The sequence below is a fragment of the Serinus canaria genome, chromosome 1 (assembly GCF_022539315.1).
Source record: "Serinus canaria isolate serCan28SL12 chromosome 1, serCan2020, whole genome shotgun sequence".
NCBI classification, from domain to species: domain Eukaryota; kingdom Metazoa; phylum Chordata; class Aves; order Passeriformes; family Fringillidae; genus Serinus; species Serinus canaria.
In genome coordinates this window covers 45,746,635-45,888,294 of record NC_066313.1, presented here as the reverse complement: position 1 = coordinate 45,888,294, position 141,660 = coordinate 45,746,635, and the positions used below count along the sequence as shown (strand labels likewise).

The window sequence follows — 141,660 nt, the reverse complement described above, 5'->3', positions numbered from 1 at the left end:
GCACTTTTGGGACAAAATTGCGGTCACACTTGCACCCGCTCCATCTTACAACAAAACATCCTCCCATTTTTGGGCATTTTATACATTTTGGAGGACAAAGACATGACTGTTAATTTTGTACATACTGCTATTCAAAGCAGAAACTCTGTGTTAGGAATACAATAACCCAGGCAGGGCACAGCAATCTCTGTTGCTGTTTATTTAACAAAGGGACTTCAGAAAACATGGTGAGCGCAGCCAGCGAGCCGTGGCATGTGTGACGTGCCATGGATGGGCTCTGTGTGTGGATGTGAGCCTGGACGTCTCTGTAAGCACATAGGAGAGCACAAAGTGTGGGCCACACGTTGTGCTAGGTGCTGTACAGAGCACACAACAGGTCTCCCTTCCTTGAAAGGCTGGTGAATAGAAGAGCCCAGGGATGGCTACCAGCAACTGGGAGAGGAAAGGGGCAAGTGGCCGTGAGGCAGCAGTAGGGGCGGGATGGAGCCACCAGGATCAATGTGTTACATCAGTCAGGAAAACAGAGCTCTGAAGGTGCATATGATACTGGTGGTGTATTTCTGTAAGCTTCTAATGGTTTGGGAGCAGCCAGCGAAAGTATGGAGGTGTTGCTGGAAATGCAACCAGGGATAAAGGAGACCAGCACTTTGGGCAAGTCAAGAAGGGAGAACATCCAGTCTGCCTGGTCTGCCCAGTTTTCACTGTGAGCTTTGAAGGCCTGGCACTTGGAGCAGCTCCTTACAAAGTGACAAGGGGTCCGTGCAGGCTGATGCATGGCCACACGAATACACTGCACCAAAGAAAGGATGGATTCCCAAAGGGACAGTGCACATCCCAGGAAGTCTTCAAATGGGTCTGAGCCCAGCCATGGCACATACATGTGTCCAGATACAGGATTATGGATGATGACACCAACCCATGGAACAAGCAACAACTGGACCAGCAATGTAGCACCATCCAGAGATAAAACAACTAAAGAAGCTCATGAATTCACTGGTGAAGAGGGCTTGCCAGTCATTCTGAGTTAGTCTGGACTACTTGATACAACTGAAAAAATAAATTAACCTCTCCTTGAAGAGACTCTCTTGGGCCATGTCCTCATACAGAAAGATATTTAAATACCAGCTGCTCCCTGCTTTATGCTCAAATCTTAGTGGTGCTGCTGATAAAATTAAACATGCAAGGAAATCTCAGAAGTGGCAGCTGGAGCACTGAGACTGCTGTGTCTTTAGTAGCTTTTGGACAGGTAGGAGCTTGCTCATAAATGAGAATTTCTGCTCTACATTCTACAGAATGTACTGTAAGATCATCTTTTTACTGGAAGCTAAGATGTTATTCTCCCTCCTTGCAGGTGCACCAAAGGGATCTTCAAATCTCAGTGGAAAAGTGTGACATATCCACCTGAAAATATATGCCTGCAAACACCACTCTGCTTTCAGATTGCTCAGATTATAGATGAGCAACACAAAAGCATTTTTTAGAATCAGCTGCTGATTCAGTTCTACACACTTATCACACCATGTGAACAGAGTTTCTGCCTGGATCAGCTCTCCTAGGGGATTGCTCTGCAGCACCTCTGAGCAGCCTGGAGCCTGCAGCAGTGGGGCCATACAGATCTTCACCTCTCTCTCCACCTAGTTTAGGCTCTAGTGCCTATCTCAGCCCCATCAATCATTCTACTGCATTTACTGAACCATCCAGAACTTGTAGAAATCCTGCTTCAGGAAAATAAGTGGTTCAGCAAGGAATGAGAACTTTCCCACTGATGAGTTTGCAGAGACTGTAAAAGACTTGGCCAGACTTCAGAATCAATGACACCAGAGAAGTTATTTTGTCATTAGTAAATCAAATGTTAGCATCTGGTCCCTGACAGCACTTCAGGAATGGGTTTATATCTGTGGGGTAGATTCTTTCCCCTCTTTTCTTAGGTCAGGGTTTGCTTTGTTCCTCATATTTCCCATGAGCTACTTCCAAGGATGCCTTAAGATGGCTGATGAGCAACAGGGATGAATGCTCAGTTACCACTTTTGCATCCAGCTGAGAATGTTTCACCTCTACAACCTGTCCAGTGGCTCTTTGGTGCCACTGCCTCTGATATCCTTAACAGAGTTATTCAAGTGCAGCTGCATAAATGCAGTTTTTACAGCTAAGGAACTTAGTTCACTGAGCAACTATTCTCCAGAGGTTTCCCTGCCTCCCTCTTGGTATTGACAATGCCTCCAGCTGCACTGGGGCTGGTGTTTCTAGACTGCCTCAGTTATGATGGTTTGCAGGGCCTGATTCAGCCAGCCTCACCAGGATTAGTCCTGCAGCAAGAGGTAACTCTTATCATTCAGGGCTTGCTCCTCTGCTCTGACTCTGAACAGGGAGTCTGCTCAAACAGCTGCAAAACATTTTCTGTGCAGGTCCTGCAGCTGGTGGGACAATTGCCATCCTTATGTTGATACCATAAATTAAGGAGTTGCACCTGAGTGGTTCAGACAGGTCTTTGCAGATCACCTCAAGTAACAAGAGGTGAAACAGGACATCAGGATGTGACATCTCAAGTCCAGACAAGCACAGAGAAGAGCCCAATATACAGCAGGGAAGGCCTCAGGCAATGTGAGACAGGTTTGGTGCAGCACCAAGGACCTCACACACTTCACATCATATGAAGGGCTATCCTTCTGTGCCTGTGCTTTGAAACTGTGGGATTGAAGAACCAACAGAGACAGACAGCAAACTGGGTTTTGTGTCGGTCCCTGTGGCTGAAGCCAGTTTGGCTCAGCTGCCCTGTGATTCCTCTTAAAGCCCAGATCAGCAGTGATAAGTAGTGCAAAAAGGGGAGCTCCTCTGTCTAATGCTATGAGATCAGCTGGCATTTACAATTGGCCACACAACTCTTCAAAAAAAAAGTTCACTTTTGAGTATGTGGAGTAAAGAGAATTTTTAGTCTCAAACTTACAATGCCACAGCCATCTAGGAAATTAATTAGTTTATTTTGTACTGTAGGACAGTGTTGCCTTGTTGTTGGCTTTGTCTGGGAAAGCATTTTCTGTTTGCAGAGGTAAAAAAGGAAGTTAGGAGTCAAGTCTCGTGGCCCACCTTGGATGAACAATTTCCAGAAATGTATTTTGGTAAATGAGGTGGCTCATCAGAGCCTGGAGTATCAACCCTGAGTTATTGGGTTATTCTTCTGTGGTGATAGAGAGCTTTCCTGCTACCCAGGGAAGGATGGCTGAGTCAAAACCAGGGAAATGCTTTCTTGCTCTGCTTGGCAAGAAATCATGTGTTAAGTGGACAATACAAGGTGCTGACCAGCAGCCTGAGTTCTTGATCCTACAGTCCCACACAGAGAGACTGCTCACAGAAGAGCCCTGCTGCCTTCTCCAGTATCCATACTTCTGTGAGAGGGCAGCAATTCACCAGTTTAAAAGCACAATTTTCATCACCTCCAAATCTAAGTTCTGCTTGTAATAACTGCACTGGTGGGACAGCAACTCTGCCCAGAGTACATGGTAAATTCCAGAGATGATGACAGCATCTCCCAACTCAGACTCGTGTATGCTTGAATATCCTCAGTGACCTGAAGTTGTGTGTCGGAGTAGCTCATTGTTTCTCTTTAAATGGTGTTCTGATAAGAGTCCATTTCTTGTACCTCTGATTCTCCAGAGGACGGAGGGGGTGATGAGCTTTGGACCACTGAGTTGCTTTAGCAATCCAAATAAAAACAAAGGTTGGGACCTCATTCGTATGAAGCGGATCCAGCTCTAGTTACCATGACACCATGACAATCAACTTGTTTACTGCTTCAAGGTACAGTCTAAACATTCTTGGCATGTCATTTGCATAGCAATATCCAGAATGCTTTGTGTCACTCTACTGTATTAGGGCTCTGCAAATGCATTGAAAGGTTTCTTTACATGTATGCTTAACTAAAGAGAAAGAAAGGAAGAGAAAGGAGAAGGGAGCTTTACTTTTGGTAGCATGTTTCATACAAAGTGTAATCTAAACTGTGTGCAAAATTAAACATAAGAGCTGGATACATGACCCCCATATGTTCTGGGGAAAGAGGGGGGGGTAATTATTCAGCAGAGTGTGGAAAACAACTGAGAATATCCAGGACTCATTTTGGCAGAATATTTAAGCATGTACTTAACTTTAAACAGGTGATTGACTGAAATGCGGGAAGGAAAAATAAAAAGACACAGGGAAGTGAGAAAACTTAGATTAGTAGAAGAAAAGGGAATGATGTCAGGGAGTCAGCTCTGCTGTGTGAGCTGGCAGCACTGCAGAAAGGCCAGGATGGGTGTGTTGGCTGGGAATGGCTGGTGGGTTGGAAGGGTGCATGGAGAGCTGTGCCAGGACATCGTGTACAGGGAAGCCCCTGTGGTGGTGAATGAGGCACCCAGGTATCACCTGGCATAAACTGATGTGGTTCCTCTGCTTGCTCACCACTGCTGACAACCTGAGTGTTGGCTTCAACAGATGTGCAAGCAGGGCTGGGAGTGAAACAGAGCCCCAAAATGTGTCTGAAAGGATGAGGCCTGGGGACAAGACAGAAAGTGGGGCAAGAATTGCGATCAATGGTAGTGAATGGCCATAAGTATGCAGAGCTGGAGCTGGAGTCAGCTAGGAAGATGGAAATCTTACCATTTAGTGTAGGCAGGAGTATGAGAGGGTAGTGGTGGGGAGGCTGAAAGCCTAGGAGGTGAGGCAACAGCAGAACAGGTTCTTGATGTGCTGGAGCAGCTTGTACCTGGGTTGTGACAGATTAAGTCAGCTCTGCAAGGGGCCAGGGTAGGACTCAGACAGGTCTCAGACACCATCAGAACTGTTTCATTGCAGTCACAGGCATCTAGGTAGAAGGCATGAGGTCCAGCAGGTTTGACATTGGCAATACTTCAGCTGTCTTGTCTTCCCTCTGTGCCCATAACACATCTAGCCCCGGGACTGGTCATGCTCACAAAAGCATTTTGATGGCCAGGAACTAAGGACAGGTGTTTCCCATATCATTGGCTTTCATTTACTTTTCCCCTAGGACAGTGTGGTGTCCTCCCAGTTCAGACACTAAAGAAATCACAGAGTTGACACGGTGGCATCAAAGATAAGTATCTCTTGTGGATTCAGTGAATCTCTCAGACTCTGGTCAACTCAGAGATCAAAGCTGGTTTTCTCTAGAGGAAAGAATTAATGGAGAGTCATGTTAACATTTCTGTGTCTGCTGTAATAAATGATCTGCAATCCTGTGCACTGTTCATAGCTGAGACCATGGGGATAGACTCAGGAGACAACCCACACCAGATGTGAACAGCTTGCTCAGCAGGATAGCCTTCACAGATCAGGCATCTCTGGGCTACCTCCAGTAGAACACCAGCGAAGAGACAACTTTGGTCTGAAGGAGCCCTGTCTAGTGTGAAGGTCTGAATTAGACAGCTCCCAGGAGTGTATTTGTGTCACTCCTCAGGTAGCGGCCTCTGCCTCATTCAGTCCATGAATCTCCTTTGCATCACCTGCCTTGTGGAGGCCTTTTCTCCCCAGTTACTGATCCCCATGAACTTCCTCTGGGTTTATATCACACCAAGTGCAAAAAGATTGTGACTTTAAAGAAAACTTAAACAACATATGTACGTGTGTTTTACCATTCTGTGCTTCATGTTTTACCACATTATGCTTAATCCTTCTGCTCTGCCATGCACATTACAAACCGCTTGAACACCTGCACATTTTTCAGGTCTGTATGGATCATCTATTATTCTTTGGTATTTAGCTGAGTCTTGCTTGAAAAGGGGGTTCATAAAAAAAAAAAAAAAAAAAGGTGTAATCCAAGGCATTGCACACTTGTAGTCTACCCTGACCAGGATCAGTCAAGTACAAGCAGTTATCCCCCCACACAGGATATTTAAATATTTTAAAATAAAACTAAATCCAGATGTATTCGCAGCCACAGCTACCATATATTCTCTCTGGCAATCTGGCTGTGTCTTCTGTGTTTATGCTTTCAGGTGTAAATTCACTTGTGGAGAACCATTTGAGGTGCCTGTATGTGTACCTAGTGCTATTTCAGATGTACCAGGGTACCTGACATCCTCATCAGACTGGTAGAAGTGACCTTTCAGCTGCAGACCCCTCTGGAGCAGTGACTTAAGCCATCCAGACCAGATACTCCCACTCAAGATCTAACATACTATTACACACCTACGTTCAAGCATGGGAGCCACTGCCCATCCAGCTGCAAAGTGCATAAAATAATGTATTTGTAGTCTGTAGCTGATGCTAACAGCTTTCACAGTTGGAAACATGAGGTTGAGGAAAAGAATAGACGCAGATCTGACAGGAGTTGCTGTCTCCAAGGCATGTTTTGGGTCCATGCTAACATCCTATTGATGTGTTTTCTCCAATTTGGTCTATATGGACTGGTAGCAAATATGTGATATAAATGTACTCTTTTCCTGGTACTCTCTGTTGGGAACAAGCCCAATAAAAAATGCCAAGGAGGAAAGGGCTAGTTAGAGAAAGTTGTAGCAGAATAAGAAAGGGGATATAGCAAAGTTAACAATGAAGACTTTTTCCTGGATACAATAATTGCTACTTCTTTTTTCAGTTAGCTAGTTAGTTTGGTTTTATATATATATGCTGGATATATGTGGGTTATATAAAATAGAGAATATAGAGTAGTTCCAGAGCAGCCAGTTGTCCAGCACCAGGACTCTATATACTACTCACCATTCCTGTAGAGCTACAGCCATATTAAGCATCAGGCCCAGCCTTTTGCTATCATCATCAGTGTCAGTATCCTAGGAGATGTCCTGATCTTGCATAATTACATCCTGATAAATGAGTACTTTGTGCTCATAGCAAACACACTTTCAAAATTAATGTAATTGAGAGAGCTACTGTTGATGTATCTGTCTTCAAATCATTTGGAATATCATGCAAAACTGTTTGATTTAGGATCTTTTTTTTAACACCCACCTGTATTTTAAAGTAATCACATTCACAGACCAAATTATATTGTCCTTAGAGAATCAAATTTCAGAGCTCCCCTCAGGAACCTAAGGATTAAAAATTAATTCTTGTTCTCCCAGTAAATGAATAGGTAAGGTTCATTTTAAGTAAACAAGAGTGATAGAAAAACACCCAGTTACCCACAGTGTAATGCAATTCCAAAGCAGCAAGTCCATTTGAATAGTGTCCACAAACACTATTCCAAATCCATGGGGCCAGCTCAGAGCTGGCACTTCATAAATACATTAACTGTAGATAAACCAAATTATGGAATTCCTGAGTTAATAATACTGGTTTTGTGGTTAAGAGCAACAACATTTAAAATACCAATGTATGTTTTCAGCTGTAAACCTATTTGGTGCAGCCTTTATCTGGAACCAAATGAGGTTGAGAGATAAAAATAAAAATCACATTAATGTAAAAGCCAAACAATGCAAATTAATATTGAGTGGATGTAAGTACATAGGTAATTAATGTTGAAAAGGTTCTTCATTCCAAACCTTTGTTTTTTTCCCCAGGTATCCATATCAGGTTCACATTTTGTGTCCCTGAAAAGAGAGTGGTTGTGTATGTGATGGGATGGGGTGTAGGACACCAAAATTCAGCCATGCCAGTGTGCGGAAAAGAGAGCTCAGCATAATCTTTTGTCCTACTTCCCCTGCCAGGATAGTCACTTTTGCTCTGGGCTACAGTCTTTACAGCCTTCATAGCATCCAAAGAATCCCCTCTCTGCATGCTAGGGCAGAAGTAAGTCAACTTTAAGGCAGAAATATGATCAAAAAAGGATATGCTGGAAAATATTCAAACCCACTTTATGCACTAATAAATCTGCTTCCTGTTGGAATCAGGTGAGACTGGGCATTTTAGATGCTAAAATGCTTAAGTAACTTTCAGAAACCTGCTGCCAAAATGGCTAGAGATAGAAAGTTGAAAATTGGCATGTTATGACATTCGCTTTAGCAGAGGTGCCCACGCTCTTCCCACAGCAAAATGACTTTAATTTGCCCAACCTCAGAGTCCTTGAAAATGACACTCTGAGCATTTGCTGTAATGATTTCTCACTAAATTAGAAAAATGCCCAACTAAGGAGGGATTATCTCTGCATGTGGATGTGGCATAATGACTGTCAAGTGCACTGAGAGCCCCACTGGGCTTTGCAAGGTACACAGGGTCTGCAGCAGAGGCCAGCATGCATCGGAGAATATTAATACTGTCTTGTTGGGGCCATCCATTGTGATACTCCACTGCTGTTCAGACAAAATTATACCATATGAGGGAATTCTCTTTGCTACTTTACATATATGAGGTACATTTTAGAGCTGAGGATTGTTCCAAATTGTCTGGCTGACAAACTCAGTCCATAAAGGATGCAGTCACGTGTGTGCCCACACTCTCTGTAATGTGTGCACCAGCATCACTATAAGATTCTTTCTTGCAGCCCACAGCTGCTGTGCCTGCAGTGAGGATGTGATAGTGAACTTGATTCTGCACACCCATAAAGTTTTGCAGCTGCTCCCTCAGATCCCACTAGCTCTGGTTCCTCAGGACAAAATGTGTTTGTCCACAAGGTACTGTTTGTCTGTCAGGCATGCTGCTGCCCAGGTTTCACAGTGAGGAAAGAGCAAGCTCTGTGTGGGCAATGCCACTGCCTCATCATCCCTACCACAGTGGTGAGAAACTCTCCCTGTTTGCCTCTGCTCAGCCTCAAAACAGGTGTGTGAGAAGGCACATTTTGTACATCCGAGCTTGTGGCATGAAGGAACAGAGACATGGTGGGAATGTGCTAGCAGACAAGGATGTTAAGACCTTCAGCAGCACCACCACAATACCACTCCAGCAGCAGCACTCAAACACTCAGTGCTGGAGTTCCTTGCATGTCACTGCCAGCCAACTGGCTCAAACCCTTGCTGCTGAACAGGCACGAGGGGCACACACATGAGCCTGGGTGCCCCTGACTTTAGTGCCAGTGCTCTGTAAGAGGATGCCAGACTCCTTGCTAAACCTAAATTAGGCTGTTTCTGCTTCTATTTTGCAATGACTTTTCAAAAGAAGCCTGGTAAACATGAGCAGGATGGGAGGTGATTGCTGGAAAATCTACAGGGCCCTGCTGTGCAGATTAAGGTCCTCTGAGGGGTCTTTTCTGTTGAAACTAGTCCACTGGGGAAGAACGGGCATGCAGGGAGCATTATGGGGCCAAGCACCAGGCAAGACTGACTGACTCTTGTATCAAGGCCAGATTCTAGTCTCAAACCTGCCAAGTTCACCCCCAACAGTCAAGGGAAAAGGAGCCAGGAAGATGCTGCCCATGGGATGTTGTAACTACAAGCTTGCCCTGCTATCCCATCTCAGCTGGGTAATGTGGGAAGCCAGCAGAGGAGGAAGCCAAGACAAAGAGGTAAGAGGTCTAAGGAGTCAGTGGGTGAAGGAAGGCTACCAAGGAGCCTGAACATTCATCCATGTGCCTCAATCTTGATAATGCAGCTACCTAGTGTCACCAAATCCTTGCAGCTTCCAGACAAGGGAACACAAATCAGACCAGTCACAGCAGGGTGAGAGTACTGCCTTGTGCCTGTCCTGCACTATCATGTCTAATGCTTCCCCCCCACTTTACATCATCCTGAGTGTCCTGAGAGGTCCACAGTGTGTTGTGGGTTGCAGGGTCACACCACTCATCTGGGGGGTGAAGCTGCCAGATCCATAGATCTCACAGCCCCACAGCTCTACAAGGTGTCTTGGGAAGGCTGGAGGGTGACATGCTTGTTTTATTGACAAGACTTGATGTTTTCCCAGCAGTGGGACTTTTACCTGCTCTGCCTTTACCCTGGTGCCTGGGGATCTCAAACCCACAGCTTCCCACACCAACTTCAGCCTGTGTGTGCAGCAGCAGGGATTTCTCACGAGGGACATCTCCCTGCCTCTTCCCGGTGCATGTTTTGGACATGCTCTGGGATGAAATTTAGGTCCCATCCCGGTACGGGCAGGAACCTATGGTAGCCCAGGGACCCAAGCACATTCCCTGGATCGCAGGGCATGAATCCCGTGCCAGGCCATGAATCCCGTGCGGTGCAGCTCTACGGCCTCGCGGGGATAATCAAGTCATCGGCTGCGGGTGCAGGGACGGTGGCTGCACCCACTGAAGATGGTCTCCGCCAGCCCGAACGGAGAGGGAGTCCCGGCACAAAGGGTTTTTTCTGCACGAACGGCGGCCGGAGCTCCGGGCTCTGGGGGTCCCGCGCCCGAGGAGGTTGATGCCAGTCCAGCCCCCCTCCACCGCTTGTGGCACGCCCGGGGCTGCGGGACCTCTCGGCTGCTTCCGACGGGGCTCCCCGCTAGCCACCGGGACGAGTCATCGCGCAACGGGAAACAACGGCAAGGCGCTGCCGGGAGCGGGGCTGGCGGGACACGGTAGCCGTGATGGAGGGAGCCCCAGCAGGGTCGGTCCCGGCCCCGGCCCCAGCCCCGGAGGGGTAGCGGGAGGCTGGGATAGTCCTTCCTATCTGGCGGCTGCGGACACCGGGACGGAGGAGACGAGTCGCGGCGGCAGCCAGGTGTTCATATTGCCCTACAGCCCTGGGCAGGCTTGTGGCTGGGATAGCAATGAAAGGTGCTCAACCCGGCCTCTCCCCGGCCCGATCTTGAGCTTCGCGGGGGAAGACCGAGAGAGCCCCAGGGGTTCTCTCAGAAGGCGGGGGTCCCATGCACCCCGTATCTTCAGCTCGACACGGAGAAAGGAGGACTTCCCGTCATCTGCGCTCGCCAGAGCGGGCGGGTCTCGGTGCCGAGCTGCGGCGGAGAGGGTTGGAGAGCGATGGTGCTCCCAGCGCACGCCGGCGGACGCCGAGTGGCTGCTTTCTACGCGAGGAGAAGGAAATAAACCACCAACGAACTTTTATTGTTATCATAATCGTTATTATCATCGCCATCATCGTTTCTCTGCACATAAATAAATAAATAAATATCTCCCGCGGGGAGGGAGTGGGACGGAACGGTACAACCACAGTTGTGCGCCCGGCATGACGAAGTCAAAACAAAAACATTTAGTAAAGGAAAAAAAAATAGGGAAAAAAAAACCAAACCAAAAACGGGGGAAAGATAGTAACCCAAACAATCTTCAACCCTGCCCGTCCGTCCGCCCGCCTTTGGGCACCGCCGAGTTACCGGAGGGAGCATCCCTCCAGGCGGGCGCGCCGCCCGTGCCGCGCAGCATCCGCGCACTCCGCGCCCCTCTCGGTGCGCGGGGAGGTCTGCGAGGAGCTTCCCGGGCCCGGGGATGCGCCTGCGGGGAGACAAGTGAGAGAGCACTATGGGGGGACGTCTGGGGTCCTAGGGAGGAGTTTATTTACACCAGGGTGCCGGGACACCCGTTCCCTTGGGCCGGGGGTCTAGAAAGGCGAGAAAGTCCTTCGCAAATTACACAAATTATACAAAACAGTATAAAATCCTTCGGCTGCATGTCAGCACCGGGGCAGGCAGGACTCCCTCCCCTGCTTTCGCCACAGTTCCTGCTGAGCCGGGGTGGGTGTGCGGGCGGTTAGGGGGTGACTGCGAGACCTCTGTCGTCCTTCCCCGAGGAGGACGGAGACATGCGCAAGTCCTCGTCGTCCTCCGAGCACTTAGTGGTGGAAAGGGACGAGCATTTGCAGCTGTGGCCGCCCCCCCCGCCCCGGTGGGAGCTACTTTTGCCTTCTTTCTTGTGCTTGACCCGTCGGTTCTGGAACCAGATCTTCACCTGCTTCTCGGAGAGGTTCAGGTAGGTGGCGATCTCGATTCGCCGCAGTCGGGAGAGGTACATGTTAGAGGCGAACTCCCTCTCCAGCTCCAGGAGCTGCGTGCTGGTGAATGCGGTGCGCATCCGCTTGCTACTGGGCAGCTGGCTGGACGTGCTGTCTGGGAATGGAGAGGGGGGCACTGTCAGGACCGGCCGGACCCTCCGCCGCCCGCCCCGCAAAGCCGGGCACTCGCCATTCCCCGCTAAGCCCTCCTTGCAGCCCACCCTGCGGGGCCGCAGTTCTTCCTCTTCCCCGGGGGGCCTGAGACCCAGCAAGTTGCTGCCAGACTGGAGTCCGAGCCCACAAGCGTACCGCGGCGGCCTCTCCCTCCCCGTCCGCGCAGCCTGGGTCGGAGGCTCGGCGGGCAGCAGGGGGCTTTCCCAGCGCGTCGGCCGGGGCACCGGCAGAGAGAGGTGCCTGGACTCCCCGTCCAGCCTCCGTGCGCTGGGCAGGCACACCCCTCCCCAGGGTCTTCGGCAGGGTCCCCGGGCATCCCCATCACCTCCCCGCAGAGCCCACCGCTGTCATGCAGGCATGCACCCCCCGCTCGCCGCCCGTGCCCGCCTTACCCACGGAGATGCAGTGGAACTGCCGGGGGTCGGGCAGTGGGTAGGCGCCCTGGTAGAGCGCCGGTGCGTGCCCGACGCTGACGGCGGAGACGGAGTGCTGCTGGCGGGCCAGGGGCGAGTGGCAGTACTGGGAGCCGAAGGGAGGGAAGGAAGCCTTGATGAGGGGGATAGCGGGCGGCGGCGGGTGCAGCTGGGAGGCGGTGACACAGAGCGGGCAGACGCAGAGCAACCCGGCCTTGCGAGCGTGGCAGGCTCCGGCCGGCAGCCCGGGCAGCGGGTGCGAGGGGTGCACGGCGTAGGGGAAGAGCGGCGGCGGAGGACTGCCCTCCCCCTTCTTCTCGCCCGCCTCCCGCAGCACCAGCGAGTCCACCAGGAAGGAGCGCGGCATTGCCCCGCGCAGCCCCCGCGCAGCGCCCCGCGCAGCGCCCGCCCGGCGCCGCTGGCCAGCCCGAGTGGTGCTGAACGGCGCCCGCTGCCCGCTTTAAATAGCGCCCGAGCCATGTGATGGCGGCGCCGGGCGCTCAATGGGCTTTCTGTGGCTCTTCTCTTGGCATTCACGCCGCACGCTCCCTCATTATTTCCCTTGTTAACTAAATGAACTGCATAATGTACTCTATTCTTGTCGACCCCACCCACGCCGTAGCAGGCGGCCTCTCCCCTCCTCTCCCTTTGGCGGGGTTATTTTCTCATTCTCTCGCGATTTAATATTCTTTTCTTTCTCTTTATCACTCTCCTTCGCTTTCAGCCCAGCTTTCAGCCCGCTCCCACTTGCTTATTTTGCCGGCTGCAGCCGCGGTCTCCGCCGGCGCAGCTTCCCTGCCAGACCCCCGGTGCCTTTCCCACCTGTGGCACCAGGTCGGCCCCCCGGTGCCGAGGGCGTCTCTCTCTCCCCTCGCCTCCGGGATGTCTCGTCCCCACTGCCTCGCCAGCCGCCTTCCCCAACCCCGCGTCTTTGTTCCCAGCCTGGGTCCCGGACCCTCCGCTTATCGCTCTCGCCGCCGTCGGGCGAAGCCCCGGGCCGCAGAGATGTGCCAGCCGGTGCTCCACGGGCAAGGACATCCGCCGGGCCTCTGCGTGGGCGTGGGCGCCCGGCCACAGCTAACGGGTGCGGAGAGCCACAAGCATCCCGGCTGCGCTGGTGCGGGTACAGAAAACCCGACACGCAGATACCGCTCCGTGCCTGCGGCTCCCGCAGAGGGAGAAGAGGCGCTCTGCACATTCCGCGTGTCTTTACACCTGTCCCAGCGGTAACACCTGCCATCGCACCAGGGCACCGTGGCACCCACGTTTGGCAGCCCCGACCCCGGCCACTACCAAACGGCGCCAGCCCGGCCCCGCATCTCCGCGCACAAACGCGCCGGGAAGTCCCCGGGTCTGTGGGGGGGACAGGGAAACTGCTAATTTTCCCCGAACGATGAGATTTAACTTAAACACCGCGGCTGTGTCTGGATGTCGCAGCACAGGGACCTTCTAAGTTCACAGCGGTCGCCAAAGCGAGCGCACGCTCCTCGGAGCCAAGGCGCACCGGCGCTGCCCCGTGCAGCCGCTTCCCGCACCGCGCTCCTCGGAGCTCGTTGATTTAGTAGGTGAATAAGGAATGTTAACAAATAAGAAAAAGAAATAATTCGTGGGGATATATAGTCTACCCCGGTTTTCCAGTTTAAGATGGGCAATAAAAAGACAAACGCACCCTCCCACCACTGTCAAAACGAGGGGAGATTGGTCCCTACAGTAACCTGCCCGCGTCGAAACCAAACGGACTTTTTGAAAAGGAGGGGAAAAAAGGGGGAAAGGAAGAAAAAGCCTTGAAAGTGGTGTACTCCGTGTCCCAGGGCTGTGCAGAAGTTGTTTTGCCTGTGGTCACAATTCTTATAGCAATCCACGGGAGTTTTGCCTAGAGACTATTGATGCCCGAGCCTAAAAATGTACTGATGTGCACAAATGAACGGCGAAAATCACAGAGCGAACAAAAACGAATGTTAATAAAACCTCATTCCCGCGATTATATAGAAAGGATTCCCAAGTGTCCTTTCCCTGAAAGTGTTAATAGGGTTTGGATTTTTCTTTTTGATTTTTGAGGAAAAGGTATTTTAAAACATTTTCCGCAGGAGCCGGGTCCCGGGAAGGGGCATTTTTCCCCGCTGAGAAGTGACTCGCCACCAGGGGTGGTGGATTCAGCCTTATTCCGAGGGATTCCCGCTGCCCAGGGGCTGAACCCCGGGGCTCCGAGCCGCAGGGAGGCAAAGGGTTAACAGCTTCTGAATGCACACCAAGCCCAAAGCTACTGGGAAAGAATATCCAAAAAAATAACCAGTTTTTTTTTCCAGCCGCTGGACCTTATTGAATGTCATTGAAGAAAGTTTTGAATGCCAGATAAAGAGAGGCGAATTAAAGTGTGTGACAGCAGAGGATAAGCAAACACAAAGAGAACTCTGTCACACTTTGGGCAAAATCCGTGGGCTTTTTACCAAGCCTCTTCGCTATGATTGAATTAAGTAATAGGAAAACATTTTCTTTCAGTTTAGAGCCATTAGACAAAAACTTCAAAGCGAATAACACTTTTTAATGTGCAGCTCAACAATGGAATTTGTTTTGTGCTGAAATGTTTAAATGGTTTGTTGTGCAACTGTGGGCTGAAATAACCTAGTCTGCAGCAAAATAGCATCCTTCAAGCCGTTTTATGAGCGCTTGAAACTAGCACAGACCTTTAATCCCAGCACTTTAAACTAGCTCTCCTCCCCGTCTTTTTGCGCCCCCCTCTTTTTTTTTGGGTTTTGTTTTTTAATAGAGGAAATTCTTCTCGTATATTTGCTATCGCGAAACCATCGCCGCTGAACGAAAAGGGCTCCGAGAGACGGGCGAAGAGATTCGCCGGCCGGCTACGCGCTGCAGGCGGCTCGGGGGGCGCGGGGGGAGCCCCTCCCGGAGCTGCCGCTGCTGCCTGGGGAGGGCGGCCCCGGCCCGGGGGGGTCCTGCAGGGACAGGGTCCCCGGCGGCAGCGGGAAGTGCCGGCGCTTAGGCTCCGCACGGAGAGAATGGCTGGGGGTAGCTGCTCCCCCCGCGCAGTCAGACCCCCACGGGGAAGGGCATGGGGACAGGGGAGCATCAGGGTGAGCATCAGCTGGGGGACCCTTAGAGAGGGAAACGTCAGGGATCACTGTGGGGGATGCAGGAGGGAGAGGGCAACAGCGCTGGCACTGACTGAGCCGTGCCTGCCCCCCTGGGGCTGGGTGACCTGCGGCGCGGCTGCCGGCGAGGGGACAAGGTGTCACACTGCCGCTGCCTGGGGGCGGCTGAAAGGAGCTCCCTCTTCGTTTTGAGGCACCAGCCATCATCGCCTTTTGTGATGAGGCCCTCGCCGTCCGCGGTGCTCGCCGCTTCTCTCCGAGGGTAGGAGGTGCCACGCACCATCAATCCCTAAGTACGGCATGGAGAGGTGCGTTAGTTTGGGAGCTGTAGGGACGTGAGGATGAAATCCCGCTCTAATGGGAAGGAATCGCTATTTCCAAGCAGAACACGTCCTTGATAGCTGAGCAGGGCTGACGATTTGTGAGTGACTGTAATATTCCCCAGACTATCCCAAGTAATTATTTTCCAATGTAGTTATTTTCCAATTTTCCAGTATTTAGCAAAATGTAAATCAAAGCCAATACTGAGCCACAAGGCACACACCATGTGAAGGATTGTCCAAGGAATGTGCTTATACACTGGACAAACACACCCAGGAGCAAACCTGTGAGATACCTATGAATCCCTTCAATTATCCTGATCACTGAATGATTCTGAGTTTGAGTAACCTGTAACAGTTTTTGGTTTACTTTGTTTTCTTCTGGCCTCCAATGATCCACAATTACAGGGATTCCAGAAACATAAGCTATGTTTGTGTTTCATTTCAGTTTTTCCAAAATAAAGGCTAAACCACAAGGGGTTTTGTTATGTGAGTTTTTCTTTATCTCTTGTCTGTTCATTCAACTCCTCTCAAATTTATAATTGTATAATTTTTGTAGCCTATCAGCAATGGTTTTAAAGGGGGCTTTTAAAAATGAGAGACTATTTACAAGGACAAATATTGCTAACACAAAGGAGAATGGGTTTAAACTGGAAGTGGAGAGATTTAGAATAGTTTTTAGGAAAAAATTCAGAGGGTAGTGAGACACTGGAACAGGTTGTCCAGGGAAATTGTGGATGTCCCATCCCTGAAAGTGCTCAAGGCCAGGTTGTAATGGGACCCTGAGACCTGGGTGTCATTCCATGTTTCTACGACCCAGCCCTGCCACATTTCCATGTGTTTCATGCAGTTTCATCTGTTTTCCATCACAATTTATCAAGACAATAGCTTATCTTGCCAGTAAAATCTGTGCCACAGGACCAAATCAAGGCTGCTGGTTTCTGTAACCTTTATTTTCTCTTTCCACAGCAGATACTTAGGGTAGAGATTTGCCATTTAGATCTTCTTCAGTCCCACTGGTTCCTAACAGGGCTGGTTTATAAGGGAATCTTGTACTCATCTCCTAAGAAGACAATTTGTTGATTTGACCCTTCACTGAGGAGGCCATTCCAAAGATGTAGCTGGACATAAATAACAACAAAGTAACAAGAAAAGTGGGAATATGCAAAACCAAACAATTTAAAATAACCTTTTGCTTTTATAGTGAGACCACATTTTAAATTGCTGGTGACCTTGTAGGACAGAAGTACTCAAAGGATGGAGAAGTGCTTGAGGGTAATGAAGACTAGGAATTGCAAAAGAGTTGGATATTAGCTCTGCAAATGTTGTTAAAATACAAAATTGTTAGAAACACCATCCTTCAACCTCAGAATCCACCCTATTTCCCAGCCCTTTTTTATTGCCATCTTCTCCTTTCTCCAAACTCCTCACCTTTATGTATTTCAAGTCCTCTACAAACTGAAAGCTTTAGAGGTTGTCAGACTGCTCTTTGAGAACATCCAAGGGGAAATTCTGTCATCCTGTACAGTAAGAAGCTGTATCACATCTGCTGTTTATATGAAGCATTTGAACATTTTCCTGTAGCTGATGTATTCCTTTTTAATCACATTAGTGTGGATGGCATCATCAAACCATATTGATCTGCACCATGGGTGCTTGAGGTTGTGGGTACACTGGTTTCAGTGCTGGCTTCTTGTCCCCTTCCTGGCAGATTTGGAGGGTCTTGCAGTGGAGGTAGCTACTGCTGAATGAGACATCTGGTTAGTGCATTCTGTAATGGAAGAGAGAGAACTAAATGTCTGTTAGATTCACTGATAAAGATCTTTCTTTGGTTTCCAAGTGAAGTTCTACAGGAAGACAACAGAAAAAAAAAAAAAAAAGCAGGTTTTCCCTTTTCTATAATTTAAAAGAGAATATCAGAGAGCTGAAGATACTAGAGCCAATAAAGCCACTGCAGAACAAGCTCCCAGGTGGAGTTCCCCAACACACAGAAGGCATTTCCTGGATGCTTTTGCAGTGCTGCTATGCAGGCACCAGCAGAAATGCATCACCAGTGCTGCCAAAGGAGGAGTATGGAAAATGGGGCAGGGTGTCTGCTCTGGATCAGGTGCTGGTAGGTTGCAGCTGGTGAGTGGCAAGGGTTGTGAGCAAAGAGAGAGGTTTGCTGACCTGCCCCGGGGTTTTCTGGCCACTGCTAAGGATATGGTGACAGAGCCTGAAAGCTGCAGAACTGTGTAGCTTGGATCCTTCTCTGATGCTGACAAATACATGTTTCTCAAATGTTTATCATGCATGAACATGAAAGGATTGTTCTAAATGTTTGTTCAGCTTGTGTAAAGCAGACCTCACCAAGGTATGTAAATTCCTTTAACTTGCCTTGGTCCTGGCAGTAGACTGACAAAGTAATTTTCTTATTTTCGTTACATTTTTGAGGACTTTAACATCCCTTTGAACACAGTAGAGTATCCAGAACATATTAGGTTACTTGTGTTTGTGTCTGCATATCTGGACATGAACTGATAAATTATATATGTTTATGTTTATGTTTACATATATCTATAGATAGACATATCAAGTGTGTATGATGGATGTTTATAGCCCTACAACCATACTGTGGCAATTATATGAGAAATCATTTCCTGGAAACAGAGCCATATGTTGACCTCTTTATATTTGCATGCTAAACTTCTAGTTTACAGCAGATTGTTTTTTAGAGACACAAACCAACCACTGGTTAACAAAAATAGTGTAAAGGATATCTAAGCCAGTACATGACAAACATATGTGATGGCAATGCCTTTTTTTTGGTATTTCAAATGCAAGTAAAGCCTGTGATTTTCTTTCTTCTGCTTGTTTGTTTTGGTTAGCATACTGACACTATGCTAACACTTAACAAAGTTTGGATTTGTAGTTGTTACAGGCTGTCCTGGATTAGTAACAGACTTGGGAAGTTTCCTAATTGTAATGTGAATGTCACAAATCTGACTTCAGGCCCTTTTGCTGCTAGATCTTCATCTTCCACATTTGGAGAGTGGTGTCAAAGACTCTCCTGTGCTGTGTCCCTGTGTACCCGGTGTGTAGAATCACAGCTGAGCTACTGCTGGGGATGTGCATGAGCAAACAGGCTCAAGGTTGCTCTTGAAAGAGCTCAATTTTTATCTTTAGTCCCTCCCACCACGGGCTAAGGTGGTTCCTTCCATTATGGTCCACAAATACTGTCCACCACATCATCCCAAGCAGAGCAGTCTTATATTTTGGGAAAATAGCCCAAAGCTGCATGCTTTGTATGAAAAAGATGATCCAAAAATATGGGCCTTATGTCAGTGAAGTTCAATAGGAAGGCAGCATACTCCAAAATACAAGTTGGATTTCCTGGACTTCTGGAATCCCTCAGGCTTGTCAGTCCCTTCAACTCTTGAAGTCTGTGAGAAATACTTAATCATGAAAGGATAAGTTTATGGCTGTATAAATGCTGATCACCAGCCATTGAAAATATTCTTTCTCCACTGTAAGAAACAAAATAATCTTAGCCAAATTTTATTCTTTATGTAGTTGTGCTGTGGCTACATAAACTCTACTCAATGTGTTACCTGCCACTGCACCTGTTACAGACATACAGGCAGTGCACTGTTTTAAGGAGAGGGAGTCCACAGAAGAGCTGGTCATTGTTGACTTCCTTCGTATTCAGTGGGAAGAAACATGTCCCTGCACAGAGGGATTCATTTGACTTATTGCAGAAACCCCCAAAGTTAAAAAAATGCAAATATCCCACCAGAAATGCTTACCCAGTTCTATAAAGGATCCCTGAATGCCTACCCCAAATGCATTTGTGAGGTGAGGGTTATGGGTGCTGTGTGTCTGTCCTGCCCTGCCTCAGCTGTTGCCTTCTCTCATGGATGCAGGCTGTGACTCTTTGGAGCACTGAACCCTCCAGAAGGCATGGAGCTGCACAGCGTGAGCTGCCTGGAGCCCTTCTACTCCCACTTTTGAATCACTGAATCTGACAATGAATCATTGTTTTTCTGTCACCTCTTGCAGCTTGTATAGATGAGGTCAGAGCCTTTTAACTCTACTTCTGTCCCAGAGTATGGAAACTAATTAGAACCCTGTGTGGGTTTGGTGTTCCTGTCCCAGGAGACCAGATTGATCCATTAGATTTTAGGCAGCTATTCCCCAGTACTCTGTATCTTCTAACTTTTACCTCCAGTTTTTCAACTTCACTCCTTTCTTGGATGCTGTCCTCGCTATTCCTTCTCTTCTTTGGAGTGTCTGTAATTTTTTCCATCACCATCTTCCCTTGTTGTCTCTTTTTTCTTCTCTTCAGCCAGATCAGTCTCTCAGTAAATGGAACAAGTCTTCTAATAGCTTTTCATCCAGAAGTGTGAGGGAAAAGTTTTGAGTCTGAAGTCTTCCAATTGTCTCCTCCAAAAGATAAAAGTAGAAGGGTTGATAGAGTCTTCTCCAAATTTTTCACATTGTCCAGATGCAGGGCAAGGAAAAAAAAAATCAAAAAATCCAAACCAACAAAACCCTTAACAGATGAAGAGACTCTGCTGTCTTGGTCACAGGCACATAAAAAAAAGCAGTAGGCTAAGCTTGCCGGAAAGAACAAGCTGGGGGAGAAGGAATGTGGCAATCAGGAAAGATAAACTCAGAAATTTCAGTAGATGTCAGGAGACTAATTGTTTTCAGAGCTGAGATCCAATCTTCAGCACCAACTGGAAAAGCTCAGCAATTGCACAAATTGTCCGTTCTTCTCAAGAGATTTTAACCAAACTTTCACTCTTTCTCTTTTGACAGAGAAGATGTTCTACACCAAGAAAAAACAGACTGAGGAGTGCCTGCCATGATTTTCCATCTCACTTGTCCTATGGACACCCTCTGTCTTTTATTTCATCAAATCTCTTCCAGCAGTATAACCAACCTCACATCAAGGAAAATCCTTCGCCCTTCAGAAAGGAATGTTCTTTTTTATCACTGGTGGTCTCAAAACTACATCTTCCTTCCTGGAGCTGAGGCAGAGAAGGAAGGCTCCTGGTTCTGTGCTGCTGCATGCATCAGCAAGGCTTCTCTGCTTCTTTATAGAGCAACATGGTTTAGATCAATGGTAAAAGTCTCCCTTTTGAGGGAGGAGACCTTCAGAGGGAATTACTGTAGTGGTTGCATGGGATGGGCAAAAAGAGCACGAGAGTACATGCGTGTGTTGTGCCTGTCTATTCAGGAGCTGTCTGTAGCTGAGATGCCCCTTTGAGACATGTTTGCAGTCTAAGTTAGATGCCAAAAATGCTTTGCAGATATGACAAAAAAATCTCATGTAAAACCTGCCAGAATTAAGCTGAACATCCAGTGAAGGGTTCTACTACAGAGTCAAAATCATGACAAGTGTTTTCCACTCTCTGAAAACAAAAGAAATAACAATGATGCCAGTAAAACCTTTAAAAAATGATTATACAAACCACAGATACACACACATAGATCCAATCCCGAGTCTGAAAATCACCACTGAGTCCTCCATGAAGCCTACCAGCATGCAGAATTTGATTCAGCTGTTTGTAAGCTCAGGTTATTTGTCAGGGATCAAAACAACACTGTAATGCTCTTCTGAGACCAGCTCATCCTGCAGACCCTGGGTCACTCCAGTGTGAAGCACCACAGGTCCTGTCACATCTCTGTCACAGCTTGAAAACACTTTGTGAGGGTTAAAGAACACTTTCTTGTATGTTTGGCTCATATTTCACCTGGTTGTATGGGCTTGTTCAACCCAGGCAGTGTGGGCAAAGCAGTACAAGTCCAACATTCTTTGTACATGTCCCTTTGGTGGCCCCTTCAGTTATGCTTGGAAGTGAGAAATGGGGAAAGTCATCTCTGCTGCAGCTCCCATGAGATAGGAGGAAGGCAGCCAAGATGTGGAAGTGCACAAGGGGTAGAGCTCTACCACCTCCAGCTCCAACAAATATTATTTTTACTGTTTGTAGTTTTATGCTAAACATGAGGAAATAATCAAGAATTAAATGATAATGTATAAAATGTTATGATAAAAATGAGGGAATAATCAAGAAAAATTTTCCCCTAGTTGTGGAAAAATGTCCCCAGCAGAGTTTCACAGAATAGCTCAGGAGAGAGAGGCACATATTCCATTAGAATTAAAAACTCACAAAGGACAACAACAAAAAACCCAGCCCTTTCATTTAACATATTTTAAAAATATTTCCATTTATGATGCATATCCCATTTGCTTTTTTTATTTATTGGATCAGCATATCATACCTGTTCTGTCACTCTTCCCTTCTGTTGTTTCACATCCTCTCCTGCTCAGCTGGGAATGGTGCATGGCTCCTGACCTTTATCCACCTCTCAGCATCCTAACAGGACCAGTGCTGAGAGACTGCGGGCCCTTGCAAGTGAAAAACTACTACATCTATCCTTCCTTGCCTCAAATTAAACTTTATGTCTTAAGTATTATTCAGGTCCCTGGTCAGGTATGTTTTGAAGTCAGTGGAAGAACTGCCATTGCTTCCAATGAATACCTATCACCTTGCAGTACTTTCCAGGGGTTTGTGGTTTTCCTTTCTTCTAGGAACTTGTTTTGTGCTGTTGTTTACACCAGCTGAGTAAAAATGCTCAGCAGTCTCTGATCTTCCTTGCACTTCATGGTGCATCTTCACAAACCTCTGTTTCCCATTCTGACACCAGGGAGCACAGTCCAGCCACCCTCTTCACTTCCCACAAGTGCCAAGAGCAGCAGCACAAGTTGCTGAGCTGTGCTCAAACTTCAGGGGGGCCTTCAAGAGTAGATACATTCTGTGTGATTAAATCCAAGGTAGGAGCTAATGTCAGGCAATACATCTTGCTTATTTTTGTGTTTATGTAAGTGTTTTTATAGGGAGCAATATTTCAATTATCTTGGATCACCCCCCTGGCCATCTCCTCACTCATACTCAGGCTTGGTTGACTGAATGGTTTAAGTGCATGTGAGTAGGGTGCCTTCTGGGAAAGAACAAAAAGGGAAGCTTTGCCCAAGAGGGACATGAAATGGGTACAACCCACAAATGTGGCCATGAGTACCTGAACCAGCTACTGGGCTCTCAAGAGCAGCAAAGCAGAGGTGCAGAGGATGCATTGGATCCAAATCATGCTCAGAAGATAGCCCCTTATCTGAAAATTAATGCAGAAGAAGGTGTTGCAGAGACTTCAGGCTGCCCCTGCTATGCTGCATTGCTGCTGGGGTGGGTGCAGCCCCAGAAGACAAGTGTCACCCATCCAAGGGGACAAGCACATTGTCTCTTTAGCCACACCTTCCAAATTCACCATCCTGAGCCTGTGACTGTTTCTAAATTACTGAGTGGATGGAAAGCTGAGCTGCAATGGAAAAGCAGTACATCTAAACCCTAAATACTGTTTATTCTAATCCTAATGACTGTCTATGTTTTGGCCACTTTGCTGTAAAGATAACAAGGATCTGGGTCTCTAAACCCATCTTTCTCTGCTAGAACATCACTGACAGCCGTGAATGAGACTTGCACAGTGCTTATCTCAGTCCTGGAACAGAGGAAGCCACAATCAGTGTATGGCCTGTCCCCATCTACTTGCACAGCTGTGTTTATCTCCTGGCAGCTCACTTGTATGAAGATTCATGTCCAAAAAAGAGTGTAAAGCAGAGTACACCCAGCTCACTGCACATGCTTTGGATTCTCTGGGAGGACAATTGCCCTGCACAATGCAGCATTTCTGCCAGCACAGGAGGCTAAGCCCCAAGGAGGGAATAATGTGGTGCCTGAGTTATGTTTGTTAACTCCTCATGCATTAGAGAGCTGTGTACCCAGAAGTAGGAAAGCCCTAAAGAACAAAGGTGTTAGAGCCCAGAAACCAGCACAATCTCATTTTCACCTTATGCAGTACAATAAGCTACCCTAATACACAGACCTGCTGATGAAAACAGTGGGATTTTATTTAGTGCTTTGGTAGCACTAGGAGTAGGACAAGGCTCTGAATTTACAGGTTTTTTGTTGGCTGATATTTTACAGGCTTTTTAATTAGTATCATTAGAACAGAATAAACTTGTGGCAGATAAGGACGTAAGTGCAATACAAATGATTAATATAATTAATAAAAGGACTGTTGTCTTTCTACAGCTGAAGATGAAAACTAGACACAAACATATTCTTGAACTTCTTTTCTGTATATGTCTCAAAGGTCCCTTTGTCCACTTTCTAGATTGCTCACAGAAATGCCTTTCTCAAGCAGTGACTATTCATGGTTTCACAATGGACATGGAGGTCACTATTGGAATCAAAAAATTAAAACCTCCAAATTTTTCTTTTGCCATTAACTTCTAATATGGGACAAAAAAAGGCTTTATTTCCTTCAATAATAGATAAGGGTCAAAGGCTACACATTAAAATCCCCTCCATTAGGCACAGTCAATTGAATTTTGAAGTTGGGTTTTTTATTCTGGAGTCTTGGTTGGGAGCTAAATATAAGAAGAAGTCACATTTCCTGGAAAAAAAAAAAAAAAGCCTGAGGACAAAGGGACCTGCTGATGAGTGTTCACACGATTCCAGGCTATGGCAGCACTGCAGACCAGGTTCTGGCTCTCAGCTCTGAGGAGGCAGTGATGGATGATGGCCCAGTGTGAAGGCTGAGCAGTGATAAATGAGGCAGCCACACTGAGCACACTCAGGGTAGCAGGGTAGTTTTACAACACATCATAAAACAACACTGGCTGCTGCTTTGATGGACAAAACTCATGGAGACTGGAGAGGAAATATCAGCTGTCTGTGACAAGCTGGGAAGATCTGGCTGGCAAGCAAATGCAAACAAGAGCACCTTTGATGGTGCTTCTGCTGGGAGAGCCAGAGCAGCCATTCTGCAGGAAAAGACAGATCATTTTCTCTGTGGATTGCCATCCAGAGGGGCTGTAGGTCAAGACTGCTGAGCAACACAGGAGACAAAACCTCTGAGGTATTTTGAGCCTCAGGTACTTAGGTATGGTGGGACATTTGGGACCTTGCTCCTGGGTTTTGGAAAGAGACAGATGCCAAAACTTGATGATAAAATTTCAAAGAGGTTAACTGAGAAAGTTCATGGTTTCATCAGTCCTTTGAGTGGACTTTCCTCATTGATGATAGATGCCCTCAACCCTGGGAGAGAAGAGGATGGCCAGCTGATGCATCTACAGTCACAGGGGACCTGTCTCTGTGACCTGCAGCTCTACAAGAGCTCCAGCCAAACTCATTTCCCTGAGACCCCATCCCAAAACTCTGTCAGCCACCTGTCAGTCACACTCTGCCCCTGAGCAGTGACTGATACCACACTGCAGTTTCATTTCCCCAAGGCTGAAAACTGTCCTGCACATGCCTGAGTCTCCACCCGCGAGCGCCTGCTGTTAAGAACACGTGTGACCCAGTCATGTCTGGGGACTCACTCTGATGCTTTTGAGGAGGAGAAGCAGCTGGAGAATGGGCTGGGCTAGGGTCAGGCAGGAAGGGATGGCTGGGAGGAGTGCACTGAGCCAGCAGTGTTGCCTGGGCAGGACTGGTCATGTGATGGAGATGTGGGGAATGTGGCCTGGCACAGGAGATAGCCCAGGCACCTCAAGAATCTGGGTCAGGGAATGGGACTATGAAGAAACCTGTGACAGAAATATCATCACTGGCCTGTGAGAATAGCTGAAAGGAGGTACAAAAAGAGAAAAAATGGGGGGAAAATGGCTGAAGTAGAAATTGTGGTGCTAAGGAGATAATGGGATGAGGATGGTCGGAAGGAGTCAGATGGGGGCAGAGACTATTAACATTACATCACAGAATGGAATTTCTGCCCCTTCATTGTTCCTAGCAGCACAGAGATGGCCAAAGATGCCACAAGCTTTGACCTTGGCTTAATACCCTGGGCTGTCATGCACATCCTGCAGAGCATTCGCTGAGGACAGCAAGGGAGAAAGAAGCACTTCAGACCCATGAACTGCTAAACTGCAATTCAGTGCAAATGTTGCCCTGCGGCTGCCAAAGCTGAATGCAGAGGAATAAGAAACTTGGATTCAATCCCAGGCAAGGCACGTTTGGTCTGATGCAAACAAACATGTTTGTATTGATGTGGACCTCAAAACACAGCAGGAAACAAAACCAGTCCCCAAGCACGCGGAGACTCTCATCCCACAGGATTCAGACCAAGATGTAAGAAGTGTCAATGGGGCATTTACAGTGGCAGCTTTGCAAGGCAGTGGGATCCCTGCACCCTGCTCTGCACCCATCCTGCTGCAGGCCTCTTGACCCGCTCCTCTGCTCAACTCTGCATTGTCCCACATCAGGCTGGATACTTTCCCCTGGAATCTTCACAGAGGATTTGGCTTTGAGGTTTTCCTTTCTTTTTAACTTGTGTTTGGAGAGGCATTATGGTCTTCTGTTGTATGATGCCTTTTGATCTGTGCTGCTGCAGTGAAGTTTGTACCTGCAAACTCCTTTCTTTGTGTTCTGGGGAATTAGTTCAGTTTTCCTGACAAGACAGTGTCTTTGCAGGTTCAAAATAAGGATGGACATCACTTCTGGATCTCATCTCAAAGATAAGCAATATGGACAGCTCCATATCTCAGAGAAGAATGTGGTTGTAAAAATAAATCTCAACTTGTCTTCTTTGTTTCTGGTGTTTCCTACCCAATAGCAGCCACCTTTTCAAACTCTCCTCTGCAATTTGGACAACGTGCAATATGGTGTTATGGTTGCTCCTTAGCCCAAGCTGAAAACTTCATGTAACCCAGAACTGTACAATCAGGACTGAGAAAAAATGGAAATCAAGAGATATATGGCACTGTATCTGCCAAACATGGTAGGTGATAAAGCTCACTTCTCTTTTGCTGCTGTCCCATTTGCTGTGCTGATCTGGCACAAAGCAACCCAGGTGAGGACTTTCTGTCACACTGCAGATTCCCTACATGGAACTGTTTTCCTGACTCTGTGTTCCCAGGTCTTTTCCCTGCCTGCTCCTTTTCATGTGGTCCCTCCTTTCTGTTACCTTGGACACAAGGTGTGTGTTTGTAGCTGCTCTGTTTTTCAGCTGCAGGAAAAGTCCAATCTCCAACTATCATTCAGCCTCTGAATTAAGCTTACTTTTTTCCCCACTTCCCTGTCTTTACCCTTTACTTTCTCTTCCCTGCTCTAGTCCAAAATATAGAAAAAGTTATATTTGGCTATTGCTACATAAACAAATAAATGACACATTAAAGAAAAAAGTACAACTATCACGACTTTCACCTTCTCAAGTGAAGCAGGTCCCAAGTCCAATATTCTATTGAATGGTTATTGAGTCTGGATGGAAAATCCTGAAGACAATTTTTTGTCATATAGACATCTTTGTCAAAACCAAAATGGGTCCAAGGAAGAGAACAAGCAAAAAAAAATTCATTTAGAACTTGCAGTGTGTTATCCTGTTTTTATTGTTCCTTAGTAAGGAATAAAAATTCCTTAAAATATTCCATTTTGATAAGGTCAAAACATAAAGCTTGACACTCCTATTCATTATGGTGTTACTGTAGCACATGTTTTATCATTATCTAACTTTTTATTACAATGCTTTCTCTTTATTAAAGTAAAATGAATTGTTATATGAAAAGATACTGAATTACCAAAGCAAAATCTTTTTGCTGAAACTTTCCTGATAAAACACCAAAATGTTTGAACTCATCTACTTTCACCAAGGCCTTGTGCAGTGATGACACTCTCACTACAGCTTAAGGTTTTGGGTTCCATTTAATGATAATAATTCCTCATTAAATTTTGTTGAAATTCGATGTACATTTAAAGCAAACAAGGGTGTTCCTGACTAAATGTGTTTAAACTCCTGATTTCAGGCAAGCTTTAGCTGTGTTCTGCCACAGATGAGGCTGAACTGATATGTAGAAAGGAGATGTTTCCAGGATCTTGCAAAGCTGAGACACAAGTGGCTGAAACACATCATTCTCCCTCTGCTCTTCCACATGTTCCTCTTCCTGGCTTTCAAGTAGAAGCCTGTAGAGTAACATCCTTGTTCACATGCCCCTGAGCAAAGAGCCTGCTTGTACAATACATCTGAGGGAGAATACATTTGAGTGCTTTTCATCTCTCCTGCAAACAGTTACCTGGACTGACAGGAAAGCCAAGCATGGAGGTGCTTGTTGGATTGGTGTCTACCACCTCACATGGAGTGGTGGAATAGTGGCAACAATTACCTAAGCCAGACTATCAAAGAATAGAACCAAAACTCTATGGAAAATAATAAAACATTTCTGATTTCAGTAGGACTGTGAGGAAAAGATCCAAAATTTTATTTTGATGATCATAACAGTTTGGAGCTCAGTGGGAAGATGTACTCTGAGCTTTAAAAAGCTAATTTCCCTGCCCGTTGTGAAGCATTGTGTATTGCTTCTCAGATCAAGACATTTGTACAAGTCTGACTGTGTCAAGCAAAGTGAACTCATTAGCTGACGGGATGGAAAGTCTAGGGAGGAGTCATAGGTAAATTACTCTTGAATTTTTTTTTCATGTGATAATCAAACAGAGATCACTTTTCAATATTCTCTGCTCCATGTGGCTTTTGAGTGGCGTAGAGATGTAAGATTTCCCCTTTTTTTTCCTCACAGCCGGTGATGCCTTATTCACTGACTTCACCTTTTAGCCCTGCACAGGTATAAATTATTTGATGAGATGCTCACAGATCTGTAACCTCTTCTTCTGACTTCATGCAGAGTGTTGAACTCTGACTCTCCTACGTTTGCTTACCTGTACCTTCTTCGGCACAGAGGAAGCCAAAAAAGCTGGTTACAATACCAAAAACAAAACCCCAAACCCCACATCTTCTCCTTTCCACAACAATCATAAAGTATCTCATGAAAGACTTGGCAGTTGTCTTGTGAAAATTCCACTGTTCACTTTTTCAGCTACCACAAGCAGAAAATATTAGAACTGAAACTCTCACTCTAGAGGTGCATTGGTGTCAGGGCTGGACCCTCCCCAAATCCTCCTCATACTCTGGGAGCCCTGTAAAACAGCTTTTAGTCTTTACTGTGCATTCCCTGTAGACTCAAACTGTAGGGAGAGCATGAGCATTTGGCTATTCCTTTCAAAAAACCTGTAGTAACTTCTACTCCCTTCCATGCCTCCTAGAAACAATCTGTCCACCTTAGTTACAGCCTGGCCCTCAAACTTTACTGCAGAGTAGATGCACTGCCAGCCAGAGCTGTCCACCCAGGAGCTTTAGCAGCAGTGCCTGTGCTCTGTGACTGCTGTCCCTCAGCAGGGATGCTAGTTATGGCACTGAAGGGAAAGGTGAAAGGATCATAGCCATCACTATTCTCATTTCCACCAGACTTTGGTTTCACTTTTTTTGGTATAGGGTTGTGGCAAGACATGAAACACTGGACAGATGGAAGGTGTATTTCTCTCCGTTGTCCAGCTGTGACTCTCAGAGCACTATAAATTGCTGAAGATGTTGCCTTCATGAATCTTACATTCTTCCCCTTGCTGATGGATGTGAGGATATGTATAATACCCCATTGTCTGCCATCCTACATGGTACAGGCCCTTGCTCTCTACTGTTCTTTGGCTGGTTTGTCTCCTCGTGTGTGAGTGTATTATACACACTGTCACCACCAGAATGGGACTTGTCTATACTCTCTACATTTTTAACTGCAGAATAGTTAAAATGTTTGGGGCTCATTTTTTGGGGTTTTTTTATTGGAACTTAAACTTGTGAATCTAGCATTTTTGGAGAAAGCTCAGATTGTTAAGGAATCAGCAGGACACATCACCAAGCTACAATAGGTTCACTTTCATGTGGATGCTGTAGCAGGCAAGCCTTCATGGAAAAACTCTGAATGTGAATTTAGCTAGTTTTGGATAAAGACGCCTTTCAGCGTCAATAAACACCATGAATGCAGCCACGGTAGAGTTACAACTTAATGAGATGAGGGGAAGTGCACAGGGTCAGGCCTCATCTCCCGGCCTCTGTCATGCTAATCAGCTGGGCAGCCTGCAGCTGAAAAACTGCTGGAATTTTTATTTGCATTTCATTTAGTTGGAAGGAAATTGACCCAGATGGTCCACAAAGGCAATAGAAGGCTGGCAAGCAGTCTAGTGCTGCACACTTTTCCGAGGGGCTGCACTTGTCCGCCCGTCCCTCTTGGAGCCCAAAACATAAAAGATTAAAACAGCGTAAGGGAATTGATTTCATGATTTTTAGATAATTTCCCTAAGATTTCAGAAAAGACCTAAAAAACCTAATTTAATCAGCCAGGAGCTCAATAGTAATTAAAGGGAAGAAAAGCTGAGATAATGAAAGAGGTGGTGGGGATTTTTGCTGTTGCTGGTGGGAACCTTTCTTAATTAGAAAAAGTCTAAAATCTAAATGATGTTACTGACGACAAGCATGAACATTTATTGCAAAGACACCGTATTCTTGGTCAGTTCAGATGATTGATTGCCAAATCTGATAAACTTCCTTAGAAAAAGCTAAAATAATTTGCTGCGCATTCGCGCAAGCCGAGTATTTCCATGCGTTTGCTCAAATGAAGGGTGTTGGTTATTCCTTTGGCCAAAGCTTAGATATTTGCACAAGTGTTGTTTGATTCTACACCATCTGCTCATGGTTTCATCTATTTTGCCTTGAAAGCTTTGGTAAAGCTCTGACAAAAATAAGGACACTTCAGATTCCACCTAGTTTTCCACTTAATTTTTAGAGATTGCAACATTTCAGAGCAAGTGCAGCAACCTCATGGACTTGATGGCATATCCACTTCATTGGAAGATATGAAGCACAACTGTAATCCTATTATATAAAGCACTTCCTAAAGGCAAACCTTCAGAGAGAAATTGTCATGACACCCCAGGAGTGCATGAAGCTGGAAGAAATGGCTGGTGTTCCTTTATCCTTCTAGTGAAGATAGCAGTGTACCAGTGAAGGTTCTGCCCTTCACCTCCACCCTTCCCTGGAAGGGGGGAACTGACCAATCTCCCATTTCTACCAACATTACTCCAGTCCAGGTGAAGCTTCTGTCTTTGTGGATAGTTTGGTAGCCTCAGTCTGCAGCGTGCCAGCCCCTCCTGTCTGGATAGTTATTGAATAGGAGTAAACAAGTCTTCCCAGTGCAAGTCCTGGGGTACACCACCAAGGTGTCCCAAACATATCACCTGCTTCCTGCTGCAGTGAGACAGAGACCTGGCTTTTGTCTTCCAAGGAATCAGTGACTCAGCCAGGAGTTGTCTTGAGGACTGCTCCTTCCCACGGTTAAGACAGTCACACTTCAGCTTGGATTTTATAAAGCTTACACAAAGAACTTGTCCTGGGTCCTCTGTGAAAAGCAGATTGGGATAATTTCCATTTCCAGAACAATCAGCAGTCCCAAACTGCTACTAATGTCCCTGTTAACATTCCAGTAGCTAAGAAACAATGGAAGAATAATAGGACATCATTAGCTCCCTTCCCTGATCTGGTAGTGGTCCCTCTAGTAACCTAGGGCAATTTGTAGGGCAATTATTTATAAAGGAGATAAGATTTATGTGGTTCTGAGAATCAAATAACCAAGATGGAACACCCTGAAATCATACCTCAGAACCATAAGGCAGCATGCACAGCCACTGTCCACACTGAAAGAGTTTCAGGCGCTGCAAGACCTTAAATTATCTCTGAAGAGATCAGTACTTTCCATGTGGCTTCCAACACCCCAGCTTGCCCTCCACTGTGGAAGGGAAGGATTCTGACTTTTGAGAGTGTCTCGGGGATTGAGCACACTGCATAGGAGTGGTATTGCCTTGCTTGGAAGAATTAGCCTGTTAACACTTTTATTTGTACACATCCTCCTACCCACGTAGGAGCTGGCAGGTAATAGGACTTGATAGAAAATGTGGAGGCTTGAAGTATTCAGATGATGCACACTAAACCTTGAAGCACACGAGAAGCTTCTTAAAAATACTCAAAACAGCTCTTCCCAATGAGGGTGGCAGTGGCATCACTGCAGGATGCTCCCCTGGAAGTAGCAGTGGGCTCAGCAATGCTGCAAAGTGAAAGACTTAGGAAGGTCAGGACAGACATTCAACATCACTTGGACAAACTTACTCACAGATATTGCTGCTTCTGTCTCCTTGGGAGCCTTCTCAGTGCAGAAATCCAACTTTGCAAAAGTGTAGGGAGTCAGTGCTAGAACGGAGTGGGGCAGGCCCTGGTGCACAAGCTATGTTTTGACTGGTGCCTGAAACCTAGATGTAAAACCAAAATTGCCTTCTTTTCATACCAGCAAGGCAGGAGGAAAAAAGTCTGAGGTAAAGGCAGAGCTTCTAAATTGTAACCATGCCACTGCTGACCCATTGCTGTCCCATCTGCAGCGTGTGTGACGTGCTCACCAGCGAGCTGCCCGTTCCAGGTTTCAGTGGGGCAGGAAACCATCACTCACATGGACTGAGCTCACTGCACCACACCTGAGGGCAGTGGCAGGCTGGGCTTCAGGAGCCACACTCAGAGCCCTGAAGGATGCCCACAGGCCAGATGGTTGAGCTTGTTCTCTGCCCCATCTTGCTCATGAAGCTCATGCTGAAGGAGTCTGGATGAGCACAGTAGAAACGGAAGTTAAACTATACAAAAGGAAAAAAAAAACCCAACCAAACAAAAACCCATCTGTGAAAAGCTGCAATTTTTTTAGAAATCGTTCATTATGGTTAAAGAGCCTTGCTATCACCTTGGCACATGTTTCAGCAGCTATCACTAAAAAGGGTTACCAGAACAGAAGCCATTGCTGCTGGAGAAAATGGAGAGATTAATTTCAATTAAGCTAATATAGAACTAAAATCTATCAGATAAACTGAACACAGTTCTGGGGTCAATGAGTCTAGTTGCCTCTCACTGCAAGACTCTGAATCCTGCTGTTTCTAAGTTTCAAGGCATTTCAGTATCCTTACCACACTTTCCTTAAAGATTGCAAAAGCAAATTTGTTGTTTCTGCTGGAATCCTGAGAAGGTCTCTGGCAAAACAGGGAAATGTTTACTCAAATATCTAGCAAGGAGAGCTACAGACTGAGCTGGGCTGTGACTAACACTCCCTCCCTGCTCAGCAGTGATTCATGCTGCACCAGGGCTCAGCCTGGGGCCTGCACACCTCTGAAGGTACAGGCAAAATAGAGAGCCCAGTGAGGACAATAATAATGACAGCAAGTTCAGAAAGGTGATAGACAAGGAAAGAACTGGAGTTGCTCTATTGTATGTCTGGGATTTTCTGATAATATTTTTCAAGTATATCAAGACCTGCAGCAAAGCAGCAGAATGCACTTGCTGCCCACCCAGGACAAGAACTACCATACTCAGGTGCAGTGTAGGGGCTCCCATGAGACACTTGGGACACTTGCTAAAAGCGTGAACAGGGAGGGACTGGAGCTGCCCTGGAGAGGTGTGTGCTGTCCTACAGCTTGTGGAATACCCCATCTTACAGGTAAGGGTCATCGTGTCTTATGGTGATGGTTTGTACTAAAAGACTCCTTGGAAACCCCTCCAGCCTCATTTTTGTAACCTTTCAGAGTGAATCTGCTTTGATGACTTCAGCTCTCTGGATATCTTTGGTTTTATTCTGTAGAGTCACCTCACACCCTATGTAAGGGTGTCTGCAAGGATTCATCCCTCTAAAAACAAAATCGTGTCAAGTACAGGTCTCTGGTATGTGGGAACAACTCAGCTAAATGCATTAGGTTTGCAAATTCTTGTCCCAAGTCTGAATTTGATTTTTGTGAACCCAATAGAAAAAGGTGTTATAGAATTGATAAAGGGAAATAATTTCAAAAAAGCTGAATTATTTTCATGGAAGAAAAATCATGCTAAACAGCTCTGCAGTTACATTTAAAATTCAATAGAAAGTTAATTCATTAGTAAAACCACACAGCCCTTAGCTGTGTGCATAACTTGATGCATATGATGCCAGCTGCAGAAATTGCCATTTCAAACCTCGCTCTGGGTTGGCACAATGGGAACAAATAGCTCTCAGCTGCAGGTGAAGCCTACCAGACCTTTCTCCTCAATCTTTGTATAGTGTCAGTTCTTCTTAAAAAACAGCCATTAAATTATCGCCATTGTCTTGGGGGAATGGTGATTGATGCCTCTTCTTTTATGCTAACTCAGCTCGTCTCTCTGCTCTAAATGGCCTTGTCTTTGCCATGGGTGTTGGTAGCACATCATTAGGTTTTGGTACTGGCTCACAGCTCGGCAAACAAGGCTGTCAGATGAGGAGGACCTGCAGGATTAACACAACTCTCCTCAACTCTTCAGTGCAGAAGGCCACAGGCTCCCACCTGATGGGGCTCAGGCAGGCATTTTGCAGGGAATGCCCTTCCCCCTGGGAAAGTTTAAGTGACAAGGTAAAACACCAAGGCTTTGTGCTCCCGTGGTATCAATTGGGTGTCATCCCAGCTGCCACAGGTGGCCCGGGAGGATGCACACGGCAGAGTGGGAGCTGCGGGAACTCCCATGATGGCAGCAGAGACAAACCCAACCATTTGGGGTGTTTATGTTGGCATTCAAGTGCTGCTGCTCTGCAGTTGTGCTGGAAATGTGAGCTGTTCCCAGGTGTGCTGGTGCCCTGCAGAGGATGGCTGTGCTTGTGCACAGCTGATGCTGCTTGTGAAAGTACAGTTGTACACCTGCAGAGAAGAGCTGGGAAGAGAAGTGAGAACAAGGAGAAAGAGAAAGCTCTCGAGGTCTGTAAGGACAAAAAGCCTGAGGTGCAAACAATGGTACAGGCCCCCGTCAAACACAGAGGTACTGGTGGCTGTCCCTGTGACCCTGGGTGCTCTGTGCTGTGCTGAATTCCCCAGGAAGCACTGCTGGTCCCAGAGGTGACCCTGACATTCCTGTGGGCAGAGCGGAGGTTGGCTGCCATGGTCAAGAGCAACCTCCCTGCCACACCCCTGTGCTGGGACTGGGACTGGGACTGAGCTGCGAGTCAGAGCTGCCAGCACTGCACTTCTGCATGAAGAGAGTTTTCAGTCTGAGCTATGATTTCAGCTCAAGTAAGTTGTTTTGCTGTGTCTTCCTACAAAGCAAGAGTAACTGTGGCGTACTCACCAGTTGACTTCTGAGAGCAAATTTCTGTGGAACTGTCTTGACAAGGAGATTAGGGGGGCAGAGAGGACAAAGGTAGGAGTGTTTGAGGATACTTTTATTGTGTGAAAAATCTTTCTTCTAAGACCATAAATCTTGCAATAAAAGAGCCAGGCTTTACATCTCTCTGGTCCCACATGTAGCATCACCCTTCACTCACTGGTCCTGTTCCCCCTTTTCATCCCTTACCCATTTTGGTTGCAAGTTCTTCAAGCAGGGAAAGTTTCTTGTGACATATCTGAATCAGCATAATATGCCTCTAGTGCTGACTGCAGTTAATCAGAATAAAATGAGCCTTAAATGCTTTATGTTTTCCTTTCTGCTCCTCAAACAGCCATAGTTTGAATTAGCTGTAGTCTTCACAGTTCATAGGCTTCAAACTTCCAAGTAAAGACAGCAAGTATTAAAATAAAGAGGACACATCAAAATTGTTACGTAAATTGATAAAAAACCGTAGCCTATCAGTTGTACATCCTACCTGGGGCATGTGTGAGGCTTGCCCATGTTTCTGTTCTTCAGAGATGTGCAGCCTGAGCTCAGGGGTTGTTACCTGGACTCATATTTTTAAGCAGCCTGGCTCAGGAGGCAGCCTGTGTGTGCTGCAGCCACCAGAGCATCCAGTAGGTGTCACATGGACAAAATCTCTCCCACTGTGAACCTCGTTTGAGCCAAAGCTACCCACGGTGTTCAAGATATAAAACAACCCTCTACACTGTGCATAACATAGTTTCCACTGATCTCATTTTGTATCCTTTTTCATTTTCTTTTTAGGATGAAGAGAGATTGAAAGCCTTATTTCTCTTGTGCATTGGCTGTTGGGCGCAGCTCAGGTCTCAGCATCACAAGAAGGATGTAGTAAAGTCAGAAGAGCAAAAAAGACAATGAAAATGACTCTGGGGTGAAGCAGCCACTTTAGGTGAGGACACTAAAGAGGCTCCTTGGTTTAGAGGGGAGAGGGCTGAGGGGTTATGTGCAAAGTTCACCGAACCACAAATGTGATTGGTAAGGCAAACTTGGAACTGCTGTTCAGTAAATCCCTTAATCCCAGGGAGTGCTCAGGGAAATTTGAGATCAGTTTAAAACAGAGATCAGTGCATGGCTGGTAGCAAATGTCTGGAAATCGTGTCCATGGGAGGATGCAAAGCTGAGTAGTACCAGCAGGTTCCCAACTGGATTAGACACATCTGCTAACAGCAGGCTCTTCAGCTGGGATTCAGGATCTGTGCAGGTACCTCCCACTAACATCCCATCACCTCTGGGGCTGGGGCTTCCACAGCGAGTGATAAACATCCTGTTCTCTCCCTCCCAGGAGCTCCTACTGCCCACAACAAAGGAGGAGTGGATGGGTCCTCTGCCCTGACCCGCTAGGGTGTGTCTCAAGTTCACCTTCTGCAGTTTTCTTCCCCAAAGGACTCTTGCTTCCCCCAGAGCCCAAGGAAAGCTCTCACTGCAAAGAGGACCACCTTGGACTGGCAGGAAAGGGGCGCATGCCATGGACAAGAAGGTTCTCACATCTCTCAATGCGGTCCTGGAGCTACTTTTATTCTGCTCTGGTGGTCAGAAACTGTATTCCTTTAATAGAAACATTGTTTTAGAGTGACCCTGTTTACAGTCAACTCCAAACAGCTTTTTGTAAATGTTTTCCCGAATACAAAATAATCAGACTTCTTTGGTGGCATTCAATTCCTTCTTCATCTCATTCCTTTCCAGAAATGTGAGGGCAATATGGTTTCTTAGGATATTCATGGACACAGAGCCTGGCAAACATGTTCCTCCATGAAGAGTCACAGTAGGAGGGATCATCTGGTAAATCTTCAAAGCTCCAGGAATTGCCCAACTGGACATGAGAAAATAGTGTCTCTAAGTTACCAGCTATGACCCAGTCACAAAACATAAAAAAAGTCTTGGAAATGTGCAAAGCAATAGACAAGGAATCTGCAGACAATCCAGAGGCTGCCCAGTGCTGAGCAGAACACCACTATGGGGGAATAATTAAGGCAAACAAAATCCTTCTACAGATAATTTTGCAACAAGAAAATGTCAAATAAACCAGCTCTGTTCCAGACTCCTGATCTAGATTTTGGAATCAGACTTTGTACAAAATCAGAATAACAGAAAATAATGGTTCAAAAGGCTGTTTCAGATTTGGTTTGGTGTTTTTTTTCCTTAAGTTTGCAATTGCTTCTTTTGAATGAACACTATGCCCTTGGAAGATTTCTGGGAACTACAGGGTTCAATCAAAAGCTATAGAAACCTTCCTTCATACCTCCATTTTTCCAGCTAGCCTTTCTGTAAGATGATGTTCTGCCATTAGCCAACACCAAAAGCTTTCTGTCTGCTGTTTCTGCTTCTTCCTTTCATCTTTGAGGTGATGAGGTACATAAAATCATAATTCTGTGAACTTAGAAATAGAGGCAGAGCCTACACTTTTACAGACCTACAGCTACATGAAGGGGATTTAACCTGCTCTTGGACTTTCTGTTGAACACAAACTCATCAGCCATCCCATATGAGCTGCTGTGTTTACTGAGCTCATTCATTTCATGGACTAGAGCACTGGTTTTGCATCAGCTCGGAGCTGGATGCATTCTGCTGGAAGCTCCTGAGAAGGCATTTTAACTTCTTCAAAGCTCCTGAGAGCTTTGCTACTCCAAGGGGCCATGAAGAGCTAGCTGTGTTCAAAGGGAAAGAGGAAAAAGAGTGGGTGTTGAGATGGCCAAACTGTGGCTGAGCAGGAATCCAAACACAGCACAGGCTAACATCTCTCTGTGCTTTCCTTTTGCTGTCTTCCCAGTCTTCTCATACTCAGTCCCTCATCTCCAAAGGCACCAACCCCCTCAGCCTTTAAGGTGAGTGGGGACCCTCTCGGTTAGGAGCTGTTTTCCGCAGCCCATGGGCCTGGTGCTTTGTCTGTGAGAGCCCTGGGAAAGTCAGGACCTCCACCAGGTTATCTTGGTTTACTCCGACCGGATTATGGGGACTGCTGCAGTGTCACCACTGCTCCTCTGTTCTACTTTGTGTTCACTGGGTTGAGCCTTCAGTCACATAACCTAGTACCTCTGGGCAGCTGAATCTCCCTCCTAATGCCAGTCATGAAAACAATTTGTTTCTGGAAGGTTGTGCCACCAAATACTTGGATCTTGCATGATAACTTTTATTGACATTATAAAACTGCAGATCTTCTCTGAGGCAAGTTGTTTTTGAAGATCTGTGTGGCCTGTCATTTGACTGAAGTTCACTCTCATGTTTGCAATTTATTTTTATTTCACTCCACTCTTCCTGTTGTAAATAAACCATGAACCTCTGCCAGGCAAGCAAGGTGACCGGTCCAATCCAGACTCACACAATGGCATCCCAGGGGAAAGACAGGGACCTTGGCTTCTGCTCTTGACCTATCCCCTGCCTCTGGACTGCCCCTGCCAGTTCACAGTCAGTCTGCCCCTTCTCAAACCCACAACACCAAGAGGGTCAGCCACATGCAGAAACATCCCTGGGTCCTTCTTACCAGGGCTCAGTGAGCCCCCAGGTTTCCAGCTCTTTGATGTCTGAGTCCATGTTGAAGCCTAAACTGGGACTTAGACCTATGCTTATTCTCTAAAGGCCTTAGGTTTTATGCTGTGTTTCCAGGCAGACCAAACACGAGCTGCAAAACCTGATCTCCAAATGCAGAAGTTTATTTCCTGATACAGTGAAAGCTGGTCACTTCTTTCTCCCCGACAGTGCGGTTGACCCTGAGCATGACAAGAGTCTAACGCAAAGCAACAAATCTCATCCCCGCCTGTCTGTGTGCTAAAGAGATTTAAATATTATTTATCTGCCCCTGAACTTTGCTATGCCCTGCTGAACAGATGACTCGGGGCAAGAAAAAATGGCCAGTGGGACTGTCTGCAAGCTTCAACTTTTTTTGTCCTCGTTTAAGAGAGGGAAAGCTCTGATGAATTCCATCAAAGCTCTTGAAAAAACTGGACAAAACTGCCACTCCAGCTATAGCCCACACTTCAAATGGCCGTGAGATGGCCTTTTCTGTATGTTACATAGTTCAAGGAGGCACTGAAGTGCTCAGTGGAAGATTTTGTATGGGAACTTTAACTTCCCATTCCATTTGACTTTTGGTCTTTAAAATACAGGTCAAATCAATGAATTTAATGAAGGCCGTGGAACACAAAGGCTTTGCCTTGCATTTTGACCTAGATAAAGGAGAGTCAGTCCAGGTCAAAAGGCTTTAGCAGCACTTTAAGTGGTTAGTACACAAATGTGACAGAGTGTTTAGACTCTCGGAGACTTGCAAGACCCAGTGACAAGCCGTTAAAAGTATTTGAAATAGCTGCTTGAATGAACTTTGATAAGGTACTGCTATTGTCTTCCATTGTCTCTTTCTTTTCATACCAAAACACCCCCAAAAGAACAAGAGTCAATGAATGTATAATGCAGTCCCACTTTTACTGGATTTGGGGCTTCTTTTGGCCCTTTGGACTTTTTTTGTGAACGGTTTATGCCATTTTCATTCATTTCCTCACATTAAGCCTTTCTCAGAAGCCAGTGATTAATGTGACTTGTCAGTAAGAGCTTTTAAAGTGCAATGATACTTTCAGAAGCTATAACATGTCAATTGAATCTAAGATTAAGAACAAATTAAGAATAAATTTACTCTCAGTGAACCTTCTTGAGGGATGGAGCTACCCTGTGGGAAGATGGTGGTGGCACTTTCCAGCTCTTACCTCTCGGATCCAGACATCTGAGTCACAGCTAGCTCAGAGCAGCAGAGCTGTATGTTAAATTCTGGATTCATACCTTTCCCCTTTTTGTTGGGATTAAACAACTTGGTGAGACCATCAGGCACTTAACACACGTTCACACACTCTGTGCCAGCATCTAAGTTAGGTGTTTGAAATCAGCTTGTTGGTAAAGTTCAGTTTCCATCATCAAAAATGAGTATATTTCAATGGTGGAAAGTGTACTGACAGAAAGCACGGGATCTGCCAGATCTGCCAGAAAGCAAATCTCCATTTAAATATGTAATTATTCTTCATTACCAGAAAGCATTTGTCCAAAGAAAACTGGTAAAATGTGTAACAGTTCATTATGCAGGACCAAATTTGTCTGGAAAGACCAAAATCCTAGTTAATTTGTGCAAGGCAGAAAGGTTCAGTTTTGTTTTGCTTTTCAATTTTGTTGTAAAAAGTCTGCTTCTTGAAAGCTTTCCAGGCCAGAGATCAGGTTCCCCCTTTATAATAGGAACTATTAATGCCTGAAATGGGCCACTCTAAAGAACCACATGTCCGTTTCACATGGTTTGATAGCTCCAAGATTTTGCTCACTGTGCTTTTGGGACTTTTCTCAGTATTCTCTATAGTGAGATTTTTATTGTATTTTACTCTTTTGTCTGGTTTTTGTGTTAGAAATTTTTCCCTTATTCATTGACCAGCAACTTTCTGTCACCCATCTTTGACTTTTCTTCTTACATCTGCATTAAAGCTGTCATTTACTTATGCTTTTTCCCCTCTCTCCATATTTGGCAGCAAAAGCCTTCATCAGCTTTTATCCCTTTTTGTTCACATTATGACATAACCTGCACAAAGTGGCACAGCTCCCCAATTCTTGTATATAAAATTTGCAACATTTTTTGAGACGGGTCAATGCCCATTTTTGGGATCCTTTTCTTTATCTGAGTACCGTGTTAAAACTTTTTGCAGATGTGAGCTATTCAGGAGCAGCCTGTGGCTGCATGCAGAGATGGGGAAAAGAAGAAAAGGCCTTCCTATTTTGTGATTGCCATAGTAACTCAAACATTGCCAGGGTGTTTGTCGGTTTGGTAGGGCACAGCCAGGGAATTTTATTTCCTGTGCAATCAAGCCCTCTACTGGAGATCATGGCTTGTATGACACAGGGTTACAGAGAGGACAGTGGGCTTGTTAGGCCTGGGATTAAGCATTTCACTTTAAAATAATACCCATTTGTATCCATTTTGTTCAACATAACAACAGCTGCTGGCCTCGGGATGACAGGCTTGCCTTTTTAACCAAAGTCTCGTATGACATTTATGAATGAGACAGACTCCATTCATTTTCACTTTGGATTCACACTGGTTATTTTTGGTTTTTTTGATTCTTCCTTTCTTTAGCCATGTGGTCATAGTCAACATTGTTCCTGCAATTACATTTGTGGTTTATGAGAGGGCAAAATCTAGCCTTATTCAGGGTGTCAAACTGTCACTTTCATCTGGGGAAAAACAGGTTAAAAAAGAAAGGAGAAAGAAGTGAAGAAAGCATTTTGTGTCGGTATACTGGAAGCTTTTGATTAAACCAATGATACAGATGAAGAAAGAAACCTTCAGGCGTAGGAGATTTTCTTCAGATCTGTCCAGGAACCACAGACTGCAGGCAGAAAAGGTTTCTGTCTCTTTTCTGGCTCAGCAGAAGGACTTGTTGCTACAAGAACTTCCCAAGCCCTTTCCAGACTGTGACAGTCACCACTACTCCCTGCATGCTGTGCTTTGCACTCCCCCATGCCACTCTTTACACCATACCAGATAATTAAAAAAGCTCTTGCCCTCCTCCCTTCCCTCCCTCCCCTCCCTCTTACTCTCCTCCCTTCCCTTCCTCCCCTTTTCCCTCTCTTTCCCTCTCCCTCCCTCCCCCATAGTGAGGTTCAAATTTTTTATTCCTGAATCATAAGAGAGGTTCTAAACTAGGTAAGACCACAAAGCTTCCTTCAATGCTGGTGACTGAGGGAACAAAGAGGAAAAACCACTTTGATGATACCAGAGGGGCTACAGTCTGATTTAGATTAAGTACTTGCTTGAGCTGATGTAGAATGAATAACAAAGAAAAGAGTGTACATAAGGATGATGGAGTGGCTGATCTCCTTTAGCCTCTATTTTCCATGAACTACCTGCTTTCAGATTGAAAAGTTGAAGATTAATATTCAGCTTTTCCCCTGAAGCAAACAGGATTGTAGACCATTGCTACTTCTTTAAATACACTTAAAAACCTGGATCCAGATCACTCAGTGCACAGTACTTTAGAAGCCTGAACATGCACATTACACATTAACCCACAGAAAACCTTCCTCAAGGCCAGCTTCCCTCTGCATCAGCCTTCTCCACTTTCTGCTCTGAGGTGGCAAAGCTAACCTGGGGACTCCTGCAGGGGCTGCCCAACATGTGCAGCCCCTCTGAAGTGCTGCCCACCTGGTGGGTGGGCTGGATGGGGCTGCAGTCCATGACCTGCCCTCTGAGTGCCCACGGCTGCACAGACCAATCCTGTAGCCACCTGTAACTCATCACACACAATAAGGCAGAACATCTGGAAATGCCATCTCTTGGACTGGGAGAAAGATCCATCTATACTACTACCCTAATTCTGCCCTGAGATCAATCCAGTGATCTCAAAAAGGCTCATATTCATATCTTCCTTCCCAGAGGAAGACTTTCTTCATTAGCATAAAGCTGTCTGCATTCTGTGCTCTTGTGGCCTCTCTATTTTGCCAATAAATCAAATTTCCCATTTCATCTCTTTCTTCCTCCAAGCCAAAGAAACAATCCCACTGGGAGAGCCACCATCAGTAAAACAAACATCTTTATGCTAGCATAATTGATAATCATAGTATTCTTGAAGTATTTTCCCATTTCCACTACCAGGAATTCTTCTTGTCCCATTACAGCAGGTACAAAATATTAGGGAGTCAACATGCTTTGATGGTGTCCATTATCTACAACAGTGAAATCAGTCACACTGTTGCCAGTAAGCAGCTGAGTCAATAACAAATCATCACAGTGTGATGCTTGGAGATACTCATAACTCCTTGGAGATATTCAGAAGTCTTCTGGACATGGTCCTGGTCAATGAGCTTTAGGTGGCCCTGCTTGAGCAGGTGGTTTGGACCAAGTGATCTCCAGAGATGCCTTCCAACTTCACCTGCTCTGTGATGCTAGGTTGAATGCTGAGTGTCATAATAATGCTAAAAACTCTTTATGATATTGATAAACTAATGTAAACAGACTACAGAAAGGAAAAGTAGCAAAAGTCAGCAAAGGATATTGAACTTTAGGGACTAAATAGACTACAAAACAGCTTCACTTCAAACTTGCACCAGCATAAATTCACAGTAACTCTTTGGTTTATGGATTTGCACAGATTTAAAAAAGGAATCCAGACCAAGTCCCATAGCTCTGAAATAGGGTGTCTTAAGGATAAGTTAAGTACAACAATGCATGGAAAACCATTGCTGTGGAAAACTTCACTTGGAAGCCATTTCACACCTTGCCTACTTACATTATTTGCAGAAGAATTTAACTGCTTTCTTTTTCCCCAGAAGACACTTAATTTATAAGCTTTTACAAGCAACTCAGAATATTGTATCTTTATTCAGCTGTTGCCATCATGGTCAGACCTATAAACACAGCTCTGGTTTGGTTGGATCATGGTCTTTCTTGCAAGTGAGTTGTGACTCACTGGGAAGAAACTTTGCCCATCTTACAGCATAGGACTTAGGATGGTAGAGGTATACATTTGCCTTTAGGTTAGAAATATTAAACTTCAGGGAGTGGTGACCTCTGAAATCGAGAGGTTATATGCCTTTCATATGAATTCCTGAATTTACTCTCCCGGATTTACTCTCCCAAATTTACTTACATAAAATACCTACTCAATTCCAGAACTAAATGATAGGAAAAGCTTACTGAAATAGCAGAACACATGCTGTAATGTGGTTCTAGGGAGAGCACTGATGTGTCTCAGAGCTTGTTTGCAAGGTGTGCTCATCTTTCTCACTACAGTTGTCACATTAGGATTGTTATGTAATAGCTAAAATGCACCTCTGAAGTGGGAAAATCAGTAGACTGCTATTATAGCTCAGATATTTTGAACCTGGCAGAGCTTAGAAGCTACTTCCATGTTTTTATCCTTTGCAGAGAGAAGCTTGCTGTGGGATTTAACCAAACCTCAGTACAATTCTTCTCTGTGTTATTGCTTCACCAGGTAATTTAACATGATATAAGCACAGTGAAAGCCAAATAAAACCTGCAGCCAACTCCTCCTCAGCAAGGTACACAGTGTACAGCTCCGTTGCCGCTGCTGATGGAAAAGGATGCACAGAGCAGATGCCTAATGGCACAGGAGAGAGGAAAAGAGCCTGCACTAGCCATGGTAGTTGGCTCTGGACCTGGAAGGGTTAAATGCTTTGTGGTGAGGTAGGACAAACTTCACTTAAACTCAATTCTGTGGCCAGTCTGATTGTTTTGACACCTGCACTATGTGAGGGATGGCATGGTCTCCTTTGTGGTGCATAATGACACATCTTCATTATTGTTCTAATACTCTGAAAAAAAAAAAATCCCTAATCTTTCTGTGGTGCCAGTGACTGTAACAATGCTGGGACGTTTTATTTTCCTCCTTGCTCTCTCTTTCCCTTAACCCACTATTGTTGCCATAGCCACGATGGTGCAGTACTGCTGGTTCGGGGAAGTTTCTGTACTGTACCGCCCTGAGCTTATTGTTTAAATCTGTATTATTCAACTGTTCTGAAGATTTACATTTTTAATGGCTCATTTATGTAATCCCATAAATAAAGTAGCAGAAAAGCATCCCACACAAATGAGTGAATTGGGGTTTGAAAAAAGCTGCTGAAGCAGGTCACTCAGGGTCTCAGCTGCGGGGCCTTGATTGGTATCAGCGATATAACCACTGTGGCAATGGACTTAAGACCACCCAGTCAGCCCCAAAATGGTGCATTACCAGGGAATAGTGGAATAGTGCTATAGTTCAATCTCCCCTATTTAACAGGGAGCAGAGTTCTGCTGCAAAAACCATTTCAGCCTCAGGCTCATTTACCTTATAGCTTTGACAGCTGCACCTCTCCCGCCTTAAAGTTTAGATGATTAGCTTTTCCCTCCTTGCAGCTGATGGTGATACGGTTTTTTTTTCTTAGCCAGTATATTCCTGAAGGCTGATAAATTCCCTCTGAAGAGCCTGTGAATTCAAGCACCTGTCTGAAGAATTTGTTTTACAAACTGAGCACTGAGAGGGAGATACATTCTAAGCTTCTGTCCAGCGCTTCCCTTGCTGGCTCCCTCCCCACACAAAAATCCTTCACGAACTCTAAACCCTATGAGAAGGGCAAATCTATTTAATTAGTTGTGCTATTAAAAAGATGGGGAAGATATTTTGTTTCTGGTCTGTTCTCACCCTTGAAAGTTGATTTTTGGTTGTTAACTCATAGAGCAGCCTTGGGGCTGCTGGACATTTGGGGTACTCTGCCTCAGGGCATCCACTGCAGGTCCAGAAGCATCCTGCTCTCCAGGACAGGTGCCAGCAGCCGGCTGTGTGGCTGGCACCTCGCACCTTTACGCTACTCGGCTGAGTCTGCAGGAGAAACCCACCTAATCCCAGGCTTGTGACCCTGGCACAGCTTTGGGTGCACCAGCAAGCCCCACTGCAGAGGGCGCCAGGCTCAGCGTGGGCAGCTTGCCTGGGGCTGCCCCGTTTAGGGTGCTGCAGCCAGGCAGGTGTGAGGCAGCATTCCTAGAGCTGAAGGATGAACTGATGTCATTGTGCAGAGCTGGTCCTCAGCCATGTCCTCATCACTGAGCCTGGGGAGCTCACATCTCAGCAAGACTGGGTAGCTGGCACAGGGGGACAAGCCTGACAAATGGACATAGGACTGGCACTCCTCATCGCCCCGAGAGCTCTCCAGGGGATCCCAGCTGGCACAACACATTTAGAGAACAGTTTGCTCTCCTGTCCCCTCCAGGTGGACACCCCTGCAGCTGCAGAGGGAAGTTTGGTAGAGGCACAAGCTGAGACCCTGCCACGGGGAGCACCTGCCCCTAGGGCCTGCCACTGCCCACCTCCCAAATGGTACCAACAGGTAACAGTGGGCACCATCCTTCCCCCGGCAGCCAGGCCCCATCCTCACCGTGCTGCTCCCACACATTCCCTCCTCCAGGAGAGCTGTGGGAGCGCACGGCTGTGAACACAATGCCATCCATCCTCCTGGCTCTTCCCAGGGCATTCAGGACAAGTGCCAGCCAAGGCACCGGCTGGAGGACAGACAAGCACCACACAGAGCTGGAGTGACATGACCTTGTGTCCAGCACCCCACCTACAATTCCTGGCCTGCTGAGACACACCAATGCTCCTCTCCACAAGCACAAGCATTTCACATGCAAAGAACAAGGTGTTTTCCCTAATTCCACAGCAAAGCAGCTCTTCACAGAGGTGTATGCCTGCAGGAAGCTCTGCTGGCAGATAAACTGCAGCGATCCGGCGAGGGGCAGATAGACAATAGCCCTTCCTCAGTTTACCTGCTGGATCTTGTTCTGCCTGGCTGCATGGAGCGGAGTCAAAGGAAGCTGCTCAGAGGCAGGGAGCAGGCAGCAACACAAAAGCAGGGAGAATACCAGCCAGCCCAAAGGAACAGTGGGGAAGCTGGTAATTGGGCCATGTGTGTTTGGCTTTCGCCAGGCTAGCAGGTTTGTTTTTCCCAGGCTGCAGCCTAGACTGAAAGAGACACGAAATTATTAAAGAACTCAACCTAGAAAGGATAAAAAAAAGGAAAAAATGTTAGCAGCAAGGGCTGGAGGTGCATCTTAAGTAATGGGAGTACGGTGGGGGCTCACCATTCCTTTCCTAGGGCATAGATACCTGGGAAAATATTTTTCATGGGCAAAAAAAATGAAGTTCAGATAAAATTCATTACAGTTGACTTTTATTGCTAATTTAACTCACTTCTTAGCTGGGAGCTTACTGGGCAGGTTGCAATAGGTCCTGCTACAGAAAGGTAGAGCTGTGCCTTCCTGGTCCCTTTCTTGTCACAAGAAATTTCCTGCAGAAATCCAAGTCTAAATGAGACCTGTTGATGAGGCAGATGCAGAGGCACCCTCAGGAATTCCCCCACAGCGGGGCTGATCCTCAGTCCTTTTGCCAGGCAGACATTGCAAGGAGCTGTACATCTACCTGCAGGTCTGCAGCACTTCTGGCAGGCAGGACGTGTGCAGGAGCTCAGAGTAGCAGAACTCCCCTGATTCACACCAGCTGTGGGTTTACTCCTTGACACAGGACCAGCCACTTCCCTAGGAGCCTTGGCTTTCTCACAGAGATTTATTTAACTAGACTGACTCAGGTGCTTGCCATGAAGGAGGTCTTTCCAGTAGCCATGCCCCACACAGTGTCTTGCTGGAGTCCTCAGGGAGGGAGGTGGAGAGCTGAAACATGGGAAACTTCACCTGTCTCTCCTTGGGGCATCCCCCAACTTAGTAAATGGCGAGAAAGAAGGGGGTAACACTCAAACTCTTCTAGACAAAGCATTTTCTGTTCTCCAGGGACTTAGCAAGTGCCTTCTCTGCATGGAGGGGTTCAGAGAGGTACTGACCATGCAGCAGCACTGCCTAAAGGAGCAATGGCAGGTAGAGAAAAATGCATTTGAATATAATATAATAAGAATCAAGATAAGGTAACAGCTCATGTAGGGCCTTGGCTTTCCTTCATGTGTTATACTCCTTTCTTAATACTATTATTATTTAACTTAAACAACAGTTCATTTCCAGCAATTGTCAGTTGTCGCTGGTCTTGAAGGATTAGTTGCTTGCTGGCATTTTTGAGAAATTTTAAATGACAAGCATTAGGCAAACTTTCATCCCTCATGTGGTCCTTTAAAAGGCACAGGCAATTCTTTACCAGGAAAAGCTGAAGAATTCAGAAGACAGAGTCTCAAGCCGAGCAGAATGCCCACTCAAGTTTCCCAAAACCAGACTTTGGTTGTAGTTACACAGTTGATATTGGGATGAGTGGTCATATTGCTGCTGCAGCACCTTCTGCAGGTAAAATTTTTAAGGCTTTCTTTTAATCGAAGCTATGTGCTCTTTAACATTTACTCTTGATTATTTCCTATTGACAGTCACTAAAACAAAGAGTATATTAATGCAGACAGGAGTTTCATTCATAGATATTGAGCTACAAACAGGATTATTTGCAAGTGCAAAGATCACTCACATGAATAAAGATTTGGTGGATCAGTGACTCCACTGGTAAAATGACTAAAATCCTTCTTCAAACACAATCCAGATATGTTTTCTTGCTACTTATCCAAACAAGTCTGCTTTTGTGTTGTTCCAGCTTAATTAACTGAAAGCACATAATTATTAGTGAGAGCTTCGACAGGACAGGAGAGGAAACATGCTTCTTGGTGATCAACTTGCAGCCACAACAAAAAAGAGCCCAAACCAGCTCTGTGCAGGAAAAGCAACCCCCTCCTGCTACATTATTCCATTGATCTACAAACATTTACATCTCCTTTGTTAACTAGTTTTCTGTAGAAATTTCATGATCACTAAGAAACATTCTTTCAACTGCACCTCAAGAAACTTCTGGTTTAGAGTGTCCAGAAAAAGAGTCTAAAAAAGAGGCTGTGTTTTTGCCCTTAAATTGTGTTATACATGAAATCTGTCGGGCTTTTCTTGGACGTTCAAGGTTCATTGTAAATAATTCAGATTGGATTTACAAAAGAGAGGAGGCTGTACAATGAATGCAAGAACTGCATGTTACTATCTCTCTGACAGTCAAAACTAACAAAAGCATTTCATGAAGGCTACATAAAATGTTTTCTCCTCTTTCACATTGTTTTGTGATCTACATTCAGTACCAGATTGATGAAAGTGAACATTTGGAAGATTTCTATCTAACATAATAATAAAGTCTAAAGAACAAATTGTTCTGGCTATGGCAAGAGAATAGTCTCACCTGAATAAACTTTATGCACATGATGTGCACTGAAACTAAATAGACATCACTGGTAGCTCACAGATTAACAAGGAACATCTGTGAAGTACTGCTGCAGCAACACTAAGGTAAGGTGCATTCCCTTCCCATGGGAGTAACTAGGGGAGCTGAGACCAAGAACATACTATTTATTTACATATTTATTTAAGGACAAGGCACTTTTACAAGTAACAAGTGCACAGCAGTTAGTAACACATTTGGAAAAGTCAGGTACAAGTCTTATTTTCAGGGTTAAATCCTATCTTAGGTTGCCTTATAAACATGATGCTGGGGATACACAATATGAGCAACTGCAGACAAAATACAAAACTGGCTTTGTGCACCCAAGTTCTTATTTAAAAAATCACTGTGCTCCCTTCCAAGTTTGCCCATTCTGTGATTCTATAAAGAGTTGTCTTAAGAACAGTTAATGAGCAGTGGAGGATTTTGTTTTTATTAAGTACATTTAAAAAAGCATTAAATGATGGACTTAACCAATGCAAGAAAATTTGTGCATATTCTGTAAGTCAGTAAAATGTGGAATTGAATCTGAACCTACCACCACCACCACTGATAAAAAGCTTTCTCTAGTTATCAGTGCAGATCATGTCAGATCCTTTAGCTGAGCATTTCCAGTATGCACGCATTATCAGCAATCCAGACTAATTTTGAGAGCATGCTCTAATCAGTTTCCCTACCTGAAAGCCTGGCAAAAATTAATATAGCATCAACAACAGCCCTTATGCCAAAGTGGTGTTTGAAGGCCTGAGAGTTGAAATCTCTCAGGACAGCATATAACAGCACAAGCCAGACCAGCAAGAATTCACAAATTTTTTTTCTGTGGAACAACCTCCAGGTCAAATTCTGACCAATGGTGAGATGAATTCTCTGCTTCAAAGTCACATCCATCCAGCACTGTCACTGCAGCAGAACTCAGACCGTGTTATAGCTGCTGTCCTTCCAAAATGGATTATTAAGGAGTGCACAACAGCGATTGTCCTCAACAAAATATGGACTGCAAACACCATCTGTTTATTGACACTGAAGACAGCCCTTGTATTCTCCAAAAATACTACCTGTTCATTGATCCCACCTAAATAACTGTAAATTTTCTGAAAGGCTGAGTTCTATTTTAGTGCTGTGGGTCTTGCAGGGAAATTGAGGACCTGTACATAACTCCTCAGGGGAAACGTTGAAGCATCCTATTTCGTTGGATATGCTGACCCTGCCAGTCTCTAGTGGGCTCAGCGCCAGTATTTCTACCTTCCCGCTACTCAGAAGAGCAACTCCCAGTTCATGCACCAAAATGCAGCCAGAGCAGCCCCCGCTTTGTCCCTCTGGGGCGCAGCTCCAGGAGCTCTCGGGAGGCAGGACCGTGCAGCGGCGAGGCGCTCACAGGCCTATAGGTGGCACTCTTGCTCTGACTCAAGGCGGACGGGCCCCGGAACCCCGGTCCCCCCGTCCCGCACAGAGGCACATCTCAGGTAAGAAACCCATGAAAAGCATTCATTCCGCAGGGCACTTTCAATGAACGTTTTCGATTTTATTGTCAATACACTCTAAAACAAACCTACGTTGAAAACAATTATTTCTGAGAACAGTAAAATACAAAATATTTCACGTAGAAGTTTGTTCATGTAACACAAACAGAAGTGAGACATAGTAGATGCCAATGGGTATCATTTGTGCTCATGGTCACAAGTTTCAGAACTGTACCACTACAGAATGGTCACACAGGCTTGGAAAGTGAGCATTTGACAGTTTAAGCATAACCTCTGTATTTCTAGTATTACATATTTACTTGGAAACTTTCTAGCAGTAGACAGAAAAGATGAAAATTTTGTCTTCAGGGTTTGTTCTGAAAGCACCATGACAACAGACTGTTCCAACTACTTCCTTACAGAGGGAAGTCTAAACAGAGACAATTATTGCAGTTGCAGCTTTTTAGGGGTAATGTTTATTGTTATTTATGATAGGTTTGTGAATATACATTAACAAGCAAAAACAGTATTTCCCAGCAGTCCCTCTTGGAAAGCAAAACCAGCATTGCCCAATTGAAATTTGTTCTTTTTATATTAAAGACAGAAATCTCTTATATTCTATACAAAATGCATATGCTTGGCCAGGCACTGACCAGCTTTCTCTTCTTCGAGATTCTAACCCAAATAAGCAAAACTTCTTTATTGGTTAGCAGCAAAGAAGTTCTGCAAACTTCACACAATAAACAGAATTCTGCTTGATTTAAATTTATTTCCAAAAGAGTGACATGACTAAATGATTTGTATTAGACAATGACACATGTATCACGCTCCATCACCAAGGCCCTAGGCTTAGTCAGAAGGGGAGAGAGGAACACAGTAAAGGGAATGACTGTTCTAAAACAACTGAAAGTTTTATTTTATGCTGTACTTTGCTTTTCTCTTAAAGGTCTCAAAGAAAAGTTTCTAAAGCTACCTCAAGGTTACTTCTCACACAGGCAACTTGGTTCAAAACTCAAGTTTGAACATCAACTCTTCTTGAAAAACTGAGACACCTCTGCTTTCCTACACTCAATGACACTCCTGACTTGTAACAACAGGTACTTGTCACTCTCCTCTCCTCATCGCTTGCTTGATCGCTTTTCATGTTTATCCTTTGTGTGCTGGTTCCTGCTTTGGTGCCTTGGAGGAGAGTAGCTGACCCTCCTTCTGGATTGAAAGCTGGGTGTGTACGGGTGAATTCTGCGTTTCTTTGGTTTTTCTTCTTTCCTGCTTTTGTTTGGCTCAGACTCCTTATCATCTTCCTTTTGCTCACGCTCTTGGTCTTGCTCTTTTTGAGATGGCAACGTGTTTTTGATGGTATTAATAAGGAATCTTTTATTTGTACCAGCAAGAGGACATTTCAACCTGTAAAGACATGTAAAAGTCATCAAAAGAGAAGGTAAAAACATCCCAAAACAAGTCTGAGATTTTAACTTCAGTGACTTTAAGACAGGTTTGTGATTTTGGCTTTCCTTGCATGCCACCTAGTGTAAACTCTTAGTACAGAAAAATAAGTTCCAGATCATCACCATTCTTTTGCCTTACTCTTTATGGGAAGAAAATTATTTTACTTCAAAATCCACATGATTTTCTCAAGGTAGTGTGTGTAGGGGGAAGCAAAGGATGCCAATATATTTTAAGGTTGATGGTGCCTAACTTGGGTATTCAGAAATCAAACATTTAGTAACATACTCAAAATCACATCAGAATGGCTTACAGATATCATGATCTTCTAAAGTCAGCATTATCTAGTGAACTGCAATATTCAGAAAGTAAGATGCACATGCATGAAGAACCCAAATAGCTGTAGCATAAACATATATATGAGACATACCAATTTAAACTTATACTTAGCAACCACCAAAGTGTTTTATTTCTTTTTCTTAAACAGTAAAGAACTTATTCAACTATTTTCTGCTTTTACTTTCTCCTCTTGCGGCTTAACACTTTTGCACATAATTTATCAGCTAGTTTTAGGAAACAAGTATTGTAAATTTCATTTATCTTGTTGGTATCAGCTGTACTCTACTTTTTCCAAATTTATCATTTCTTAAAGAATGGAATAAGAAAAAAAAAGTTTAAATAGGTTCCTACAGAAAGCAGAAATCACTCAGAAGACTTTGTTTATAGTTGGACTCACTGTGGTGTTTGTCTTCACAGTTTTGAGACAAGTTACGGGATTCTTTTTAAAAAATCAGAGCTGTTAGAGATCACAGCAACTTACTGAATCAGCCATAGTCATGGAATCCTAACACCACAATGTTAAGATCATCTATTCTACTTGAATATTTTGTGTAAGTGTAGAAATGATACCCTAACTACTCGAAAACCTTTGACATCTCTAAACCATCAGAACAAGATAGAACTACAGAACTATCAGAACAAGCATACTACAACAAAGATCACACACGATTATTTAGCATATTTCATGACTTAACTGGACATAGAATTTACCATGGTGTTTTGCTTCAGGTCTACCTACTAAGCATTCCTGATAATTGTTCTTGTGCAAAATCCTTCAAGAACTTAGGAAAGCAATTTTAGAAGTATACAGCCACACTGTTTTATTTCTACGAGGTATTTTCTGATACGTTTCTACTGCACAGAATTTTACAATTTTCTAAACTTTCTTCATATAAATCTACACTATTTTTCTCAAATCCCAGTTTTAAATAAATAAGATTTTTTAATCTAGTATATCTCGTTTGTAAATTAGATAAATAAATTTTGTAAATTAGATAAATAAATGTCAGTAGAAGAGGGTTTCTATTTGAGGCTACACCACCAATGAACATGGTGCTGAACGAGTCATGGCACAGGTTACACTCAAGACAGAACAGAAACCAGCCAACATTCAAGTCCTTTGTACGTCTTATGAGTGCATTAAACTATTGTACCTCAGCATTTCCTACCAAGAAAGGCAGCCTTCTTTAGACTGCATCCAGGCAAAATCTATTTCACATTTATTCTTCCTCTTGCTTTTTCTTAAGAGCTAATGCACTGATTTAAGCACTAATATATAGTGCTAGAATGAGACAGTCAATTTGCCCTAAATAAATCCAACTGGCTGAAGCTTTTATTTCTTTTTGACACTATGAGTGCTGCCTGAGATATACTTAGAGTGAAAATTGATGAGAAATGCTGGACTTGAGAGGCAGCTAAGAGATGCTATTAGTTTACCATCATACTGTGATTAAAGTGAGCCACCAGGCTTTCATGGAACAGCAGTAAGTCATGGCACTGAAGAAAAACATTAGTTCTTAGTTTTATTGACTTCAGACTTCAACAAAGTAAACATTACCTTTAAGTCTTAAAGCAAACAAGATGTTTGGCATGTGCTGTATTACAGGCCCACATACAGCACACTTTTATATATAGCCATTGTATACATGGAACTGTGAAGATTAAAAGTGAACTGTATGAGTCCACTAATGCATTTGAGAGCATCTCTAATGGTGAGGAAATTGACAACTCCTAAGATCAGCCTTGGGTTTGCTGTAGGGTCTGATCCTGCAAACAGGTTTGCCCTCAGGTGAGTTCTGAAGGGCTGGGAGGCAATCTCAGCCTGGGCATGGTGGAACACAATACTCCTATGACCAGCAAACAGTGCCACAGAATTGATTTGAGAAGCTCTGCCTTAAAACAAACCAACCAACCAACCAGAAAAAACCAAACAAGTTAAAAGAACACTGAAGTTCTGAATTGAAATGTGCCCCAAGCAGGGCTGCAGGTATGTGTGAGGCAAGGACACAAACTGCAGTGCTAGAGCCTTCCTGTCTACCAGACTCCAGTTCTGTAGCAAAGTCTTCACCCACTGTAAGGTTCACTTTTTGCTCTGCATGCTCCAAAAGCTAGACCAAGCTATTCTCTCAGACAGAATCTTGCCTCCACCTGTGAATAAATCTCACATCCCTCAAAATCTCTCCACGATGTAATAACCAAGACAGTGCATCAGACTGCATTTTGACAATGATATTGCCTTTTGAGAAAAAAATTAAGTCTCTCATTGTTAATGTAGGTCAAATATTAACCATATTTTTGACCCTTTAAGTCAACTTCTGTGCAGTAACACAGAATTTCCAACCAGTGCTTGTCATCCAGTGCAGCAGTGCAGCTCAGTCCAGAAATGTACTATACAAGTTCTTAACAGTATAAACATGCTGACACCATTTAAGACACAAGAGCACAACGCCATGTGCCATTCTTGTCTCTGCTGAGTAACTGGGCACACCAAACAGGATTGGCACAGTCAGCCTTACCATACAGAGTAAAACCCATCTTTCCAAGAAAAAAAGTTGACTGTGGATGAACTGACAAGTACATTTCTACCATTTCCAAACTGCCATAGAAAATATAATATTTCAATAGAAGAGTGACTGAAGGGGAGGGGAAACAGCTAGAGGTTGTTTTGCCAAACCAAGTAATCTATATTGTTACCCTCTTATGGGGGACCTTTCAAAAGAGGATGCCTTAGAGGACCCTGGAAGCCTTGAAATATGGTCTTGGCAACCAGGTACAGCTGACAGGACTTTGTAGGATCATAGAATCATCTGGTTTGGAAGGGACCTTAAAGATTATCAAGTTCCAACCCCACAGACAGCAATACCTTTCACTAGACCAGGCTGCTCAGAGCTCCATACAACCTGGTCTTAAACACTTCCAGAGATGAGGGATCCAGAGCTACTCTGGGCAATCTGTTCCAGTGACAGCTTGACTTAGGATGTGCCCTCATTACAAGATTTCAACATATTTATTTTTCAATCTCTATCTGTACCCTGTTTCTCCTCCTCCTCCTCCTCCTCATATTCAAATGAAAGCTGAGGGGAATCAATTGCAGTGTTCCTGCACACAACACCCATTCACAGACAAGATGCAACACAGCACTTCACAGTTTCAGTATCATCATCATTTTGTATTCTGCTGTACTTCTAACAGATTTGGTACTGAACAGAAAGCTATCTACAGGAATGAAAGCAATTTTAGGATTGCTTTACAAAAAAATAGAGTTAAAAATAATGTAATGCTTCCAAATTTTTTAATTGTAATTTCATCTGCTCTTACAATGCAGAGCTGAACAAACCATCCAAAAATACCAATTTCCGGTTCTTACTTTACGTAAGCTTTTCAAATCAGATGAGAAGCTACATTCGATTTAGCTTTAGCTGATGTTATCAGCATCTTTGAAGACCAGACCTACACACTGGGAAAAAGGCTTCTAGAACATTTTTCACACAGTAACTTTTGTGGCATTTTAACTGCCTTTTTTAGCTAAAGCAGAACAACTGCTTAAACTGGGACCTAACTTCACTGCTATAAAGAAGCTCATGAATTATGTACACAGAACCAAGAGAAACACTTCAAAGAAGCTGAATGTTTGGCTTTATTTTAACTAGAAACAATGGAAACCCCCAAATATCCTATTTCATCTATGTCCAATAGCCTCTGATGAAACAAATTTATCTAACCATTCAAATGTTCTTAGACTATTTATCCAAAACTTCTCACCCTGGATACAATGGATCCTTCAAATGTTAGCTTCCAGACAACTGCTCTGCTGTCTTTTCTCACCTCGGAAGTTCCAGCATCACAGCATCATCACTAGGATTCAACCACAGATTCTGCTCTGTTCTGATTAACATTTCCAGGATTAAGACACCTTCAGAAGAAGGTTCTTCCTCAGCCTTCTCTCACACACTTCTTTATTTGCGATTAGCTGTACTAATGCTTGAGCCAGATACATTAGCAGCAGGATCTACATCACATGTTAACATATGGATTCAGGAGACCCCCCCAAACAGAATCACCACGGCCACAGAGTACATACAAAAGGAACACTGCAGGAACTAGAAATACTGAATTGCTGAATGAAATCTACAAATAGGAGAATCCAGCATTTATTGGATTCATTTACCATGGACATACATACTGCCTATCTGAGCAGTCCTGAGAGTATGTAGGCTAGTGAGCTGAGATTCTTAACCAACTAAGAGATCATGCAGCCCTCCAGCAATACTGACAGTTGCTCCATGTCCAGAGAGTCTCAAATAATTTCCCTTGCAGAACAAACTCTTGGCCAATATCACTGCCAACGTCCCTGCTGGTTACTTGTGCCAAACAGGGACAAGCCTTTCTTCCACTAGCCTCTAAGGTTGCACCACCTGCCCATGTCATCTACATTAAACTTGTAAGACAATGTAAAACCAGCAAAGCATTCCCAAACTAGAAGAAATATTAACAATACTGCCCTGTATTTCAAGGCTCAGTCTTTGTATGAGAGACTGGGCTGCAGGTTGATTGCTTTGTCCTTTTTTTTTTTTTGTACCTGTCAGCTAAGCTGGTTTGGATACTTGGACTTTAGGCTCCAGCAACCATCATCTATCTCAAATGATGAGACAGCAAAAGGTTAGGCAGGGGTGCTTGGGGAACTTTTTCAAACCTGAGCTATGGAGAAGTAATCACTCTGGACAGTAACAGAGCAATGGCCTGAACCTGAGAGCAGTCCCAAAATAGTGTTGAAAGGCTTTGTGCCTAAGGTTTTGCTGCCATCAATATTCACCAGGAGACACCACTCCTCTGTAATGGTATGCACAACATAGTCACCCCACCCAGGAATGCCACTTCTCCATATACCTCCCTTTGACCAACTTCTGTCAAATGCCACTGACTCCAGAAATGTATTTCCCAGTATTCAACAGCTGCTGGAGAGCAGCATAAACTGGAATCAGTGAAGTATGAGCAGTAGTAGCCTCTGCTTCTTCTTACCCAAAGACAGATGGCAGAATAAATCTTTTCTTCATAGGCTGAGCTGCTTCAACTTTCCAGTGCCAATGCAGGACTGATGGCCTTACACTAGATGTCTCCAGGGTGTGTGCATCTCTTCTCCAGGACTCCTCTGACAAAGGGCTGAGGAATCCCAGAAGTCCTCATGAAACACACCTGTAAGCATTTTGAGTTTGGCAAGAAAGGAAGGTTTTGTGTTTCACCTGTTAGCACTGTGCTTTTAGACAAGTTGGTGATGACCTTGTCTTTGCTTCTATCAGTTATGATTTCCTTGATCTGGTCTACTAATAATACATTTTCATGAACTAATTTTTCTGCTCGTTTCATCTGCTATCCACAGAGCTCTAAGCAGAAGTTACTTTCTTCTCAGTAAAGAGAAGAAAGTTTACGCCTTGCAAGGTTACATGGCTGTAATCTCTGAAGCCCTTCAGGATCAGTAACACTTGAGAGCATTTTGCTAGAGTGTGATACTCAACTGAGCATAGTTAAGTTTTCTTCCAAATATCTTACCCATTATATCTCCTATGTGTTTATGCAATACCTAGCTGTTGGGCCAGTTCAGAAGCACCAGAACAGCATAAGAGGGCATAAGAAATATTGAAGAGGCGACAGCAGTGGCAGCTTCTGTTCTGTCTATTGTGCCTGCAGGACTGGACAGCAAAGACTTATTGGGAGTTTGCCTTTGGTGGCTTTATACTTTCCTTACAGCCACACATGCTAGCCATACACTAGCTTATGCCAAACCCTACAGCAGTAGATTTGTCACAAAAGGGATTACTACCAGTCTCTCTAAGGATAAATTCAGGGAGGTAAAAATCCCTGGAGATGTACTACATACAAAGAAATCATCTCTAAGAGCATGATATCCTGAGCTGCAGAAGAAGTACCTTGAAAAAGGTACTACTGAGCATATTCAGAAACAAAAATATTCAGCAAATCACTTCCTAGGCACTGGGCATGGGCCCCTGATGGATACAGGGCACTGCAAGGATGGATCCTTTGTTTGACCCAGTACAGCTGCTCACCTCTGCAGTGGAAAGTACTTCAACAGCCTCAGTTCAGGATATCACCATGCCAATCCCTATGTCAACAGTCTTCTTCTGCCTGAAGCTGTCTTGACAGTCCTTTCCTCCTAAAACTTTAACAGAACCCTGACCTAGACAGACAACATTAATCTGCAACTGCTCTGAACAACAGGTCACCCTTGCCTATCCCATTTCCTGGCAGGCCTCAGACATGAGGTTTTAGCAAACTGCATTATGAGCTGATCATCACAGCCAGCTGAACAGGACCACTGTCCTCTTACAAACAAGGAATAAGAAGGAGCCACATTCAGGAGCAGATACCCATACACTCTCCTGGCAGGTATTCCAGACTGCACAAGTGACAGCAAAATTGTACAAGGGCACCTGATTATCTCCCTGCAGAAATCTTTAGTTTCCATATCTGGAATCAACTTGCAAATTCACAGTAACTGGATGCATACATCACTTCATTATGCTAATTATGCTAATTATGTGCACTGGGTTACCTGGCCACATGGCTAGGCTGACAGGGTCAAAGCACGGTGGATCAGTATTGCTACAGCAACTCTAAAGGACTAAACCAATTAAGGTATTTTAACTGAAAGGGTATGAACTGCATCCCTAGAAGAAATACTGAGCAAAACATACAGAAAATCCCAAACTTGTTTGAAAACATAAAGGAATAACTTTTTTTTTCAGCAGGACACTATTTTCATCTCTTCAGAGCTATTAAAACAGACAACTGAGCTGAGACCTTAATGAACAGTGCAGGCTAATCTCTTACTACAGCTGATGGAGGAAGACAAACCTTATCTACAAGTACGTTTAGCACAGGCAATTGGTGCACTACTTGTGTGAACATCCCTAGATCCAATGGTTTCTTATTAAAGTCATATACATTTTTTTATGATGAATGTCCCTCCTCAGCTTGTTATTATTTCTCTAATTACAATTACATGCATTACATTCCATGTCAATCTAGCTGCAAAATCTGGAATACTGTACTGAAGAATTAATGCTGTATTTCATTTAAGATTTAAATACTGTGGGGTTTTTTTTCCCCAGTTACTATACAAATTAGCCCCTGGGTTTTAGGTTTTTTTAGTGCTAAAAAGTAACCCTCTTCTAAAACTGGATTATACTTTTGAGTTCATTGAGTTCATTTTTGGCTACAATTTACATATGAATTGTCTAGTAAAGGACAGTTTGTTGTTTTATTAATATAAATCTTTAGGTTTCTTTGTCAGGTTATGAATTCTTTTCACTTAAAACAGAGTCTAAACCAGTAACATGTAGTCAGTATGTAAGTACATGCACAAAGACTCACGAGATTCCAACCCAAACTTTGCCATTCCATCTATTATAAGAACAAATTCCCAATTTTCCAATTGTTATGTCTTCAACACATTTGGACAAGCAATTTCATGCAGACAGAATTTACCTGAACTTCTTTCTTATTTAGACTGGAATTTTTGCCCAAATATGTGGATGCAGACAAATTATTTAAACATGAAACACATAAAAAGGTAGAGACTTCTATCACACATTAAAGACAAGATTTATTTTGGCATCAGAATTCATTTCCTCCTGGCACAACTTACCAACCCATAGCTCCCATTGTTTCAGCTCTGGTTCTCCCACGTTTTGCCTCTTTAAGTAACTCTTCCACAGCCTTCCTAAGTAAGAGAAAAAGGAAAAGGTCACCACTTGTGGAACACAAGAACTTGCTACTTTATGTACTTAAGCAAATAAAACAGATAACTTTATTCACTGTAGCAAATTAAGCAATAAAGAAGCTACCAAAATCACCTTGACTTTTAAGATAATTCAAATTCCTATGCACCAAGATTAAAAGAAACATTCTGAAATATTAAAGCCAACTAAAGGTGTTGGAAATACAAAAACTCTAACACTGAATGAAGAGCAGGGCTTGGGGCACTTCAAATCATTTTAAGCATACTTCCGTTTACAACTTGAGTATCCTATCATACCATAGGCACTCATGGAAAAGGAGTATCTCCCAGTAAGCCATTATCTGTTGGAGATGCCTTCTCCAAGATGCCAAGTTCAGCATCAGCAACCTCACCAGCTACTGCTGCCTTCCCAGAAAGTGATGGGTGTGGGATGGCTACATGGAAGAACACGAAAAAAAGGGTGCAAAACACAGGCTGTAGCACTGGAACGTGAGAGATGTTGCATACACAGGTCTTCATGAAATTACAGCAAATTTTGTTTTTTCTCCAGACCCAGAATATGCTATCTGAGCATCCTGAGCTAGGTTATAGTGATCATGGTAGGAACACAAGGCTTTTATAGAAGCTTGCCCTGAGCCTTCAAACAGCAATGTCAGACAAAGGTGAGGAAAGAGGGGAAGAAAGTGTCTGACTTTTAATTATCAGTTACCAAACTTGGTGATTCTCTTTTTAAGAAACTTGACTGAAAGATTAAAAGCCTGCAATTATTATTGTACTATAAAATCTGTAACAATTTATAATTGAAATAAGAAAGCAAATAATCTGAGCTACAAAGCACTAATAAAGCCCACACATAGGTATTTTAAACAGCTATGATTCAGTTTTAGGGAAAACATCATATGAAATTAATATGGTGAGACCAATTCTATTAACTTGGGTAGGAATTACACACCTTTAAGTATGAGACTTTTTTTGTTATATCAAAGCTCAGACTGACTTGGCATCCACCTTAGCAGCCTTCTAGTTCCACACCTTCATTATCAACCATTGTTTCCCAATACTGTTCTTTCAACATCGCCCTTATTCACTGCAGCTTTACAAAGCCCTTTCAGCTTGCACAGACAAATAAAATGTAATGCCCATGTCCTCTCTGGAATAATGTTTCCACTCACTGAACTTATATCCTCCACACAAGTAAGCCAAAAGCTACGCAAACAAGTTTTTAAAATTTGCTTTTATAGGCCTCGTGGGACTCCACATTCCTCGCTCTCTTCATTTTTACAGCTTGGTTACAATACAAACAGTTCCATGGCTGCCAGCTTCAATTCTAAAGGCAGCAGCATGAGCAAAGAGAATGCAGCATGTAACTTTCACATGAGAACCATCCAAATACTGGGGGACTGATAGGAGGGAAAATTAGGGACAGGGGCAAATTTAAGAACTCTGTCATCATTCTGACATCTTTTACAGCAAGCACCACTTAAAACTTGCTGTGGCAATTATTTCTGGGCAATCAAGTTGCAGAATTACAGTAACATGAAGGTACAAGCAGTGATATTTTTATCTTCAAGAGCATGGTACAAGACCTATTTACATTTCTGAGGGAGTAGAGTTTTTCCTCTCTCTGTATTCCAAGGTTACAGGCAAAGCTCCCATTGCATATATCTTAATAACCAGTATCATAAATGCATGTGCCAAAATAATAGAATAATTCCTAGTCAGGCAAAATGAGAAGTATTTTCTATTCCTTGCTCAGGGGAAGAGCTTCATAATTTTTTTTCAAAAGGTCAAATGGTTAGACTGAAAAAATGAATAATTGGTAATAAAGAGGTATGTCTGATAGTTATAGGCAATGAAAACACCATGTTATTACAGAGACCACCCATGGCTTGTGATTACAGATGACTGTCAGGAAAAGACAGATGATGCTAGATCTGACAGCTGAGAGGCCAGGCAGCCACAGCTCCGTGTCCAGGTCCAACCAGTAGCAAGGCTGAAAACCAGCTCCCAGGAGGCAGATGTACACACCAGGCACTTACACCACTGGCCACATCCATCACAGACAAACACACAGTTTGCTCAGACCCACAGCTTTATCCTGCTCCTCTCTCCAGCTGGATGTGTGAGGCCCCAAAACTTCAGCCCAACTGCACTGCCAGTACAGACCATCACACAGGGCTGACTGGGACACCCTGGTCCCCAATATCCAACCCCACTTCAGTCTTGCCTGTAGAGACACACAGGCACACATTCACATCTCACAGTGACAGTCTAACCCTACAGTCTCTTCAGCAGCTGGCCAGGACTCCCTCGTGGCCCCAACAGCTAGCTCCTCCTGGCTCTTGGAGATACAAGCTCACGCTCCAGCTCTCTCCTTACTCACCCACTTACCGGCTATTCCAGCTTGATCTTCACCAACAGCCACACAGTCCCTTATACACCCATACTTGCTCCAGTACTACAGCACAGATAAACAGATGGGGCCCAATCCCATTTCAGGGGCTAACATTTGGTTTTACTCACTCTGTGACATGTCCCCAGTTGCCAGCACCCAGGCCTCCAGCCCAAGCCCAACTGCTGGCATCCAAACCGTCACATATGTCAGTAGCTGGCACCATGAACACATGGTCCCTCCAACCCACAGTCTGACTGTAGCTGCTAGCACTAGGATGTACATCCTCTCCCCGCAAACTGAGTCCTTCACCCAAGACAGAGTTAGAAGGGAATTTAACAGGAAGACAAGAGACTGTGATGATTAGGCACAGGGCATGGCCAGACAAGAGTACCAACCAGCAGACTTTACACACATGACCAGACCTTTTTATTCCTTTGTTCCTTTATTTTCCCACTCTCACTTCTCCCCACATCACTAGAACTTCCTGTTTTCCCTCTCTTTGGTTTCTCCCCTACACATCCCATAATAAGCCATCACTGAATCAACACAGACTGGTAACCAGGGTGACCATCAAGCCACAGCTGAAATGCAGAGCGTGGATTGCTTTCCTTACCTTGCCAACAAGGCCATGAAGCAGGGACACACAGGGATACAGGCTCCCTTAGGCTCAGCTCATCTGAGCGGCTAGGGGAGCCCACTGCTCGCCCCAGTTTATCAAAGGGCCTCGCACACCCTCGGTTCATCACCTTGCTGTACTTTGTATCATTTCTGGGCTTTTGATGTCTCTCTCAGCAGGAGGCTCAAGCCTGTCTGTGAAAATGCCTTGTAAGTCTCTGATAATGTTTATGTTATCTCTACAGATCTGTCAAACCAGAGTATAATCAGCAGTAGGCATAATATATGAAGTCTTCCCACACTGATAGTCTTAGTATTCCCAGCTGCAACACCACTTGAACAAAACTACTGCCCCCTTGCCAAATCTTCCATTTTTGACTCTTTTCTCCCAACAAGCCATATGTGATCACAAAATGCTTTTCTTCTGCATCCCATAACCCCTCCCATAGCCCTATGCAGCAATGTCCGTAAGTCCCAAAGATGCTCCAGGACTGACTGATCTTAATGGGTATCATGCCTGGAAGCCCAGGCTGTCTCTTGGGATGAGCCCTGGAGTGGGAGGGAGGCCCAAAGAAGACATGCATTTCTCTCTGACCTTACTGTGAGTTCCCACCTCTTGTATGTGTCCCCATGCCCCTTGGGGCTCATGGAGATGGAGCTCTGATGGGCTGGTAATTCTTGGCATGAGGATGGGGGAAGCCAGGATTGGGTGATGTTTGGGTTCCCCCCATCCATCATGATCTCCCTGTAGTCCTCACTGGGAGCTTTTGGCAGGTAACCTAAAAAACTCTGCCATCTCCACCCACGCTATCATCTCATTAAAGATCCTGATGAGAGCTCTAATGAAAATATATGTACCGGAATTGCTTCACAGCGCACAGTCAGCTACAGAAGGGCACAGACCTGGAGTAGGAGGGCAGTGATCATATCCAACATCTCCCAGTCAGAGAAGGGACATCTTTAACAAACACATCCTCATGAAAGCACTAATAACTGTTGGCAGTCTATTGCACTACTATTAAAGCTCAAAGACCAAGCTTCTCCTCTACTGCAGCTGGCAAAAATCACACTTAAGCCTACTTCCTGAGGCACTCCAGGTCGTGACAGCAAGATGCAAGCTCAGGAAAAACAATTAGCAATTTTTAAAATCAATTTTCTCAAGGCAGTTTCATGCTAACTATACAACTTATTTTTAACTGTGCATGGGACTAGAAATAGAAGTGAATGTTGGTATTCCAATTACAGCTGAATAATGGATATCAAGACCTTCAGTCAAGTAACTGAAGACACTGACAGTGTTATTTAAAATTAAATCTCATGAGTTGGTCCTATCTGCTTACCCTTACTAAGAAAACCGATGAAAATGAAAGTCAGGAATAAAATCTACACTGCAACTACAAGAGGAAGAAAAAAAGAAGCACAATACGCCACAAGCTTCCTGACATTTGCTCAAAGACATCCCACACTGGGGATGTGAATGCTCTCATTCTTTGCTGGTCAGGTTTTGTACCTATTTAAGTATTCTACTTGCCAAGTCTTGTGAGTGCTATTTGCAGCACATTTCTGTGCTGATTTTCTCACCAGCCTGAGTAGTGAACGTAGCACTTCATTTCAAACATCAATCTTAGCTTGCAGACCACTTTTTTTTCTTTTTTTTTTTTTCACCAGGGGTAAGGAATACTGAATCCTGAACCATTAATTTTCTTCAAGGCACAAAGCTTGCTTGTTAAAAAGTGTAGCTGGGCTGCCCATGCAGCAAAAAAATTAGATTATCGATTCTCAACTCACCTACAGGCCTCTTGTTACAGAATTATAGCATTCTTTGTGATTCAGAGCAGCATCTCCTTAGGAAACAATCCCTAATAAATGATGCTCTAAATAAGCTTGGCAGGTACTTCTAATAAAGTATGATATCCAAGGTTGTGAAAAATTTGTAGGTATTGAAAGACACAATGGATTATGGAAGGATATGGACACACAGTATAACAAAGCCACTTCCTCTGTATTTGAAGAGAAATGATGCATCTTCTGTGCTTCAAACACACAGAACCACAATGACAATACTTTAGGAAGCAGAGGGGGAAGAAATATTTAATTTTTTAGATAAGAATGAAAATGGTGACCTCCATAATATCTCAGTGTATATTTAGTTGAAACACACTAGGAAAATCACTTACAGGTACTTGCAGAGGAAACAAACTGAACAGCTCCTACTAGCTGATTTACAACTTTTTCCACCTCCTTCTTGGCTCATAACTTCAAATACCATTAATCATATGTTAACATAATTTAGAATTTTCTTAAGAATCACATGGAATCTTAAGGCTCAGGGTCTTCACTGATGTACCAGCAAGTTCACAGGGGAAAATCTCAGTTCATACTTCCATCAAAGGCTATTGGCTAAGACGGAGCAGAAGAAGTAGTTCAGTAGAATGCAGCAAATATTACTGTTTTACATATCTGTGGTATTTACAGCTTTTAGAGTTTTAAAATCCACAGAATGCAACAGTCACACGGGAACTTAAAGTTAGTATTCAGCTTCTAGGAAAACCTCACATCATATTAAAGTGAGGAAACATCAAAAGCAAGATCAAGTGAGAGTCAGACAAGGTAAAATTGAAAAATAGTATCAGGAAATGTGGCAGTAAGGATAAAATAAAAGAAGCTAGATGAAGAGACTTCTCCCTAGATAGTAACAAAAATATAGGGTGACTGACTTAACAGATCACTTTTTTGGAATATTGGGACACAAAATTTATTTCTGACCTGCAAAGTGTACAAAAATACTACACTTCTTTTTCCCTCATGGTAAATTAAATAAAAACCACATGTATAAAAACCTTAAGTTTTTAGTTAAGACCTGTGCCTTGCAAGACGAACCTGAATTCAGAGACAGACTAATCAAAATATTCCACATAAACCTATTTTTTTTAAACACTAAAAATTCACCTAAAGTAGTTAACACTGTGGCTACAGAACAGAAACACTATTATCTGTATGTTAAACTCATATTATAAAACCCTTAAAAATTACAAGCCTAAACTACCATTGCTACACTATTGACAGAAGAATATGATCAGTAAGTTATTGAATATGAATCTAAGGCATAATGTCTGTGACCCAAAGGATAAAGAAAGGTCTGTGTTAGACTGGAAGGGCTCTGTACTGAAGACTGCACAGGGAAGCACTATTTAGAGTGAGTAATGCCAAAGGACACCCTCTAAATGCAGAGCACAAGCTGAATTCAGGGTGCTACTACCATTGAAAATTTAAGGTATGAAAAAGTAACTAATGATAGGTGGATCCAGGACAGGATGAGCTAATTGTAGAGTGTACTACATTGTAGTTATAATGTGTTGGGGGCCAACTAAACACCCTCTGAGGTGCACAGTGACATGGACTGGTGACACCAAACAGCTAAACCCTACTGTGTTGTTCTGATAAGTGACACTTAGCTTCATCCTCATTATCTATTACGCTGCCACAGAATAGAAGTAGCAAATCCCAACTTGGACTGAACCTTTGAGGAAGGGTAAAATTTGAATGTAGCTCCTGGGAAGAAGAGCATCAGTCAGGAAGTGACTGTGGAGCAGTTGGCTACAGCTGGTGAGGTCAGGTATGCCCTGAACTGCCCAGAGAAATCCAGGTCCCCAACATGGCAACAGCAACCAGAAGTCAGCATGGAAGAACAGTGGCATAGTTTCAACTTGCAATGAATGAAAAAGATTTAAGTTTGGAATGGCACCAGTACAAATAACATTCATGCATACACAGAAAGAAGCTTTAATTATTAAACTGATGATCTGAGAGCAGAAGTAGCTCAGCAAGAATTAAAAGCCTCTTAGAAAGCATTAAGCTCTCTAGCCCTTCCACTGTGTCAGTATTACTGCTTTTGGCACATTTCAAATACCTGCTAGACATAAACAGAAAAAAGTTATTTTCAGTAAGCATTCCCAGATACGGTTTCTTACAAGTTAAAGGAGAGAGAGCAGTTCAGTAAGCCTCTGGTCATCACTTCACTTTAACAGTTGTTTTAAACTGCCATAAGGAAAGTGAACAACCCAGAAATAAGCTTGGGAAAAAAAAAAGTTCCAACCACAAACAGGACTATTTTGCAAAACATTTGTGACATAAACAACAAAAGTCTATTCCTAAAACGAAAGCAAGAGAGGCCTACTTTGAGTATCCAAATATAGAAATCAATGTTTTATTGCTCAGTGTTTGCTTGGGAGCACGGCAACTCAAAACGTGCAGCAAAATGAATCCACTGGTCCCAACGAAATGCCAAGTAGAAAAAAAGTTTTATTTTTTTTGACAAAAACTGCCAAGCATTTTGTATTTTTTTGATGCAAGAACACGACAATTCTAACAACTGGTCAACAGGCACATATCCACTGAAAATTGAAATTCCTAACAACATAAGGTATTTTGGGATTTTCAAAATTTATTTTACCAAGTACACAACTGATCAAACTGTAACTAATGACGGGTGAAACACCAAAGTCCTTCCAATTTTGATTCCAAGCAACATCAGCACGCAGCCGAAGTTCTGTGCGGAAGACACGGCAGAAGCAGCTCCAAGCCGCGCTGCCCTTGGGGCGCACCGTGACCGCACACCCACAGCAGGGGCTGTCAGGGGACAGCGGGCAGAGCCCGGCGGAGCTCGGGGCCCGTTCTGCGGCGCGGCGCGGTCGGGCCGGGAGGAGCCGCCGCCGGCCCCAGCCCAGCGCTGCCCGGGCCTCACGGCGCGGGAGGCGCTGCCGGGCCTGAGCGGCGCAGCAGCCCCGCAGAGGCCGCTCGCTCTCGGGACCGCTCTCCGCGCTGTCGCTCGTCTCTCACCTCTCCAGCTCCGGGTCCTCCTCCATGGCTGCCCCACCGTCCCCCGCTGCGGCTCCTCAGGGGCAGGCCGGCGCCATCATCCGCTGTCGGCCGGGCGGGGCGGGACAGCGGGGCGGGCGTAGGGGCCGGCGAGGACCCCGGCGGGAGGAGCCGGGGCGGTGCGAGCCGGGCCCCGCCACACCCCGCCGGGCACCTGCTGCACCAGTGGTCGCGCCCCCGCCACAAGGAGAGCGGGGGCGGTGGGCTCCCTAGCGGAGAGGACCCCCGTGCCCCTCCGACAGGGCGGGGGAAGTAGGCGCGGGGCGGTGACTGAGTGTGCGGAGGGCGGGAGCGCCGTTGGCGCTCTTAATCACGGAGCCGCCCGGGGTTTGCTCCTCGGGCACGGCCGCAGGGCTCGGGCAGGCGGGGACAGGTTCGCGGGCGGTCCCGGGCGAGCAGCGCCCCACCCGGCCCCTCCTCCGCGCCAGCCCCGCCCGCGCTCCCCACCGCTCCGGGCTCCGCACAGCCGATCAGGCGAGCGGCGGGGACACCCCGGCCCGGGGCTCCGCCGCGTCCCGCCCCGGCCCCGCTGCCATAGGCTGCGGTTCGCCCGGCCCCGCGCCCGGGGCCGCCGCCGGAGTGGCGGAGCGCCGCTGTCACTTGGGCCGCGCCGCTGCCCGCGGCGGGGGGTGGAGGCGGGAGCATCGGCCCGGCCCGGCGAGACACGTTCTCCAAGTGCTGCTGCCCGGAGTTTGCTTCCCCTAAGGCGGGGCGGGCGCAGCCGGCGCGGCTGAGGAGGAGAGCGCGGCGCGGAGCCGGCGCGGTGAGTAACTTCCCTGCCCCGCGCGGTGCCGGGCGGCTCAGCCCCGCTCAGCCTCCCTCATGGCAGCGGCGCGGGGGTCCCCGAGGGGGCGGCGGCGCCGGGCTGAGCCGCTCTGCGCAGGCAACAAGTACGGGAGTGGGGTCGGGCCCCGGAGCCGCCGTGCGGGGCTGAGGTGGCAGCCTGGGAGCAGCGTCCCCGCCCTGGAGCCCCCGGCTCGCCGGCGGGGCTGAGCTCGGCGGCGCCTGCCCCTGCAGCGCGTCTCTGCGAGGCTGAGCTGTGGACTCCGGTTCTGGAGACCCACTCGGAAAACGCCTGGTTCTGGGTCCCCCGATACACCTATGCTGCTCTCGTGTGGTTTCATTAAAGAAGCGCTTTTCTGGAAAGGAGTCAGATTACTGCGTGCGGGGGAGGCAGAGGAACAGCTGCGAGCGAACCCCTGCTGCAGGAGCGGGTTTCAGGTTGTGTGTTTTACAGCTGCGCCAGAGGAACTCGGGGCTGGCTGCGAAATGCCGCTGGAGTCCGTGTGGTTGGCAGCTATTTCCAAACGTTCAGTCTAGCCCTCGGAGCTCTGACCCACGCTCTCTGGTTTCTCCCATCAATTGTTAGCTCTTAGCCATGAAAATGTGCTTAGAAAACTTTTAGCCTTTTATACTCCTAACAAGGCGTAGTTTAAAATTATCATTGCTCTTGACGGAATCGTAGTACTTGGTCAACTAACGGAGAAAACCGTTCCTGGAGCTCTGGCAGGAATCAATCTGGTCGTCTCTGGTGACTTTTCTTATCGTGTTCGTAATGCATAGTGCTGATTGCTTACTTCTCTAGAAATCTATTAAGTACTTCTGAGCTTCCTTTAATTCCTCTTTTAATTACATGATTTAGGGGTTTGGGGTTTTTTTGTGTGCAGAGTAAAAAATGTCTGTGAGGGATTAGCTTTGGACTACATTTGATAGTCTCTGGAAATAAATTTCCAATCATAAATACTTTCGAACTTCTGTTCAAAATAGGAACTGGTCTGAACTGCACTCTCATTAAATAAACACTTTGAATTCCTGATTTTATTTTTTTTTATTCTTCTACCTGCTTCTTCGGGCTTTGTAAAGCTTTATTCTAAGCTGCAATCCAGCAGCAGATCAAGGAGGCTTAGGAAGAAACATCAGATGGTTTTGGTTAGTGTCCGTACCACTTGGAAAATAACCACGTTAGTACCATATGCTGCCCCGACTTTATTAAAACACATTTCCTCAAAATGGAAACAAGTTATGTCAGTGTACTTGCTAGAACCGTAAGACTTAATAGGAGTCCTTTATAATTACTCTTTTTTTTTTCTTACGTCATTGAGTAAGAAATCCTCTCCCCTGAACACAGTACAATATAAAATTATTAACTCCAGAGTCAGCAGGCTGTAAAGAAGACTATTGTGGCCAAGTGATTTTTTTAAAATAAAAAAAGGTTGTGATATTATGTTTTAAAGTGCTTGTACTGTTGAAATTCTAAAATGTATGGATATTAAAACTCAGAAATTTGCTATGAGTTTGCACTACTGAATTTCTGACTGTTCTCACCCTTTACTTTGCTTGGTGACTTCAGCAAGAGGGAGCCGAGGGCCTTGGACTCAGGTCTGAGATTTGCAAAGGTAGTATCTTTTCCTAACACCACACCTGAATTTTCTGTTACCAGAACAACAAAACATGTGACAGTTTAGGGACAAAACTTTGCAAGAGGAATGTAAGCTGGTGATTGGGTGGAAAAATACTGTTCTTTTGAGATGAGTTAAAAAATAAGCGTACTAAAACCTGTCCTGCCAAAACCAGTGGCTTTGACATTGCAACCTTTGGCATTTGTTTGTTGTGTGCTCTCATGGAAGCACTGATCTCCTCAGTGAAAATTTCTTTTTTTGTAAGCCTTTATGCTTACTGAGCAGTCACAATCTTGGTATATATTTATGGGCCTGCATTACTGAAAAGCAGCAGAAGTTTGTTAGCTACTAGTTAAAACTGTATATCTGAAAATATGCCAAAATATCCCCCTCTTCTTTCCATCTCCGTTTTCTGTACTTCTAAAAAATGTTAACATATTTGAAAGCAACTGGGAAGAAGTTAAACCAACAATATCAAAGTGAAATGTGTAAAAACGTGATGTGTACTAGATAATGAATATAAATTATTGCCTTGCATCAGCAAAATGTTGCTTGTTTAAAGAGCTAGTAGACATGAACAGCTGTAACTAATAAGAAAACAATATTCATTTGGTGTTAAAATGCTCCCTGATGTAAAAGGCCCCAGGGGAAGCTGGTTGGCTATTTGACATGCCAGTGGCTTGTCTCTGATATTTGAAAATTCTTTGTTGATCTGGTTGGCAAAAGCGTTTTTATTTGTGACACCATTGCATTGCATGCTGTTAAATTGCTTTATTAGGTCAGTGGAGTTTGTCCTTTAGAAATTGTAGTGCCTTTTGAAGATGAAAATGCTTTTAAATGTTAGTATTAAGTTATGTGATTGATAGGTCACGGTTTCTATGGAGCAAAAAAAAGTTAATAATATTGTGGAGTGGTTTTTTTCGTTCTAATTTTCTAGATATTTGTGCTTGCATATGCTTAATTTTAAACATCCAGGTCTTTCTTTTGGAATGACAGGGTCTGCTCTTAGGCTTAATGATGAGCCTGCAAGTAAATGTTTTTGAGGTTGGGATTTATGTTTGCAAAATTCATGGGCTGAACCTGTCATGTGTTTTCATACTGACTGCTGTGTATTCTGCATGAGGTAGTGTAGGTGGCTGATGGCACTGGGCTGCACCTTGGCACATATGGAGATGCCCCCAGCCCCGCTGTTGTGTTGTAGGGGATACCAGCTGTACCCAAGCTGGCTTCATCCTTGCAATGTGCTTTGCAGTACTACAGGTGTGTCTTTTGTTTCTGAGGCACTTTGGTGGTACCAGAGATGTCAGTCCTTTATATTCCCATAGATAGTTATTTCAACTGATGTCAGTTTAGCAAGTAATTTGCGGGCTGGAACAGGAGTGGAATCTCTTGCGGAGTCTTTCCTGCTGAGCTCTGTGTTAGGTGGTGAACACAAAAGCCAAAGTATGCTGCTGTTTGATATAAAGCCCGATAACTTGTGAGCATACAAGATTTCAAATTGTTTTGCGTTTTTTCCATCCAAATAGTGGGAGCTATATTTGACATGGAAACTTGGGGTAACATAGCTCAATATTTTCAGTCTCATTTTTGCTTCAAGTAAGCAAGTTAATATTGCTCCGGAGTTGTCGCATGTTGTTAAGAATATCTAGAATTTTCTTAGTGTCATCACAGTAAACCACATTAAATAGGGTAAGAAAGTAATTATTAGATTATAAAGGAGTCAGATCAATGTTATATGGAAGGTAATTTTACCCAGGAAAAGTTGGTTCACTTCGGGATGGAGTGATAGATGTTCTATTTTGCCTGGCTGTGTTTCTTTTGTTCCACAGAGAGGAATCACTGAGTCATCACAGAATGATTTGAGGAGAAAGGAACCTTACAGATCATCTAGTTTCAATCCCCCTAGAAAGGAACACCTGCCACTAGACCAGGTTGCTCAAAGCCTCGTTTTGGAGGAGGTGATGTTTGTATATTAACCAGCTTTTTTGGACTCTTCTTCTCTTGAGGACATTATCCCATGATGCTCAACCAAGCAGATCTCTGGAGAGGCCAGTCTGCTGTCCTGGAGCCCAGGGTGCTGAGCCTGCTGTGCTCCCTGCTCGCTGCCTTAAGGTCCTCAAACTCTTCCATTCCAAGGTCACTGCAGCCAAGGCTCCCCCCAGCTTCACGTTGCGTACCAGACCCTCTTTGTTGGTGAGAACAAGGTTCAGCATATCACCTCTTCTTGTTGGCTCTTCTGTCATTTGGAAGAGGAAATGGTTTTGTATTTAATTGGAGAGATTTGATGTATTTAACCATTGTTTGATGGACTATACAGAATTTTTCAGAAGAACCCTTGTTTGTAGAACAAAATGCAATTTGCTCAAGTAGTATATCCAATATATGAACTAATCCAGTTTCAGAATGTTGTAAATGGTAGTAATAAGTAGTTCTAGATAATGAAACAGAAGGAACTATGACTTATTCATCCTTTTTCTAGCAATAGAGCACAATGAAAAGTGTTCCATGTTAAAGGAGAACCCTTAAGTGCCTGGGCAAAGGGAGGCACCCAGTACTTTCAGAAAGGCAGACCAGGACTTTTGGATTGTGTTGCTTGGAGTGGTGTAGTGCTGTCAGATATTATTCTGCACAGTGGGGAAAAATGAGCTACATGCTTCCTGCTTCTGCTTTGTACATTCCTTGCAGTGGGAGTGATTTTGAAGTGCGATGCAGGCTGTGTTCCCCAGCCCCCAAGATCACACTACTACTTGCATGTTCCCATGACCTTCTCCAAAGAGGTTGCACAAGCCCAGTGGAACATGTCAGGATGCCTGTGTTGTGCATTCCCAGGGGCTGGCTCTTTAGAAGACAATTGGGAAAAGGAACAGTTTATTACTGGGTTCAAATTAGCATTCTTAAATGCTGACATTTTCATTGACTCTTGCAGTTGTACTTGTGTAGATTTTTGTTATGTTCTTCACATGCAATTTTTGCTTGAATCTGAGCTCTCTGCCGCAGACAACCCTCTCTTAGTGCAGTATCATTGTCAAAAACTGTGACCTCAAAAGACCAAAGAATACCAATGATAGAGGATTTTAAGCTCTTACCTTCCTGTGGCCTTCTTTGTTCTTCAGATTGGTGTTAATCATTGTTTCAGAGTTCATAGATAGGAAGAAGAAAGCTGGTACAGCAGAGGTTTTTTGGCATAACAGAAGAAAATTGAAATTCAACCAAACCTGAGGGAGGCTGACTTGTGTACCAAAACCAGTTTGTGGGAAGCGATTTTCTGTGATTGCTATCTTGTGCTTGGACAAACTGTCATGTTCTGCTACAGGAATGTTATGTTTGCTCTGAAAGGCTTTGAAAGGACCAACCCAGGAGGCTTTTATTGTGGTACAAAGCAACGCTTCAGAATCCAGGTGTGTTGTGATTTTTCTGGACATTGAGTTTTGGTTGGCATTCCTGAACAAGATCTTAATTTTAAAAAGCAAACAAAAAAAGCTTGACTGGTATCAGTGAGCCACTGAGCCACCATTGTTGGTGCATTTCATTTTGTCATGAAGTGAAAGTGCTTTTGTCTACATACGTCATAGTCCCCAGATGAAATGAGCTGTGTCATAGTGGCAGTAGAATGGAGACTGTGGTGGGGGTTTCTGTGGCTATGGCCACGTCACCCGAATAATTCCTCTAATTGACCAGCAAAACCAAAATGCCAAGAAGAAAGCCAGTAACCCCTACAATGCTCTTAAGCTGACCATGTCCTGACTTCAACACAGCTGATTCTTCCACTGCCATCAGTAACAGCCTGCACAAAACAGTGCGTTCAAAGTCCATCTTCAGGCCAAATAGCTTCCATCTAGAACAAGTCACATTTCAGGAAGGATGCTGGAGACATTAATGTCTGGATGTGCCTCATGGATAGTGCACTGAATATCTATGATAGATTAAATATTTAAGTGTGCATCTTACTAAGTTGCCTCTACTTATTCAGAGGTTAAAAGTTACAGAAAATACCCAAACCAGTTACTACTATCGCTGTTTCATGCAGAGGAGGGTTCCTTATTGTTACTTCCTACTTCATGCATTTATTTACCAATGGCCCACCCTTCTTTGTCTGCTTCCCTCTTCTTACTGGATCTATTGCCGTGGCCCATGTCATTTTCTCTTGCATTGCTTTTTTTAAAATCAAGTTGTTTAACACTTGTTTATAATCAGAATGAATTAACCATGAGTGAAAGCTCGTCGATGCATCACAAGACCACATAGATCCTGATGTGTTGTGTAAGCATTCTGATCGTGTTGGAGAGTTTGCCATGAGCGCTGTCCTGATCGAGCAGCTCTGAGTACCCTTGGCACAGTGTGTGTGCACCATAGCACTCCCTGGTGCTGGGAACTGCCCCAACCATGGGGGCTGTCCCAACTCTGAACTAAAGTAACTTGTTTTTTAAACTTCTCAAAAAACATTTTCAGTCAAGCTTCTTCCGGAGCAGGTTGATGATGGTTTCCTTCTGTCTGGCCTCTTTTTCCTGTTTTTATGTCTTGTTTGTTCTAGACCAGTTTTCTCAGCCTTTTATTGTTATTGACAGAAGTTAATGAAGGCTCACCCAGTTCCTGCCTTTATGTTAATTAAAAATTAGTACCAGTCAATTCCCGGTCTATTTTTGCAATTAGTCCATTGCTAAACTGTCATTTCTGCTTCAAATGAAGATTGAAGGTTTAAAATTCTCAGGGTGCCTAGTATTAAACCAGTACTGAATGCCTTCAGATTTTGAGTTTGCTTCTTAACTATTTTAATCCCTTTGAGATGTTAAAGTTAAGGCTAAACTCAGTCAGATTCGATTAGGCTAAAAATACTTGTGGATCTGCCATGCCTTTCATGCAAATATCTTAAAACTGTGCGTAAGTTCCATCTCTACATACGCATAAGAAAGCTTCATAAGAATTCAGTGACAGCTCCCAAATGTTGCTTTTTTTGAAATCACCAATAAAAAAGGTATCTTTCTACTTTGTCTGACAAAGTAACTACTCTTCATTCCTGTTATCAGGGGGTTTGCTCAGCATGTCTGTTCAGCACTGATACTTTTATATTCTGTAGCTGGAAGGGACACAAACTGAATTGGACTTCACCACATGCACAGCAGCAAATATACCTATCATAGTGTATTTATACAGTGTTGGAATGATCCTGCATAAATAATCTATAAGGATTTAGTTGTGAGGAAGGCTTTTTTCCCACTTTGAAATCCATTTTGACTGTAGCTGCTGACTTTCTATTGAATGTGGCTCTACTGCTTTTTTGCAGGGAAAATAACTTTGCGGTGAGGCAAAAGTGAAGGTGATTCAGTGGTGGTAAAAAGGAGAATCAGCAGCACAGCTTGTCTGAGCACTTGACCTGAGCTGTCTTGCCATGTAAGCAGAAAAAGAGAATCTGTGGGAAAATTAACACTTAAGTGAGTGGTAGCACAAGATTTTGGGTCACTGGAGTGTGAAATGAAAACTGTTAACAGTCCTTTCTTCTGCAGTAAGGGATGTATGCCATTGACCAGAGAAACGCTGTAGAAGTGTAATGCTTTGCTAACTTATATTTTGAAAAGTTTGGAAAGCTGTGAAGGCAGGAAATGTTCTGAAGTGCTGTGCTGTTACAAGGTGAAGATACTTGACTAGGAAATTTCAGGTACAGTTTGACTTGCTTCTTTGCCTTCTACAAACAATCACATGTGAGTTTCACAACAGGTGAAGCCTTTAAATAAGCTTCAAGTTCAGTGAAGGCAACTTATTTCACACAGTAATGTCAACATTGTGCTGAGATTTTTATTTTTGCCTCAGATTGTCAAAGAGGAGAGAGTTACGTCTTAGCTGATACGGACTTTGAGGATAAAGAGCATGGTTCTAAAGTGTTCCTATAGACGGGTCTGTCTATACCCAAAAACTTGCTTAGCAGGTTAAGTTGATATGCAGGAGAAAAGGGACTTCACTACAATGCACCCATGTGTATTAGGAGCAATTGCTATCCTGTATATATAATTTTTCAGGTGATGTATCACATATTGAGTCCTATTTTGCCATCCCTGTAGCTTGACCATACAATTGAATCCACAGCGGTGACTCCATAGGGCTCTTTATGGGCAAGAGAGTCCTTTTGCCTGCTTCTGCTCCCAAAGAAGTCACTGAATTCAGCACAGTTATGATGATACAATTGCAACAGAGCATCCCTGATGGGCTTTCTTTGCTAAGGCTCAATCTAATCTCTGCTTGTGCAGATCTGGTTAGCATTCTGCTTGTCATTGAACTTTACGTGTGTGTGTATATATATAAAATTAATTTCTGTATGTGAAGAAGTAAAACAGCATAAAAAGGGAAAAAACAAACCCTGTACTTTCCCTTTCCCCTTCCCAGAACTTCCCCTCCCTTCTTAGAGGTCCTGCCAGATTTAGCTCTAACATTAAGTATTTTATGGAAGAATGGAAAAAAAATGCAAATTGATGTATGCAAAGCCATGACATAAGTGAAAGACATTATAGGAATATGCTCTAGGATGTTTTTACCAATTTAATTATTGTTCAGTTCTGTAGTTTTTACTTTTTAGTTGTGAAGTAAATGGTCTTCTGATGCTGTCAGCAGTTACAGCAGTGAGGAGCTTCAATCATGCACTGTTTAAATAGAAGAGCAGTACTGTTATTTGTCAACACTGATTATAGAAAATGTCAGGAACAGTTTATGGGTTTCATTGTGGGGATTTTCATATAAATTGCCACACCAAAACTTCAGAACACAGTAAATGGGTGACGGAAAAAGAGTAACCTTTGTAAGATAAAAGGAGTTATTTTCTTAGTTTTCCAGCTGATGAATAAACATGAAAGGAAAGACACCAAATTACTTTTGCTATCATGATATATTTTTCTTAGTCCACAGGTTGTTCTGTCCTTTTTTAATATTAAACTTAGTTTTTTTGACATAAAATTATCCTGCTTCTCAAATTTGAAATAAATTGGAAGCAGTTAATAAGTGAGATAATCAAGCAGTCATTTAATCAGAGTTAAAACTGTATGTAAATATATTTACATATTTAACTATAAAATTGCATTTGTGTATAGTGATAACAGTCATTAATGGAAAAAGTGCTCTGATTTAACATGAATTGACAAGGATCAGGATTTAATAATGAACTAATTACTGTCTCCTGTTTGAGGGGGAATTTATTTTCCCCAAAGATTCTGCTTTTAGTACTACATCTTTTTCCCCAGATGTTCTCTAATACATTCTGCATTGTTTTAAAACAACCTAATCTTTAATACGATTATCTGTAAATTTCCTTTGTTTACTGAGGGATTTTTTTCAGATTATTAAATCAATTTATATACAAATCCTCCTTTCCTTGGTGCATACCATAACTCTCCGTTGCACACCCAAGGCAGTGCCCCAAATGCAACCAACTGACATCAATTATTGATGATTACTCTGCCCGCTGGGAAGTGAAATCAAGTCTCCAGTCTCAATTCAGGATTTGTTTCAAACACAGGGTAATGAGAGCAGGTGCAGGGAGACACTGGAGTATGTGCATTGATTTGCAGTGTAAGCATAGGCAGGTGACTTATGAGTACACAGGATTGAGAAGAAGAAATGGTTACAGCTGGAGTTGTCATTGCTTCTGAAGAACTTGTGGTGTGTTTTCCTGGTACCAACACACAAAAATGAGAGGAGCTTTTCTTTCTCATCATGGTGGTAATGTTGCATTACACTGGGGCATGTGATAGTACTTAACAGGAGGGGAGAGCCCCTCGTCCCTCTTCATCCCACCTAAATATGGCCTGATTTGATTTGCTCTGACTCCATCAGGCTTCACAAGCTGTAACTGTACTCCCTATTTCTCATGCACCAATAACTGTCTTTCAGTGGGGTTTTCTAAGTGTGAAATCAAGTAACTTAGCAGTGGAAGTATGCTTAAGCATCCTTTATGCCATTCTCTTTTGTGTTTGTCCTTTGTGTGGGATTGAGTTCCAGGGGGGGAAAAAGCTTCAGAACAGAAACCAGCAACTGAGTTAGAACATAGGCTCAGGAGAAGTGAGGGAAAATTGAAAGGCAGTGAATAAGCTAAAGCATGGCCCTTGTTTCTTTTGTAAATTACCTCCATGTAATTGCAGGCATCGTTTACATGTAATTTTTGACATCGTTTTTTGAATGCAACAGTTGCAGCAACTACATCATTAGTAAAATCCTTATTGCTTGTGAGGTTTAGGAGGAGCTGGAAATACTGCCTGAGCTACTAGACAGCTGAAAACTGCATTATCCTTTAGGGGAAAATAAGTCTGCTTGATTTGTTTCTGGAGAACAAAGTAACGAGTGAGGATTTGGGTCCAGACAGATTTCCCCTAGTGCTGCTTCTTTCCAATGCTAGCAGCCCTTTATGGACCTGCCTGGGTTCCCCTGTAAAGCATTCACTCTTGCATGTTGTTTTGGTAAGCTGTTTTCGGTCTTTCAGAACAAATGAAGGGAAATAGACATTATTTACAAAACTCAGAGTGGAATTTCTTGGGACAGAGCAAGCTGTACAGAAACATAAGCATTTTTCATGTTTGAGGTTGTCAGAATCTGTTGTAGGAAAAAAGGTCAGATATCAATACAAGAGTCTGATATTCTCCATCAGGACTGCCCCTCCATTTTCTGGATTCAGGAGTTCCAACTCCAAATGTTAGGCAGGAGTAAGAAGTAAGTGAAAAAGGATGCATCTTCGAAGGACACAGCAGTGCAGTGAGAGCTTCCCTTGTTGGCAAAAGCCTGAGTAAGCAGGTGGGGCTGGCAGCGTGCCCTGAAGGTTAATGCAGTCGGTCACCAAACCAGAGTGGAAGGTGAAGCCCTTACTTCTGCCCAGCTTCTCAAGAAAGGTCCTCTGAGCAGTCTTCTGGCTGCTGCCTCTCATTTCACCTTGGGTGCTGGGAGAAAGAAATGGTAGCTAGGACTGAGACAGTGCAATGCTAAAAAAAGCCCACCCAAAAATCAATGTATATAGTATTGATGGCATTTAGAACCGTGTTGGTTTCTTTCTTTGGTGAGCTCCAAGCAGCAGCAGGGCCAGCGTTTTCTTTCTGCTGCAGCTGAGCTGCCCCAGTGGGCTCAGAGGCTGCTGTCTGCCCACCCAACCACCCCAGCTGCCTGTTGTACTGGCTGGGGTTTTATGGTGCCCCTGAGGCTATTCCTGGCTCACAAGTCTGTATTAGAGAAATATTTTTTTTAGTGCTAATGCGGGAGCGGTCTAGCTGAGCACAGACAGCGGTATTGTTAATTTTCCAGGCTGTTGCCATCTTACTCTCAGCCGTCCCTAGACATCCTCACCATTTTATGTTTCCTCTCTAATGGCATGAGCCAGGATGTCATAATATTCAAAATCAAATGTACCAGAAAATATAATAAATTAGAGTTGGGCTAGCAGAGTAATTGAAGAATAAACTGAATTTAAACTGAGCAGGATTGTGTTATGAACTGATTGCTATTCACAAAATGCACCAGAGGAGTGTGACTTCATGTAGATTTACTATTGATGGCAGCATTTCCTAGAGGGCTATTGGCAATAAAGAAATGAAAATGGTGTGAACTTTTGGGTTAGTACCAAAACATAATAATGCAGTAAAGGAAAAGTACTGTTCTTGTTACACTGCAAAGTGATTCTGGAAGAAAAATTTTCCTGTGTTTTATTTATTTATTTATTTATTTATTTATTTATTTATGATAAATATGTGTATTTAGAAATCCTTGAGTTTATAAAAAGGGAATTCAGGCCTTGGCATGGAAATAACTGATTTTTTCCCCCAACTCTTAATGTAATTCTTCGGCAAGAAACTACTTAGGAAATGTAGCAGTAGAGTAGATTTCTGTCAATTCTGAAAATTGAGTTTAAGGGTATTTGATGTCCTTAAGGAATTTTCAAGTTGTTTGCCCAGGCACTTTTACAGCAGATAGTCTGGGTATTTTTCTTTGAGTAGAATTTTCTATTTTCTATTTCACTAAAACCAGGTAATGTACATAAGACATTTTTTAAAAAACCCTTTAAAAAATAAGACATTTTAAAAATAACCCTTTGTCTGTGATGCCAGTAGAGTTGTAGGGAGATGGCATAAGGTCTGGATTTGTGAGCTACAAGTTACCTGAGCTGAGCCCTGTGTTTTTCTGTTCTCTTGAAATGTGAAATGAGATAGAGCTAGTGAAAGGCACCCTGAGGGTTGCTTGTACAGCCAGAAGCCATGGGAGAGCCTGTGCAAGTGGAAGCAGTCAGGAGCAGGTACTTGCTAAAACATAGCAAGTGCTGTCTGAGCTGCTGGGTCGAGGAATCCGTGTGGGTTGTGCGAGAGCCAGCCCTGTGCTGAGCAGGCCTGTTGATGTTGAAGTAGTCAAACTGCTGGTGTGCAGAGAAACTGAAAAAACATGCTGGACAATACTTTATTTTCTTTTTATTCTTATTTTGAGAATGCAGAAGAAATTCTGCAAGGATGAGATTTTTGGGGGCAGTGATCCAACCTCAAGGCAAGACTCATCTGCTTTCGGAATTATGTGCTGTGGTGGAATACCAGCAAATGGAAGGGCTGTTCAGTGGTAGAAATGGAACAAGCCTTTGGTGGAAGTGGGGACAGATAGTAAAAAAGCAATATTACTGCACCAAGAAAATTAATTTTGTAATAATAAGCAGTATGATTTGTTTAATTGAGCTCTTCTAAGTTTAAAGGTTTAAGTTGTGTTTAAATGGGAAATGATATTGTTTATTTTCATTATTCTTGTAAAATTTAAATAAGGTTCTCTACCAGGAATGGTAATGAAATCCATTTGATTTTTAAACTAATACTACAGAATGGTAAAAAAAAAAAGCAGCTCTTGTGAGTTAAATACTTGAATATATACAGTAAGGTTTAGCATTATTAAACTAATTCAAAATGCTGTTAAATCCCTTGATTTAAATTACTTCACTGTGCCATGACCTGATGGAATTAGAAATTAATCTAGAAGATGCAATTAATAGACTACTTATATCTCTCATGTAATACTTAAAATTAATTATTTTTCTGTGTGTATTTTGATCACTTGATAACTTATTTCCTTGCATCCGTCCCATATACCACAGAAGTAGGCTGAGGGATCACCCCAGGAGGGAGGACGGACAGCTACTGTCTGTCCTTCTGGACTGACTGGGGAGATAGTGAGGGCCAGTTTCATAAACAAGCTGCCAACAACCTTGGCTCTCTCTTCAAACTTGTGTAGGAGAGAACTTGGGAGAATGCTGTTATAAAGGAAAATATAATCTTCCTAACGGTAGGGGGGAAATCGGCAGCATTTAACCCACTTAAAAAGAAACAGGCAGTACAGGAATTCCTACAGGAAGGTTTTGAGGAAAGTAGCCTTCAAGATCTGGTATTTCTGCTTGCTGCAATGGGAAGTTCTGATATTTTGTGAAAAATTAGGAGCTCTTTTGTGTTTGTGAGGACTCCCTGTTACTTTCCATCTGTCTTGCATCCCAGGTGACTTTTGGTGAGTTAAAAAAACACTGCTTATCTTCGAGAGCTTTCCCCAGTGGAGCACAACACTTGTAACAAGTGTTGTCTGATAAAGGTTTTTTCTACATGTGGTCAGTCTCTTTCCTAATGCTTCTTACCTTGTTAACTTAGCACATGGAATCTGTGTACTGTGGGTGGGCTCTGACTGCAGGTAAGACCACTGGAGAAACTTTGAGTGCAGTTGTTAGGGAGAAATATGATAGGTAAGTGGAGTTCTTTCAGAGACTTGTGGAGCTTGATTTTTCTTTCAAAATATGCTGGCGGGATGGAAGAAAGTAATTATTTCTGATCAAGTTCATTTCAGTAGTAAACGTTAGAAACAACTCGGTTTGAGCAGTCCAGATTGTTTTGGAAGCTGCAGGCAGTTGAATGATGTACTAAATTTAAGCAGTATATTTTCTGTAACATTTAGAAGCAGAAAATCTAAACCATTTTCACATGGCAAATGCATCCTGGAAACATGCTGCAGTCATCATGATTAACCATTGGAAAACACTGTTGTGCTCAATCCTGTAGTGATGTGCCCAAAAGTCCTTTGAGAACCAAAAGGAATAGTAACAAGGAACCCAAAAGTGCTGTTGCTGGGGTGTGGGGCACAGGCAGTACCTGTGGCCTACCAGTTTCTGATATGAATGCTTTCAGTTAACACGTGAAAGCTGGAAGGACTTTGAAAAGAAAAAAGTTTAGAAAAAATATTAGAGGATGCTTTATGGTATTTATTCAAGAACTCTTCTTTCCTCACCTCATTGGTAAGTAAACCATAGTGCATAAATATAATGGAAGCTTTTATAATTTAAAAAAGATGTTTATATATCTGATGGCATTACTGATGGGCAGCTAATCCAGTTAGGTATGGCTGGTGACAGTTTGCTACAGACTGAGTAAATATCATAAATACCTAATGACAGGAAACTCAGGAACAGTCAACATGGCTGGCTAATACCACTAGGTCAAGATTTCACTCTTGGATCTAGAATTGCAGAAGTGTGTATTTAATGTGTACACGTGAGCTAATCACTTCAGGTAGTTCCATTGTGCAGTGATGCTGTTGGGATCAATATTTAATGGTGCAATTTCTGTTGAGGAGTGCTTTTTCTGTATTAGGTGTGCAGGGAGACAGTGTTATGTAAAGTCATTGATGTCACTGCATGGTGGCTGATAAAGTGGACAGGTGGGATGAGAGATCTGAGACTGATGTGCAAGACATCCATCCTTGTCCACTCTGCTGCTGGGGTGGTGTTGGACTGCTGAGGATCATTGTGTGGAATGTTGTTGAATCCTTTAGGGAAAGCCTTTTAAAAATCTGGCAAGTCAGCTTTTCCATGGAGACTTTTATACCTGAAGAATATTTTCAGTCTGTTATTTTAAATTATGCATGCCCCAAAGCAAGTATAAGTCATAAAATCAGAAAATACCAGGGGGAAGCGACCTCAAGGATCATCTGGTCCAGCCTTTCTCAACAAAAGCACAGGCTAGATAAGATGGTACAGCACCCTCTCCAGATGCATCTTGAAAATGTCCAGCATTTGGGAATCCACCATTTCCCTCGGGACATTATTCCAGTGGCTGATTGTTCTCATTGTGGAAAACATTCCTTTTATGTCCAATCACAATATCCACAGAGATAGCTTGTACCCATAAGCCCTCATATTTTCCATGTGTCTCCTTGTAGAATAGGAGTCTCCAGCTTCTTTGTAGCCACCCTCTAAATACTGGAACATGTTCATAAAGTCTCCCCTAAGCCTTTCCTCAAGGCTGAACAAACCCAGTTCTCCCAGCCTCTCCTCATATGGCAGATTTTCCACTCCTTTGATCATCTTTCCCCTCTCTGGGCCTTCTCCAGTTTCTCCACATCTCTTTTGAGCACTTCTAAGTGTTTCCATTAGATAGGGAGATGAACAGCTCATAAATTCAGATGTTACTCTCTGTTTCATGTTCAGTCAAATAGACTTTGATGGTTTAAATGTAGCAGCACAAAGGCATTTTGAGATTTGTGAATGTGAAAAGGAATATTAATTCCAGCTTTATCCGTGAAAAGTTCAATGAAAAAACCAGGGAAGAGCCTTTCACATGTTTTGCTATGTTCTTTTCCTACCTTGGTAAGAGCTGCTTCTCTTTTTTCCTTTACAAAGGATGTAGTAGCTGAAAGGAAACTTTCTTCATGTGAAAGAAAAGAAAGAAAATGAGAAAATGAGTTTAGAACATCATCAGCAGAAATATTTCGTGGGGCTCACAGAGGGTCTCTTTGTTCAAAAATGGGAGAACTACAGATACGAACTAAGTCCCTGAATGATGCAATAGTTTGTTTGAAGTGGCATACCAGTAAAATTCTTTTTTTTTTCCTCTCAGCTCTTCCACATTTCTGAAGAGGGCATAGAAAAAGCCCATCAGAAAAGTTTATAAAGGTTAAAACCTTTATGATTGTCAGTGACTTAGAGGTTATTGGGTAAAGGCATTAAATAAGTGAAGTATAGTGACTGTATCGTGGGCAGTATGTTGTTCTGTTACACCTTACAAAGTTAAAATGTCATGAGTTGAAAATGTGTTTCCTCATATTTATGCACAACATAGACCAGCACAATTGCTCAGCTAAATAAACAGGACATTTTCAATTATAAGGTGCCATTACCTTTGTGTGTTCTTGTCATTTATGAAATCAGTGGGTGGTTAATTAAATTGCTCCTTTGGACTCTCCTGAAGGCTGCGTATTAATTATATTTTAGTGGTGGTGTGCACATTTCTCAACTTTTTAATGAGAGTAAAAGTTGTTTACCTCTTCCTTTGTGAATGCATTTTTTTTTTGGTTGGTATAATATGGGGTTTTGTGGTAGGTTTTTCTTTCTTTCCTCTAAATCTCATTATTCAGCTGCTCTTTGCAATCATGTGGCATGCCTTAGTTTAAATTAAATCTTAAAATGTTAAATTTTGTGTTGCAAAGTGCTACTAAAGCTGCAGAGTCTGTGTGTTAAACTCCACGTTGTTGGAGAGAACAGGTTCAACACTCAGGAGAGCAGGCTTCCTTCAGCCACTCAGGTCTTTGAAGACATGGCTTCTGAAAGCAGTTCTGGGGCCTCACACCCAGAATTCTTGTTCAGCACGTTGGCTGAGCAGGCAGATTTTGGCTTCCTCCTTTCTTCCATAGAAGGAGCAGCACTGATGCTTGTGGGTTCAGAGGGAGGCTAGTGGCAGCAGCTTTTGTGTGGCAGGGTAAAGGCTGTGCCTACACCCCCTTCCTTTGCTGTGTGGTGTTTCACCATGCTGTTCCATACAGCTGAGATCCTCGTGGTAAAAATCGTGCTGTCTTAGCAAATGCCATTTCCAGCTATGACTTCAATTAATGACACATGTGCTGAAGGAAGCCTGTGTAGGTGTAGCACTGGTGTGCTCACAGAGAAATACAGTAGCTGGGATTGGTTTGTGTTGTTTCTTCAGCTGAAATGGGGCATTACCAGTAGGTTTAAAAACCCAAAGAAAGTGCTTCTAGCCTAGCATAACTATCATTGATATTGTCATTTTAATGCTGTTGGAAATGTCTCCAGCAGAGGTCAAAAGTTTTCTTAGTGCTATGTCTTTGAAATACCATCTCAGGTTTTATCTCATGGGAAGGAGCAGAATGGGCCTCACTTCTGACTGGGCAATTTATTTAGCTGGTCTGATCATATCACCAAGGATGATGTCTTCTCATCTAGGCCATGCAGCTCTTCCGTGAAGCAGAAAGACATCAGTCCTCTTCATTATGCTGTTTATCTAAGCCTGTTTGTTTAAAGCCATACCAAGCCAAGAAGGAAGAAGCTGGAAAAACAGATTTGTTGCTTTTTCATAGGGATGATTTACTTTGGATCATATTTTCTCAAGTGGAGGATATTATAAAGGCCACTCTGAAGTCTTCTGAGGTATCCACTGAGACCTCAAACTGAACCCTTGGCTGCTGGAGAACCCTCTTCTACTGCTCCTTTATCATGGTGTTTCTAGATTTGGGTGGTTTTTTTCATTCACTTCATGGAACTAAATGAAAGAGAAGGACAGTCTGAGGAATGTGGTGGTTATCACGTTTAGCTGGTCGTCGACTCTCCTGTATGTCATTTGTGTAATGTCCAGTATAAGGGAAAAATAATATTAAAGTGGAGCTACTAGACTTTATAAAAGCTGCTGTGGAAGATAATTGTTTGTAGTTTGTGAGTTTGCAAATAAGCATGGTTTTATAGTATTCAAAAAGCCAGAAACTTAGTTAATTTGAAAGAAAACCATAATAATATTTCCCCTCCTTTTTTAATCAACAAATGTAAAGCAATTTCAGTATATAAAATGGACTTTCTGCGTTGAAGACACCTCTAGTATTGAGATACTGAATTATAAAACTATACAGAAATTTAGACTTTTATAGAAAGCATGTGCAGTTTGGAGAACAGTTTCAATGTTCCACTTTAATTTTTTTTCTTTAAAAAAGCAAGAATTTTCTGAAATAGAGAAGTGGAAGAAAGAAAAAGGATGTTACATAATCTACTTTGTTGTTTTTCTTGCAAACATTGTGTTGCTTTACACAATATTTATGGCATATAGCACGACAGGGGCTCGAAATGTCCCATCTGTGTTGTAAAGCCACTGTACACGCAGAGTTACTGTAAGGATTTCTGTGCAGGTCATCCCTGCGTTCTGTGGGGTGTGTTTCCAAAACTGTGAGGTGCTATGGGGAGTAGCAAGGTTTCATTATGCATTCATGAGAAATGGCTGGCAACATTTTAGCCTGATGTTAATTTTAATGTGAAGTTTAGGTTTTGAAAAGGACACGGTGTAAGAGAGTGCCTGCAGATTTTCTACACTGGTTCCTGCTCAGGTTAGTATTTGCTGAGCCACAGCTATTAGGGCTTCACTCATATTCGTGTGAGGTTAGGTGATTAATTTACTGCTTTAAGGAAATCAAACCCTTAGAGCTGCTTAGTGGCTTTAGGAGGAACTGGTCCTGTTTCAATTACCCATTGGTGAATTAATTCATGTGTACCAGCATGCCGACAGCCTTTTTTCCTTGGAGTTCCCTGTTACCATGTGATATCACCTCCTCCAAGAGATCAACAGTATATTCTCCTTTTCCTGTTGGGCAGGTGTTCTCTGTTGCCTCCACTGGGATGGAAGGCTAAGAAATGTAGACTAAAAAGGTGATGAAGGGAAGGGGCTGTCGTTCTCTGTGTTGCAGGTTTTGTAACAGATCCTGGGTTCCGGCTGCCAAGGAATCATACCGGGGTGTTTCCAGCGCTCTGCTCGGCATTTTAAGGATGCTCCTCTTCAGAGGCTGGGCGCCGAGTCCTTAACTGCAGGTTAGACCCTGTGATGAAAATGACAAACAAGAAATGAGGGGGATGCTTTTGATTCAGCTTGTTTCAAATGCATAGGTTACTCATACATGAAGTGGAAAGCCAGTCCCTTTTAAATTAGCTGGTTTGTGCTTTTTGTTTATTTTTTTAAAATTTCTTTTTCTTAGGCTTTTCCCTAAATGATGTGGTTCTCTGGTATGCTGGGGTTTTTTAACAGGCTGGTGCTTTGCAAAATGTTGTGGTCAGGAATCTAGATTTCACTTGACTAAATACAAAGACTCTTTCTGGAATGTTTGTGTGTGAATTTTTAAAGATTAAAAAAAAATTAGCTATGCGCAGTTATGAAATTCAATTTTAAAAACACATTTCATGCATTACCTGAGATAATACAAAGATACAGAGTATCTTTATAGTTAGAATGTGAGGAGAAGTGAAATAAAATGAAACATTTATGCAGCTACAAGCTGAGGTCTGTGTACCTTCTGCCTGAAATTAAACCAATGTCCTCCTTTCTCATGGCTATTTGTATTATTTATAATTGCATGAGATGTGTATCGAGAGGGTGGCTGGGAAATAAGCTCTTAAATGTGAAAGCTCTTTGGTCTCCTAGGATACATATGTAGTAATAGTTGTACAGTTATCCATAAGGTCTTCCATTGGGCATACTAGAAACCCTGTGAACTTCCAGGTAGCCTTTATTAACCACCTTGCAAAAAAAAAAAATTGCTCATTTTGCTAGGCACCATGCAGAGCATGCAAACTTTAAGTAAAACAAGCCCTTTGATTAAGACTTTTCAAAAATTAGGAAGGGATGACATGCTTCTGAAAAACAGGATGAGAAACTAAAGATCATTCAGGCATTTGCTCCTTCTATTTTCACTAAATCTGTTTGCCTTCAGGATTTGTTGATACATGTGAATTTTGAAATTCACATGTATTTTGAATGAATTCACATGAATTTTGAACTTAATGTTTCCAAGTGGAAATGTTTGTCTGAAAGAATAATTCCCATGTTGCTGTTTTTCCAGGGTTTGAGGAGGGGAAGGAAGGGAAGAGAAAAATGGGGGAGCAAGTAGGATTTCGGCTCTGGCTGTCAAGCATTGGTTTTTTTTAATTGAAGACTGGAAATTGTTGGAGAGGTTCGGTCATTTTGTTGGTGATTTTTCTTACCCCAGGCATGCTGTGTATCAATGTTAAACCTAATTATTTGGCATAAAGTTTTATAGCAACTTCATTGCACATTTTGATCCCCAGTTTTCCACTAACTAGGAATCTCTAAGCCAAAGCACCCCCTTGGCTGCATTTGAAAGTTTGAAGGAAGTCAGGAGGCCAGTGGAAAACAGGGGTCACCAGCCAGCCAGAGCCTCAGCAGATGTGCTGTTCTCCAAATCCATCATCTAGAAAAAAAACACACCTGTTATTATATATGGGAAAGCTGCAGTGATTTATTTTCAAGTACTCTGTGGAAACAAAAAGAGTCTTTGTAAACCCTTTCTGGTTTAGATTCCATCTTGTAATAAGGTTTGGCTGAAGCTAAAGCAACAGAACATGCTTTAACAGCAAAGTATCGGTTCAGAATTTAACTTTATTGAAACTTAGTATTCAGTTAAACTGGTCTGTGTGAACAAGCACTAAATCTGAGTTTCTACATTTCTAGTCCTGAAGTTTACAAAGGGAAATGTATGCAAATTACTCCCTTCAGCCAAAGAATGGTATATTATTGTAGTAGCGTTCCAGTGTAACTTCTTAGTTCCATGAGCAGTTTTGTCTTTTCCATCTTAAAATTCTTCAGCTAGCATAGCCTTTTCACAACTCTGTCATCCCTATAGCTTTTATTTTACAGTGTCATGTTGCCTGAGTTATTATCTATTGTTTCTGTGTTCTTATCCCATATGACTGATATTAAAAGGCAGTGTTGCTTGTAGTTGAGTCTCCTGCTCTTAAAGCAAGTTGTCTCCTTTGAATGAAACTCTCATCATGTTCTTGCCTGGACTTCTGGTTTTCAGATTGCACACAGAAAGGACAGGATAAAGGCTTTTAATTACAGCATTTGCCCTCCTCTTGGTTCATTAAATTGGAATTACTAGCTTTTTCACTCTGAAAATCAGTGGAAATCAAGGCTGTTCTTTTACTGCAGTGTTAAGCAGCTCTTCACTGATGTGTGAAAAGTTGGGTTTCTGACCCAAATGTCTGTGTCTAGGTGGAAACTGGTAACTGTAGAGAAAACTATTGTTTGCTCTACACTAGACCTGGTTCCTCTGAGTCACTGCACTACTCTGAACTTGATGGTAAGTTTGAGTTACTTCTTAAAAGCTCTGGATTTTACAGGAAATTTGCAGATGAACTTATGAGTAACTCATTGAATCCTTGTTGCTGCTGATGGGAGCAAAAAAGCTTAGAAGTCTGCTACTTCCAAGTAATCCATTGCATGCTAGGTCTGTTGTGTGAAGATATCCTGGCCTTATGAGCACAGCAGCTACTGCTGCCACTTCTGTACGAAGGGTAGGCAGGTATCTGCAGCTCCTCTGGTGCTTGTGTTGCATTTCTGGCATCCCACAATCTTTGTACACAGCACTGCTCCCTTTTTGAGGAAAATAAATACGTCCCATGGGAATAGGCATCCTTATCTTGGAGACACCGTAATACTTTGGGATTGGTTGCACAGCTCCCAATGGAGCAGGAGTGTTTTCTGGGGTGGTTTCCAGCTTTTGGACAATGTAGCAATGAAAAAAAAAGTTATAAAGTTTAAAAAAATGTTTCATGTAAGTATTTGTCTGTGAAAGTGTTTAGTATGAGTTGGAAGTTTAAAAAAAGTATGGAAATAAAAGGTGGTTTGAATTTTTTACATCTGCAAACCTAGCCTAACTTGTTGAGAAGTGCTTGGTTTGGGAAAATGAGAATTGTGGTTAGGAAGTGCAAAGAAGATGGGTACTCCAGAGGGTGAGTCGTCTGCCTTTTAAAGACCTTTTTCCAAAAGCACTACTAATGAAGTAATATCCTTCAAAGCAAGACTTGTATTTTAAAAGCTAGCTCGTAAGGGTTGAATACATAGAATAAATGAGGAAGCAAAAATTGTATCATCCCCCACAGATGCAAAATTTCAGCCTGCTGAGAAGAGATTGGACAGGGAGGAGGAGGAGAAGGTTGGCTTCTTCCCGATGTAGCATGTTTTTGTCAGCCTCTGTTGCTGCAACCATTTTGACTTTGGATACAGAAAAGTGGTGCCTGAAGTTAGGAATCTGAGCTGGAAGGGCTCTTCAGCACACTGCTCCTTTACCACTGTCTTCCCAAAATGTGGTGAATTGGAATTCCTTGCTGATGTGAGTAAATGGCTTGTCTATATTTTACAAATTCATTGTTAACTGTCTTAAATGTTAAGTGAAATGCATTTTTCTTTCATAATGTCATGCCTTTGGTTTTTTTAACAACTTGGGATTTGTTTGCCAGATGAGTGTAGTGTTTGGAGTCCTGATGCCTCCCCACCCTAGCAAACTTCTGAGCTTTCCCCCCTTTTTGCTTGTAGCCTTCTGTGAGGACTTAACTGTTTTATTGAGCAATTTTATTCTAGTTTATTTCTTGATTTATAGTTCTGTTAATGTATCTCTTCTGTATAATTTCTGCATATGGCTGTCAGTTTGATGTTTTACATAGATGCTGCCACTTGCCTGGTTTTAGTGTCAGTTTTTTTCTTTAGTTTGAATTTTTGCTACTCACTTAGAAGGTAATGATTTTAATTTTTTGCCTTTCTTTAGGAATATTACCTTTTCTTAAAGAGAACAAGACAACAGAGGAAAGTGGACAGAAATGCTGTAACAGCAGTTCAGCTTTCCCTCTTCCACATTATTCGTTCTGCAGAGGGGAGTTAGGAGATTGCTGCTTAACATTTAGCCCCTGTCACTCGGCAGGGCCTGCTGTGTGTGTGCACTACTACGCAGCTTGGCTAACGTTTCTCACTTGAATCTTAAATAACTGTTTTTCAGTAGTGTTACCGCTGAGGTAGTTTTTTTTCTGAGGGCACTAACAGGAGTCAGAGAACATGCTAAAGCAGCCAGTTTTTGCACCTCAGGCAGGTAAAGAGCTGCACCATAGAAGCTTCCCTATGTGATAGCTAGTGAAATTCTATTTTTTAACATATGTGTGTGTGTATATATAAATAGCTTGCAATCAGCCAAGCTAACAGGGAATGTGAAATAAAAAGCTGGCAAACATGGTTAGGGGATAGAGAACTGTTTTTAGAAAAAATGTCTGTGTTTTTTCATTCACTAACTGTTGTTTGTACTCTTTCTTGGTGGCTGTGTAATTACAAGGGCTTAAGTGGAGAATATATGATTCCTACAGCAGGACTAAAAACAAATGCAGTTTTTGCTTCCGTATTATTTGTGTCTGTCAAATAGGTTTAACCAGACTGGATTTTACATAGTCAACTCAATGTCCACTTCCTTTTCTCAGTCCTGTCTGGGAGGCTTCAGATCAAGCACTAGTCTACTGTGTATGTAAAGACCTGTTTACATACAAAGTATTTAAATGGGCTTTATTTAAGATCATATTTGTATATATTAAGACTACATCTTCTAGATCTAACATGTTCTTATTATGTAAATTTTGCTGGTGTGTGGAGCCATTTATTTTCAGTATCTGTACAGAGTACATCTGTTGCAGTATGACAGGTAGCCTAATTGGAAGGTCTCAGTGTAAAGGTTTTAATTTCTGAAAAGCATCCTACAAAATAATATGAGGGTATTTTGCACAAGTCATATTCTGCCTTTTTTGTGTTCCCAAAGCTGAGTCAGGCAGCTGGCTCTGAAAAGAATCTTTTTACACATATCAGAAGGAAAGTTTCTCCTGGAAATCAAGTTGTGTACAAGAGCAAAGTGAAATGCCTTCAGCAGACTTAATAGGGGGAGGCATAGCCATCATCCTAAAGTGTTGAGAATCAAAGAACTTATCTTTATTGTGGAGTTATTTCAAGTGTCGGCTAGTGCATGGCATCCTAACATGATTCCCAGGCATGTTTAGAGACTGCTCAGCCATGGCAGTGAATGAGTCACCTGCTTGCCGAGGGGTGGCCAGAGCCAGTCCAGCTTTCCCTGATCCCTGGTTGTGCTGGGCTGCCAACCAAGTGGGGCAGTTGTGGTGGTGAGTCGGTCACTCTGCCGGCAATACCCCTGCTCATGGGCAAGTTGTAATTAGGTCTGCATGTAGGTAACCAGAGTTAAATAAATACTCTTGACTGTGGCTCAGTAAGGCTCTTATTTTCCTCTTTTCTTAGAGAGTTCTGAGTGGTGATACTTGTTTTATTTCATTAGGGAGAAAAAAAGCAGTCTCTAGGCAGGGCAGACCGGTTTAAGGGGTTGCCTTAGCTCACCAAGTGATGTTCCTTAGCTGCTGGGGTTTGGCAGGTTGAGGCTGAAAATTGAAGTCTGAAGTCTAGACCATTCTTTGTGCTCTTTCTGGTGTACTTTTAAGTTTCTTTCTCTGGCCATGGGTTGTCATGGGTTCCTTGCCACGGGCAAGGAAAAACCACATTTGCCAGTGAGGCCATGGGCACTCACTCCTGCAGAGGACTCTGCCTCCTTTCCTGAAGGAAGAGGACAGTGTGTAGCTTATCATTTATCTGAGGTGTCTCTAAACAACATCCTCTTGGCTCTGTCTTGCACAGATCTTAGAAATGCTTGTTTTCAAAGAGATTGGAGGCTTTTGTTAGCTTAGGAGGTAACTTCACTTTTTCACCCCATGTCTAAGCTAAAAAACTGCTTAGTAACAGCATAGTTTACCTTGAAAATAGCTTTCCCCATCACTCAAGTTGTGATTGATGGGGGAAACCAGCTGTAACAAGTTACGCAAGGTGGCATATGCCTGAAGGAAGAGATGGGATGGTTTTTCTCTCTGAAAATAGTTAAGTCCTACAATTTAACTATTCAGAAAGTTCTTTTATCCTTTCTACCCCTCCACCCCCAGCTTCTCTCTGTCATCAAAGCCATCTCATTATTAATCCCAGTGCTGTCTCCCTGAATTTCCTCCATGCACACCCATAGGGATGGGGACTGGTTATAAAGAAGTGCGGGAAAAGGGAACGTAGCTCTTCGATTCCTTTATTTTCTTTGAATCACTACGTCTCCTTAAAATTTGAATTAATCAAATCAAATTTTCTCTGTACATATCCAGGAATGGGCTACGTTTAATCTAGTTAAGTGTATTCTGTTCATCCACAAAAGTCCCTGTTTCAGGGCAAAGTGCATAGGGGAGGGCTTTCCAGAAGGTTTAGCATCTTGATGGACAGCTTTCTGCTGCCTTCATCTCTCCCAGCAGAAAGGGTGGCACATATGGCAAGGGCTGGTGGACAGATTGCACGGCAGAAAATATCCATGGCGGATAAGCAAATGTTTTACTCTTTCTTGCTCTTCTCCTCTGCTCCATCATCAAGAAGAAAGCCTCACTAATTGTCTCCTTGTCTTTTTGACTGTTGGGGTACTTTTTTCACTTCCACTTGATATAAAAGCCCACCTGTTACAGCAGCAGTAATTAAATACTGCTTTCCTTATTCTTTTTGTGCAAGGAAGGAAATTTGTCTTCGGGTCTCCTGGCAGGTAAGTCTGTGATTTTTCACTTCTATTTAATTATGTTTCTTTCTATTTACTTTTTCACTGTTGCAAAAATCCAGAAACGAGTTTAGGTACTTGTAGGTTTCTTCTAGGTATTTTTAATACACTTAGGCCTAAAAGTTGCAAACCTGCTCGATTGTTGAGAGTCCTGGGAGCATCTTGAACTCCCCAGGTGCTTGTCCTGTTGTTCCTAGCATGGGGTGATTTCTGACACAAAGCAGGATTAGCCCCCCAAAAACAGGCACTTCGCTTTCCGCTTAACAGAAAATTTAGTGTACCTACAGATCTTGCAAATTGTAAAGGGAGTTCTTACCTGTCTTATGAAACGTGATGGCAGGGAAAGGCAAATACTTGAGCAATGCTTTTTATAGGGTAAGTAGCAGTGCCTGCCGAAAAGACGGTGCAAGTTCAAGTTCTTTCATGGGGTTTGGGCTCCCTGCAGGCAAGGACTGGCCATCCAAACCTGGGTAGCTCTAATCTAGCTTGGCTTGTGTGTAATATTTCCTCTTTTTTCAGCATTACTCTTGTTCAGTAAGAGTATGCAGAATTTAGTCTGTAGATGTGTAGCTGTACACATCTACAGACTAAATTCTGTAGCTGTATCTTTGTTAGAGATTCATACTTGTCTCCTTTTCTTCTATGCTGAGATGATTTATTTGCTAAATCTCTGTATTTGCTATAAAGAATGGGTATTTCATTATAGGAGTCTCTGTACAGTCACAGTCCTTGTCTTTCCTGTCTCATTTGAGACCAGTTTGACTAAAGTAAAGCTATTTTAATCTCCTGGTCCCAAAATAGAAGCCGTTCCATTTGTGCCATAGAAGATGGCTGCAGCAGGATTTTTGCCTGTTCGAACAAACCCTTCTGCCCATTTGTTTTATCTCTGGGCGCCGAGTCCCTCTTTCCTCCTGTCATCCCCTGATGTCGAGCATCCCTGGCTTTGAGGTTGTGGTTTTGGGAGGTGTGCATCATCTCTCATCTCTCCTAAGGATGGTCAGTCTTGTGCTGCCCCTCGGTTTCCCCATTCCAGACAACCCTTTGCTCTGCAGTGTGGCGGTAGCTCAGATCCCCTGGACCTCTACAGGCGGCTGTGGGGCAGAGAGGGGAGGACGGGCGGTGCTCCTGTGGTCCCCCTGCCTGGCAGCGTCTCACGCCCCTGTGCAGCAGGGACCCTTAACGTTGTGATGGTAATTAAAGCCCGTAGCCCCCAGTTGCCACGGAAACGCAGCACTCCACAAACACAAAACACAACTTACGGTCCTGTTAATTTTCCCAAATGCTCCTTATTTGTCAGATTTAAGCAAGGTTTCATGTCACGTCCTTGAAAAATGCTGGACTGTGAAAATACCTAGCAAGGGAGTGCGTGTGCACTTTTATTTTTTGAGGAATTGCATATAAAAACCTTCACCCCTGGGGCAGGGAAGGACAGTTGTCACCTGTGACCTGTTGCCTTTGCCGTGATCCTGCCACATCAACACCTGGTGTAAGGCTGACTCCTTGTCTGTGAGAGCGTTCCTTTGATGGAACAAAAAGACTAGCACAGAGGCAAAAAATAATCTCTGGAGAGATGGTTTTACTGCAAGCCCAGCGTTGCCTGGTTGTAGTTCAGTGGAACAAAGTCACCATTCAGGCACAATATTATTTAGTTTGAATATAAAAATTCCACTCATTCTGCAGAACAACTTAAAAACATGGAAGAGGTTGCTCATCAGCACAAAAAATAGGTGTGTTGGGTAATTTGCATGTAGGGCTGCAGCGATAGCAGAAAGTGTCCCAGGCTAATTGCTCTGCACTGTCCATCTCTTGTAGATTTTTGACTTGGAGCTGTCAGGTACCATGTTTTGTCAAAACTTTAATTTGTTTGCATTTTCAAAAGAGGAGGAACCTAACAGAATTATTGCCTCATAAACTTGGACAGGGATTGAATCAGGGTTTGGAGTTTCAAGGCAGTGCAGCCTTTGGAAATCAATATAATTTACATGAATATTATAAAGTCAATACATGTTGCTACTACTGCTTCACTTGTTTGCTATATGGCTTTAATATTAAAGCAGAGATTGTATCTAATGAGCTAGGTCGTGCTTATTGGGAGATGGGAAATAACACTTTTCCTCTATGGTAATGTTTGCTAGCTATTTATTCTCATTATGTTTTTTATTAATTTTGTCTTTCTTTTATTCTTTCACTTAAGCTAGGGTCTGCTTTGAGAACAGTTACCAGTCATCAGCCTGGTGCTGTAATTCTGTGAACAATACTGGACTGGGAACTAAGAACTGATGTTTAATTAATGTTGTGATGTGGTTTTAAGCAATGGGTTTAACCACTGTCTAGTTTTTCTTTCCTGGGGCTTATGTCAAACACTCCTGACTGCTCAGAGATCCTGTTCACAGCCGTGGCATTTGAATAAAGCAGGGGAATTTGAGAATTATGAGACCCTTCCTAGCTAGCTTAGGCAATCAGGGACTATTGTCCTTGGAGAACAGATTGTGGAAATCCTGTGACATTTTAAAATTAAGCCAACCTTTCCTGAAATCCAGGGTGACGACTGTGTGCTGTTGTTCAAAGTTATTGATTAGTGTGTGTTATTTATTACCCCTCAAGGTCAAATCTGCCAGGCCAGGACAGGACTGCCTGAATTTAGGGTACCATGAAATCTTCTCCATAGCTGTTACAATTTTTTCCGTATGCTCCCTTGCCACACTGGAGAGGAATAATGAAGGGTTTTACTAAGGCGTTCCTGTGATGCCAGCTGGCAGCAAAAATTTGGGATCTCATCTCCTCTGGGATGAAGAGAAGAAGCAACCAATACCCAGTGGCCTTTATTCAAAGGGAAAATACAGGTGGACAGTTTTTCACTTGGAGCTGGTTTAAACTTCACAGAAGAAATTAATCATTGATTCAGTGGTTAGATAGATCTCAGTGCAAATACATCCCCCTGGTTATAGAGTTGTTAGGTGCAGAATTGAGATTTGCATCTCAGCCATTTTGGGATACAGAGACAATGGAGTCCTCCAAAGGAACAGGGGTGTGATTCATCTCAGGGTGTTCTTTTGACATTAGCTTTTGCTTGAGAAAATTGCATAGACAGTTGTAAACAAAATAAAAAATCGGGGTATATTAAAGGTAATTTTAAAAGAGATTAGTTGTTAAGATGGATATTTTGCATAGTTGTTTACTTCTGGGGTATACTTGGGTTTTTTGTAAAATTTTGAACAGTCAGTTAATGGGCTGTAAATCTCTAGGATTTTAATAGGATAATTTAGAAATAGATTGCTTAAATCTCTGAGAGCATTAATTGCAAAACACATGTTTCCATTAACTTCAAACTGGAACTAGTGTTAACTATTTGTGGCTTATGTAAAGACAACTATAGTTGAAAGGTTAACTTACTACTACAGTTCCAGTTTGCTTGTGGTTTTCTTTTTTTGTTTTAATAGCACCCATTCAAACAGAAAGAATAAATATTATGAAATTTGATGTAGGTATAAAGCCTGACATCTAATGCTTTTGTAAAAATGTGTTGAGCTTCTCCAAAGAATGTTCATTGCATCAATAAATCAGAACTAGAGGAGACCTAAGGATAAGGCTGTCTTTTTCAGTCTAAAATCACTCTTGTGCGCACTCCACTTAAAAAACCAAAATAAAAATTTGCACATAAAATTTGCAGTTGGCTGTCCAGTCTTGCCCAGTTCCCAAATGGATTGTAATTTAAAAACTGAAAGCAGAGCACCACCTTTGCTATTTGACTGTTTTAATGAAGTCTTGGGAAAATTATTTTCTAGGGAATTATATGACTTGAATAACAGGCCTGGCTGGCTCTTTTACCCACTTCATATTTTTTATAATTCTGGTTATTTTTCCTGTTTGCAGCTTTCCTGGGCTGTTATCATCCTGTGGAGCTGGTGATCTGCTGTGATAGGAGACAGAGAAAATAATATAAGGGATGCAGAAAGAGGGTTGAAGTCGGGTATTATAAATGGCAGTGCTGTGGTATTGTGGATTTCAGGCATATAATACTTTACATCAGGGAAATTTAGACCTGACCTGTCATCCCAGCTGTTGCTCAGACCAAAAACTTTGTGTCTGTGAACTTTGTAAATAAACTGACATTTTGCACTGAGAACAGATGGTAAAATGTCTTGAGATCAATAAGTAGGCAGCCACAGTATATGATCAATAAAATTTGTTGCCCCAAGTACAGTACAGCAATGTGAATCTAAAGAAATCTTGATTTTTTAATTTCTTTTTGGGGGGGGTGGTGGGCCCGCCGCGAGAGAGAGGAGAGGAGAGGAGGGACGGGAGAGAGGAGGGAGAGAGAGGGGGAGAGAGGAGAGGGAGAGAGAGAGAGGGAGAGAGAGAAGGGAGAGTAGAGAGGAGAGAGAGAGAGGGGAGAGAGAGAGGAGAGAGAGAGAGGGAGGAGAGCGAGGGAGAGAGAGAGAGGGAGAGAGAGCGAGGGAGAGAGAGAGAGGGGAGCGAGAGAGAGGAGAGAGAGAGAGGGAGAGAGAGAGAGGAGGAGAGAGAGAGAGGGGAGAGAGAGAGAGGGCGAGGAGGGAGTGGCAGAGCAGGGGAGAGAGAGCGAGGGCGAGAGAGAGAGGTGAGCGAGAGCGCGAGGAGAGTATTCGAGCTGAGCGAGAGAGAGCGAGGATGATAGTTCTCTCGCTCTCTTCTCTATAGCTGCTTTCTCTCTCTATCGTTTCTCTCTCTCTCTGCTTCTCTTTCTCTCTCTTCTCTCTCTCTCTTTCTCTCTCTCTCTTTCTCTATTTATTTATTTATGTTGGTTTAGGATTTTCTTTGTGGTGGCCGTGAGATTTTTCTTTTCTTCTGAATCTTCATTCTGTAATGCACTATCTCTTTCTTCCACAGCTCTGCTGGCAGAGAGGTGGTGGAAGGGTGATCACATTAGCTGCAGAAGAGGCAGTGGGTATAGTTTATATGGCATTTATTGATGATTTAAGTTACGAGGGCAATGGCAGCACTGAGGCAATATCAGCTGCCACCAGGAACAGCCTGTCTCTGGCCCTCTGCAGCAAAGCACAGCCCAGGGTTTGTCCCTGCACCAGCAGCATTCAGACCCTGGTATGGGTCAGCTGTAGGAACAGGTGTGTCTGCTCACCTCCTGTAGTGGTGGCAATAAAGTGACTGCCTGTGTCAAGGTCAAGCTCTTGTGATTACAGTGAATAGAGCCTGTCTCTGGGTATACCTTTGCTAAGATAGAAGGCTTGTGCTTATAATTTTTTACATGGCAGTGAATGCCTGGTTGCTCTTACATTGTTTTACATTGTGTTCAAAATTTAAGGGAACTTGTTAAAATTTTTAACACAAAAAAGGATTAAATACAACCTCCTAAAAGAGAGGCGCAGATTTCTTTGACCATAGCCAGTTACAGATGGGTATATTTACTGTATGGCACTGACTCATGCTCTGTCACAGACTGCCATGTGAGTTACATGGACTTCAAGGGATAGAAATTCTAGAAGCCTTCAAGGAGGTCAATTTGGGATGGTCACACTCAGGATTCCTGACTGGATCTCCATTACAGTAGTGCACAGAATGATATTGGGTTTTTCCATAGCCTCACTGATGGTCTTCAACATGCTCATGGTGGGAAGTGGAGGGGCAAGTACCAATATCCACACTCCTCATGGCCAGTGACAGGACTCAAGGAAACAGCATGAAGCAGAGGCAGGGGATGTTTAGGTTGGATATCAGGAAAAGGTTTCTCGCCCAGAGGATGGTTGAGCACTAGAATGGTATCCCCAGGGAAGTGATCACATCATCAAGGCTTACAGAGTTCAAGAAGGCTTTGGATAAATGCTCTCAGGCACATGGTGTGACTCTTGGGGTGTCCTGCACAGGGCCAGGAGCTGAACCAGGTGATAGTGATGGCTCCCTTCCAACTCAGATTATTTTATGATTCGGCGTATCAGGACTTGGTTCTTTCTTAGGTTTTTGGTTGCTTGGAGAAGGAGGAAGAGTCCTGGTTGTAGTCAGTAGTAGGAACAAGTCTACAGTTTGGGCAGCAAACGTACAGTGGTTTTTGCTGCGTGTTCTGTGTGTCACTTTGCTCTGCAGGACTTGTTGGTGTTGCAGGTACCCCCAAGTACAATACAACTCATGTCGTATATTTCTCCCCTGCCTTGACTGACAAAATAATTTGATAAAGTCACAATTCAGTGCTGTGTTTTTCTAGAACATTTATCTGGTTTATTTTGCATTACATAAAGGCCAGCCATTAGATGGGTCTCATCCCTTCTGCGTTAATCCAGCAGCATGAATGCAGTGTGAGAGAGCTGTGGTTTGAGCACGAGGGCCCCGTGCACTGCTCTCCTTATCTGCTCTCCAATCTTTGAGCTCTTACATAATATGTTTAAGACTGTTTTTTGACTAATCTCTTTTGGGGTCTCATTTTGCATTCTTAGTCTCCAGCAACAAAGAACTGTATGCTCTTCCTTTGTGAAATCCTTTCCAGAAGGTGCACATTATCTACTACAAGACAGGGCAATGATGAGCATCAATTTCTATGGCAGAATAGAAGCCTGGATTACAAATTACTATTTAATCCTTTTTACGTCAAAGGATATAATAATCCTTGTAAAATGTGCTCTAAGTCTTGTGCTTGGCTGTGTGAGGTTAAGGGGCAAAAATCAAAATAGGGAATCTTGAAAAAAGTAAGACATGAGGAAATGTAGGTGTTCCACATGAACTTCAGAATATATGTTTAGAACTACATTTCAGCAGTCAGAAATAAAGATGATGGGCTGATACCTAGACTACTAGTTTTAATTTCTCGCTGTCTTTTCTACTACTCTGCTAGAAAACAGTCTCTGTCATGAGTGTTGCTTGCTGAATTGTAGTAAAGAATTTAGGTACAAAGTAAGAATTGCTCTAATTTGATTTTTTATCCCCCCACCAGTAAGAACATTTACCAAAACTAACAAATATGGAGGTGTCTTAAGACAGTGAGAAAATTGATTTTATTTTCTAAATCATCATGCTATGTGCATCAAGCAGTGTTATTCTGTAAGGGAGAGAAGAGTAAATAAGGTTGGGAGTGATAAGGATCTGGTGTTTGAAATTGCAGACTGAAGGCTGCACAACTTCCTGCCCAAGCAGCTATTTCAAGAGGGGCAAAGTTTAATAACATAAAAAGTTTAGAAAATAAATCCCATGGTGACAGACCTAGAGTCTTTTCTTGCCACACTGAGTGTGCTGTAACTTTGTTAGGTAAAAAGCACAACAAATAAGTTGCTTGAAACCAGTAGTTCCATTAGTTTATTCCATATTTTTATTACTGGCCTCTGTACTAAATCAGATGGGGCATACTGGGTATAATCTGTCCTTCATACTGTGCAGCAGTCTACAGAGGAAACCTAGAAGTAAGGTTTGCAATATTACTAATGGAATGAAGTGGGTTAAGCCGTTTGCTGTTATTTTCAGTGCAGTGTATTTAGAACATTACTAATAACCTAATATTCTGTATAGTCAAAATCCAAAAAACAGAATTTAGGACCAGATTAAAATTGTTATCTCATATTAAAGAACACAATTATTTGATCATATAACCATCATTCCACAATAGGGTATTTTTATGCCAAATGCTAATTGCATGCTTCTAGTGTGACAATGCATAATGTGGTGTCCTTGCTGTCACAAAATGGGCATCTTGCAGGTGAGGACACTGCACTGCACCAGCTCTTACGAAGCCATAAAATGTTTGTGTTATAAAAGGATTCGTATTTGTACATTTTTTTTTGTTGTTCTTTGACAAACTTACCGAAATCGGGAATATTCCCCCGATCTATCTTGGTGTTATATTTTGGTAAATCCAGAAGTCAAATGTTTTGAAGACAACTTCCATATTTCCTGCAAAATGAATAATTTCTATATCTTTATTTGTTGCAGAAAATGACTGAAGAGCATATATAAGTCACCCTGGAAGAAGCTGCTTCGCTGTGAGCTTTACATGAGCATCCCCATCCTATGAGAAGGAAGAGGAGAAGGATCTGTCAGCCTTCTTAGCTGTAAAATGGGGACTGCAGGTGACGACATGGCTGCAGTGGAGCAGAATGCCTCTTTGAACCCTTTGTGCTTTGAGTGTGGCCAGCAGCACTGGACAAGGGAGAACCATCTCTACAACTACCAGAATGAAGTGGATGATGACTTGGTCTGCCACATTTGCCTTCAGCCCTTGTTGCAGCCGTTGGACACTCCCTGTGGACACACTTTCTGCTACAAGTGCCTAAGGAACTTTCTGCAGGAGAAGGATTTCTGCCCACTGGATCGAAAAAGACTCCATTTTAAACTCTGCAAAAAATCCAGCATCCTTGTTCATAAACTGTTAGACAAGCTCTTTGTTTTGTGCCCCTTCTCTTCTGTGTGTCAGGAGGTGATGCAGCGATGTGACCTGGCAGCACATCTTAAAAACAGGTGAGCGCTGCAGGTGCTTGTGTTGCATTTTCTCTACACGCTTGTTTGTGGCCAGTTTTTGTAGCAGTAGAAATTGTGGGCAGGAGAAGGGGAGAGAGTTGGTGGTGGCTTTTAAATTCACAGCAGAAGACCCTAGGAAATGGTCAGTCTGTAGCTGTGCACAGGCAATGCACTGAATTACCCTTTTTTTGTTCATCACACCTGAAAATAGTGAAGACTGCTTGGTGATAGCCATAGGGAGAATGATGTGGATCATTAGAGGTCTGAAGAAAATTATTTATCAAAAAATTAAAATACAGTGGCGGTTGATTACAGTAGGGGAAAAAAGGCTGAGGGAGTGGGAAAATTAGAGATGCGCAGACTCTGTCTGCAGAGAGGAGAGCAGTGCTGCAGTAGGAACAACGAAGATCGAGTTCAGATTTTAGGGGAAAAAGCTTTATAATGGTCAGGGCACTGGCATAGCTTGGTTAGGTAGTAGTTGTCCATTCCCCATTTTCAGAAGTGTTTATGAACACATTAAACAAACTTTCATCAGGAGTAGTTACATCAGAATTGATTCTGCTTTGAGGTAGTCAGATGGACATGGTATCTTTCAGGACTGATAGGTTTTCTCTGCCTGCCTTCAGTCCAGTCCAGGGCCACTGGTGGCCACCCAGACAGGTTCATTTGAGAGGTGCATGGACCTACTCCATGGACTTGTTTCCAAGTCTTGGTCTTTGTCCATTTGTAGACTCTTGGAGACCATCTTTGGGTGGAGAGTAGTGTTGCAGAGGATATTGGGAATGTGTGTGTGGTGCAGGTATGCCTGCAGGCAAGTGCTCTGCCAAGAAGGGGAAAAGTACAGAGACCACCTGCCTTGGAAAATGTTTGTTCACATTCATATTTCCAGTGTGCCCTCTTCCTTTTTCCACACATCCTGAGCGCTTCTGGGGATTCAGAGGTTGGGAGGACCCTGGGTATGCAGAACATGCTGCAGCCCTGTGGACTGTAGTGAGCGTGGTGCTGCCTGGCTATTTTTGATTGCGATAGTATGGTGTCCATGTCAGGAAGGTACACGGGCTAATTAGGAGCCTTTCTCTCTAGGTTTTTATCTTCTTTTTTTTTTTTATTTAATTCTCCTCATGGCTTCCATGTTAGTTTAAGCACTTGCTTGTTTACTTATGGAAAGTAGATTCTGATCTATATGATGACTTGAGGCTGGTGAGGAGGCCTAACTATTTAATGATTCTGTTTTAATAAAAGGCAAAATTTAACTGATTCAATTTTAATAAAAGGCAAAATGCTAGCAAGACTACTGCTAAATATTTGATTCATATTCTTTTTTCCCACTGTCATATGCCTCACCTCTTCAGTCCTTTTTCCTTGGCTGACATAGTTTTGAATAATATTAGAGCCAGGTCACGTAATTTATTTGTACATAGAACACTATGTATGCACTCTTTAAGTATACATGAAATATCCATTTACTTCATGCACAAGATTATCGTGGAATCCAAGTGAGCTGAGTCACAAGCTTTTCCTGTTTGTTGGCTGGAAAAAGCTTTCAGTTGCAGAAGGCTGCTCATTTTCAATTCCTTTTGTTGTCTTGGTTATCTTGGCTGATACACATTTTGAGTATATGGTGATTTACAGTTTTCAATTAAGTTTATTTGCAAACATCTGAACAACCTATAAATTACCCTTGCTGCCATAAATGGTGGCAGCAACTGCATAGCTTGAATTTAATTCTATATGGATTAGTGAATCCAGTAAACTTCTACTACTGATCATTATATTTAGGAAAAAAATACAAAATTCAGTATTGTTGTAATTGTTGGCGTTGATTAATATAAACCAGTCTGAACAAGCCTGTGTTTCTGAAGAAAGCAGTATGGTTGGTTAATTTTCACTGTCTAAAAACCTTCACACTAGGGTTTTCCAATGGTTTTTTATTGGCTTCATTTGAGCATAAAAGCTGGAAGAAAATGTTGTTGTATCCACCAGGTGCCTTAGAGTGTAAGGAGCATTACTGTAAGATGTTCCCACAAGGAGATGAGAGGCATCAGACACAAACCTGATTACTTCACAGTCACTAATTGCACTCCATGATACCTCATTGCACAAAGGAAATATTCTTGATTTCTCAAACTCTTGAGTTTCATGACATTCCCTTGCAAACTTGGTTTTTAAAGTTGAACACAGTGCATGTAATATGATTTAAAGGGAAGAATCATATGAGTCATGTACTGTTTTTCAGTCAGTTGGTATAGAAAATTTGTTAGTGTTTGGTAAAGTAAGTGTCGGTTTCATTCCCTGGAGTTGTTTAAGGAAAGACTGGATGTGGCACTCTATGCCGTGGTCTAGTTGACATGGTGATATTTTGTCATGGATTAGATTCTGTGGTCTCAAAGGTTTCTTCCAGCCTAGTTAATGCTGTGTTTCTGTGATTTCTAAATATCAAAGATACGTTTATAAGAAAAAAATCTGACAAAAAGTTTCTGTGTATGATTTTAATTGAGGTAATTCTTCTGGGTTGTTCAGAAGTCAAAGAAGTCTATTGTATTGTTATGAGAGGGTTGAGTATTGTATTTATTGCTTTTCAGTTGGGCTTTAGCTGTCGCCTCCTGTATTTCCCTATGGTAGCTTAAGTTCCCAATTTGGATGAAGACATTTTTCCAACTGGGTAACGTTGCAGATAATTTTATGACAAATTACATTTGGCCTTTATATAGGATTGCATTTTTTTGGAATTGAAGAAACAATTGAGCTATTCACTGAGTGTCGCTCAGCATGCTTAATATATGGATTTAGAGTAATAAAATCCATGGGAAAACAAGTTGTAAATATTATACAGAACTTCATCATTCAAAATCATGGCAATCCCAGTTATTTAGGTGTTTGACAGTGCTGGTGACCCCTGTTCTTCCCACCCTCTCCCATATTAGCTGCAGCCACTGTCCCTGCCTGGCACTTAGGAGCACCAGAAGTGAAGAGGATCCATGGGATTTAACCCTCTTTTGAATAAGTGGATAGGCAACAGATTCATAATTTTTACTTGCCATGTGGACTCTAGCCATTGCTGGAAAGGTAAACCATCTCTCTCTGGTTGTTCTCTGCTCTGAAGCTGCTTGACTCCTTGTAAGCTTCTCACATTGTTGGGCGGGAGCGAGTAGTATGCAACAAAACCACTCTTATTTTTCCATAGTCTTCTCTGATTCCGAAACCTAGATAACTCCTGGTGCCTCATTTTCCCCACTTTCTTATTTTTTTTCCTTTCTTTTTTTTTTTTCCTGTCAAAAGAAAAACTAAGACCCAGACACTTAACTTTCCAAAGCCACACTGGGTTTTACTTCGAATTGCAGCTGTAAATCTTACCAGAATTACTGCTTAAGGTCACTTTGCTGGCAAAGTTTTATGAGCAATAGCAAAGGCACTTGGGTTGCTTCTTTGCTTAAATACAGCTCCTGCTTGGGAAATGATTTAGTGCAGCTGGTTTGAGGTTATTTAGTGTGTTTGCTTTTATCAAACCTCTAGACTGGGCAGAAGCTGATGGCGTAGGTTACAATGAATTCTTTCTTTTCAGTAGTCAGTGAGCAAATGTGTTTTTCAAGCTCCTACTGTTATTTTGCAGAAATACCCTGTAAACTACATCTTAATTTTGTATGAAAGCTCTTTTTATCAGCAGAGAGGGATTGCTGCTAGTGTTCCAAGAAGTCAGCTTTTAAATGAGAAATCCAACAGACTTGGCTGTAATAAAAATACAACAAAAACCCACCAAACAAAAAGACCCATTTTTCTTCTCTCTCTGATATGAATTAAGAGAAATTGAAGGTAAAAGCTGTACTTTGTCACCATCCAGAACTGAGCAGAAGCTGGTACTGAAGAGGGTAGAGGGAAGAACCTGAATATAAGCAGAAGCTGATTTCACATCCCTAGAATAACTGCCTTTCAATCTTCCCTTAAGTAACATCACTCTGTTGCCTCAGCTGGGTAGTTTTACTATCACAGAATAGTTTGAGTTTAAATCTTACTCCTAAGCATCGTGATTTATGAAAGAAATTAAAGAATTTTTAAAAATTCTTAAAACAGTCCCTCCTAGACAAGATGTTCTGGCTTGGTAGGTCTGAAATACCTTTTCTCTAAGTTTGAATTCAACCCTTATTTATGCAGTTTGTTTTATGAGAATGTTTTTATGAAGGCATCCAATCTTCAAAGCTTGTTTCAATTACAAGATGCCCATCTTTGTCCATAACATGTTACAAGGTTTAGTCCAAAATGCTCTTTATCCCAGATATTTGGTGTTAGTGAAAGTGTGTACCTCTGGAGATTTATTGGCACTTAGCTGTTACAACTGCTGTATGGTTTTGCTCTTTGTGAATAATACATTCTTACTGCCAACAAAAATCTTTTTATGTTGCAAGTGGAAAGAAAAAATCTCCGTATAGATGTGCTTGAATACCAAATACAGGGCTTTACTGCTTGGTAGGTGGCATGCTGTGTTTAAAGACCTAGGAACTGGCATCCCATGAATTAATGTCTCCACCAGACTGCTATTTTCCTGGCAATGCAGTTGCACTGTACTAGACTGAAATTCAGTGTCTTTTACAATTACTGGTTAATTTGGGGGAAAATCTGTGAGGTTTTACCCTTTTTTGCCTCATACAGTGCTGCACAAAAGGGATTCCACTGAACTGAGTAGGTGTGCTCAGGAGGCTGTTTAGATTTCTTGGTACTAGCTTTTGAAATGATAATTAAACATCATTGGCCAAAATAAACCTCAAATCTATTTATATTTTGTGTGATGACTTTCATCAGCTGCCAGGTAATGATGGGAGAATGTGCTGTGTGAGGGAGGGTGGAGGAGGACCTGGCTGTGGTTTAGGAGGCTTTGACAGAAATAGGACACTTCCAGGGATGAGTTTCGTGCTGTCCTGGTTTGACACAGCTTAAAAAACCCCAAAACTCTTAAGGTGTGCTTTTCTACCTCCAACAGGTCCTTTGGGCTCCTCAGGCCTTGTGAGATGGCTGAGTCAGAGTCAACAACAGTGCAGTGGTTTGTAGGCAATACCCAAGGAAGTGTCTGGCTCACAGAAGTCCAGGAAGGCTGGACTCCGCTGTCAGGCTCAGAGGGATTGAAGCGTGGTTCTCTGACAGTGTTGGTTTTAAGCTGTTCATTTACCTCTTTGCTGAGAAAGCACCACTTCTATAGCACAGCAGTTCAGGGACAGCAAGGACACACAGCTTGGGGTGGTTTTGTCCTAAATTCTGGTGAGTCACTGTGGGAGAGCATGTCTGTCAGACAAAAGGTTTTCTCTGCAAGAGCATTTACCCCTTGCTGTGTTGCTGCAGAAGTGAGAGATGTTGGAGATTGTTCCTTTTTTCCCCCTCTGTTGCCAGCGTTAAGATTTGAGGGACCATGAGGCTAACCCATCAAGTTAAAGTATGCTAGAAATACTGAGGGAAATGATAGCATCTTTCCTTTTCTTGATCTTTTGTGGCTGTTGTTTTGAGGCTTGCATTGTGAAATGATCAATGATAGAAATTTCCTGCTGATTTTCACGTGTAATTGTGTGTCTCTGGCCACCAGGTATATTGACTGATCAGTGGTTTTCTAGGTATATTGACTGATCTGTCCAACTATACCAGTGGTTTTCTGTAGTAAATACTGTCTGGGCAAAGCCAAGAAATAGGGTTATGTTCCATCATTAAAGTAAGAGAAACGTTTTCACAATGCAAAGCCTTTCAAAAAATTTTCATCTTTCCTGTTTTCACTTTCTTAACTTTGAAGAAGAAAATGACCAACAGTTGCTTTGGGAAAAGCCCCAAGGAATTATTTCCGAAATGCATCATGTCATAATATGAACTGTCTCTAATGTATGTTTTTGTGCATATTTCAGAGCATATTTGGGTTTTTCTACTCTTCTAAACATGGAGAACACAAAGGGAGACATGAGACAAGGGGAGAACACTTGGAGAACTCCTCAGGGGAAGCCTTATTGCCTTCAGATACCTTTCAGTATCTAAAAGGGATAGAAGAGCTGGAGAGGGATTTATTGTAAGGGAATTTATTCAGTGATAGCTTAAGGCAATGGCTTTAAATAATAATAATAGGATAATTTCATCCTATTATTTAACCTAAGCCTTATTTAACCTAATAAGGGTTAGGTTAAATAATAGGATGAAATTCTGTACCATAAGGGTGGTGAGGCACTGGAAGAAGTTTCCTGGAAAAGCTGTGGATGCCCCATCACTTAAAGTGTTCAAGGCCAGGCAGGATGGGGCCCTGAACAACCTGGTCTAGTAGAAGGTGTTCCCTGCCGGTGGCATGGGGATTTAAACTAGATGATCTCTTAAGATCCCTTCCAACCACAGCCACTCTACCATTCTATGTATATCATAAAAATAATATATATTTTCATATATATCTATAATGTTATGTATGTATAACATGGCTGGGGGTCACAAAAGCTTTGTCAACATTCTTTGGATCTGAAAACTTTGTTAGCAGTTTATCTTCAAAATCCATGCTGAAACAGTCTAATAGTATAATTACCAAATCAGTTTTACAGCATGTCAGAACAGAATCGTGATTCTCAAAACATTCTGCTTTAATAAGTTAGGATGTCATTAGGCTTCTGCTGTCTTTTACTCTGTTAACACATTTCTTCTCTTGCAAGAATGAATAATTTCTTCTTTTGTTATAACAGTCTGTGAAGTTCCCGAATGCTGAATCCTTTCAAGAATGTGGTTCCTTTTTTTCTGACACTGCTACAGTGTGAGCGTTTTTGGGTGGTCAGCAGCTTCAGAAGCAGGAACTTTAAGGACATCAAATACTATAAGAAGTGATTTATCAGACATTGGCAAAACTGTCACAGAGGCAGATGTAAGATTGATGTCCATGTCTAATTATGTGCACATAAGTGCAAGGCAATTCAATAAATGAAGGCTTTCCATAAATTTGCAACATTGTGGCCCTTTTTTTGCTATGAACTATTGTAGGCTTTTAAACATAAGCAAAAAAATACTGCATTAAGAGTAATGGAAACTTAAAAAACTGAGTTTGTAATGAAAAGCATCAAATACTGTTGCAAAAGGGAAACAAAAATTGCACTGCCCTTATGAAGTCAAAAAGAAAAAACAGGAGACAGGAGGGAGATGAGAACAACTTCTATTGGCCCAAGAGACTAGTGATGAACAGAGCTGTTACTTTTGCTAAACTTTTCATACGGAATCCTAGAGAAGCAGAATTTTAGTTCAGTATTATAAGACTTAGATTGCAATTTAGGTAAATTTTCATCTCTTTCCTTCTTTGAATAAGGCCAGGAAAATATGATGCTTACTTCTTTTGGCTTACTAAGGTGAAAGGAGATGATTTCAGTAGGTCTCCAGTTACGTCTTGGAACAGGGCTTCTCTTATGTAGATTTTTTTTACCATCTTTCCAGCAGGTTATCTTCCAGAAACTAAAATGTACAGAATCCACCTTCTAGTGGAAGTTGTCACCGTCCATGGCAGAGGGCTTGGAACTAGATGATCTTTAAGGCCCTTTCCAACACAAACCATTCTGTGATAACAAAATAAGTCCACATTCAGAAGGTGTTACAGCACATTGAGTTCATGGCCAAAAAACTACCTGGTAGAAGTTTTGTGAAGAAAGCGGTATTGGGGTTTTGTCCACTGAAACATATTTTGGCTTTAAAATTCGGTGTGTTTAATATTTTTTTTAATGCTGTATTTCAAGCTGTGGCTTTGAAGAAGACTGATTTAACTCAATGAAACACTTGGGCATTTTGTGCTACAAACAGGGCTGCAGGCTTGAAGCATGATATCAGTGTTGTCTTTACAGGTGTCCTGGGGCTTCTCATCGGAGACTTGCTCTGGAGAGAAGGAAAACGAGCAAGGTGCAAGCAGAAGCAGAGGGCGAGAGTGGTCTGGGTGGGCCGGAGCAGCCCAGCAGTTTATCTCCGGATGCTGATCAGGGAATAGTGCCAGCTGAGCCAAGCTTTACCTCGCCCGCCCTGCCCGCCTGGACAGACGAGCCCGGCATCGACAATCCGCCTTTTGAGGAGAACACAGTAGCAGACAGTATGTCATCACTTATCTTCTCCAGTCTCTTTTATCAGATGTGGAAACATTTGTGGTATCAGAGCTTGTCTCTTACCAACTGCAAATGTGCATCTTTGTCTTTGGCTCTTTTCTTTTGCAATTTCTGGAGAAATATCAGTGTATTTTGATTATGTGCAAGTTTACAACTGAGATAAAGTCACAGGAAGGAAAGAAATATCTCTGAGTGTGTGCCAGCTACTGTGTGCTGTATCATCATTTAATGTGTCAGGGTGCCGTAGTTCATGTTTATCTGCTAGTGGGATTGGCCTCACAAATGAGATGGAAGGAGTGTAGTTTCTGTGAAATTACAAAAGTTGTTTTCTAAGATGAGGTTTTTTCCCCCCCAACTGGATCAGCAGCTTTCTCACACACAGAGTGCTGTCATGCTTGAGGAAAAAGGCAGCTGAGTTATTACTGCATTCATCTGCACTGAATTAGCAGTAACACCTCTAGCATCTGGGATTTTAGAGAGGAAGTGCTGAGCCTTACCACAGAGAAAGGTGGTCCTGTCCCCTTTCTTCTCCTCTCTAATTGCCATCCTTTAGCATTCTCCTTTTTCTTCTTTAGTTGTCTCCATGTTTGCTTCAGAAATGGGCTCCTTCAGTTGACCCAGTAACTCAATAGCAGCTCCTCATGCAATTACAAGACAAAGAAGTTATCATGGGCTAACCCCTAAAATACATTTTTATCATCATCACCAAATGCAAATCCCCAGGTGATCCAATGAAGGATATGAAGTTGATTATAAAGGATGAGATCCAAAAGGTTCAGAGTATCCTATTTCAATACAAATGACCCCATTTCAGGAAGCATGGATGCTACTATGTCACTAGCTGCTTTCTAACAAGCTAGGGGTTTCAACAAGTAGTGGAAATGAGCCATTTGAATTGGTTTAGTTTTTTTGTTAAACTGCTGCTTTATGGCCTGTCTGCATTATCTTGTGGTGATTTATTTTGTTGGAAGTGAATGAAGTAGAAAAGATATTAATTGTCTTTCTTTTTAAAAATAATTGGCAGCAAATCAACAGCCACCTACCTTGCCTGAAGGAGAGATCACTACTATTGAAATTCATCGGTCCAATCCTTATATTGAATTAGGAATTAGCATAGTGGGTGGCAATGAAACACCTTTGATCAACATTGTCATTCAAGAGGTTTATCGAGATGGGATCATTGCCAGAGATGGAAGACTTCTTGCTGGAGACCAAATACTTCAAGTATGGCACCTAATTACATATTCTGTCTGCTTGCTTTCTGTTCACTCCTTGCAGAATTGTTGTTAAAATGAGATGGAAGATTTTCCTTGTCAGACTATGTTGTGTCAATGTTAGCTTTGCAATTATCAGTTGGAAAGCAAATTAATATTCAGAGTAGAGCCTGTTGTTCTAGCACTTTTGGCTGTCATGCTTTATGTTGTTTGTCGGACCAGTCCCTGGAATTATCTTTCCTCTCCAGCATCTGTTGTCAAGATTTAAAATACAGGTTTATTTTTCTGTTTTTAAATGTTGTGGGACCTGGTCCTTATTTCAACTTTACTCATGCATTCCAAAGGAGCCCAAGGTTATTTCTGGCTAGCAAGTTGGCGTAACTTGTCCTATGTAAGAAGCAATTTATGGATTCTAAGGCTGGCTTCATCTAAACTGTTATTAAAATACAGCTTCACTGTTGTCTTCCAAAAGCTAAGGCAGTTGACCAGCATCTTTCAATATGTATAAAAGACTCACTGTTAAGCTTCAGTGGAAGGATTTAAAGCAAGATGCTCTAAGCATTTAAAGAAAAATAAAAACCAAAATGTAAGAAGGTTTTAATTGTGTATTTTTGTTTTGGTTTTAAGTAATTAACCACAGGCAATAGAAAAAGATCAAGTTCTATTAATTTTGAAGTTTTAGTTTTTATGTTAGGAGAAGGGATTGTTTATACAACACTAAAGTAACTGAGTGCTACATAAACAGAATGTCACCCAGCTTCTATTTGTAATCATTCCACCTGAAACAAATATATTATCGTCAATTCAAAGTTATTTCAGTAGGAATGTTTGCTTTTGATCTGGCAGCCTAAGATCATCCCAAATGTAGTTGTAAGCCTTCATTTCACTGTTTTGAAATCAAACCGATAGAAGTAGCTTAAATACAGTAGTTACCCTTGGAATAAAATTAGTTTGCACTTGAGAAAATAAAGTCCCTTTTGAGAAATGTGCCTTTTTCCGCTCTTGGAGTGTAAGCATAGTGGCTGGCCAAGAAAACAACCCAAGAGGTTTCCAAGATGTTTCCTTTTCAGCAAGTAATTGCAGACGCTGATTGAATGCTGCCTCATTTATTTTTATACTAGGGGCTCTACTTGTTTGATAGAATAGAGAGCTTGAGTTCCAATGAAGCTTTGGAAATTCCTTCTGTTTGAGCAGGTGTCAGTTACAGTTTCCAAAGCCATAAATGGCAGTGAATTGACTGTAAATAAGAATTTACTAACTGCAGTGAGTCTTCCCAATCAACAGCCTAGCAGTGGGGCTGTCAGATGCTACGTGGGTGTCCATGAAAGTCCTTCTCTCATGCCAAGGGAGAGGTACTGAGGGTAAAACGTAAATTTTGAGGGGAGATAGAATATCTTTATTTCTTTGAATTTGCCTGTGCAGGTGCTGGGCTGTTATATTAAAATGATCAGGTTCAATCTCTGCCATCTGTAAGTAGGTGCACTTAGGTGCAGCTCAGCATGCACACTTTGGTTGGATATTTCTGAAAATGTCTTCCAGGGCTTTTATGAGCTGTAAAGGTTTAAAAGAAAGAGTCAGAAAGGACTGTGAAATGAAACTCAGCATTTTCTTGCCCAGTCAGACAAGAAGTATTACCCTTTTAAGAGCTCTGGGAACAGCATTTAGTAACAGCTACATAAAAGCTTGTGTTGTCTGCAAGGTGCAGATAGGTGCCTAACAATTTCAAAGTGCTCTACAAATTGTGTCTTTTTTGTGCTGGACTGTGACTGTAATTCATGTGAAGCATGTCCTAATGAGAATCTCTTTCCCCAAGAAATGCCAAGGCTGTTTTGCTCTGAAATTTTAAACTGCCTCATAGAAAGAAGAATTACATTTTATTGCATATATTCTTCTGTGCCCTTTGAGCGCTCACATATTTTATGTATTTACTTTAGCTAGCTACAGTTAAAAATAAAAATGGATTTAATTTAAGGGCTGTGATGGATGGGCCCTAGTGGTTTTTGCGGGAGGCAGCCCTAAGTGTTATTTCTCTGAGCTATGCCTCTTTTCCCTCTGCCCAAGGTTACAGCCTGTCTCAGGGCAGTAGCAGAGCAGGACACCACTGTGGTTCTGTCTGAGCTCATGGTGCTGCCAGCAGCAGTGGCTTTGTGCTGGGTTTTGGGCTGGAGGTGTCTCAGGGAGGGTGCAGTCCTCTTTCACCATCGGAAACCACCACAACCAAGAGGTTCAGCGCAGGCTTCTGGGAGCCCCTCAGCTCAGACATGTGATGTGAATGCGGCAGCTGTTGTACATAGATTGCTTTGTATATTTTTACAATTTTAATATTGCTATTAGATGGTGAGAAGCTGCATGTTTGGTTTTACTTACTTAGGTTGCAATGGGGACTATTAAAAGACTTAAGAAGGCACATAATTTAGTATAGACTGTTTGGTGTTAGCTTCTGTCTGGGGCAGGGGTTCCTCCACCAAGGCTAAGGATGAGATTTTAATGTTAACTTTGAATCCTTTCTTACAAAACAAGGCAAACACAGCTTTCATGCTGAATTTTTCTCATACTCCTCTTTTCTACCAAATCTCATTGTACTGTCAGCTCTTATTTTTACAGTGCAAGAAATGACTGAAGATTACTGATCTTTCTATCAGTGGGCTGTATAACAAACACAATTCTTAGTTTTAGGCAGAGAAAGTTTAATCTGTTTTTCATTTACAAGTAAATTTTGGTACAGGTTATAAGTCTAAAGCTCTGGCCTACTTGAAATCTGTGGAAAATCTAAGTTCATGCTAAGACTTTAGAATTAGTACAACTACCTTTTTTCTACTGTCTTAATGAACCAATTTCATTATTCTTGACTTCAGTTATTTTTAAATGTTTTTTCACATTGTGAAAGTACTGCATATTGTAAGACACAAGCTTGCTTCAGAGATTTGGATCCATTCTTTTTATAGCTATTATTTTGCAGTTTTTAAGTGATGCTGGGCTTGACACTGAAAGCATGTGCCATGTTCTTGTCCTGGAGAACAAACAATGTAAAGATCTAAGGAAGACAAGTATAGGAGACAAGGAGAGCAAAAACGTTGGCCTGTGATGGCAGAGGGCATTCACTTTTGGGGGCATGATGTCATCTTTGTGGGAAAAGGCATAAAATAGTGTGAGGGGAAGTTTAGATTAGATATTAGGAAGAATTTCTTCACAAAAGGGTTGTTAAGCACTGGAACAGGCTGCCCAGGGAAGTGGTGGAGTCACCATCCCTGGAGATGTTTAAAAGACACGTAGATACGGAACTTGGAGATGTGGTTTAGTGGTGGAGCTGGCAATGCTGGGTTAGCGCTTGGACTTGATGATGTTGAGGATCTTTTCCAACCTAAAAATAAGTTTGAAGAATGAACATCAGATGCAAGTTTGCAGGAAAGAATGGAAGGACAAGAGAGGAAGCCTAGTAAAGTCAGACATGTAGATTGCTCCAAGACTGGTTTTGCAGCAAGTGAATTTACTTTGGAAAGGACTTGACTAAACATACAAAAACATCCTTGTGACTTCTTTTGCTGTCGTTTGCAGGTGAATAGCTTTGACATAAGCAACGTGTCCCACAACCACGCCCGAGCCGTGCTGTCGCAGCCGTGCTCGGTGCTGCAGCTGACGGTGCTGCGGGAGCGGCGGTTCGGCAGCCGCACGCACGGCCACGCCGACGCGCCGGGCTCCGCACGCGAGGACAGCTTCCAGGTGACCCTGCACAAGCGCGACTCCAGCGAGCAACTGGGCATCAAGCTGGTGCGCAGAACGGACGAGCCGGGCGTTTTTATCCTCGACCTCCTGGAAGGGGGCTTGGCTGCTCAGGACGGCAGGCTCTGCAGTAATGACCGCGTGCTGGCCATTAACGGGCACGACCTGAAGCACGGCACGCCGGAGCTCGCTGCTCAGGTTATACAGGTAATTTGCTTTCCTTACCTGAGCCCTTAGCTTGGCTTTATTTCTAGAGTCTGTTCCCAGACAGAACAGCTTGTGTGAGGCCTAAAAGCCTGTGTCAATGTAATTTACAGTGGTTTATGTTTTGAAAATAAGAGTGAAGAACAGGATCTGCTTTGGCACCTACCAGATGAACTTCACCTACTCAGAAGTGAAAAATGCATTAGTCTTCCCTGGAATGCAGCCTGAAGGTTAGAAAACAGCTCATGTAGCAAGGAGAGTAGCCTATTGTAGCATACTGCTTAGCAGGGAAGAAGGAAAAAAAGTGGATTATTATTATTGTATTTATGTATGTATTGTATTGTATTTTAATCTCCTGGTAAGCTCTATAGAAGTGGGCTTTGTTTTTTATTGATTTGCTTGTGCATGGAATTGAGTTAAAACAAGAAAGTAATTTGTCAGATGTTAGAGTCAACAGGTAGCAGCTGGGAAGTCAAATAGAGGTTTTCCGTGAGTTCTGCACGGTGCAAATAATTTTCTGTGTTCAGAAAACCAGACATTGGAAATAGCCCTTATGTCCTGGACATAAATACTACCCAAAGCTTGTTGCAGTGTGACATATGACCCATCTGTGTCGCCACAGGAAAACCTTTACTCCATGTCTTTCTCCCAGTCTGTAAGGAAACAGATGCAGCACTTTGCTATTTCCTGCTGATGGGAGGTTGATGAAAATAGCTTTGTTTTTAGGAAAGTTGGAATGTACCAGTAGTATGTTTCTGCAGTCTAGTGCAGTCATTTTTACTTAAAGCACCACACAGACAACTCTGATACAAAGGAGTAGTAAATACTTGTTTCAGGGATCATTTCAAGAGTTTTCCATGCAGTAAAATTAAAATAACAATGATCTTGGGAATTGTAATTTCAGTTTCCCAATTTTTGTATACAGTGATTGGAATTTAGCACTAGGTAACTTTTACCTTTTGAGGTGTGGCTTTGCAGCAATAAAAAGAGTTGATGTTTTATTAGCATCCAATAACTGGGTATCCCAATATTCCCCAAAATCCAGAATATTATGGTATGCTCATGGGTAACATCTTTCTCTCAAGTTTCTTTGGGAAGTACCAGAGGTGTTCACAGCTTCTGATCAAAAGCTGCAGATCTTGGAGCTGCAGACATAGGCATTTCTTCCATTTATTGCTATGTGTTGCTGGAATTCACAGAGGCTGCAAATGGAATGGGGTGAATTTTAATGTTTGGAGCTTTGTAACACAAAGTGAGAAACAGTCTTTTTGGCAAAGGATTTTTAGCTGATGTAAAGGCAACATCAGAAGTGAAGGAGGAATGTTAATTTCCCCTCCATTTTGGAGGGAATTGCAAAAAGAAGCAAGTAAAGGAGTGTGCAGTCTAAAAAGGAACTGGAAAACAAGGTCTGCTGTTGTCTTGTTTCACATTCTGTTGTATGTTTTCCTCCCTTTCTAATAATCAATATCCTCTCAAACTTGATGACATTTGATGACCTAACGTATTCAACAGGCCAGCGGGGAGAGAGTGAACTTGATCATCTCTAGACCCCTGAAGTCACAGACAGTCAGCATTATCCGAGACACTGGGACTCACAACAGCAACTCACACCAACACCAGTCCCAGCAGCTGTTTCACAGCAGACCTAACTCACATAAGGTTGGTGCTTCTCCATCTGAAAGGAAAAAAATACTGGTTTACTCATGTGCTGGTGTGGGTAGCAAGGCAAAGCTAGAAAGAAGGGTTATATTATTATTTTATCGAATTAATAAAAAAATGATGATAGCTTCCAAGTTCTCAAGTCCTGCATCCCATGTGGAGTAGGAACAAAAGATACACAACAGGTTTTGAGTATGTTTTTGGGTTTGCTGACTACAGTGAAAGAAGCAAGTTCTGTGAGTTCATACAGCTGTAGTTGCTAAACCTTGTCTAGGACAGAGGCTGGTACTCCTGCATGGAAGGGCTGTCATTCAAGACTGTTATACTTTTTGTTGCTCTGTGCTGGCTGCAGCCAGGAAAGACGTGAGGTGCCCACCATCCAGCTTATAAAAAGCATGTTGGAGGGATGTGTCATCTCCTTCATGAGTCAACAGTCCTGGCTGCAAGGCTACTGAGTCTCAAGCAGGGAGAGAAAGGCAAAATGAAGAGACTTTCATGAAGCTAGTATTATTTGGAAGACATGCTAAAATAGAGCCTATGCTTGTAATTAGAAAAATGCAACTTCTCACTCTAAGAAGTTGACTTTGTGAAATAATTGTGATGTTGACCGTGTCAACAAATCCACCTTTTTACTTGTCCACTCCATTTGCTTTACTATGTAGCATCATATTCTTCTGTTGGGATAACTAACATGCATTGATAGTATTTTCTTTTAAAAGTGGGGATCATTTCAGAAGAGAACAAATGAGGCTCTAGGAAGGTTGTTTTCCTCCTGAGGGATAAAGGTGAGGCTCCTGAATGCCATGGCTACAGCACTGGGCCATACCCACGCAGTGATTAGTTTGTTGATGTCAGAGCTTGAGGCAAGTTTGCATGTGCCAGCACGAGCTGGGCTCTTAGCACAGTTGATCCAAAGTTGGATGGATTTGCCTCACAGATCAATGCCATCTGTGGGCTCTTTTAAAATTCAAAGTCTCATGTAACAGCAAGTGAACGTATCCTCCTAATATTTCTTGTATTTTGTATCATTTATCTTTCTCTCATTAACCTGCAGTTGGCTTTGAAGCCTTGTGGCTTAAAATATGTTTAAATTGTGTGTCAGCAGCCAGTCCTGAAGCCTGAAGCCTTAGAAATGAACTGTCTTTATAAGCTGTGGTGTGTTTACACATAGCTACTTCCATGATTAATGTATATGTGAGGTGCAGAGCCAGTCAGGAGCACGTGGCATTGGAGGTCAAAGAAGACAATGTTGTCATTTTCCAAGAGAAGGCAGGAGTGTATACATATGCACACATTTTGAAGATTATCCCAGGTTATTTCTTTCATTATTTTGGATTCCTTGCAAGTATTCTGTCAATTTAAGATGCTACTACAGGTGTATGTGCAGTGGTTTGAATCTTTTACTTAATAACCTGAGGAAAAGGCTTCAGCAAATATAATTTACTTTGATTTAGATTTAGATCTTTTTTTATTGAGCAGAGCTAAATACAGGCTGAACTTCATCATTCAGTTGTTGTAAAATTTAGTATAAGATCTCTTCTTGTTTCAAGCTTGAGTCTTCATTATAACCATTAGGGAGGCTGCCCAAGGTACCAATTACAAGCCATTAGCATCAATTGGCCTTAGCTTGTGCTCTACATACCAACTGCAAAAGAGAACATGATGCATAAGGGCTTTAAAGAGTCTCTTACTGTCATCATGAAAACACATGTTTTCATTTCTTAAGAGCTTCTTTGTAGTTCTGGGGCATATTCTACTGATAAATGAAGTAATGTTGATGTTCACCAAGACTTTAAAAGATGTTTATCTGGTTTCTCTCCAAACTTTTGACCATATGGTTTTGTAGTGCAGTCCTAAAATTTAGCCTCTTCCAGTGCAGGATGTAAAGAAAAACTAGAGTGAGATTTCAAGATAGGCCTTTATAAGCTTTCTATCTATGCTTAAGTATCCACATCCAGGGGGTTTTTATTGGTGATTTGGGGTTTTTTTTGGAGGGGGTAGGGATCTGACCTAGAAGAAATCCAGCCAAAGCTGTTTTCCGTTACTTAGTCATTTAAAACTGTTCTGTTAAAGTGCCAAAGTGTGGCTTTGGGGTGTATTTAGCTGGTTTGTTCTGGTCTTCAGTTTTGGTTTACTTGGTTTTTTTCCTTAGTTTTAACAATGTTATTTATCCTTATTAAACAGGATCTCTCCCAGTGTGTTACATGCCAAGAAAAGCACATTACTGTGAAAAAAGAGCCGCATGAATCTCTGGGAATGACAGTGGCAGGAGGCAGAGGCAGCAAAAGTGGCGAACTGCCCATCTTTGTGACAAGTGTGCAGCCTCATGGGTGCTTGGCAAGAGACGGCAGGATTAAACGAGGTGGGGTTTGGCTTCCCTGGGCCATGGCTGCCTCCGGTTGCTTTTTGATCACTGTGTTCTCTGGAATCAGGTGGTGTCAAAAACTCTTCTCACAGATGTAGGAAAATGCTTATGGATGCTTTTGTTCATGATTTAATGATGGAAATACAGTGTTTAGTGTTGCACTTTCACCTTTTATGGGAAGGGGATGTTTACAGCATGATAGCAGGGGAAGTAGATAAGATCAGGAAATGTATGGTTAAATTCTTTAAAGCTGATGGTAATCCCCTGAGCTGAGGGTCTGCTGTGATGTAGACACATCCTGTTTTCATGTGTGATATAGTGGGATGTACCACATCTCTGTCCAAGGAATCTCCCTGGTATAATACCTGAACAGCAGAGAAGCTCTGATGACAGGCTGCAGCTCACCTGCACAAAATTTGCCTCAGAAGCTACATCAGTGTTAATCCTGGTTCCCAAAAGCTTTCTTATCCTCTGGGACATCATGAGCTTGCTGGTCTTTGGGGGTGCTGCAACACCTGTCCTTGTTCTCTGGCTTTGTAAAAGAGAATGAGGAGGCAGAGATTAGGCTCAGCATAGATGAAGGCAGTCCTGCATAATGGATAGCAAAGCATTTGAAATTAAAACTTATTATGTCATATGTGAGTCAGAGACTGCCTATGGGATCTCTGTGATTCACAGTTCACAGAATTACAGAATGTTTCAGGAAAGAAATTTAGGGGAAAAACTTCACAGATTGTACATTTAAAAGAACAGTGTGAGAGCATCCTTCTTCTATGTTTCTGAGAAAGGGAGATTTACACCCACACACCAGCAGGTATGCTTTCTTTTTCTGTACTACTATGAAAAACACACTTGATAGAACAATCACTATTGTTCTTTCATTGTGTAACATTAAAGTAGCCACAGAAGCTACTGGGAGGAAAAACCTTTCAAAAACTGAGTCTCATACCAAATGTGATCCAGGTGTTTGCACTTTTGCTCTGCTTTTTCTGGCTTTCGTTGGTGAGACATTGTGTGAAAAAGTAGTCTGCCACTGGATAGTTAATAACATTCTTGTTTACACCCTGGGGCTTTTTAAAAAACGCAAAACTAAAATTGTGGAAATCTTTTTCTGGTTTTGATATTTTCTAGATTAGCTTTGCAGAGATGCTTCTTTTCTTTCTTTGAATTAACTGAGTTTTGTACCAAACTTTCCAGCAGTTTTTGAACTCCATTTTCTTCTCCCAAGTAACAAGTTATTAAAACCAGATGAATTAAAGCACTCTAGGGAACCTCACCTGTCTACAATAATTGGTTACCTTGAGGTGTCTGCAATGTTCCTGCCATCATTCTTCCTTCACTTTTAAAGTTAGGGTGAACCCAAAATCCTCATCTGGAAACAGTTGTGTCATGGCATCTGCAGTAGCAGTTGCAGCCAAGCTGGTAAGGTACTTAAGTAGTTTCAGATTTTCAGGGCATTATACATAGGAGTCACAGTATTTGGTGTGTATGTGGAAATAAATTACACTGATCCAATTTGATAGAAGCTCAATACATTAAAGTTTTAAACTGACAATAAAAAGTCTTCAGAACTATTAGTCTGTTAGTTCAGACTGTCTCAGGTCCAAAGACTGCAGTATGGAATGAGACCCTGGCGTGGGAGGTGCTGTGGGTGGGCAGGACTGTCAGACTGATGTGCTCTCCCTTGTGGCTTTGTACAGGTGATGTGCTGCTGAACATCAACGGGATTGATCTCACCAACCTGAGTCACAGCGAGGCTGTGGCCATGCTGAAGGCTAGTGCTGCCTCTTCAGTAGTTGCCCTGAAAGCCCTGGAAGTCCAGATTGTAGAGGAACAGCCCCAGGCTGATGAAGAACAATTGAGTACCATCAGTGAAAATGAGTATGATGCCAGCTGGTCACCGTCCTGGGTCATGTGGCTGGGACTTCCAAGGTATGGAATTAATCGATTAAGTACTTACTTAGCTGCTTTAAGCTAAGTCCTGCAAGAGACATAAAGAAGCAGAGACCTGCATAGTTGCAGCACATCTGCCCTTATTTCTGCCTGGCCATCTCGACTGTATTCAGCTGGCAGTGTACTTAGAAAGTGGGCTGTGAACAGGAGCAATGTTTCCTTAGGAAACTCAAAGATGAATAGACTGGTTTTATCCCTTCACAAACCATAGTAACTACTCATGTGGAGTCTTCTGTTCAGACACAATTAATCTTTTTTATTGTTGTACTGTAACTTTCTATAGAATATCTAAAATCAGAGAAATTACTAATAAAACCACCAAGTATATATCCATCTGTCTCTTTGCTAATTTGCTACCTAAGTTTATGAGGCCAAATACTTAACTTCAGAATATTGCATCAGATTTTGGCAAGTCTGACAGACTCTTGACGTGTCCTGTGCCAAGACTGTAGCTGTGTAACTACAGGCTCCCATTGGTTGCTTCTTTTTTTTTTTTTCCAAGAATCCACTACCATCTCTTCCAAACACAAAAACTCTTAGATATTTACAGCAAGCTCTCTCCTCTTAACTACTCTGCAGTCTGCTGGACATCATTTGTACTCCTCACTCTCTTGAGGCTGCAGCTATAATCTCATTCTGGCATCACTTGTTATCAAGAAGAGCTCCTACAGCAGCTAGTAGAGTTGTTAACTTTAGTCAGGGCATGCAGGTTAATTCCTTTCCCTCTGATGGATTTACCAGGTCTGTACTTAAAGGGTAAAATCACAACACGAACCAAACAGAGTGGGAGCAGAGTGCAGCTGAAGATAACACAGCCATGCATTGGCCCTCCAGAGATTTCACTTTTTCCTGAGTTTAACTGTCAATTAATTTATCTTCTAATTAAGTATTATTGAGTAATCTCAATAAATGGCTCTCAGTTTTGGTAAATATACTTCCTTTTCATGCTTTAGCAGCAGTTTTTTTCCTACCTAGTGGTTTATTTCTTTCGTGCTACAGATGCCATGTGTGGCTCCTAACATTGTGCTTTAAAGCAGTGCCAGACAACTGTAAAGAACTTGGTAACTTCTTACTGAAAAGTTAATTTCTATGTCTGTTTATTTTTTAAATTACAGTCATTGCCAACTTCACTGGCGAGAATTAATTTTCACTAGGGCTGATAACATATAGTTAATGAAGTGTGATCTGAATTTTTTACATTCTGTGTAATAAAATGGTTAGTCATTTATATTTTCATTACTGGTGATGAATCAGTACAGAGGTAATGAAGATGGTGCATGGATTTTAAATTTTTACTTAAGAGTAGTAAAAGCTTAATCTGGCTGGGGGTGAAAGACAAATGCTCTGCATTTTTGACTTGCAGACTGAACACATCAGGTATTGATTTTCCACCCACATTGTTTCCACCTGTGGAATCCCTAAAATGCAGTTCTGTTACTGTCAGTTTGAAGAGTTAACTGTGTTAAAGTAATTATTCTAGCACTGCATTACTTCTTTTAAAACACTTTTCTGTCTCGGTTGTGAGGTTTTTTGGTAATTGATTTGAATATTGCAAACTTACTTTGGAAACAGAGGTCTAATCACCATCCCTCCCCTTCTCTGCCACACGTAGCACAGTGGTAATGATGAGATAGCAGATGCTGTGCCTACTGTAGAACCATACATGGCTTTTTCTCTTGTTGTCCTGTGCTTCCATTCCCCAGCTGCCTGCATAGCTGCCATGACGTGGTGCTGCGGCGGAGCAATTTGGGGAGCTGGGGCTTCAGCATCGTCGGTGGCTACGAGGAGAACCACACAAACCAGCCTTTCTTCATTAAAACCATTGTTCTTGGAACTCCTGCCTACTTTGATGGGAGATTAAAGTAAGCCAAAGTAACAATGGGAGAAATAATAAAAATAGTAATAAAAGCAACAATAATGAGCCACTTTTAAATAGTTATGTGCAAATAATTGCTTAAGGAAATGCACTTGTAGCATCTTGGGCTGCTGGACCATGTAGCCTTGTAGTGCATTTGCCTCCCTGATGAGTGAGATGCAGGGGAGTAACGGGGTGTTTCTCTTGGGGAAGAGGCATCTCAGAGGAGATGGCATCTCCTGTGATCTTCCTCATCTGTGCTGCTGATGTCACCTGCTGTCTCCCTGTTGAACTCCACTTTAGGCCAAGAGGCAATGTGCACTGTATATGTGCAGAACTAGCTAGCTTTTGTCATCCTATAAAGCAGCTAAAAGTTAGAACTTCACTTCTGCAAAGTGGCCAAAACTGCTTTATGCTTTCACATCACCTTCTGAAGCCACTGGAAACTGATGCTGAAGATGGGTGCTGCTGCTTTAATAGAAGGGCAAGAAAGTAGATGATAAAGATTTCTGAAAAGATTGTTAAGGACCCAAGTCCCCATGGCATTACCCTGTCATTAGTTGGCAGGAAGGTCACTGATAACTGAAGGAAGTTCAGCAGAAGCCCCTGAGATGGTGGAGCTGGAGGACTTGCCCCACAAGGAGAAGGCTTCAGGTGCAGCCAGCAGCCCCTTCCAGTACTTACCTGGAGATTGCCAAGGAGACAGAGCTGAATGGGGCAGGGTGAGCTGATGAGTGACAACAGGCACAAATTGAACTAAAGAGCTTGAGATTGGTTATGAGGAGAAACTCCCATAAGGATGGTCAGGCAATGGCATAAGTTGCATGGTCTCTGCCCTTAGAGGTTTCTGTGACTACTGGGTAAAGCCCTGAGAGTCCTGGTCAGAGCTTACAGCTGACTTTGCTTGCAGTAGAAGGTTGGGCTATAGAGCTCCTGAGGTCCCTTCTGACCTTTAAGATTGTATGATTTTACTTACACGTTACATTTGGATGCAGCCCCCAGGTTTAGTATCCAGATAAACATTTTAACCTTGTGTAGGATTAGTTCAGAACTAGGAATTAAAATTCCCATTAAGGGTTGTTCTCTTGTTCATAAACTTGATTTTTTATGAAGGTGGTAGTCAAGAATATACAACTTGAAGTTTCGTGGCATGATTTTTACATGCAGATTTTCTTACAAAGTGACTTAAGAAAAGAATGTACTTATGCCTAGAGCCTTGACAGTAATTGATTTTTCAGTTCAGTGATTAAATAAATAAATGAAAAAATAACTTGGCTGAACATAAAATTACTTTTTTTTTTTTTTTTAACTGTGGAACAGTTTGGATTAAGTTAAAGATCTCAGTTCAATTCAACTCAAATAATTTCAGATTAGGGACTTAATAACTAGAAGTCTTTACACAAATGGAAATTCATTCCTAAGAAGAGTGGAAGAATCATCATGGTCACATTTACCCCCTTGTAACCTATGGAAAATATGCTCTTATGTGATAATGTGATGTAGTGCTCTCTTTTCAAATGTACTGTTCCACTGAAAATACGGACTTAAAAATGGGCCGTCTACAATGGAGAGCCCCTTAGAACCTGCACCTGGAGTTATTGTGGGGCAGGTCTCTTCTAAAGCTGTTCTCTTTGTTTAAATTATCTAAATGTTAGGCTGGAGAGGAAGGGAATAAATAACTTCACAGTTCAGTAGTTTAGACAGTTTTCTGTTTACATTATCTGCCTGGTGTGATTTTATAGAAGGTAGAGTGGCTTCCTCGGAAAGGCTGTGGGAGTGAGATGTCATTCAGTGAGCTGCAGCATTTTGGTTTGGGTGATGGGGTTCCTTGGTTCAGGAGAGAAGGACATTTGAGTGCACGTTTGACTGGTGTTGGTAACTGCTCCCTCTTCCTCTGCTCTGCCCTAGGGAAAGCTCAGGAGAGCATCTTTTTGCCACCCATTTTGGTGCCTTCAGTACTGGAGAGGATCAGTTTCAGGAAAAGTCCTGTTTGATCTCCAAGTCACATTTGGCTACTTTGGGGAGTGTCACACACTGAAGTTGCAAAGCAGAGGAGTCTAGAGAAGGAACATGCTTGATATAGAAAGAAATTAGGTGCATTTTTGAAGTTTCTCTTGAGGTTTTAAAAGCCAGAACTTAACCCTTTGAGGTCATTTTTCTCAGGGCCATCAAATGGCACCCTCGCAAATTCTGTTACCCAATCCAAAATGCAGAAATGCTGCAATTGAACCATCTGCTGAGGGACATTTCAAGCCAAATGGTTATATTTGACAAAATCATAAGCCTCTGAAAACAAGGTTCTTAGTTGGAATGTGGTTGGTTGGTAACCATAATATCTTTACTTACACCTCCTACAGTAAAGGCATGTTTGGTGTAAATGTGTTATACTCCACACAAACAAACAGAAATGCTTCTGTCATGCACACACGATCTCATCTTCTCTTGACTCCATTAGGTCTTCCCAAATGTCTCTTCTCATGTTTCTATACAGGTCAGTTCTTAATGCAGAACTATATTGGTATTAGAATAGAAACAGAGTGATTTGGGAATTTCCCAGATGAGTTTCAGATCAATCCCAGAATAGTTGGAAGTTGGAAGGGACCTTTTAAAAGTTATCTTGTCCAACACTCCTGCAATGAGCATCTTTCAGTAGTAGGACAGACTTCAAATTGAACTGCTTTGGGAATTTTAGTGACACTTTCCAGCCTGATGCAAAGAGGGAAAGTACCTACCTCCTACCACCCCAGCAGTGAAGTGCTGTTTGTTGGTGTGTGCTACTTACTACAGAGCAGGTCTCATAATGTGTTCTTTTTGTTCTTCTTCTCTTCTTGTGTTTTTTAGGTGTGGTGATATGATTGTTGCTGTAAATGGACTATCCACGGTTGGAATGAGTCATTCTGCACTCGTTCCCATGCTGAAGGAGCAGAGGAACAAAGTGACTTTAACCGTGATTTGCTGGCCTGGAAGCCTCATATAGAGTTGTGAATCACTTTGGTTCAAGCAGCATCTTTTTCTAGATAGCTGGCACAAAAATCTCCTCTATCTTTTTTTCCCTATTGATACAGCTGGTTAAAAGTAGGGCCAAAACTGCTGTGTGCTCCTTTTTTACAGGCCTCTCAGACTTGCTCTACCTTGTTCTGCTATCCTGAAATAGCTGTTTCTGTTTGCTCTGTCTATTGCTGACACAAATGCAGATATATTCGAGCTCACAGAGAAACCCCCACTCCACCATGGCTGTCGTTGAGCTTTTCCCATCAGGCTTGTAGGGTCTGCAGAAGAACTTAGCGGTTCTTTGGGTTTCTCTGCAGAGTCCTCAAGTTGTATTGTGATATATAAATGTAACATTCATGTGCCCTCTCTTCCTGGCAAAGAGAACGTGTCAGTACCAGAATGACACATCTGTCTGCTGCTGTGAACCAAAACCTGTTTCCAAAGGTTACATCTCTTCATTTTGTAAACCTTTCTGGTTTGGTCCCATATTTTGGACTGATTCAAATATTCCATCTTACTCATCACAAATTACTTGGTCCCCCAAATTTTTCTTACAGGGCATCAATGTTCATAGAAAAGTAGGAAAAAAGCCTGATATTACTAGAATTTTTATAAAGCGCAATAATTGGACTCTTTGTTAGGAAACTTTAATATATTACAGAGTTTGTACCCTATACCAGAAATATGGAAGTAATTCCCGTTGCAACGCTGGCAAGGATTCATGTGCCCAAGGTCGCCTTTGAGTGAATGGCTTGCAGTGTTAGACTTTACTTTACAAATGAATGTTTTGCTATGTCAGAAAATTTTGATGAACATTTTTATGAGGATCATTTTTACCGTTTCTATTGTAGTTGTCAGCTCTCTTATTCAAGTGTGGAAACAATACTTTGACTAGTACTTTCTAAATGAGAGAATTATTTCCAGGGAAAAAAGCAAGCTATTAAGAAACCATATGTTATGGTTTACAGGTGAGCAGGCTAGAAAGAAAGCTCTTTGATTTCAAGTCCAACTGCAAAATAAGCTGCAAAGTTCACTCTTACTGTCACCTTCTGACAAATGTGCAAATGCCTTGATATCAAATGCTGAAAAGAGCTCTTTTGCATTTCAGGTTATTTTTTTTTTCCTTTAGAGAGCACCTGCTATTAAGTTGTCAGTAATACTGTTTGTCTTGGATTGCATTTAATATTTTTACAAACCAGCCTGTAACTTCTAGACTTTGCCTTTCCATGATATTTGCAGGCTAAGCACCCATTTGTTTAAGAAAAGAGGGGTGGAGCACAGAAAGAAATGTGCTGACCTGGAGCTAACCCTGTGTGTTGTCAGTGTTCTCAATATTTGACAAGAGCTTCATTTATAAACCAGGTTCCCAACCTGAATTGATTTTATGAATGACCTCTGTATTGTATTATTAATTACCAGAGAATGTATTTGAGAGTCACAGCATATTTCAATTGTGAAGCATGAACTTTATTTTCAAACGTAGCTGGTGTAATATCAGGGCATATTATCGCATGTCATCAATTCCAGCAGCTTCGTTTTCAAAAGAAATAAAGTTACTCTTTTGCAAAAAAAAAAAAAAAAAAGAAAAAAGAAAAAAACCTTAAAAATCTCATATGAATGGTTTTATTCCTCTCTGTAATATATACTATTGGTTTAATTTCATAATGTTAAAATACAAAAGAATGTCCTCTCCAGTATATATACTGTAGTAAGAATCCTTGTTTCTGAAGCAAACACCAAATTTATTTGATACTCTAACTGATTAAGAACCAGTTTTCTCCCATCCCCAGATGGTGTTTAACTGTATGCTTTGCCCTTAATGCAGACTTTTTTGTGAAGTACATCTTAGAGTGTAGGCTTTAGGGAAGTTTTTGACATATGTACTGGATTTAGTGGGTTTTATTTTAAAAAATTACACTTTTCATTCAAAATCCTAAAAAAAATGTTTTTAGATTTTTTTTTCCTTTTATATGTTAAATGTAGCAAAAGCATGGGTTAGCTTAAACTGTGCAGTTTTGTTTCTGTGTGCTGTAGCTTTTGATCAGAATATCTAAGCGATAAAACTTCGAAATAAATTCACTTCCTGAATCATCTTTCCCCTTTCTCTTGTAGCAGCATAGTTGGGTTTGGTTTTCTGTGCCTTCTGTTTTAAATTATTTCAATATTATTTTTTTCCAAATATTGCTATGTAATTGTATGGTATTAATGAAGGATGAATGAAAATAAAAGTTCATTCTACACATTGTAATAACTCAGAAGTGTCGTCTCATCTTTGCAAAAGATGTGGGGAGCTCGGTGCAGACTTGGTTTAAAGATAATTTTTTTTTCTCCTGTGATTTATCATAAATTACAGTTAGTGAATGTACCATAAGGGTCTGAGGGTATGATCATCCTGCCAGGGCGACATACCAGCTGTTAAACCATGAATCCCAGCACTGAGAAGTGTTTCTGAAGAGGAGGTAAGATCTGGGCATTATGGTACTTTGCCACAAGTAGTGTTTCCTCTTTCCCCCTCCAAGCCAGCTGGTACTGATCAGCTGGAGGATGTTTTCACAGCAGAGACTTGATGCAAGGAGACAGTCTTGCTGGAAACATCAGTTTTACAGCTGAAACTTGAGCCTCCTGGTTATCAGTTCCCATCTCCCTCTCCTGCAGGCAAGGATGCTCTATCCTTAGATGTCTGCAATGCTAGAATGAGTCTAAAAAACAATTTCTCAGTGATTTGCAGTAAAGTTGCCCAGACTCTGTATTGCTGCTCCTTGCAGTAGTTATGAATAGTTGAGCTCCTTTCAAAGAGAACCATGCCTATGTACAGAAATGCAAAAGAAACCTGCCACATCTGCCAGTAGGTTATGGGGTCTGGTGTTTCTTGTAAGGTAGGAGCCAGACCATCAGAGTTTTGGCTTACAGACATGATTGAGTTCATTGCTGCAGGGGGAGGTGCACAGAGCTTGTGGAAGGTGGTGGACTTGGTCATTTGTGTGCTGGCACTTCATGGGAGGAACAGCTTTTCCAAACAACCCTGGGGATCTCCAGTTAAGAATGTAAAAGAGCTTATTCTGTATCACAGCCTGCCAATGAAGTGAAATTTAGAAAGTTTGTTTGCCACACTAAACTTTCTCCTTACAGTCATGAACAACTGAGGGGAAAATCAATGTCACAGAAGAATTCAAAATATATATTAAGAATATGTTTCCAAACTCTGTAATAGATCTGGGGTGGATATGATGAAAATCTGAGCTTGGTTCTCAGAATGTGACTCAGACAACATCAGAAGCAAGGCAGATTCCTTTTTTTAAAAAAGAAACTTGATTATTTACTTCTGAGGCAATTTTAATGGATCATAAGCACTGATTAACAAGCTAAGGTAGGAGATCCTGATGACTGAAAAGGTATGTGTATGCCAGGCAGGACAGCAGCGATGGCAGGCTCTGAGTTAAGGCAGTACATGCCACATGGCCCAAGGAAAAAGTGCTGTAATGCCAAGGAAGGTCAGTGAACATCCTCATCCCAGTTGTCTCAGGCAACTACCAGGTGAGCTTACGAGATCTTGTCACACCTGAAATAAATCTGTCTTGCTGGTGAAGAACAATTCCTAAATTACTTGTTCCTCAGAGGATGAGAAGGTTTTAGATTTCTCACTTCTGGGACAATTCAAATAACATTATATTGATAAGAAAGCTTACTCTTAACTAAATGTTGATGTTGTCCTTCTCTTTGTTGCCATACCTCACATGGATGAGTCTCCTGAATATCAGCAGAGTATGGATGCAACACCCATGTCAGTGATGCATTGCAGCTGATACAGTGGTGATGAAATCCCTTCTGAAGAGTCACACGGGAAGCTCAGAAATCAAATCAGCTCAAGAGTCTGGTTACAAACAGCCTGCTCAGCATCAGCTGTGGCATCCACTGGGCCTGAAGCTGATTAGAAGGAGACAGAATCTGGTTGGGTTTGGGGGTTGTTTTTGTTGTTGAGCTATGCTGGTAAAGGCTGGCTGGGGGAGTCTGTGGGTTGTAAGCACAGCCAAACAAACAGCATGCTCCTCTGTGGGGAAAGCCAAGTTTGTTTGCACGAGGAGGGATGAGGGCCAAGCACTCCCATCACAGGCTGGGGAGGAATTGGGCATGAAACAGAAGGGCAGAACCTGCTCTGTGACTAAAGGGCAAATACCACATCTGGGAGGGGCTGCCCCTCTTTGTTCTCCTTTACAAATAGTAGCCTTGAGTTCCAGACCTTTCCTACCCTGGCTTAGCCACAGCAACCAGGTGTAGAGACCATGGCTGATGTTTAGAGAGAAGAGGGACCAGCTTTGAGGGCACTTGGCATCCCACAGCAGCCTGCCATGGTAGCGAATGCCAGCCTCACCTCCATGGGAGCTGGTGGTCCTAGTGGTGACTCAGTTTTGGGGGGATCTTAGAGGGAGGTGCTCTGCAGAACAACCACCCCCTACTTCTAAGGTGCAGGTGCAGGGGGTGATACAAATACATCAGGAGCACTCTCTAACTCGGGTCTTGGAGCTATGCTTGCTAACACTATGGATCCATAGCACACAGAATAACCTCTGCTGAGTAGGGGGCTCATCTGCCAAATCTCTTTTTACCTCAAAGCATAGTGCATGGTGATGCAAAACTACCAGGCAGCAACACCAAAAATGCCTTTTTTCTGCCCATCAACAGGCAGCTATTGAGCCTTAGGGCAAGCCTGGGCATCTGGTTCCACAGCCCTTTCTCAGTGAACAGCTCCACAGTTCAGCCAAACAAGCCAAACTGGGTCTGCAGTTTGGACCCAGCTTTGTAGGGTAAGGAATTAAGTACACAGTTAAGGAATCAATTTGGTATTTTGTTTGAACTGGGACAAACCAAAGTGCTGGTTGCTTTGCTCCCAGGTTTTGCTATAAAGTGATTGTGGAAAGCTACAGAAGAGAAGCCTTTTAATCAGATTAGAATAGATAAAGAGTATAACCCCTTGGTTATACAATTGAGCTTTCTAATCATATTAAACTTTAATTCCGGCATCAATGCCATATTGGAACAACAATAGCAAAAAGCTGTAAGCATAAAATATTACAGATCCTTAAACATATTACAAAATGTCATCCACTAAAGTTAAAAAATGTTATTGTGTTTGGGGAAATGTGCCAGCTGAAAAAACAACACCCGTGAGGCTGAAGTCCTGTGTACATGTGCAGATTAAATGCAGCACAGCAGAGGCAAGGCTTGACCTTTTTGTTTCTTACATTTCTATTAATTAAATTGCTTCCCAAGCAGCTACTTCTGTCGTGGCTATTACCCACCTTAGCCCTCATCTACCAAGGTTCTAAGTACACTTAACTTTTTTTGCAATCAGTTAAAGTGTCCCCTGTTGCAGGATGCAGCAAGAAGTGGCTCCTCTTTACTGGCGAAACCCCTGGGAAGAAACATCTTCATCTCTCTTGCCCCTCCACTGCTGCAGCCAGTGCTCAGCATCCAGCAGTGCTTAAAGCCAGAGAGGACTGAAGCCAAGAGCCAAAGGAAAGGGATGTTAATGCATTTCAAATGCCTGATTTAAGTGGGTTGGTTTTCTGGCATCTCTGTGTTCCTACAGATCTGAATTTCCTCTGCCAGTCAGGTTTGTGAGTACAAAGGGCCCTGCTTGGAGTCACGGTCTTGTACTGAACCTCTGCCCGTGGCTGTGAGTCCTGCCAGGACGCCTCCAGGCTGCAGCCACCTTGAATCCTAGCAGATGATTGTGGCTGTGCCTCTTTGAGCAAAACAGCCAAGCAATAATTCAAAACTGAAGGTTTTCCTTTCCACTTCCCTCCAGCTGGAGTGGCCTCTTCCCCCAGACGTGCCGGAGGTGCTGTGTGGTTTGTTTTGATTGAGCAGAGTCAGGGTTCCAAAGACCTCAAATTTCAACCAGGCAGTCCCTTCTGGCAGCAGTGTGAGTGTGGCTGGCAGGGCTGGCAGCTTGGCACAGGGTGATGGCTGAGAGGGCAGTCAGGACAGGCCAGGAGCCACCATGCCACTGCAGCCCTCATCCCATCCTGTGGAGCTGGGTTAGCTCTCCAGATGCAGCAGGTTTTCCTCCTGTTTTCACTCCAGGGTGAAAACCGCACCAATCCATCAATGGTTTTCACCTTGGGGTGAAATTTTATTCTGCTGAATATTTTGCACCTCACGGAGTCTTTCTCATTCTTAAACCAAATAGCATTTAGCTTCAGATATTTCTCCCCAAACTTTCCACCATTTTTTCTGGCCCTTTTGCATATTTCCTGACCGCTGTCCCTCTGCAGTTCCTACAACTGCTGCTTCCCTTCAACATCCCCTGGCTGCTTCTCCACAACTCAAGTGCTGTTTTTTCCAAGGCATCTTCCACTAATGCCTCCTCCAGGGAGTATACCCTCCCAGGGTATCTCTGCCTCACCCTCTGACACGTAGCACACAGGGAGGTGTAAAGGCTACTTTGAGCTGGGGCTTCAGGGTGCCACCAAGACAACTGCTGGATATACAACATTCCCCATCCGGGGCAAGACTGGGACCCACCACAGCTGGTCCTTGGAGAGGTCCCCCACCTCTGGTGCCCACCCTGGCAGCCCACAGACCGGTAGGCACAGGCTGGCAGGCGGGGCCCACTCTCGAACAGCCTGGGAAGTTTGGCTCTTTGTGTTTCTTTGTCATTGGCGCCCTGGTAATTATGCACCTCATGAAGATATCCGATGTAATCATACCCTTCTAAAAATGCCTCGGATTAAAAGCTTTTCCTGGGTCTTTAGGTGATGGGCCTGCAATTACAGAAAATGAACTGCATTTTAGCGTTCCATTGAAATTAATAACAGTAGTTCTCCAGTTGACTCTGTGAGTAGTTAATGGAACAAACGGGATGCTCCACTACAATGAGGGTTTTAAAGCTATTTGAGAGAGATTCTGTGTTTCAAATAGGAAAATAATTCTCACGATGCAAAATCATTTTGTGTTTGCATCTTTGAGAAATAATGGCTCTGTGTAGCTTCGAGATGCAACTATTTATCAATAATTGTTTCGATGTGCTCTTCCATCCTTTGCTGCACTGGAAAAGAATGACCTGCAGAAAACTCTGGAAAAAGAAAAACAAGTCAAGGAATTAATGATGCAGAAAGAAGCTCTAGCCTGGGCTGAGCTCTGTGAGGGGGTTTTACCATAAACCTTGAAAAATAGATTTGTGTGAGTTCGTGCAAGGCGGAACAACAAATATCCTGAGACTTGCTGAATTCCATTTACTCCATCTCCAACTCGGCTCAGTTAAACTCAGCCTCCGAGAGCTGGCAAATTTTGGAGTGCTGCTGGTGGATTGCAGCCCCCAGCAGGGAGAGAGGAGCCAGCCCCTCCTACATCCCAGTTAACCTGCCCCATAGGCAGGGACAAAATAGCTCACACATCTGCTGCTGCTGCGTCAGCTTCCTTTCACAGATTCCTGCCGACAGAGTAGAGGCGTGTTTAGTGCATCATTCTCCTGGGGAGTGGAAAAGCAAGTGCCTTTTCCACTCCCCACTCTGTCCCCAATGCCTTTTCCATAAGAACTGGGTGGAGGATGGACCAGGATCCAGCTCTGCACCTCTCATGATGAAACCAGTCCCAGAGCTCCTCTGCCCTGGGGATACAGGAGTTCCAGAGCAGGTTCAGACATACTTCCCATGGAGCAGATGTACTGCAGAGCCACCCTGTATCTACAGACACTATTTCAGTGTCCCCAGGTTTATCTCCCCTCCACTGAACACCTTTGCACTGTGATCCTGCAGCAGAAAAGGCACTGAGTGGCACGAGCAGTTCCCTGGGATTGACACCAGGGCTGGCTCCCTGATCCTGGTTCCTTTGGCAAGGCAAGAAGAGCCCTGAGCCTTCCCACCTCCTGCCCAAGCAGTCCTTCCCTTGGGCTGTTCTCCCAGGGTGCAGGCTTGGTCCTGGCTCCCACATGCTAAATCCTGCCAGGAGCTGCTCATCTGTCAGTAGTGCCAGTTTTACTGCCTTTTCCCTGGATGAAGGCACCACCTATGAAAGTTTTACTGCCTTCCCTGACATCAAAAATAGTTCTGTTTTCAGGGCAAGTGTCTCAGCTGTCCGAAGCAACCTGAACTGCAATCTAAAGAAACTCTCTTTTGCATGGGGTTATGGAGTTCCTTGAATGAAACATTCACCTTTTTTTTTTTTCCTCTCTCCTAAAGTATCTGCCAGAAATCCAGTAATTTACCTGCCTCCTCAGGAAGGGCGAGAGGCACCAATTTCCAGCAACAACCCAAAATCTCTGGCCTGGGCCCAGAACCACTTATAACAGCAGTTCTTGCACAAGAACAGGTTTTGCCAATGTTTTGCTTCCCAGCCAGGCTGGATGTGATCAAGAGTGAGGGTGTGTAACCAACCAAAACCTCAGGACATGAGACTGTAGGTAGTTTTCTAGCACGTTTATAGATAATATATTTTCATGGCCTATATATTACTTATTACCCATGTGTTATAATTACCCATATAACTAACTAAAACCACCTATATGGTATAGGTTACACATGATATAGGATAATTACCTAAAGGTTTGCAGCTTGTGGGTGGCCCGGTGGGCAAGACTGAGCTTTGTTTGTTTGTTCTCCTTCCAGACCTGCAGCTCCTCAAGGCACAGCTCTGCTTCCTTACACAGCTGTAAATCAGCCTAAGCTAGGTTAAAAAAACCACCCACAGACAGCTTTCCTTCTTTTCCTTCTATCCTAATTCACCTTTCCCTCACTGTTTGTACAGCCCACCTTTTCCAGAGGACCAAGATCTGGGACGGTCAGACCCTGCCACCCTGAACCAGAACTGCTGCTGTGAGTACAGCCAGGACAGGCAGTGCAACCCCAGCACAGGCTCTGAAGGCATCCAGCAGCAATGCTTCTGTCTACACTTATTTGATTTTACGTCTGTGTCTCATTATTTTTGTTGGCAAGGAAGGTACAGGGAGGTTTTTCATCAGGAGTGGAGTCAATCAAGAAGCACCACAGAAACATCTTTTGGCAGCTGCTGCTGCTGCAATCCCATCTTCCAGGAGGCAGAGGAAATCTTGCCTAATCTAATGAAGTCTGACATGTTTGCTTTTAGAAAACCCTTCCTTTATTGCTGTGATTGGTTAATTCTGTTAGCAAATACATCAACTACACCCCCAGCTTGGTGTGTGTGTCACAGTCTCGTGTGCCACACAACCACGCTGCACCTGGGTTATTGCAGGAGGTCTCTGTGATGACTGTGCCTTAATTTGTGCTCTGCCAGCACAAGAAGCCACAGCTCTTCAGCTGCTGCTGGTGGTCATAGCTGGGGCACTCAAATGCCTGTTCTTGGAGATATAATTACACAAAAAACTCACTCCCTAAACAAACTCCTCTGTGCAGAGCTCCAAAGCAAATCAACTTTTACACACACGTGCTAAAGTCCTGGAAGAGGAGGTTTGAGTGGCAATGCTGCCAGTCCCCTGCTCAGGGCCACTCTGATGGCCTCACAGCCATGAGCCTGCCCAGTGCTGGTGGCCTTGTCGTGGCCATTGGCTGCCCCAGGCTAGCAGGGTCTTCCTGGGCACCAGCCACAGCTCCTTCTCAGGGATTCCAGGGAGTCAGTCGGGGTGAATGACAGGTGGGGCTCAGGCTCATCCTTTGGTTGTTATTTTCCAAATGGGCAGGCAGATGGACATCTTCCTTGGATTAGGGTAAATGCCTTGTCAGCCCCACCCTTCAGATGCTGCATTGCTTTCCCTCTGTCTCCCATTCACAGGAGATGCTCACCTGGGCTTAAGGTTGGTTTGATTACCAACCCTATGGGTTCTGATGCTGGAAATGGGAAACCTATCTACTTTATCTCAGGGTGGAAGGCTGAGCACAGAGATGCATCTTTGTGATGCAAATTTCCCTTTTGTTTAGCGTTATTTTTCACTGTGGAACAGATAAAAGCCAAGCAGGGAGCAAGGAGCAAACCTGGCATGTTGTGACAGGCACTTGCAAACAACAGACAAAATGTGCCAATTCCAGCTTCAGCCAGGTGTGTCTGACTGTCACTCCGTGAGTCTTTGGAAGATTTGAGTAGCAGATATTTTAATTATAAATACTCAGCCAAGTCAATACATTTCTCAGCACAGAAGCAGTGACAGACAAAAAAAAATGGATTTTCTTCAAATTCAGCATGCACAGCAACATCTGCAAAATTTAAAAATAAGATAAGCACATCTTAAAAAAGAAAGCAAATTAAAACTCACATATATAAACCAGGAATAGCAATATACAGCTCTAGGGAGACTCCAGGTAAGCTTCAGCCCAGACTTGGAAAGATACATAAGCCTTGGAAGCCTGGAAAAACTTGCCATTATCTAATTATGCTGTACTCCCACACCTAGAAGTAAAACACAGCTGTGCAATCTTTGGGCTACCCAGGACCTTCATGATGGGGAAGAGCTGCAGCAGAAGAACATCTCTCCCACCCACAGTCTGGGAGTGAGGCACAAGGACAGAGCTGCTTTGCTGTCATGGTGATACCTAATGTTTATACCAGGGAGCTGGGCTCCCTTTCTCCTTCATGAAGAAGAACTGGCGCTTTGAGGTGCTGTTCATCTCATCCCAGTGTGGTTGTCTAAAAGAAATCAGATGACTCACACTGTGGGCACAGCTGCTCTTCTCCCCTCCCTTGAAAGGGAGCGAGGATGAGCAGAGCAGCTTTGGCACAGCAGTGTCTAAAGCTCAGTGAGAGGAATCCTGCCACAGACAGCAGGGGTTTTCCAAGTTAGTCAGATGTAGAGCCCCTGAGAAGGGCTGCTTTGGGAGCAGCCAGGAAAGCTTGCCCTCTGACTGATGAGGGGCTTGGTTGAGCCCCAAACCCTGATGAGCGGGGCCATCATCATGCTGTCACAACCGGGCAGCAGTGCTGGGATGAGGGCTTGGGGGCCAAACATTTACATCAGGCAGAAGCAGAGTGATTTTAAACACAAAAATAATGCACTGGTTTGACTAGTGTGGTAATTCATGGTTTCTCAGGGCCACATGTTGCCTGCTGTACCTAAACTGCAGAAATGTCAACTCCCACCTTGAAGATATTCAGAAGCTGGCTGGACGTGGCCCGAGAGAACTGGCTTGAGGTGCTGGACTAAATGACCTCCAGAGGTCCTTTCCCACCTCAAACCTTCTGTGATCCTATGAAATAAAATAATTTCATTATTAAAAATAATACAGAAATTAAGATTGTTCTCAATCAAGCTTTTCCTGAAAGACAGCTGAGGTTTTCAAAAACACTTCCATCACTCAGGAGCACTTTGTGTTTGAGATTTCATGAAATTACACTTTCATGGAAGCCTGCCAAGATCCATAGCTCACTGAGCACTTTCCTGCAGAAAGGATCATCCTCCTCCCACCTGGCTGGACAGGGGCTCATCACCACCACTGCTTAGCAGGGAGGCAGCACCAGGGCATGATCCTCTCCCTGCCCTCCTGGCCTGGCCCTGCTCCTGGCTCATGATGGGGCCGTGGCAGTGGTGCCAGGCATCCCTGCAGGGCCACCCCAGGGCAGCCAGGCTCACGGCTCGCTCCTCCTGGTCACACACACCCCGGACACACCGGGAGATACACACGGCAAAACCTCTTCCCTTCCTCTCCTTCCACGGCTCTGCACCTGCAGGGGAAGGGGACACTGATGTTGTTTACAGACAAAGGTAAAAAACAAGGAAAAGGAGCAGGAGGCAAAAGAATTCTTCCCCGATGGAAAGCTCTTCTGTTTGTTCAGATCATTACCGTATCAGCAAACCCACATAAAAGTACTGTTAATTTTAAGACTTTCCCAAGACTAATTAGGTTTAAATTAGGTAGAAAATATTGTGCAAATAACTAGCCATGCATAAAATCCTCGGTGAAGTTTAATCAGGAGGAGTAGAAAACAGGGAAAATAGTTTTTATTAATGCATTTACACCATCTTAGAATTTCCCTGAATTGTGTTTTACCTTGGCTATAAAAATGAAAACATTTAAATTTCTTTAAAATTACATTTGGCTTAATTACAGCCAATCCCTAATACCAGCAAACAACCCATTTTGCCTACTTTTCAGCATAAATAGCCACCAGCCTCATCATTTCATAAAGAGTTGTTTTCCTACATGATGTTCTCTATGTGCAGAATGTTAATAGCTACTATAGCTGAATATGAATAGGCTTTGTAGCTCCACTTGAAATATAGAAAAATGGCCCAGACATTAAAAAAGATAAAAGGGAAAAGGGCAGTAATGAATTTAGAGGAAAATGAACATTAATGGTACTAGCATTACCTCATGTTCCACATAACAAATTATTGGAAATCTGTCAAGCACACCAAATTATCTACTCATCTGCTGTTGTGGGGCCCTTTGGAGCCATCCAAAACCAGCAAAAGCAAGACAATTTAAGCTAATTTTACTATTTATAACAATAGAACAGACCATTAAGATAAATTAATGTCATTATCAAGTTTCTATGAAAATGACAAATACCGCTATTTCAAGCAGCTTTAGAAGCTGTTGACTATAATGAAATCTGCTGTACAGGTACTAAAAAGAAACACTCCAAGTAATTATTTTCTAGTAGCTTGTTTGTTTCCTTCACATTCATTTACTTTCACCACAATTAGTTCTGTACACAATATATGGTAACTAAACAGTCAACACTACGCAGCATTAGGACTAATTAGACAATTATGATGCAGTTTTCAGCCTTTTAGGTCCTGAAGAGAGCCAGGAGTAAACATTTTAGAGGCAAAAATAGCGGCACCGCTTCGATTTGCGGGTTCGGAGTTTGAAGGAATACAAAGCAATGCAGAAATGAAGCCAGGTAAAATGCTTTACACAGAGCAGCCTGAATTGAGATGGTTATTAAATGATCTAATTGCTGAGGCTCCCAGCACGAGGCTGGACATGGCCAACAGGGACTGGCTGGGTTGGGATGCTGGAGCAGGCTGGCTCTGGAGCTGGGGGTGAGAGCAGTGCCAGGTCAGTGCTGGCAGCTGACCAACAGCAGTGGGACACCAGCTGTGGATGGTGGGTGGAAAAAATGCACATCCTGGGAAGATTGACATGTATTCTTTCAAAACTTCCTCCGTGTGGTAACTCCAGGTGTTTCACACGTCCCGCCCCATCCCTTCAAACCTCCTGCAGCACTGTCCTGGACAGGGAGTCCTGCAGAAAGAATGGATTTTCTTACAGCCAGTCCTGACTGTCTGCTTCAGAGGAGAAAGAAAACAGAAGCTCATGTTGCCTCCTTCTCTACCAGTCAGGATTTCCCGGGCAAGGCTAGGAAGGATCCATATGTAGGGCAAACACAGCACAGATGCCACTTGGTACACGAACACATTCCAGCCAAAGTATCCATGTTCAGCTGGATATTAATGTCAGCATTAACCAAGCACCCTGCAGGTAGCCATGGAGGGCTAGGTGGAGATGTCATGCTTTCCCTGGCCAGCCTTGAGTCTTTTTCCCCACCTCACTCACACAGAGGGCAAAAATAGGACAAGGAAGCTTAGCATCCCTCTTTGAACTCTTTTTCACTTTCCCCATTTCTGTAGCTGCCAAGCTTTTATCTGCCCTGTGTGTGCCACTTCGTGCCAGCAACATAATGAAATAATTTGCATATTTGCACATAATTTCCAGGGAGCCACCTCCAACTTTGAAGCCCCTGTACGGCTGGGTTAGGGGGCCAGCGTGAGTTGCAGGGATTGCTTCCCTGGTGTGATGCCTGGGCAACAAAGCTGTGCCTTCATCCCTGCCTGGGGACAAGCAAGTTGGGCCAGGAGCCTCCTTCTTGCTCCAAACACAGTGAGGGGTTGGGCTGGGCCTCCCCAGACTGCTGTGGTGCAAGCCACAGTCCCTGCTGCAAGGGGAATGCTCCACAGGGCAGACCAGAGGTGGGGCAAGCTGTGCCCGAGAACTCCCCAGTGCCTGAGGACAGGGCTCCCTGCTCCCAGGGCCACAATGTCATTTCCAGCCCAGGAACTGGTGAGGAAGGCACCAAAACCAGCTGCTGACAAGAAGACCCCTCCTTTCTCCTTTTCCTCCTGGCTGTTCCCTGTCCTGAATCTGGCAACACCACCATGACTCTGAGATATCTTAGTTTGGGTGCTTATCAGTTCTGTGCTAATGATAATGAAAGGTAATTAGTCTATAAAAGCATTATCACAACATTCATTGTTATTTATTATATCTTATTAGTACTATCAGGCAGGGACTTTATGAAGCAGAGGTTTTATTTTTCCTTAATTAGACATTTATGAGGGAATATCAAATCTGACAGTCCATTTAGGAATTTATTACAGAATAAAGAGACTCCAGCTGAAAGCCAGCTTTGGTTTATATGACCGGTTTTGCACTGGATTTAACAGAAGCTGCACCTATCTGCAAATTTGACTCAATGTCCCTGTGATGGACTATGCATCCATCAATTTAGGGAAGGCTGAACCATCCACCCTGAGAGAGATGCTCCACCTCAGAGAGATGCTGAAAGGAATTAAATCTGGGCACCTGAAAGGGGTGGTGACCTGGCTGCTGGTCCCTCATGCAGCAGCTGCCAGCAGCACCAGGACACTCAGGGCCGGGTGCAGGGTGGGGTGGCTTCGACAGGAGACAGCAGGGACTGGCAGTCCCTCTGGTGACCAGGAGAGCAGCACCTCTCCAAGGGGCTCAGGAGCAGCTGCAAGGAACAGGACAGCCAAGCTGGACTTCTCAGTCTGCCAAGCCCTACAAAGAAAAGGCTTTTGAAGCTGGAACTAGATGCAGAGGTGTAGGGAAGGGGGCATGACAGCAAGACTGTGTCCAAGCAGGGATGAGGAATTCAGGGAAAAACAAGAAAACATGTCCCTTGTGTGCCTGAATGGTCTCTGCATACCCAAAGGAGCTGAAAGGGGTATTTTAACTGTGAACGTTGAGCACTGTACCCACTTCTCACCTCTGCGATTCTGGAAGGTGCTCAATATTTAAGAAGTTACAGTAACAAACAAAACAAAACAAAACAAAAAATCCCTAAACATTTCCAGACCTGAAGAAAATACCCCTGTGAAAAACATGAAGGGCTTGTAAAGGATAGTGGGAGCTGACCTTGCTACAATTTGTATGAACTTCTGTTCAGGGAGAAAATAGCAGTTGCAAAGGAGCAGATAGAGAGGAGAAAGCCATAGCAAAAACAGAGGAATGAAGCTGCAGCCACACAAATTCAGCCTGGAAGTGGAGTGCAAGCCTCCACCAGCCAAGGTGCTTAACCATCAGTGCCAAAGGCAATAGCTCTTGCCAGCTCAGGGCTGGATGCCTGTACTCCCACACAAGTCACCAGACAGAGGTGAGCCAACGCAGTGTAAGAGCCTGTGATAGACAGGCAGCCTGCCCAAGAGATTCGATGTTCCTTTCTGCCCTTAAACACTGCGGGTTTGTTTGTGAGAGGCATCTGCTGGGTCAGCAAGGAGCCCACCTGGGCACTCCACGAAAATACACTCCAGAAAGGGCTGTGATGGAAACACCACAAGAGTCACACATTTGCCGATTTTTCCGGAATTTCAGCTCTGTAAATCAAATACACCCTGGGAAATTTCTGAGAAAGCAGGATTTTTCTTTTGTGTGGTCCTCTGCAAGCACAGGATTGTGGTGGAGGCAGGAAGGGAGAGATTACCCGCAGGAGCCAGTTCCTCGCTTGAATACCAACTCTCCTCGTTCCACTAGAAACAGATGGAGCCCCACAGACACCCACACTCATCCTCACCTCCGACAAAGGCGGCGGGAGGTCAGCGCGGCTTTGGCAGCCTCGGATGCTGCGCCTGCCGCCGGTGCAGAGCAGCAGCCGCAGCCAGAAAGCGTCAGATGCCCGACAGACCA

At 43.1% G+C, this 141,660-nt stretch overlaps 3 protein-coding genes across 4 annotated transcripts; 1 reads left to right on the top strand and 2 right to left on the bottom strand.

Annotated features, from left to right (window-relative positions):
* Window positions 1–11,518: 11,518 nt before the first annotated feature.
* On the bottom strand, window positions 11,519–12,713 carry GSX1 (GS homeobox 1). Its single transcript, XM_009102849.2, has 2 exons — window positions 12,326–12,713; window positions 11,519–11,874 (listed from the first exon to the last, which is right to left on the bottom strand). Exons 1-2 carry the CDS (start codon window positions 12,711–12,713, stop codon window positions 11,519–11,521), a joined length of 744 nt encoding a protein of 247 aa, XP_009101097.2.
* Window positions 12,714–50,150: 37,437 nt separating this feature from the next.
* On the bottom strand, window positions 50,151–67,654 carry LOC103827334 (uncharacterized). The gene is made up of 3 exons (XM_050970613.1): window positions 67,497–67,654; window positions 59,555–59,629; window positions 50,151–51,513 (listed from the first exon to the last, which is right to left on the bottom strand). Exons 1-3 carry the CDS (start codon window positions 67,520–67,522, stop codon window positions 51,228–51,230), a joined length of 387 nt encoding a protein of 128 aa, XP_050826570.1. The 5' UTR covers window positions 67,523–67,654; the 3' UTR covers window positions 50,151–51,227.
* Window positions 67,655–68,135: 481 nt separating this feature from the next.
* Window positions 68,136–128,075, top strand: LNX2 (ligand of numb-protein X 2). Of its 2 annotated transcripts, XM_050970608.1 has the most exons (11): window positions 68,136–68,298; window positions 89,850–90,079; window positions 101,264–101,788; window positions 109,612–109,850; window positions 110,888–111,087; window positions 114,633–115,004; window positions 116,514–116,660; window positions 118,845–119,022; window positions 120,726–120,957; window positions 122,682–122,840; window positions 125,675–128,075. In XM_050970608.1, exons 3-11 carry the CDS (start codon window positions 101,388–101,390, stop codon window positions 125,808–125,810), a joined length of 2,064 nt encoding a protein of 687 aa, XP_050826565.1. In that variant the 5' UTR covers window positions 68,136–68,298; window positions 89,850–90,079; window positions 101,264–101,387; the 3' UTR covers window positions 125,811–128,075. The 2 variants fall into 2 exon arrangements, with proteins under 2 accessions (XP_050826565.1, XP_050826563.1); XM_050970606.1 differs by lacking the exon at window positions 89,850–90,079.
* The last annotated feature ends 13,585 nt before the right edge of the window (window positions 128,076–141,660 follow it).

What these genes read in the sequence shown, in the direction of transcription:
- GSX1 (XM_009102849.2), bottom strand. Translation starts at nt 12,713, where the DNA reads ATGCCGCGCTCCTTCCTGGTGGACTCGCTGGTGCTGCGGGAGGCGGGC. An exon ending in GTTCCACTGCATCTCCGTGG is followed by an intron (nt 11,875 to 12,325) that starts GTAAGGCGGGCA and finishes CTCCATTCCCAG; the next exon opens with ACAGCACGTCCAGCCAGCTG.
- LOC103827334 (XM_050970613.1), bottom strand. Translation starts at nt 67,522, where the DNA reads ATGGAGGAGGACCCGGAGCTGGAGAG. An exon ending in GAGGACCCGGAGCTGGAGAG is followed by an intron (nt 59,630 to 67,496) that starts GTGAGAGACGAG and finishes TCTCTTACTTAG; the next exon opens with GAAGGCTGTGGAAGAGTTAC. An exon ending in ACAATGGGAGCTATGGGTTG is followed by an intron (nt 51,514 to 59,554) that starts GTAAGTTGTGCC and finishes ATGTCTTTACAG; the next exon opens with GTTGAAATGTCCTCTTGCTG.
- LNX2 (XM_050970606.1), top strand. Translation starts at nt 101,388, where the DNA reads ATGGGGACTGCAGGTGACGACATGGCTGCAGTGGAGCAGAATGCCTCT. An exon ending in CTGGAGACCAAATACTTCAA is followed by an intron (nt 111,088 to 114,632) that starts GTATGGCACCTA and finishes TGTCGTTTGCAG; the next exon opens with GTGAATAGCTTTGACATAAG. An exon ending in ATGTGGCTGGGACTTCCAAG is followed by an intron (nt 120,958 to 122,681) that starts GTATGGAATTAA and finishes TCCATTCCCCAG; the next exon opens with CTGCCTGCATAGCTGCCATG.